General features: G+C 36.7%; 1 protein-coding gene across 2 annotated transcripts; it reads left to right on the top strand.

Annotated features, from left to right (window-relative positions):
* The first annotated feature begins 13,543 nt into the window (after positions 1-13,543).
* Positions 13,544-110,210, top strand: LOC127791907 (putative DUF21 domain-containing protein At3g13070, chloroplastic). Of its 2 annotated transcripts, none has more exons than XM_052322082.1 (15): positions 13,544-14,351; positions 26,802-26,899; positions 26,995-27,088; positions 27,763-27,840; positions 27,963-28,066; positions 28,412-28,493; positions 33,686-33,825; positions 33,901-33,979; positions 34,101-34,164; positions 34,471-34,562; positions 34,754-34,819; positions 35,369-35,485; positions 37,715-37,894; positions 105,185-105,480; positions 110,085-110,210. In XM_052322082.1, exons 1-14 carry the CDS (start codon positions 13,794-13,796, stop codon positions 105,431-105,433), a joined length of 2,001 nt encoding a protein of 666 aa, XP_052178042.1. In that variant the 5' UTR covers positions 13,544-13,793; the 3' UTR covers positions 105,434-105,480; positions 110,085-110,210. The 2 variants fall into 2 exon arrangements, with proteins under 2 accessions (XP_052178042.1, XP_052178041.1); XM_052322081.1 differs by lacking the exons at positions 105,185-105,480; positions 110,085-110,210 and adding exons at positions 39,373-39,667; positions 39,807-40,251.
* Positions 110,211-111,150: the final 940 nt, after the last annotated feature.

Here is a 111,150-nt window from a genome sequence, read left to right as displayed (position 1 = left end):
ATCTTGAGAAAAAATGGCTCCCTCTTGGGTCCATGGAAGGCCACTATTACAAGTCAAGCTAGGACCAAATTAGAACTCTAAGGTCGAAGGCAACCTGTTGTAGCAGACCTAGTGTGTGGCCTGGCATACATATTTTGTTTATGCAATTTTTAGGTACATCAAGACTTTTCATTTCCTTGGTTTAATGTATTTGAAGTGAGGAAGTAGAAGAAAAATTATCTTCCTCAGTTAGGTTCCAAGGTCAAAGATGGTTTGTAAATGCTGAAGCTGAGAATGACTTACAAATACCCAATGTGAGAGTAGTTTAGTCAAGCGAACTGAGGTTAGGTGTGGCTTGGTGTAGCGGCACAAGGTCGAAGGTGGCTTGGCTAGATGTACATGTGTCCCATGTATTATTTTCGAGTGTATTAATGAAACAGTATGCTAGGAAACAAACAAGAATAAGTAGGGCACAATCAAGAGAGAAGAAAAGCTCTCGTGATTCTCTAAATTAAAGATCAAGATGAATGAAAATAAAAAATTAATACAAGAGACTCCGTTGAGTTTATATTTATACTCAACAAATCTAATAATAGACTAACTAATACAACACCAATACATAGAGTAAAATACAAGACAACATTACAACAACATCAACTAATTTAACAATAGTAACGTGACTATGAACAACTCAAAAAATACTTTCTTACAAGACAACATTATAGAAACATTAACTAATTTAACAACAATAACGTGACTATGAACAACTCAGGAAATACTTCCTTCCACATTCCCCCTTAAACCAGACTCTTTCTTGGACGATTGCCTATCTGAAACTTCTTGAAAAGTAGTCTGAATAGGTGACAACTTAAGATTGAGTTTGTCACACAGAAACTAAAATCTATTCCTTGATAGGTTTTTAGTGAAAACATCAACTATCTGATGAAAAGTAAGAACATAACGTATTTCAATTTTACCATTCTCCACCTTTTCTCACACAAAATGCACATCAATCTTAATGTGTTTAGTGCGAGAATGAAACACTAGATTTTTAGCAATACTCTTAGTAGCTAGGTTGTCACTCCATTCAATTGGTGTGTGAACACTTGGTTATGCCAATTCTGAAAACAAGGATTTTAGCCACAAACCCTAAGTAATAACCCTGTACTCAGCTTCCCCAACAAACCTTACCATAACATATTGTTTTCGGGAGCTCCAAACTATCAAATTATTTCCAAGAAACACACACAGTCCACTTGTTGAATGCCTGGTTACCTTATAACCGACATGACCAACATCAATATACACAATTAAGGGTAGATCTGTGGATGAAGGAGATAATAACAAGCCCAAACCAAGAGTACCCTTGAAATACCGAAGTAGCCTTTTACAAGCCAACCAATGTTGTTGCTTAGGGGAAGATAGAAATTGACTGAACTTATTAACTGCAAAGGCAATATTCGGTCTAGCGTAGGTCAAATATTGCAAAGAGCCAACCACAGTCTGATATAACGATGGATCAGAGAAAATATCACCCTTATTAGTTAAAGAGATAACTGTATTCACAAGAGTGGCACAAGGTTTACAGTCTAGCGTGGTTTCCTTTCTCAAGAGATCCAAAGTATATTTTGACTGAGTAAGATAAATGCCATTATGATCTTGGTGCATGTGATTCAAATCTTAGGAAATAATTGACAAAATCTAGAGTTTTTAAAGCAAAATGAATATCCAAATCCTGAATACAAGCTCTAAGGGCCATGGTATTGGATCCTGTGATCAGTATATTATCCACATACACCAAGATGAACATCACAAACTGAGATGATCACTTGATAGAAAAAGAGGCATTAAACACAGCCCGTGTAAAACCTCAAGACTGTAAAGTGGCTTGCAACTTAGTGTACCAAGCTTTAAGAGCTTGTTTAAGGCCATAAAGGGACTTTTTCAGCTTGCAAACATGTCTAGGAAACTGAGAGTCTACAAAGCCCTTTGGTTGAGACATAAAGACTTCCTCAATAAGGTCACCATTTAGAAAAGCATTGTTTACATCCACCTGTTGTATATCCCAACCAAATGTAACATCCAATGAGAACAAAACTTTAATAGTAAGGGCCTTAACAACAGGGCTAAATGTCATAGTATAATCAATACCTGGAGTTTGAAGGAACCCCTTAACTACTAACCGAGCCTTGTGCTTAAGCACTGTCTTATCAGAATTATACTTAATCTGAAAGACCTACTTGCAGCCAATCAGATTTATATCCTTAGAAAATGAAACCAAATCCCAGGTGTGATTGCGCTGCAAGGCTGCAAACTCTTCTTCCATAGCTGTAACACCCTGCTTCTCCCAAGCGTGCGTTAATTTGAGATTTTGGGGATATTTTTTTTTTTCAACATACACTCAATATAAATTAAACCCTAACAATCCCGATCTACCATCTTAGCATATCAACTTATAGGAATAAGCTATGACAAGTAATATCATCACAATAGTGGAAGTAAGATCGAAACCTCAATAATACATAATCGTAATTCCTTTATTCATAATATAGAAATTGTGCCATCGATGACATCATCAAAATAATACACCTACAATTGAATATCTCATACATAATAAAAGACCTACGAAAGATCTAATATGTACTATCAGTTATATCTCGATAACTTCATTTCCCTTGACATCGCTGCTTTTACCTAAAACGTTTAAATATTCTAGTAACATAGTCCAACTTAGATGTTAAATCATCTAAGTGAGAGTTTAAAAATATTTTCGTGAATGCATGCAAGACCATGAAAAATAGACATATCCCGACATGTCCCAGCCAAAGAGAATCCCATACGCGCTTAACCCATGTCACATAATCACATTGACGCATTGGCATAACACAACCCTAGCTTAGGAGAGACAACATCAACGCAGGAACCTAGCTCACCACAATCACGTCAGAGATTACGTTCCCGCTCAAAAGTATTGTAGAACACTATCCATGTCCAAAACATGTGTCAACGCCATAGCCACAACATGTAATGATGCATTACATAAAACAACATTTCAATGCACGTTTTTTAATGCACATAAAAATAAACAATTTGGATAAACCATTCACATGAAATCAACCATTCACATGCCAAAACCATTGCATGGAACAAAATCAAGTATAGGGTCGAACCACCTAAAGTAAACCCAAGTTTTGATAGTAGAACCACTCATCTTAATTTTGTTTTTCAGGATTTCTCGAAGAACGTGCTGACCTAAAAAATTGTGCAAATATCCAAATCTTATATCCAAATTTCCTCCTGATCAATAAATATCCAAGAAAATCATTATTTCTGATTTTCCTAGATTTTTCATAATTTTCCTAGTTTTTCTCTATTTTCTCCTATTTTCCATAAATCTTATTTTTTTCAAAATAATATCTCCTCAAGTTTTTTCCCAAAATTTTCTCCACAATAATTCATAAAATAATATTCCTAATTTTCTATAATTTTATGGAATTTTTCCAAATTTTCTCATATTTTTCCTCTATTTTTCATAATTCATTTTTTTCCTCAAAAATTATAAAATAAATAATTCCTCCAATATTTTCCAGAATTTTTCTCCACTAAAATCCACAAAATAATTTTTCAATTTTTTCTAGATTTTTCTTCTATTTTTTTTTCTTTTTTCTTATCTTCGTGAGTTGTCTTTTCCGATGACGACGATCAGTGACGACCTCCGATGACTGATCCAACGACACCCCTATGAATGTCTCATTGAATTGATCCTAGGGCACCCCTTGGATGCTCGAAAAATCAATTGGAAGGCCCTCGATTGGCTGAATAACAGTCCAGCTTTGGCGACCTTTGCGTTTTCCGGCAACCCTTTGAAACTAACTCAAACTAACATAAAATCACTCCAAAATTTCCAAAATCGATCCTTTCAACCCAAGGAACAAAAACCCTCTATCAAGAACTCTTGATTCACTCTCTAACACGATCAATTTGAAGTTTAAACTTGTTAAACTTTTGGCCATCCCTAACCCCTATTTATACTCGATTTTTGGTCCAAAACGAGCCATGCTTAGTCAAATCCAGGTCTTTAATGCTTGATATAACCTTAGATAGCGTCAAATCACTGAAATGTACCTCGAACACCACTTCCCCAATTTTCTGGCAAGTCTCAGCCATACCCATGTCAAATCACGGCCATACCCGACCATTTCTTGACCATGCTTGCTCCCAATTGAACCACCATGCTTTGGGGCCCACTTTTGACCCCTTGAAATGACCTATTTGATGCCGGTAGGACGCTGGTCGGTGGCGGCAGAAGCTTGGTCGACGGTGGCTATGGCAGCTTTTCAAAATTTTGCACTTTGACCCCATTTTTCTTCTAATTTCCATTTTTGCCCTTGATTGAAGCCTCTAAGCTTTCCAACTATTCCATTAAGCCGCAAAGTTTCAAAATCTTCATTTCATCTCTGAAGATTCAGAAAAATCATCTTTTTGACCTCATTCAGGTAAGATTAAAACATTACACTTAGGCCCGAATATCATGATTTGACCACAAATCCTTTTATTTCTTCTTGAAACCACTTAATGATCGTTCTACCTAGAAAATTAGAGCTTCCTCAGGGTTCCATGGATTTTTTGGATGCCTCTTACCACCATTTTGTCTTTCAGGCTATGATTTAGCTGTATCGGGAACTATCTCAAATTTGATTTCTTTCGGCATCATAAATCTCATCTCGAGACGCTCGTCGATGTTATACCATTTTCTTTAGAGATCTAAGTTTTGAGGCACTCCCTGCCGTTGATTTGGAGATTTATTTTATTATCAAACCAATTTTTCGGTATTTTAATCTCATCCAAATACGTGGCAACCTCTTGCCAACATGGGGTATTACATTCTCCCCTCCTTAAGGGAATTTCGTCCTCAAAATTTTCACTGACTAATCAAATAACTAAGGTTACACTCAGCTTATTGCCTCACTTCAAATGATCCTACTCGAATTGAAGTATGGCCATTGAGTTTTTTTCTTAGGTTGGTGGATACTACCCTCATTTGTTGATAATATCATTACCCGAACACCTTAACCACATATCAATTATCCTAATTTACATTTATCACACACCATATACTTACCAAGTACGACGTATTTTTCACAGAATTTCCCGTTGTAGCTATCTACAAGTCGTCACACATATCTTAAAAATGATCATTTTCGAGCCATGAATGATCCTACTCCAAAATTTTTTGTCTCTTTGCAAGATTCGTATGCTCTTATCATCTTGACTTCTAATGTGCTATACCTTAAGCCTTAATTCTTAACCTTAAGCCCGATTTCCATCTTTATCTTTAGGCTAATGCATTTGTTATGATCATAAATGCACAAATTCTACTCGAATAAAATCCGTGTACCTTTTTTCATTATCGGATAGGTCTCCTCGTCTTCTCTTGTCAAACAATAAACTCATCCAGTATGAGGTCCTTGTGAACACAAGGACATCAACGAGCCGGATTGAACTAGTAGCTCCGCTGCTACTATTATCGTGTTTTAGCCCTTTTAAATTGCCTTTTATGATTATTTACGATTTCTTTATTTTAACTGTTAAGGTGTCTCATTGACGGTAGCACATCAAGGCGGAATGCGACACATTGGGCATCAAATATAACATAACTTGCATAATCACAAACCAACTACCATTAATGACGACAACATGCCCCAGAATCACACTTTACCAATAAACATACATTTTAATATAATTGTGCTTTTTTTAATACAATCCAAGCTTGCAACTTAAGACTTATCTTTATACACAGTGTGTCTATATATATATATATATGATTAGGGATACAGAAAAAGAAAGACAAAATAAGGTATCAATTAGGAAGCAAAAATAAGGAAATTCACAGAGAGCCCTAACATGTAGCATAAATTAAAACATAAACCCTCAAAATCAACCACAATTGTATAAATCACAAAGTAATAGTTAGTTAGGGTTTCGCTACACATACAAAAGGGATGAACGATTCTAATAACTAAGTACTTGAATATTGAAACTGAACAAAAGGAAAGAAACCCATATCCGAACTGATTGAGACCTGAACAATGAACCAAAAGAAAACTTGGAAGAGCGATAGAGAAACTTACACGAAACCAAGATCGACAACCATACTGCAAGCAACAACAATATGCAGGAGCTTCGATCACCGATTGACAGATATGGATTGACGAAAAGAAGGCGATTTTTGCACAGAGTAGTGCGATTTGGATTGGCGGGATTGGATTTGGCAGGGATTTGGATTCGACAGGAAGAGGCAGAGATGGACGCGCGGGAAGGATGAAGATATATATATATATATGGAAGTGTTGTGTTAATTAGAAGAAGGGTTTGGAAAATTTAGAACAAAAATTAATAAAATAAGATTTTAAAAAATAAAGCTGAAGTGTTTAAAGAGAAATTAATAAAAAAAATTGCCTAATTAAGATTATGAGTATATATTTGGCAATAAATATTCAAGTTAATTTTTAAGATTCAATAACGACGGGATTTTTAATTAATAGTGAGAACTTTAAATATCCGTCGTTAGAAACTAATTTTATACCACATTTAACGAGAGTATAAATAATCCCTCGTTGTAATCATGAAAAGTACGGTTTTAACGACGGGATATTTTTCCTCTCATTATTTTTTTCTCGTTAAAAGTCATTTTTTTTGTAGTGTGCTTCATATCCCTTCCCCAATTGCTTTATCTTTTGTGTTTTCGAACATTTATTCGCATAATTCCTAGGTTGATTGCATAAGAAACATGTAATCCCTATTCGATTCTCAGTCAAAGGTGTCTCTTTAGTCTTGGAGCAGTCATTCTCCTTATGTCCGTCTTCACCGCAACAACGAACATGCCTTAGCAAACATTGCTTCCCTAGGTGTACCTTGTTACATCGGGGACACGGCTCGCCATCTTTGGAATTCTTTCCTTCCGACTTCTGCTTCATGTCTTTTGTATCTTTTTTCTTGTCATCTGATCTAATCAATCCTACATGTAGTAGATTCATATCAGTAGTTAGAGCCTTGTGCAGTGCCTGGTTGTAAGTGTTAACAATACACGAGCTGAGAGCTTGCTGTAGTTCCACTTTCAATCCATCCACAAATTTCTGTGCCTTTTGCCACTTGTCGGCTTTGTACATAGGCACGTACCTAATCAATTGGGTAAATTTGATATTGTACTGAGTCATGTCATTCCTTCTGTCTATCTTAACTTCATAAATTCCCAAGTCTTTTCTTCCCTCCAACTTCGAGGAAAATACTTAGATATAAAAATTGTACCATCGATGACATCATCAAAATAATACACCTACAGCTGAATATCTCGTACATAATAAAAGACCTACAAAACATCTAATATGTATTATCAGTTACATCTCGATAACTTCATTTCTTTTGGTGCTGCTGCTTTCACTTGGAACGTTTGAATATTTCAAGAACAGTCTAAATTAGATGCTGAATCATCTAAGTGAGAGTTCAAAAATATTTTTGTGAATGTATGCAAGACCATGAACAATAGACATATCTCAACATGTCTCAATCTAAGAGAATTCCATATGTGCTTAACCCATACCAGCCTAAAAGAATCCTAGACCAAGACTGCAAATCCTTTTATTTCTTCTCAAAACCACTCAAGGGTTATTCTACTTAGAAAATTAGAGCCTTGTCAAGGTTCCATGGATTTCCCGATGCCCCTTACCACCATTTGGTCTTTTAGGCTATGATTTAGCTGTATCGGGAATTGTCTCAAATTTGATTTCTTTCGGCGTCATAAATCCCTTCTCAAGACCCTTGTCGATTTTATATCATTTTTTTTAGACATATAAGTTTTGAGGCATTCTTTGCCGTCGATTTGGCAATTTATTTTACTATCAAACCAATTTTTTGGTATTTTAAACTCATCCAAATGCGTGGCAACCCCATGCCATCATGGGGTATTACAATAGCCTTAATCCATTGCGAGTCTAAAAAGGCCTCACGAACTAAACTAGGCTCTAGGGAACTCACTAAGGCATGATGTGAAGTGATTGAAAGGGACTTGGCCTTAGACCTAGTAATCATAGGATGGAAAGAAAGGGCTGAAGAGGCTTTATATTTAAGAACATGAACTACAGGTCTAGGAGAAGAAGGCTGCACAGTGGGTAAGAGAGCAACATGAGGTGTAGAATCAGGAGAAGAAACAACATTTGATAAGGAGGAATTCAAGGGTCATGCTATTATAGAGGAAAGAGATGAAGAAAGTGACTGTAGAAAAACCACTAGGAATTGATGGAGATGAAGAAGAGGACGTGAACAAACTAGGATAGGGAAAGTCATCAAGATTAAATTAAACATGTCTTCAAACATAAACTCGTTCAGAGGGTTGCAAACACTTGTAACTTGCTTGAACATAACATTCCTAAGAAAAATACATTGGTTGAATGGAAATCAAACTTGTGTTTGATATAAGGTCTTAGGTAAGGAAAGCAAACACAACAAAAAAGTTGGAGCATTAGGTAGTTAGGTTGTTTGTGGTATAATAATTCAAATGGTGTGCGGAATTTGAGAGGTGATGAATGAAACAAATTAATGAGATGCACTGCTATTTGAAAAGATTTCACCCAAAACTTGAGAGGCATATGAGCATGGGTCAACAAAGTAAGTCTCATTTCTGATATATGCTTTCTCTCGGCTACACCATTATGTTGATGGGTATAAGGATAAGTAAAACATGGCAGTATATCATGATTGTCAAGATAAGGCAAGAAAGCTTTAAATTCCCCCTTGCCATTATCAGTTTGTAAAGCTTTAATTTTGGTTTGATACTAAAGTTCAACAAGTTTATTAAAGGTAACAAAGGTAGGCAATGCATCAAATTTTAACTTCAAATGGTATAGCCATGTATAACGTGTGTATGCATCAACAAAAATGATGTAATATATGTACTCTTTAATAGACAAAGTAGGAGAAGGAACTCATAGGTCTGAATAAACCAACTGAAATGGTTTCTTTGTTGTAACATTACAATCAACAAATGGAAGTTGATGAAGTTTCCCAATTTTGCAATAATCGCAAAAAGGAAGAAATGAATGAGAACAAGGAATCTGAATGAATATGATGTGTAGGGATCGTTGAGGCTCCAAGTTGAGCATTAGTACGATTACTTGACGTCTAGCACGAAAATCGAGATTGGCATGAGAATCGAGGAGGTCTAAAATACATTAAAGGTGAGTAGTTCTACTGAAAACTTGGCTTACTATGAGTGTTTTTACTTAAAAATTTGGTTTATTTTGGGTGGTTCGACCTTATACTTGATTTGTTTTATACAAACGATTTGACCTACGATAGGTTGATTTCATATGGGAGGTTCGTCCCAAGTTGTTTTATACATGTGCATTATAAATTCATGCATTAAAATATTGATTTTAAATGATGCATGTTATGTGTTGCGGTATTTGCATGTTTATGTGTTGTCCACGTGGGATGTGGGTTGTCAACCTGTATTGTGGTACTTGAGTGATAGCACTCGGAATGCATGTCAAGGATTAATGCTATGTGACCCACTTGGGACGAGGTTGAGACGGACTTCACCCTATGATACTCAAGTGGTGGAGTTGAGAGTGGACACCACCTTGGAAGTTGGCTCAAGTGGCGGGGCTGAGAGTGGACACCACCCCAGGTTCTTTTGAGAAATAACATTATTGCCTAGATGAACATCGTTTACAGGGATAATGTTAATTCTCTTGTGGCCAGGGTTGTGTTGAGATCTAAAATACTTTTGAGTGGGAGCGTAATGCCTAACATGATATAGGGGTGATACCCAAGTTCATGCGTTGAGGTTGTCCCTCTTAAGCAACATTGTGTTATGCCAATGTGTCGATTTGGTGGTGTTGCTTTTAGAGAGATTGCATTTTTCCCCGGTTAGGGTTAAGTGTTGTGTGGGATTCTCTTGAGCTGGGACATGTCGAGATATGTCAGTTTGGTTCATGGTCTTGCATATATTCATGAAAATATTTTTGAACTCTCGCTTAGATGATTCATCATCTAATTTGGACTTTATCCTTGCAATATTCAAATGTTCAAGGTGAAAACAACGCACCAAAGGAAAGGAGGTTCTCGAGAGATAGTTGATAGTTATATATTAGATCTTTTGTAGGTCTTTTATTATGTACGAGACATTTAGGTGTAGGTGTATTATTTTGATGATGTCATGTTGAACATCGATGGTACAAATTCTATATTATGAATAAAAGAATTACGCTTATGTATTATTGAGGTTTCAATTTTGCTTTCGCTAATGTGATGATATTACTACTCTTAGCTTATTCCTTTAAGTTGATATGCAAAGATGGTAGATCAGGATTGTTGGGGTTTAATTTACGTTGAGTGTATGTTGAAAAAAAATATCTCCGAAATCTCGGGTTAACGCACGCCTTGGGGAAAAGTGGGATGTTACAATGAGACTTATGTAAATTGTACGGATGTAAACCTTACTTTCATGTTGTATGACTCTACGGTTTGATGTTAACTAAGGAAATGAATGTATTGTTTTGTTCCCTAGTTATTGTGCAAGATTCAGGTTTCGATCAATTTTTTAGAAATGTATGATTGGCTAATATAGATATATCAGTAAAGTCTGTATGTTTAAAAAAAAAAAAAATAACACTCTGAGAAAAAGGGGTGTTACATAGAGTATGGTCAATAGTCTTGATCTTAAAAATATAATCATTGATAGATAAAGAACATTTCTTAACTGACCTTAACTACTGCTTTAGTTGAAAAGACTTGGTAATAGTTTGATATGGATATAAACTTTCAAGCGAAGATCATACCTCGATAGATGATTCACAATGAATCATCTGCGCTAAGACCTCATTGTTAATGATCGAAAAAAGCCAGCCTAGTAGCAGTTGGTTCGATTCCAACCAATTTAGATGTTCTGAGTTCACCTTCTAAGATCTAGCTTATCTGTCATTAGGATTCGATACATACTTCAGTGGATGTGGCATCTTGTTAAGAAACAACAAGAGGTCAAAGGCTTTGATTATAGCCAGAATTTAAGCCTTCCAAAAGATGTAATTATCAGAATCTAATTTTATTGGAATAAAACTGAAGGCCTTTGCAATCGCATCAAAATCATATTGCGATATAGATGATAATGATGAAAAAGAGCCAGGTGGAAGGGAAAAAGAGGCATTGAGATCAGGATTTGGCATCATGACTTGTGTCTGTGGCTTTAATACCATGAAACAGTAGGCTAGGGCACAAACAAAAATAACTAAGGCACAATCAAGAGAGAAGAAAGGCTCTTGTGATTCTCTGAATTAAAGATCAAGATGAATGAAAATGAAAAATCAATAGAAGAGACTCTACTGAGTTTATATTTATACTTGGTAAATCTGATAACCAACTAACTAATACAACACCATTACATAGAGCAAAATACAAAACAACATTATAGCAACATCAACTAATTTAACAATAGTAACGTGACTATGAGCAACTCAGGAAATACTTCTTTTCACAATTAAGATAGTTCTCCCCTTCCAGAATTAAAATTTAATTTGTAGACATTTGAAATTTGTGCACATACCACCTTGTTTTTATGTGTATTATGCATTAAATGCAATTGTGGAATGTGCACTAGACAATGCTAGGTGTATGTTCTTGATGCATTGTGGCCATTAGTACTAATGATTGCTTTTAAAATGCTCCCACTTTTTGAAAGCCAAATCTTCCTTACACCTTATATATGTGTAAGCTCAACCAATGTTTTTGAACTCTTCTTTAACATTTCTCATTTTGGTTTTTGTTTCATTCTTTTTCATTCCCAACTATCACCTTTCTTTGATCCCATTTCTTGAGTTTTTTCATTGGTCAACAAGTTAGAGATAGTTCTTGTGTAGAATTATCCAATCAAAAAAATCAAGATGAAGTAGATGTTCCCATGTGAGTAGAAAGAGTTCCTCAAGAAGTTTAAAATTTTGACACATGGGTGATTGATTTTAACATCCACTTGGGGGGTTTGCATACCCATCCACGCCTTGTGTAAGGTAATTCATCGAAAGATCTAAGATTTTCTTTAGCAGGTTGAGGTCACTCTTACCCAACTATTCTTTTTTCACCTGAAGGTATTTGACTATGTTCTTGATAATCTACTTAGCCGTCCTTTCAGTTCAAATTCCTATCACAACAAGCCAAGTATGTATGTTGTCATGCTTTTAAGCTCCTGATCTCCTCTTTGCAAATCTAAAAAATGTCTATGGTACAAGTGTATCGACCCAATAAGCCCTACATGCAACATGTAAAATACGAATGCATCCCATACTTATCTTGGTCTTCTCCAAGGCTTTTCAATCGAAACAAATTGATTTATTCAAGATGTAACCCCATGCATTCTCATTTATGATAACCAACATCATAAACTGATCATATTAAAACAATGGTCCCTTCTTAGACATATCTTGTATTGGGATTTACATGAATATATGCCCACCTAATGCGACATTCATCCAACAATATAACAATTGCATCATAATATCATGCATTATCAAGTCATGCGATGCTCTATATGCTATGTATATGGAACAAGCATGAGAACTTACATTGATATAAGGTAAAGTTTTAGATCAGGACAACAATCTACTATTTGATCCTTAAATAAAGATTAAACTCATTAACAATATATTTCATTTATCACAATTCACACATAGTCCTATTGTGTTTTTGATTATGCCATATATCACAAAAAAATCCTCCAAATTAGTGTGCTTTTCTTCCTATAAACAAAGGATTTTAACCCATCTGAACACATATCTCAACCTCAAGTGATATCTATTTTATTAATAAAGAACAAATGGTTTTCCATTTATCATGGGTGAGAGTCTCTATAAATCATCATTTTTTTTTTCAAAATCATAAGAATCTAGTCGATTAAAGTGTTTAATTGGCATAATATGGTTGATACTTTATAAGTTTTTGGTTTGACTAGTCGATTAACTCCAAGTTTTAAAATATTACTTAATATCGACTAATTGATTATGAGTTTTTTTGTCTCTAAATTTCTTGTTGTTAATGTAGGATAATAACGTTAAAATTGAACTGATAAATTAAAATTAAATAATAATTAGTGAATTGAATATTTCTTAGAATTAAGGGTAAGTATTAAGTTGGTTCAATTACTAAATTGATTGAATTACTCAAACTCAACAGATTGAATCTATGTGAAAAATCGAATCAAATCGATCAAATAAATTTTTGAATTGGACAAATTGAAAAATGAAAAAAATAAAATAATAAAATATAAAAATGATGTTATTTTTGACATTTTGTTAGGTTCAATCAGTGTGTCTTTTTTAATACGGAGATTGAACCGAATCTAAATAACTAAAATTATTAAACCTGAAATCTGAATCAAATCAACCTACAATTTAAATCAAATTAAATCAATAATTTTAACTTATTTAATTTAATTATTTTAATTTACTCGAAATCTTGCTCACCTAGTCGAATTTAAGAATTTAAGGTTTACGCGACCGGAAGGCCGATTGAAGTTCAGCGGGATGGGGAGTTAGGGGTAATATGCGTCATTTGCCCACACTCCCACTTGCTTCGAAAACTCGCTCCAGAAGACAATGAACCACCGCTAAGGCCTCGTTCGCGTTCACGGACGGCAATCAAGAAGAAGATGACGATAAAGCCCATCGCCATCTACTTCTCACCGCCTCTCTGCAATCTCTAGAGCTTCAACGAACCGTTTCCTAAGCCCTTTGTATCAGAGAAGTTTCCACAAATTGTCGGGAATTCTGATGGATTTAGCAGCCAAACCCTCGATTCTCAATCACTCGACATTCTCTGCAGCTTCGCGCCGTTCATTTCTCTCCGCCTCTCACCGTCCAATTCGACGAACGACGAACAATTTCACTGCAAGTTTGCGTCGCTCTTCTCGGAAATCCTCCAATTTTGTCGCCGTAAGATTTCGGGAAAATGCGGTTTGTTACTGTGGAGTCCGTGCAATATCTGCCGCAGCTAAAGATAGGGGAAGTGATTGTGTTCAAGAGTCCGTTCCCAGTATGAACTCAGGGCTTCTTGAAGTTTTGGTGAAGCGCGGAGCTGTGTTGGCGGCTGCTGTTGTTTGTGGGGCTTTTGTGTTTGGTTGCAGGAGAGCCTTTGCTGTGGAGGGCGTTGTCGGTGCCGGTTATGGGGTTATAGGACAGAGCATATTGTTGTTGAAGAATTGTTGGCCAAAAGTGGTGCAGGTTCTTCTGGTGCTCAAGGAGCAAGGTTTAATTTTGGCTGCGCTTTTTGGCCTCTCCGCGTTTTTCTCCATGGCCGAAACTGCGATTACCACGCTTTGGCCGTGGAAGGTACTAATTTTGTACTCCAGTTGAGATTTCTACGCAATTTTCGTTTTGCTGTATGTATGAACTGTTGGCAATGCACATTGTTGAGTTATGCTTTGGAAATATTAGTGCAGGAATTATATTCTCTTTTCAAGATTTCTCAACGGCAGAGTAATCAGCAGATATTCAAGTACCATTAAGTACTAAATATAACCACAATCAAACAGTGAGGAAAAACTAGTCTGTAAGATCTGAAAGTTGTGGAGATTGCCCCAAGCCATTATTTCCTGTGTGTGTTGTGAAAGAGACGCACAAAAACAGCTCACAAAAACAAACCCCAGATAGCATAAACTTTCGATAGAACTGAAAGGATTAAAACTCCCAACACAATCATGGCAAACATATAAGAGATACACGTAACAGAAAACATAAACAACAAGAAAAATAAATAACGCAAAGGGGACAAGATTTTTACCGTGGTTCACCCAAAATTTGGGTTACGTCCACGTTGAGCTCTGGTATGAAGAGCTCACTACACTATAAAGAGAAGGAGTACAACTGATTTACATCAACATATCAAACTCTCTGTACATCACTAATCTTGCTAACACAGTCGACCCAATGATCACAAAATCAAGATCAAAGGTCTACCAATCAAAACCAGTGAACAAAGAGAATATACAGAGCATTTACAGAAGACAAAAACGGAGAATAGAATGATCTCACTCGGACCCCCTAAGAGAGGAAAAACCCCTCAAAGACTTTCGGCCAAGACGATAGAAAATGAAAAAACCCTAATCCCCAATGCTCTTTACTCCCTCTCTCTTTTTCCCCGTCCCTGAACGAATCCCGAGGCGGAACATAAATAGCCAAGATGGATGGTTGAGATAACCCGAGATAAAGCAAGATTGATGGTCTGGATCAGCTCGGGATAAAGCAAGATGGATGGACATGATCAGATCGGGCAAAGCGACTCGAGCTGGCCAGCTGGAGGTTGCCGCGTGGCCTTCCAGCAGGTTTCCCAAAAAACAACCGGGTTGCCCCGCTACCCTCCTCCAGCCAAGAACCAAAACGGCATCACTTTGATGCTTCATAAATAACAGTGTGCAAAGAGTTTTCTGGAATCGATTGATATAACCTGAACTTCACAGTTAATACCTGGATGGTGGCATTCTGAAGGGCGATGAACCATTACAGAATACCTAAGGAGCTTGCATAAAATGTAGAGACAATGAAAAGTTGGAGTAGAGAATTTTGATTTTCTGTGTTTTTTTCTTCCTTTTTACTTGTTGCATGGGTTATGCAGTCATCTAGTTGTATACAATTTCTGAAGGATGTCTCTTTCCTCCCGTGGGTGTGTCTTTTAGAAATGATATAATTCTTGTTTTCTATTTTTAGTTACCAAATAAAAAGTTCAATCAATTCTGAAACTTTCATTTTTAACAATTCTCTTACAGTCCCTGCAAAGTCTCAATGTCTTAAAATCTTTTGTCACACCCCTAACAAGCGGGACCAGCTGCAAACCCTAGGCTTTTGGCCTAAGGAACACATTCAGCCTAAAAATCTGTTTTATCATATTTTATAACTGAAAAATATCCAAAGAACAATAGCCAACAATATCCTCAGTGATTATATATCTAAAATAAGCAAAAGCTGAAGTGTCCCTAAAGTGAGTCCTCCGAGTCAAACCCTGGGCTTGTTATTGACCACCTGAAATGGTTAGGTGGAGTTGTGAGCTCATAGATTAGTGATAGGTAATCTGCACGCAAGTAGATCATATCTTAAACATTGTATTCTTCATCAAATTTTTTTCATTTCCGAATATTCTCAATGCATCAATTTGAATCAACAGTAATAATCTCATGTTACATGCACGTGTACAAAATGATTTTTGTATAATAGTAAGAATTCTGTTCCATTTTCAAATAAATATCCAAGGCATTTTCATGTGCTCAATCATCTCACATGATGGTGCAATTGGTAAATATGATAATGCACAAGTCAAGGGAACCACTATCAATATCCAAATCTGAATATCGTAATTGGCTAACTAAAAAGGGGGAAATAGTACATTCAAGTGGTTGACTAGGTAGGCTACTTGGGTGGCTGAATGAAGACTCCAACATGCAAGGAGATATGTGCAAATTACCATGTGCACACACACACATATATGAGTTGGCAGCTGCCTTTTGGGTAGCAATGGGGTGGGAGAGAGGTTGTTGTATGGATGGATGGCCAATCTACAAGGGCAATAATGACACAATGTTGAAAAGGAAGGTTGCAAAATATTTGGTATCTTGGTTGATATGTTCTATCAGAAAGGGGCATTTCTTGGAGGAAAGCTGAATGACCTGGAAAAGGCAATTTGTTGATGCAAAAGACCATAATGGGCGTGAAAGGGCTGGGCACTCTAAGGGTAAATTGGTCCATTCCTGACACCTAGCTAATGCTTATATGATCCTTGATAATAGGAGAGTAAGTAATTTTCTCTCTGTTGATGTGTGAGTGTTTGGGAGTGAACTGCTAGCTAAATTGCTGTGATTTTCTTTTGTCCTTATGTGGGGTGCTTGAGGAGCATGTCTACTCTAGCAAGAGGGGGATTAGCATATGGTGAGTAGTGTGTGAGAGCCTTGTTTGTTTGAGAGGCTTACTGTGCTGTTGAGAAAGCTTACTGGGAGCTGTTGTGCTTAGAACAAGGGACTTGTTTGAGCAGTACTCCAGCTTGCATCTTCATTATGGGGTAAGATCACTCATCTTCATACATGTGCATGGCATTGGTGTCATGACCCTAGGAATTACCTAAGGATATAATAGTAAATATAATAGTAGGAGTTGGCATACAATATACAATAATTGTAATTTCTTTTCTTACTTTCTGTTATAGTGTTTTGTTCTATTCTATAGACAGTTAGACTAGTTGTTATATTGCACATGGGAGTATGTGGGAGGATGTTAGACTATATATAAGCCTCAGTTGTGGTTAGATGGATATGCTTGATTAATGAAATTCTGAATTTCTCTCTCTACAATTTCTCTTTTTTTCCCTTTCTCGTTCTCCACTGTTCCATTCCTCCTCTTTCTAATTCTATTCAATCTCCCTATTCAATTCTTCTCAGTTTCTTCCCCAAAACTCCTTCCAATTACTTCTAAGACCCTAACTAAACCCTAGGGTCATGACAAATGGTATCAGAACAGTCCATCATTGGCTGTGGTTTTGATTTGAGTTCCGACGGTGATTATAGGCTGCTAATTTCCGATTGAAGGAGAGCAAAGCAGTTTCGACTCGAAACTGTACGCAGATTCCGTTCGAAAAGACGGATTCCTCCGACTTCTTTGTTAGTGAGTCCCGACACCCTAGGCTGCTAATTTCCAAGTCGGAAGGTGTTTGAGGCGAGAATATGAGGCTTGGCAGCAGGCGAGCCAGGAAGTCGTGATTGGTGTAGGAGTTCCAAGAGATCACGGTTGTGTAGTGGGGTTCGGCTGGAAGGCAACGAAGGGAGGGTGGTCTACGACCACTGAAGTGCGATTGTTGAGGCGAGCGTGAGTCTGTCGGAGGTGAAGTGGATGACCCAGAGAGTTGCTACCAGATCGATAAGCTTCCTGTAGGCGCGGCTGGGTGTTACAGTCTTGATCGAGAAATTTCGACTAGTGTTCTGTGGGATACTGCCGCTTGATTGGTCAGTGATTTCAACTTAGACGGTAAGAAGTGGATCTGGGTGACTTCTTGAACCCATTGTAGTTGCTACCAGATTTCGGAAATACCAGAGGCGAGCGCAATTGGGCTGGGAGCCTGTGGACGGTGATTGGGTTGAGAAGAACCGCTATTAATTTCTGGAAAGCTCAACAAGCACTCATGTTCCGAGTCTTGAAGAGGAAGGCGGATAGCTGAGGCCGAAAGAAGAGGCGCGACTGGGAAGATCGCTGAACCATTTCAGTTCCAGCGAGCAGTGAAGGCGTGAAGAAGACCTAGATCCGGGTGATTTGGAAGCTATAGCTATCGTGAGTAGATACAAATCCGGTGACCGCGACAACTCTCTGCTATGTTCCCGTGATCAATTCCTGCTGGATTTCAGAATTGGATTCCGATGCACTAGGAGGTGAGTGTCGACTAATACTTTGGGCTTGGAAATTTGAAGGTGACGGGGCCAATTGGTTTTGATGGTGCTTTCGGAGACGCCTAGAGCAGTTCCAGTTGATCAGAACTTGCAGGCGAATACAACCTCCTTGATTCCGACGGAGTAATTCTTGGCTAATTGGCTTTGAGGTAGTTGATCATCCAACTACTGTGATGTTGATTGTGTTTTTTGGCTAAGAGTCAGACGCTCTAGGAGACTCTAGGAGACCATTCAAGTTGTTGGAACTGTGCAACTTCTTCCGCTGCTACAATAGACTTGACCTTGAAGCAGAACAGTGGCTACAATTTGCCACTTCTTGGATCAGTTTCAGGGTGATTGTTGAGAGGTACATACTGAAGAGAAGTGAGGGATTTAGGATGTACAAAGCTCCTGTTTATTGGCCTTCGAGTTGTCCTATTCGTGAAGCTAGGGGAGACAGTGCATACATGAAGCATAATGCTTCATTTTCAGTTGGAATAGAGCCTCAATGGTAGCCAAGGGAGGCTGTATTTTCAGTTGGCAGTAACAAGGACAAAGGAACAAGCAACGAGATACATGATACGAGCAAGGAATTTGGCCTTATGATACGCGAGAAGCTGCAAGAGTTTGCGATGATACTTATTAAGAAGTATCATTACAACTTTTCAGTAGAATACTTTGAAGATTATCATGGAAGTTTTAACAAGGAGGAATTCCTTGGAGTGGAGTGGAAGAAGGATACTAGTTTCGGTGGAATTGACAAGGATGGTGGCTGTCAGGACAGTGCTTGCAGCAATAACAGAAAGTCCGAGGGCTTAGCTCAAAGTGTTTGGATAAAAGAAGAATTAAAGGAGTACTCTAATTCCTTTGGGAAGGAGGTTGTTGATGAGGATGATCCAGATGATAATAGCGGAAGTCCAAAACAAGAGATGCTTGAGGCATTCAATTAGTTGTCGGGAATGATAGGAGACACCAAGGAATCTCTAGAATCGGAGAGTGATTCAGCTGCAGTGATTGAGGAGTTAGAAGAAGAAATAATATCTCAGGAAGTACCTACTGAAAGGCTGGAAGAGGAAAGTGGAGAAGGTAAGTATGGTGTGTACGACAATGATCAGGAAACAGCTATGGGAAAGGAGTTTCTTGCTATTGCAATTGTTCAAATTCCAATTGGTGAGCTGCAATATCAGGGCTGGTTTTGGTTGGCAAGGAAGATTGAGTCCCTTACTATCACTGGAAATGGCATGATTGAGCATGTATCTTCGGTGGAAACATCTTCTAACGTTGTGAAGATGTGTGGATTGGGTAAGGAATTTCATGAACAACTGATAATTGGTGGGAAGCTGAGAGAGATAACTGAAGAAGTCAAAAGTTTGGTAGTAAGGGATGGAACTATAGCTGCTCTAGTGGTTCTTGCTCCAATGGTAAAATTCATGTTTCTGTCTACTGTATTGACAGAGGAACCGACTGCTGGAATTGGGGCTGTGGCAGTACCTAGTTCTGAAGCTCACAAGCAAGCCTCGTCTAAGTATTTAAGGCAAGTCAACAATTTTTCATTGCTGCATTTCCAGGATATTGCTAGTAACTTTACAATAAAACATGGCAGTGGGTTGGATGGAAATGCAATAATTGCAGCTAGGGATACTTGCTTAACTTACTTACTTGTATGGGACGGGGATGGATTATCCAAGGAAGCCATGGGTACAGTTAAATCTTCCTTTAGACTCCAAGTTCCAACTACTAACCATATCAGGCCAGGTGTGGCTGATCATGTTTGCCAATGGAAGACCGAAATTGATTGGACAGGTATAGGGAGAGGTGGTTGTATGGGGCTTGCATTCGATAAAGTTTCTCCTATGGAAGTGGGGCAACTTAGGCTTGGAGTTGATCTTGGACACTTCAGAACGAGGAAGAAGAAGAGGCCTAGAAGGAGAAAGAAAGAAATAAAGATAGATTAGATAGCAAAGGCGGAAATTGGATGAAGCAATGGCTACTTGCTACAAGTTCTTGAGGACAAGAACTCTCTCAAGGAGGGGGAAATTGTCATGACCCTAGGAATTACCCAAGGATATAATAGTAAAAATATCATAGTAGGAGTTGGCATACAATATACAATAATTGTAATTTCTTTTGTTTATTTTTGTTATAGTGTTTTGTCCTATTCTATAGGCAGTTAGACTAGTTCTTATATTGCACATGGGAGTACGTGGGAGGATGATAGGCTATATATAAGCCTCAGCTGTGGTTAGATGGATATGCTTGATTAATGAAATTCTAAATTTCTCTCTCTACAATTTCTCTCTCTTTCCCCCTCTCTCTCTCGTTCTCCATTGTTCCATTCCTTCTCTCCCTAATTCTATTCAATCTCCCTTTTCAATTCTTCTCAGTTTTTTCCCCAAAACTCCTTCCAATTACTTCTGAGACCCTAGCTAAACCCTAGGGTCATGACAGAGGGTTGCCTGCCTTAGGAATTAATGACTTGGTAGAGTAGTGAGTTATGCCTTGTGGTCTATGAGCACGAACATGAACACGATGACAACATTTTCCAAAAAAGGACATGGAATGGGTATGTTAATTAATAAAATAAAACTTTATATTTCTAATGGCACAATAAAGTACCAAGACCATATTCCAAACACATAAATATGCATTTAAAATTCATAATCCAAGTTCCCAAATAAATAAGTCTAATCTAATTAGCAACCAACTCACAAGTTGTTAGGATTAGGAGCGCTTAGACAACTCAATCAATGTTTACAAATGCCAATCTCTCACACTCCTCACCCGGAATCAACCCAATCAACAGATATAAGAAACTGAAATTGAAAGAATAGAATTGAACAAGAAAATAATGAAAAGATACAACCAAACCAACACAAGAGGCGTGCGATATATCTTGGTTTAGGCTGCGAACATCTAGCCACAAGTCCGAGAGCAATTCTACTAGAAATCTGGTGAAAACAGTACAAGATCCCTATTCTCTATCACACAAGTACGCTGCACACACAGAGATTACAATGAACTCTCTTTCTCACAAAGCCTTTCCTCTCTTTTACAACAATATCATTCGCATTTAGAGGCAAAGAATGATCAATTGTATCCAACTGCCTCGCCCTAAGCCTTCTATTTGCAGAGGCTTGGAGGTGGTAATTACAAGGCTTTATATTTTGCCTACACAAAGACTAAAATACCCCTTATAATAAAATGCCTAAGCTAGCCTCTTGCTAACTTAGAATATTCAGCCGCTTCCATTCACTTGAGGGATCTCCTGTTCTTTTAAGCCTTCTAGACAGATTTCTCATTGCAAAACCCAACAAATCTCCACCATTTTGCATGAGTGACTTCTAGAATTTGGCTCCATCAATTGCTCTTCATTAGGGACCTGCAAAACATTTGATCATTCACAAATACAAAAATGTAAGAGCCTCAAACAATGATATAACTTAGACATAGGTACTATTTTAGTGAACATATCTGCAACATTTTCTTCTCTTACTGCCTTTCTCAAATCTATTTCCTTTCTTTCAAGTACTTCTCTGATAAAGTGATACTAACGTCAAAGGTTAGTCGGCAGGCTAATTTACCTCTCTTACACATGGCTAGATATAGCCTATGTTGTGAGTATAGTGAGTCAATTCATGCATGAACCCAAGGAACTTCACCTGCAAGCAGTGTACAAAATCTTACATTGCCTCAAGGGTACTCTGGGAAAGGGAATTCTATTCAAAAAAGGGGGTAAACTCACTCTAGAGGTCTACACTGATGCAAATTATGCAAGCTCAATGATTGATAGAAGATCTATCTTGGGATATTGTACTTTATTGGGTGGAAACTTGGTTACTTGGAGACGTAAGAAACAATTTGTCATGGCTAGATTAAGTGCAGAATTAGAATTTTAGGTAATGGAACAGGGGATATGTGAACTATTATGGTTAAAGATTATTCTGGAAGATGTAAGACTCAAGTGGGAAGGTCCTATGAAGCTCTATTGTGACAATTAGTCGGTTATCAGCATTGCACACAATCCTGTGCAGGCTACAGCATGACCGGACAAACACATTGAGGTGAATCGACATTTTATTAAAGAAAAATTGAATTGTGGTCTTATCTGCATGCCTTATATACCAAGCGAATCACAACTAGCTGATGTTTTAACTAAGTGACTCAATAGTTAGGTCTTTCACAAGTTTACAACCAAGCTGGGAATGGACAATGTCTATTCACCAGCTTGAGAGGTAGTGTCGTGAATCAATGCTGTGATTATGTGTGTGATTGGTCAAATATTTTGTAGATTTAAATGTTGTAACTACTGTTGTTAAAATCTTACGATTCACGATTCGAATCATATGATTCGACTATCGAGTCGAATCTGTAGGGTGAATCTAAAATTCCTTAAAATCGTACGATTCACGATTCAAATCGATTCATATAGAAATCGAGTCGAATTTATAGGGTGAATCAAAAATCCCTTAGAATCAACTATGAATCAGATGTTCGACCGTGAATCGCATGAATAGAACGATTCGTCCAATTTGTACGACTTCGTTTGCATGTGCGCTTTAATCAAATATTCGTTTGATTTGGCTATCTTTGAAAACAAAGAAGATGATGAAGCTCTTGAACTTGAAGATGAAAATGATTGATAATTAGTGAAGATTATGGACAATGGAGTTTATTAGTAACCTTATAGTTGTAGGGTTTTTTTTTTTTTTTCTAGTTATTTTGAAAGTGGTTTGGTTTGGTGCAATTTGAATTTAAAGGTAACATGAATATACTTTTGCCTTTTGGTATAATTTTAAACTTAGTAAATATATTTAGAAGTTTATTTATCTATTTATATTTAAAAGAATTGATCATGGTGGGCGCATTATTTATTTTCTATGAATATATATTATTTATAGTTGAAATTGAAAATGTGTACCGAATCTTATGATTCAATTCGATTCTCAATTCACGATTCATAAAATAAGGATTTCGATTATCGATTCGAATATCGATTTAACAACTATGGTTGTAACAATTCCATAATCTATGGGATTGCTTACCAATCCCCAATCAATCCCTCAATCTATGGGATTGATTATAATCAATCTTAATTGTTGGGATTGATTGATTGATATAAATTAGTAATTGATGTAATTAGGATTCCTTCATTTTCCCTTAATTTTTGAGATTTGATTGATTTTTTTCTCCTATATATATTGTAATCAAGTGGAAGCGGAAAAAATACCAACTTTTCAGTTTTCTTCTACATTCACCACAGAGAGGACACAATAAATCATTCCAAGATAAAAGTCCTTTTCTCCCCCAAGCATCCTTTGTGTTCAATTTATCATGCAGGGCCAACCAAACCAAAATCTCAACTTTAGGGGGTGCCAACCTTCACTCAGTCTCTAATGGAAATGATATGCAATGCAAAGCAATAGTCTCCGCTCTTTCACACCTTTTCATTGATTAGTTAATCACTTGTATTAGTGAGAAATGGCACCTAAGGAGATTCAACCATGGAAATTGACAGTTTATCTATCTACAAGAGTTTAAGAAATTCCCCAAAAAATTGTTGGATAGCAATTATCAGGATGCTTTATGATATTTTTACTAATGAAAAGAACTTAGAGTGGGACATTGAGAACCAATTTAAACCCTGAAATGACAGGGAAGCTATGGTTTATTCTTAGTGTCATTAGTTGTAAACATAAAAGTGACTTTTTGTTATTGATGAAGCGCATATCTTATCTTTCACAGCAATGACAACTGTTGTTCTTATCATTCACCTGCGGTTCAACTAATAATTGTTTGTGTGGTTTGGTTCACTTGGTATGAACTATTGTATAATTTGTATTCTTGTAAAGAACTCTTCACATAGAAATTACACACCAAATAGGCAGTTGCTTCTATCTGGGTTTTTGTGAAAAGATATATGAATAGATATCTGAAAGAATATCTAGTGATGAGATTGTTGGTAAAAGTATGAATCTGATTGTGGACACAAGTCATTTTGCAATTCAGTATTCTTCTAGAGTTTGAGATGACAATCGTTTGCTTGGTGAACATACTTGCAGCGGTATAGTTCCATAAAACCTGATCTTTTCTTTTTGTGTCTGAGATTTTATAGGTTTTTCTGGATTTGGCTATGAAATGGTGAAATAAAGTTTAAAACATTGTCGTTGATCTCTACTTTGAATGTGATGGCTTGTTGGAATTACATAATTGTGGATAAAACCTTTTGATTGTATTTTGAGTCATAATCTATGAAGAACAGACGCTTCATTTGGCGTTCCATACTTGTGTTCAACACATATTAGACATGGATCTTTGTAGTTTGACATGTTAGATGGCGTGTCCTAATATTTATTTTTACTTGCATTCTTGGACACATCTAGGACAAGTGTCTGTCCATGAGTTGAACAGACAACTTACAGCTAAGTAGTGACCTGCTGCCACGATTAAGCCCTAGTTGGCACCCCTAGGCACTTGATCGGGCCCAATCGGCGCCTAGGCGGCCGCTTTCCCATTCACTCTCTGGTTGGACTTGTTGCCGCTAACCTCGTCGTTTCTGTCTGCCTCGCCGCCAATCAGACCGTTTTCTCTTGCTGGTTCTCGCTTTTCTTCCTCTAGTAAGTATGGCCATCTTCCTCCTTCCTCCTTGCTCCTTGCTGCTTACTGGTGCCATCTTCGTCTTTGCTCGTTGCTGCTTGCAGGAACAAGCAAGGACGCTTGCTGTAGCAGCAAGGAGGAAGTCCTTGCTCGTTGCTGCAAGTAGCAAGCCAACTTCCTCCTTGGCAAGTAGCAAGTTACAATACTCAGAAGGAAAAAAAAAAATTGTTGTTCAATACTCAGCAAGCAGCAAGTAAACAAATTTGTACATTTTTAATTTACATCAAAATGTTAAAATTAAAAAAAAAATATATTTTTCCTAGGCGCTAGGCCCCCATTTGGCACCCAACTATCGCCTATTGCGTTTTAAAACACTGCAGCTAAGGACACAAAGGGGTTTTCGATAGAGCTTTTAGAACTTTCTTTGTGGGTAAATCCACAAACTCAATAATCTTTTCTCTACTAATTAAAATACACAATTGAGCCTATCTACAACTTTCACAAAAATAACTACTTGTTTCCTTGTATGTTAAAATAATATTATTATGGATTTAATAGCGTCTTCTTGTTGGGTTGGTGATTTTATTGATTTTTTTATATAATCATTATATAAAATTAATGATATCTTCATATTAAATTAGTGATACTTTGTAGTACTTTAAATGGCTTTTGGTTATAATGTTCATGACCACAACTAATAAAAATAATGTAATATTACTATTTGTGGTGTGCTTGCTTTATGCGTGTCCTAAATTTTTTATGAAGCTTCCATATATTGTTCCTGTATCTGAATCCACCTTTCTGTACCCATATCTGCAACTGTACTTTTTAGTATAGAATTATAAACATGTGGATTAGTAGGGTGACTTGTAAATGGTAAAAAATTTGGAGGTCATGTTATGAGAAATATGTACTTTCTATAATTAATTTGTAGTAGCAGATTATATTGTGTTATTTCATTGGATATTTAATTGTTAAAAATAAAAAGTAGTTTCAAAAGTATCTTGGATTCCAATAATAATTTGTACAAATCCATCCTTACCGTATTGCATTTTAGAGCTTGTGATGGACCATGTTCCTATTCTTGTTCACTTACCACAATCACAATTGTTCTAGTTGACATGGTTTATTATCACATTTAGAAATGTAATAGCTGGCAATAAACTAGTTATGTAGTGTTAAGACTTGGAGCCAATATTTTCAAAAATGCACTGGAACCTTCAGTTTAACCAAGATTTCCTGGTGGGTTAGCCAGTTTGATTGATCAGAATACTCATTCTCCTTGCCATCTTGAACTTGAGATAATGGTTTGCACTTACTTTTGGTTTGTTCCCGCAATAGAAAACAAAGTTTGCATTCATCCATTGTGCAAGCCTGCATAAATCTTAAAGGTTTAGACAAAGCCATCCATCCCTGGTACAAACCTTTGCCTTCTTGTGTGGTTGCCACCATACTGAATTGCTGCTCCACAATTTTTCCTTTGGTTTTTAACAGCTACAGCATATAGTATATAAACATAATTTCTAATAAAAGATGTCATTTTTTTTAACTATGGTTGAATCAGTACAACTGGCAGACCATGTATTGATTGATCCCTTTGCTGGTTTGATGTCCAGTTTGGTTTTGACAACCCTTCTTTTAATAGCTTATGGTTTTAACTTTAAGGATCCCGAAGATAAGAGGGATGCCTTACTATATATAAACCAACATTGAGCATCAATGTTCTTCATGTCTTCTGATTTTTTGCAGAAACTTCTGATGTTTGTCTAAAATTGATGTATACCAGGTGCGTGAATTGGCTGAAAAAGAGTCTGAGAATGGGGTCTTCAAAATGCTTCGCAGTGATGTTACTCGGTTCCTTACAACTATACTCATTGGCACAACGTACTTTACTTCCTATTATCAGAATTACTGTTGAACCTGTCCTCTCAAATTGAATTTGAATAATATGCCTTTGTAGATTTTTTATTTATGTGCAGTGTGGTAAACATTGGAGCAACTGCACTTGTCACGGAGGCAGCAACAGCAATATTTGGGGAGGCTGGTGTCAGTGCAGCAACTGGAGTGATGACCGTATGTTGAACACCTCTTTGCTATGTCCACCTACGCCCCTCCCTCCCCCAAAACACACACACGCACGCACACACCTCTTTGCCAAATGCAGAAATGATAAACTTTCTGATTGGGTACAGTTGTTCTCCTGGATAACAATGCCTGAAAGTGATGGTCCACATTAAAGCCTTTCTTCTTCAGTTTGATATATTTACGTGTGAAGAAAATAAATGATAGTTGTCATTTGTCATATAAATGAGTACCTGTTGTGTTTCTTGGTAATTGGAGGCTGCCTCTAAGTCTTGTTCCTGAAACAAAAGGGTGTAGCATCATGCTTTGTGACTTCCAAATAAATCTTCTCTAGCAATTCTCATTTTGGTGCAATTGGTGGTGGGGTGGCTGTCCCCTTATTCTCCTCATACTTCTTTGGTGGATGGAATGTGGTAGTGCTTTTAAGGCATCCTTTTCAGTTCTCAAGATTCAGGGGCCCATATCGTGAAGATCATCAATCTGGATCTTCTTTTGAATGTTTTCATGAATTTGTTATCTTCCCCCCCCCCCCCCCCCCCTGCCGTGCAAGTTTGCTCTCTTGCACAGTGAAATTATTTTACAGGGGTATGCGTATGCAATAAAACATTTCTGTGTTGCTTCTTTGTTTGTGACTAAAACTAGTAATTTTCCCCCAATCATATCAGGTTGCTATTTTGCTCCTCACTGAAATTACTCCGAAAAGTATAGCTGTTCACAATGCCACTGAGGTTGCTAGGTTTGTGGTAAGTCTAGAAATTGCTTCTTTATTTTATAGTGAAACATGAATCACATATTAGTCACTACATAGTTACTTATATTAGTCCTTACACTTCACATTAATCAGTTTAGCTTGCTATTCCTCCAGGTCAGGCCAGTGGCGTGGCTTTCCTTGATACTATATCCAGTGGGAAGAGTTGTTACATATCTGTCAATGGGAATGCTAAAATTGCTTGGTCTGAAAGGAAGAAGGTGTGCCTTACCATGAATATGTTTTAATCTCTTTGTAATTCTGTGTCATAATGGGTCTAGTATCTCAACTACAAAACAAAATAGTAGTTCTTATACTTTATAATTTTCGTACACTTTTAGGTTTTTATGATATATCATTGACATGTTATTTTCCCAGTGTCTTTTGGTGGTTTATGTTGACCATTTTTTGTTATCTGATGTTCCAGTTCTTTTTGTTGTGTATGGAGGATTTTTTTCTTGAATTCTCGTGTATGCACTGCCAATTTTACTGGTTGAAAATTTTTTGTTGGCATTGTAGCTATAAGACAGTGATATTAATTGCCCTTGTCAATTTTGATGCTCTAGTGAACCATACGTTACTGAAGATGAATTGAAGTTGATGTTGCGAGGAGCAGAATTAAGTGGGGCGATTGAGGAGGAAGAACAGGTAAATGAATCTACTCCTTTTGTGTTTCCAATGTTTATAATCGGTCAGAAACAAATTATAGGGATTGATTTCTTGATACTGTTAACCAATATCCACTGCATCCATCCACCAACATACAACTATTAATTTATACACAGCTTCTTTTGTACTGCATACTATGCTTCATGTTCAGAATTTAAAGCTATCTGTGGAATTCGTCTTATTGTTGTTATTTTGTATCCATTCCTTTCTACAGACAACTGGTGAGAGATGAATTAGATGCAGACTGTAAACAGGTCAATGTCTTGCCTGACTTATAACAATGACTTAATGGACCTCAAACTGTCATGATCCCAAAAAAAGTGGGAGGTGACAAACACAAACCCCTAATAGGGTGATACACCCTACTAGGGATCGGCAAACCTACACTTATATAAAGCAATATCTAACAACAATAACATATCAAGCCATGAATTCTGGTTATCGGTTCATTTCTATCTATTGTCTTATCTTTTGTATGGCCGATATACTTAATATCAAATTTAAGTGTCTCCCATCGAGTATTTTTGGTCTTCCTCTACCTCTTTTGCTAACTACTTGTTCCATTCCATCAACACTTCTCACAAGAGTCTTTAATGATCTTTTTTCTTACTTGACCAAACCATTAATTATGTCTCTCACAACTTATCTTCAATAGGAGCTGCTCCAACTTTATTGTGACTTCTAATTTTATCTTTTCTTACTTAGCATTCTCATATCAGTTACACTCATATTTTGTAGATGGTACTTTACTTCCCAACATTACTATACATGAAAGCTGGTCTTATAATTTTTCGTTCAGCTTCAATGGAACATCTAACAAGTAATGTAAATTGACAAATAAGATAATAATATAGTGTGCGCATTATATAACTGAATTACTTCGTATGTAACATCATCAATATGAATATGAATATGAATACACTGTCTGATTGGAATAACATGTAGATATCAGTAGGGTTGTAATTGAACTGAGTCGAGTCGAGCTTCATTGAGCTCAGGCTTAGCGCACGAGTCAACACTAGGCTTGAGCTCGGGTCGTCAAAAGGTTGACGAGTTGAGCTCGAGCTCATGGGCTTGCCAGAACTTGTTATTTTTTTTAAATCTAATTTGCTATTTTGCTTTATTATATATACATATATTATATTATGTTAAATGATTAAATTAATATATATAATAATTTAAAACATATTTAATTATATTACTATAATAATTTAAAGTTTGATAACTTTGTGTTAAATAATACATTTATAAAATTATAAATAAATATGTTAAATGTATTTATAAATGAGCTTGTTCATGAATTATTCGCCAACTTCTAATCAAGCATGTTTACGAGCCTCTAATCGAACATGTCTGTGAGTCTTAAAGAGGCAAGGTTTACTAAGCTTAAGTTCGACTTATTTACAAATTAAGCTTCAAAGTTAAGCTCAAGTTCAACTCGTTTACCTTAATGAATAAAGGGAAAATAGAACAATGTGAGTCAAAGAACACAACGAATAGACAATATATATTATGACGCAGGGCAAACAAGTTATGTATAAAATGCAACAAAATATTAATGGAATGACATGTATGCAACAGTATAAATGGGAGAACGAGATAAGGGAAGCATGGTAGAACATATGCATGAGTAGGCCTAACAAATCATCTCAACATTGTATAACTGCTAGAATTGAGCCATGCGTGTAGGCCTTCACATGGCGTTAACAACTAGTCTGCTAATTGGGATGGATATGGTCCACCAACTAAATTCACTTCTTGTTAGCATATAGATTTCTAATTGGCCCGACTCTCCGTGATGTATGAAGTAATAGATACAGATAAAGAAAACCCATGCATCTCATCAGAATCAGTCAATAGCATCATGTGGGTTCAAAGCATAATGTACAACAATCAATAAATCAAATATTGCCACAACCATACAGATGTTCAACTTATTTCCCCCCAGTTTTGTTTAAATGTGCCAAGTGCAAAGGACCATGTATTGGTAATGATGTGTGCGAGTAGCAAGTGCATATGGTATCTAATGCAATTAAAGAGGCACAAGTCACAAGAAAACATACCATAATTCATGTTATCTACTCACATTGAATAACTACTGGTCAAGTGAAGGAATCAATTGGATCCCACTTGGGAGCAACTTGGTCCACCAAAGCTTAGAATATAAACAAATTAAATAACGAAAAATAAATAAATAAAGATGCCCCTAGCTAGCACCTCTGGGTGAGGACAAAGTAATATACCCAAAACGTGCTCGTTGTAGTGGATTCTTGGGTTCATGGGACCAAGTAATGTACCCAATACCTCCCTAGTGGACTGCCAATGTGGAATTGGGTCGTGACAAACTCTTCTTAAATACTTGGTGTCATCTCCAAGATAGAAATCTCATATCTCAATTTGACACAAGCCAATCTCAAACACTTTTCTTGGTCTGCACGATCTTTGTAGTGGTCTTGGGTTGACTTTGATACCACTTGTAACACCACGGATCCTCACCCAAAAATGTAAGTTAAATGTGACTCTTGGGTTCATAGAACCAAATAATATACCCAAGACCTCAGTTGACTATTGATGTGATTGGATCATGGCAGATGTTTCATGGGTAATTGATGATGCAAGTTGTTAGACCTTGGGATCTGACTAGAAGTCTCTTCCGAGTTTTGGAAGAGATTTGGCGGGGAAGAAGGGAATGAGGGAGATAGAGAGAGAGAGAGAAAATGAGAGAGAATGGAGATTGAATTAGGAGGGAAAGGACTTGTGGATTAATCTTCACATATCCCCATCCTTGTGAGCAGCTTCTTATTTATAGGAGTTGGTTACACTAGAGACTTCCTCTAACTACCTCTCTAGAATCTCCAAGTGGCCATGTGCCAAGTAGGCGGCCATGTGCCAAGTGGCTTATTACAGTTACACCAATTCCCCTTTATATCCTGCTACACCACTCTAATTACATACCAGCCCTTGGGCTGTGACACAAGTGTGATCTGCATACCTTGATCACGTGCTTAGTCCTCTTAAGAGACACAAGAAGAAAAAATGATTGATGGTTAGAATGACTCATACCATTTTGCTACCTGATTTGCTTATGATACTCTCTATGAAATGGGTATATCATCAAAATTTTTAGACAAGATGGTTGCATCTCATGTTTATTCTTCTTATGCAAGATAAATCCTTCAAAACTAGTAGTTAGTGTATAAACGGAAAGGAGCTAATTCCCTTGATTAGTGGGAATCAGCTCCAGTCTTTTGATTGATACCCCTAATCCCTCCCTTGATTGATAGAGTTTATTGTAGGAATATTATGTATATTCTTCTTTCCTAAATTATTCTTTCCTATTTTGTTGTATTCTTCCTCTATAAGAATGAGAGGAATCATTGTATCCTATTCACAGTGAAATAGAGAATTTCTTCTCCATATTTATTTTTTTAGCTTATAGTTAGTCTTCCTCATAGTTAAATATGGTGAGCTAACCCTTTGAGTTATAGGTGTCTGAATTTTAAGAGGATATATTGCTGGATTTTATAGAATGCAGGGAAAATCTGGGAATTTTGTACATACAAACCTATAGACTGTCATGCTCCCAGGGGTAGAAAGGGGAATTATCTATAAAATACAGTCATATCTGTTAGCTAGGTGGTTGTAGGCGGGTTGGTTAAGTAGTTGAAACAGTTACAATAGCCTAGCCTCTTCTGTTAAGAGAAGGCTATATATGTAACCACAAGTGGTGGGTGAAGGGCATGGAATAACAGAAGTATTCTTCTCTCTCTCTCTCTCTCTCTTTTCCTATTCTGTTTGTGACCAATTTCCATTATTGTCCAAGCCCAATCTCCGGGCTTGACATAGACCTGGGAACTAATATGGAAATTACAAGGTTGGTTCTTTTTGGCCCAGTTTGCTTCGTATTTGGTTCTGTCCTGGGCTCCCAGTTCCCGAATCTACCACATTGATTTGGTCCTTGGGTCAAATTTGTGTTCTTAAAAACCTTTTAAGGATGTTGCATTGCCTTCACTCCAGATATATTCTTGGTTGATGTGGGAAGCATGCTTCCAAGGGTCAGTATTCTCTACCGTTGCAGGTCCTTCTCCTTCCACTGCAGCTCCTTCACCTATTATATGCTGCAGCTGTAAGTGAGTAGTTGGGTTTACTGCAAATCAGTTCGTGAGTATATAATTTGTTGCAGCATGGAGGCCCATTAGTTTTGAGATTTTTTTCTAGTCAAACTTGATTTGCCCATGGGTTACTAGCAAACCAGATGGTATTTTATTGGTTTGGCGTATCAAGATTTAGCATTCAGTTTTAGGTTGAGACTTTGATGACCCCATTGCTTTGTCAACTGTTCCTTCATGCCTCTTGGTTCTGATCTCACTTGGTTTTTTCACTTTGCTTGTGTTATCGTATCGATTTTTGGTTAGGCATTGTCATGAAACAGACCAATCCATCCGTACTCTTGAATCCAGGATACTTGATATTATGGTTTTGGATCCCAGTTGTCCCTTGTTGGGGTTTGGTTTTCAAAATAATTAAAAATAGAAGGAGAAGAAGAGAAAGAAAATACATAATGCTTAGTTCACTAATGTTCTTTATGACTTTCTTAGAAAGATTTCATTGGATGATCCTCACTATAAAAACAAAGGAAAATGTTTTAGAGAATATATTAGTCAAAACGTGACAGACCTGCTGACCCCACTTAAGGCTTGATGGTGTTGTTTCTGGCTTTATTAGTTACAAATTTGCATATATACTCTTAAGAGTGTAGCTAAGAGTAGCATAATTCAATTTGGTTTTTCTAAATAATTGTTAGGAAAGATTGGGAAGTTTTCTAAGACTGATTTGAACTTGCATGTTCTAATGAGATGAGGGCATAATAAGATTTATACTGACATTGATATATCTCGACCCTGAAAGAATAGAGCAGAATTAGTGAACTGATCCAATATTGGAGATTTTGAAATAATCATGATCCAGAGAAGTTTCTATCTTTTTCCGTCCCACTTATACTTTGGGGATGATGGTCATTGAATTTTTCCCCATCCTTTTTGAGGTTTTTTTTTTTTTTTCCTGGGATGAATATTGCTTATTGTAGACCTTAGAGAAAAATTTTCAAAAAAGGAAAAGAGAAAACAAAACACTTTCCATGAGGGGCTAATTTCCCGAGAAATGTCTTGCAGGATATGATTGAAAATGTGCTAGAAATAAAAGATACCCATGTTAGAGAAGTAATGACACCTCTTGTTGATGTTGTTGCAATTGATGCCAGTGCAACACTCATTGATTTTCACAACTTGTGGGTGACTCATCAGTATTCCAGGTAGGTTAGTGTTGTTATCTGGTTACTATTATAATTAATTGCCATTACAACATACTGAAAGTTTTATACTCTTAGGGTCCCTGTTTTTGAGCAACGTGTTGATAATATAGTGGGCATTGCATATGCCATGGATCTTCTAGATTATGTTAAGAAGGTCAGCTAGTTACAACTGATGTTTCTTCTCTCTCAGTTATTGTTATATTTTTGCCTAATTATAGACCCAAAAAAAAAAAAAACTCACAGTTTGCAGAATTATTATCTCTTTGATTTTGAAGGGGGAGCTACTAGAAAGTTCTGGTGTGGGAGATATTGCACACAAACCTGCATATTTTGTCCCTGGTAACTTTAGCTTATTGTAGTTTGTTGCCTTGCACTTTATCCTTTTGTAAGGAAATGCCTTTTACATTATTGCATTTCATAACTTGTGTGTTGTTGGTCTTTTGTTTATATTGAGGCCTTGATTGAATATACAAAAACTGAAGTAAAGTTCAATTACCTGGTTCAGTTTATCTTATATATTAGATTGCCATATAAGGACTGGTATCTTTCTAAGTTGATGAAAAGTATCCTCATCTGGCTTGATTAGTTTAATCATGCAATTAAGATAGTAAATGCATAAAGCAAAATATGCTGTTAATGATGCAGATTCAATGCTAGTCTGGAATCTTCTTAGAGAGTTCCGCATCAGGAAGGTCCACATGGCTGTTGTACTTAATGAGTATGGTGGAACAGTTGGTGTATGTATATACAGCATAATATTATTTTGCGTGAACTTTGTTTTAGTTGATTTCCAATACCATGAATATTGTCGCTTACATATATTATTCTGTTCAGCCGTTTATCACTTATTCATGCATTCTGACGGATGCAATTTTTTATTTCTATTTTTGAACAACTCATTTCTTCTTGTATTACATGGATGAAACAGATAGTAACCCTAGAGGATGTGGTTGAGGAAATCGTTGGGGAAATCTTCGATGAAAATGATTCAAAAGTAAGGCCCAAAGCCTTTTTGGTTTTTAATCTCTTCTATTTGATGATTGAATGGTCTCTTGGCTGATCCCTGCATCATCTTCTTCTCAAATAATACTATGATTTTTGATGTTGCTACATAGTGAACTTGTTAATACTAATGTAAATTGTTCATCAGTACTTGTCGAGCAAAGTGTACTGCAATCCTATCCATACTCAATGATTGATTGATGGTCAGGTGGAGAGATTGTGACCTTTATTTTGGGGTTAAGTCTTTCTTAATGTAGTTTTGATGGTTTTAAATTCTGCACCACCTCCAGAGAAGATAGTAGCATCTCTAAAGTTGCAAAAAATGGGGTTTCAGCCCTGTAGATGTTTGGACTCTTCCCTCTGGTGCTAGGTAGGACCACATTGGTCCATTTGAGTAGATTCATTGCCATGACAGATGAACTCCATGTATTTCTTTTAACAGGCAATGTTTAATCAAATTTTAATGAGTGCGTTAAAGAATAGTTGAAAACCTTGAAGGCCTTATAAGTTTTGTTTATTGTGTTGTATTATTACTTATCAGGAGGAAATCCAGAAAAAGACTGGCTATATTGTTATGCGTGGAGAGGGGATATATGATGTGGATGCAAATACATCAATTTACCTGCTTTCCGAAGAACTCAATATAAAAATGCCTGAGGTATTTCATATTTCTGTTGTGGTAATCAGTTCATTATTGCCCTTGATAATCATATTTACTTGGTGGTTTATGAACATTAAAAGTTGTGGGAATTGAATTTGTGGTAGTTCATGAAGGGGGGGGGGGGGGGGGGGGGGGCGGGGGGTGAATTGAGTGTTTAAGCATTTGCTGAAAAATACTCTAGTGTGCTTGTAGCAAATGGTCGAAATACTGTTGCAACCGTCAAAGTATTGTAGCAACTGTCAAAATACTGTAGTAATAGTCAAAACTTAATTAGAAAAACGGAGCAAGTTGGCTCAACAGTTTATGTTAAAATGGATTAATATTCTCCTTATGTTTGACTCCCTAAACTAAAACAACATTTTATACTAGAAAGCAAACAAAACACCAATCCATGATGTGCTTGTGCGATGGTAAGGTAACTGGAAAAATAAGGATGAAAATCGTTTCTATACGTTAGGGCATGCTAGAAAGAAGATGGTGACATTTAAATTAATGTTGTCTTATCTTCAAAATATGTTTGAATTTCTTTTAAATGCACAAAAATCTCTTGGCGTAGGCACACATAGTTCTCATGTTGGATATAGCTGGCCTAAATTTAAGCTTTGGAAAGACAAGTAGGAGGGGATTGACTCCGTCACTATTACCTACCATAATTATTGACTGAACAACTTCTGTGGAACAGATTTGATACTCACTAAGCTGTCTGCTAAAATCTGCACACTCTGGTCCATCTACCTACCTTTTCTTTCTGTTAATTCTTTCTTGGAAATAGTGTACTTTACAGTCTTCTTTCCCCAATACCTAGAATTTATGCTTTACAATTGTGATAAGCCATCTATCAGCACCATGTGACAATATCTAATATGACCCATCAGGCCAGGTGTCAGTCTTGTGGAGTAATGCCCCCTTAGAATGTCACCAACTCAAAGTGTCATGACATCCATCAAGCCCATGTACAATGTGGAATACCTCAGCCACTCGTTTGGCTTAGATGGATAAATCACATTTTGCATGCACTTTCCCCGCTCGGCTGGGTCACTTGTGCTCTAAGGCATAATTGCATCTCCTTACAGCTTCATATCATTGGGAAGATTGAGCAACCCCACTTTCCATGACTTGCAGCAACTGCCTAACTATTCTGAGGATCCACTATCACCTCAAAGCGAAGGGTCAATGCTCCGTACCAGACCAAGAGAGTGAGTTAGCTAGCCCATGTCACCGCACAAGCAGAAGTACGTCTAATGTGAATTGACCTTTGAGGTCCAGTTTCCATATAAATGGCTTTGCAGTTTGGAATGTCATTCACAGATTATTCCCATTATCCACTCATTCTCATATAAGACACACTGCGATTCTTTCTCTCTCTGTAGGCTCCCATCCTTCCCATCTCTAACAGTCTTCTGGTGGTCTCGGATCCCATCATAGCTTCTTAGAAGATGTTTTTTCACCCTCTGTTGCTTGCCCCTCCAGAATAATCCTTTGACCAATAAGTAGAATCTACAACTAATTTCTTACAAGATGTTCTAATTTGAATAGTATAGAGGATATATGTGCATGTATATTTGATAATTTGGAGATACTTGAACTTGAATTTCTTTATCAGGAAAAATATTTGAGCAAATATGTCAACCATATATATGAGTCAAACCAATTAACCTTTTTTCCTTTTCTTTTGGAGGACTTTTCACTATGTTGGAGGGATCTATTCTGCTTGACTGATGTGCATGATTTCTTTTCATTATTATTATTATTTTTTATTTCCTTGATGATCAAAAAACTAAATTTATTCAAATTTTGGTTAGATCATGGTTAGAACTCATTTCTGCCTTGGTGTTATTTCCCCTGCAAAAGACTGTCGACGCAATATCAATAAGATAGGAATTTGGGTGCTGGCCAAAATCAATTTTTCACTTTATTCCTTGTATGCAATTCCATGGTTCTTTTGTTTAGTATGCAGTGATGACATGTTTCTATACCCATTGTAGTAACTGGTTCTGAGTATTTAGTTTTCAGCGAATCCTCTGTTTCTTTACTGGCGTGATTCTTCCCTCATCCATTTTTATGCTTATGGTTGTTTGTTGTTATGTACCCATTTTATGAAACATAGACTTTTGCCTATCAAGCGTCGTCTCTTTCTCTTTATACTCTTTTTTTTTTCTTTCCCCTTTTTTTGTTCAAGGAACATAGGCCATTTGTTGAATATACTATCTTGCTTTCTTTTTCCAGGGTCATCAGTATGAGACAGTATCAGGGTTTATTTGTGAGGCATTTGGATATATCCCCAAGACTGGTGAAACCATAAAAGTAATACTTGAAAAGGAAAACCAAGAAGAGCCTGATGAATATAATGAAGCAGAACCTGACCACCAAGATCATAAAGAAAAACACCAAATTTTTAAAGTTGAGGTATGCATTTCAGCCTTTTTCTTGCAGTTCTTGGGTAGTTTCTTCACCTGGTGCAGTATTTTATGATATTTTCTAAGAGCTTTTCTCCACACATTAGGTTTACGTGATATCTTGTTATCTGACTTATTGAAGTCATTGGTAGTGATTTCCATTAAATGTTTGCCGTTTACAACATTGTGTGATTTCCATTAAAAATTTTGGCATTGAGTTTTTGGTTAATAAATTAGGTAGAATTTTTTTTATTTGCTTCAGAATTTTGTTTTACCCCACCTAGGAGGTTTAAGGGTTGATATGTTGTCAAAATTTTGTTTCAATTAAACTACACTAGTGATGTGTAAATTTAAGAGGCTGCCATTTTCAAGCAGTTCATAGTTGTTTGTTCGGTTTTGAGTAGTTGTTTTGTCAATTATTGATTCAACACAAGTTGAATAGCATGAATTTATATTATTGTCACCTAAATTTTATTTATGCCATAATGTGCTTCTTGCTTGGGCTGTTTATGTGCCTGTGGAGAGAGAGTGTGATTCCTGGGTTATGTATCTCTACGATAAGTTTTCTGTGCATTCAAGGACGATAATGGCTGATTTGCAACACAGAAAACAGAACAACTCTTCCATTTTATTTGAGTTCCTGAAAAGAACCCTAGAAAACAGGTGGGCATGTAAGAATAAATTGAGAATTAGCTTTCTAGTTTCAAAGAATGAATGGTTGAAAAATAGGGAAAAAAAAGAAGAAATTGGAAGACGATGGGAGAACGCTAGAAGGAAGCAGGTTTTGCTATATGGTCTATCGAAAGTTGCGCAAAATAGTTCTTATTAGTATAGCTATTGTGCAAGATATTAAGAAACACATCTATCTGACATTGTTATTAATCTATTAACAGACTGTTAAGAAACCCGGTTTTTTGTGCATATTCTTCCTATAATATGTTGATATAGATCAATGTTTAATTGCTCCATATGAAAGGCATAAAAAGATGACTTCCTATAATAGCACATTTTTTATTTTCTTAATTTTTTAAATCAAAGGAAGCATGAAAATTTGTTGCTTTGGCAAGAAGATTGTCCACCACCCGCCCCTTTTTTTTTTCTTCTCCTTTTTTAGGTAAATTATAGTTGGTACCCTTGAGGCTTGACTAAACTACAGCAGGTACCCCTCACATTTGGAAAATTACACTGACCACCCAGTAGTCAAAAATTGTTAAGAGCTGTGTAATTTTATAAAACATTAGGGCCGCCCTGAGTAAATTTAACCTAAGGGAGTAATCTGATAAAACTTTTGGATGGTTGGGGAATTTAGTGTAATGCTTGAAAAGTGTGGGATTTCTCACAACTGTGTCCCACCTAGTGAGATTTAAGCCATGGTGGTGTTTTTCTTTATAATTGCTCAGTAATTTGGCAGAGCGCAAAGACAACAGATACACAACTGTAATTGGTCATTCAGTTACTTTACTGGTTGTCATGTTGTTTCTACTGCAGATATTAGCGGGAAATGCTAGAAAGGTTAGTGCAGTTCGGTTTGAGCGTGTATACGGTGCCGATGTGGCATTGGAGTCAAAAGACATAGCGAACTTGGTTCCCAAAATCATGAAAAGGCAATGGAATAGCGATCAAGACTTAGACAAGACCGAGTACCATGAAGTTCCATACCAGAACAGAGATGACGGCGACTCTTCTGTTGGCTTTGCAATTAGTGAACATGATCATGAACATCCCAGTGAACAGTAGTTACATTGTTCACATGTCATTCCTTTCATACTCACCAAAAAAGAAGGTAGAGTGAGACAGTAAAACATCATTAAGGCGGGAATAACAATAAGACAACATGTATAAATGCTTTTTTCAATGAAGAGAGAGTATAGATTTCTGAGTTGTCATTGTTACTTGATCCGTACATGACTGTCTGTATGCAGTAAATTTGCCAAAGGTGGAAGTCTTGATGATGGACTCTATGGAGATCAGAACACTTTATCTGAAAGATTTGTTGGACGGTGGGAGGACCTTGACGTGGCAGCCTTGTTGTGGAGTGTGGCAAATAATCTGGATGGGTCATAGCGCGCAGTTGAATTGGCATTTTGGGATTCAGTAAGTTCTCGCTTCTCTCCCATCTCCATTGGCTAGCGCAACTGTGTGACCGTTCCTAGGAGACTAGCAATAGTGGAATGGTAGAGAAGGATACTTTGGTTTTCTGCACTTGTTAGAGGAATCCAACTGAGAATGTTGGCTTAAGACTTGGTGTGTTGGCTGCTGCTAGGGGTTCTTAAAAACGATTGTAACCCTATTTTATATAGGAAGAGACGGATGTCATTTAGGGCTATGCAAATAGTATTTGAAATTGGGGGGTGGTGTTGAGGGGGGGAGGGGGGAAATCAGCAACTATTGTGCAAACATCCAAGAAGAAAGTTACTACATCAATGTCAGGAGCTCTCTTTAGGTGAATGTGAAACTGACGGAAAAGGAAATCCGATGTAGTTTCTGGCTCCTGTCTGGAAGGCCCCCTGGTGGAATAAGAGGTATGTGTGCATGTCGTTGTTTCTCATTGTTTTGTTTTGGCTGTTTCTTTGGGTTTCTTGGGGGGTTTGTTCTGGCCTGGCTACTCTATGGATGAAAGGGTGGTTGTAATTGTGTTGAAATGTTGCCTAAAGAGCTGTCGATGCCCTCCTGGCCATAATACATGTCCTTGGTTTTGGAAACTTATACCGAAATGCATTTATTTAGATGCAGTAAAAACTGAATAAGCCATGATGATTTACTTTTGCCCCAATATTTCTTTCTTTTGTTATGTAAGAATAGGTTTTCCAGTTTGACCCCAAAGGGAAGAAGTGCCCATCTATGAAGGGCAGCGTTCCCTTTCATTGGAGTGTCAAACATCCTGTTGCTGGCCGGTCATTTTCCGGCCAGATGCTGGACTCTTAGCCCAACCTCCGGCCAATATTAGTTTTATGTTGTATTTATCACACTAGTGTCTAGAGAAATGAAGTTGAAATTAGATGTGTCCTAATCCCATTTGACTTAGGAATGTGAATTCTGATTTCACTGTCTAATTTTATGTGGATGGTGTATGAGATACATCGTTGACACAAAAAGATTTAGAATTTGAGATTTAGAGAGTGAATTATATAAGTATATAATTAGTTATTTTTGGTTATTCACATAACTATATGCACAATTGGATTTTACATGTGTTTTCTGAACTTAACCCAACGTGGTTAATATTTTATCTAAATTATTATGATATCCCCAATGGGATATCATAATAATCAGGGAAGAGTGAGTAATCCACATGCATAGCAACTTCATCATGAGAGAAGGTAGGCCACTAAGATTAGGGACCTAAGAGAGTATGAAAAATGAGGAGGATGCATAGAATAACTTTTCCTCAAATAAAGTGGGAGAATTATCAGCCTCGATAAGGTTATAAATATAGTGATAGTTTTAATTCAATAACATTTGTTGAAATAAGAATCGGGAATATCGGTCTTCTTCACCAACCCATCTTACATGAGCACAAAAATGAAATAATTTACTCTCATGAACTAAAGCCTCATAATATAATTGGGTCAACTTTAGCTCTTGATGCCTCAACGAGACATCAGATGGGGAAACCAAAAGTGGTGCTACACTTGAAAATCAAAATAAAATGTTACTCAATGAAGAATAAGTATCATTTAAGTAAAAATGATATTATTTAATTAAAAAGACTTGTTATTCAAGTCAAAATAATATTATTCAATTAAAAAAGTTGTTTATTCCAATAAAAATGATATTATTTGATTAATTTTTTTTTATTCGTGTAAAAATGATATTTTATTCAGTTAAATTAATTTAATTTTGTTTAACTATAAAAACTAAATTGAATTGAAATTATTAAGTTTAAAAATCAAACTGAATTAATCGAATTGATTTGAACTGATAATTTTAATCGATTCAATTTCATTATTTTGGTTAAATTAAAATTTGTTCTCTCCTAGCTACCGTTAAAGAATTAGAATGAACAATGATTGTTAGGCTGAGATAAAGTAAATTGCGTCATCCCTGCGTAAGACAGATAAAAAGATTAGTCCTCTTGTCGGGTAATCATTTTCTCTGAGGGAAATTTTATTTGTAATTATCATTTTTGCTTTTCGTAACTCACTTTTAATATTCTTAAAATATTTTCAGATAAAAATTTATATTTACCCTTTATTTAAATTATTTAAGATCAATTATTCACTATTACTCCTCAAGCGCGTGCACTCACTTTCTCACCCACCATCACCACAGCCATTTTATTCTATTATTCAAATAGCAACAATTATAGTAGATCGATATAAGATAGTAGAAAATTATTAATATTTTTAAAAATTAAAATAATTTCTCAATATTATCAAATAACATGCATCTATATAATTTATTTTTAAAAATAACATAATTTATAACATCGATCACTAGTTAAATCACATAATTTACATACACTACGGATGAATTAAATCACATAATTTATATACATGACAAATGAATTAAAAAAATAAAAATAATTAAAAAATAAAAAATATCTTTCGGGGGTGCCTTCAAGCCCCGAATCCTAAGGTTTGGGGCCTGGGAGATGCCCCGAACTTTGGGGTTCTGGCAATTTGGAGTTTCTCGAATCTCTGAGTTCGAGACATCCCCCAGCCCCCACACCCTGGGGTTCGGAGTATCCCTCAACTCCTAAATTCTAAAATTGTCCGAAGCCCCGAATCTTGGGATTCGGGCAATTTGGGGTTCAGGCCCCGAAACTTGGGATTCGAGCAATTTGGGGTTCCCCGAACCCCGAGATTCGGGGTATCTCCTAGCTCCTGAATCCCGTTGTTCGGGGCATCCCTCAACTCCCGAACCCCAAAATTCAGGAGGTTCATAAAACTCCGAATTCATAAATTCGGTGAAAATGAATTCTCCCGAACCTTGAGATTCGGGAGAATTCATTTCTCCTGAACCTCAAGGTTCAGGAGAATATATATTATAATATGTATATATATAATAGTTTATGTAATATAATTATATATAATTATATATCATATAATATATATGTATATATATAATTATAATATATATGTATATATATAATAAAATTTTAGTTTTTTTATAAAATAAAGTTATAATATATATAATTATAATATTACAAATACTGTGAGAATGATTTCATATTAAATAGTTATATATATATATTACATACATATATATGTTGTGTTTCTTTTGAATTCATTGATTTAATTCATTCGTAGTATGTAAATTATGTTATTGAACTAGTAATTGATATTATAAATTATATTATTTTTAAATATAAATTATATAGATGCATGCTATTTGATAATATTAAAAAATTATTTTAATTTTTAAAAATATTAATAATTTTCTGATGTCTTATATCTATTTAGCTATAGTTGCTACTATTTGAATAATAGAGTGGATTTGCTGTGCCTGAAGGTATCTTTTGAGGGATAGGTGTTTAGAGGGTATATTTGAAATATGGATGGTTGTAAAAAGAAATCACTCTTGTTGTAAATAGCAAAAATTAAAATTTTACTTTACGCTGGTTACGAAGAGTAAAAGTTATGGTTACAAATAGAATTTTCCTTTCTCTAACCAACTAATATATTTTGCCGCATAAGACATTTTTGTCCTCTTGTTGGGTCTTTGATTAGGACTTAGTCCTATTTTAAGGTAGACTTGCGATGAAAGAGAGGAAAATTACAAAAAAGAAAGCAAAAGAGAGAAGCAGGAGAATGGGGATGATGAGGTGCCGGCTGCAGCTCATATACTGACAAATTAATTAATCATGAATCATGTTACATGTGAATCATTTTTGTACATCTTAGGTTACACAAAGGGTATTATGATCAAAATATCTTGCATTTCTCCATGCGCCTCTATGCGTCTCATGAGGGATATTTTTGTCATTGGTACACCTTTATGTAGCCCAATAATTAATTAATCATTAATCATTGTCTTGTCAGATATATCCTATTATTTAATATTTAAAATAATATATATATATATATATAATTAAAAGAGGATCTGGGTCATAGAAATATTAATTTTTATAGATATTTGAATTTTTTTTTTTTACTTGATCTGTCGATAGACATTGTTGGGATTGAATCAATAATAGAAATTTTATACATTCTGACTTAAGTATTCCTTTTTGCTCTTCAATAACTACATAAAAGTTATCAATAAGGGCAAATAAGCACAGCTTTTTATTTAAATAAAAAATTGAATTCTAGATGAAAGAATAGATGTAATCCTAAGATCTCTTTTAATAGAACTTCTCATTAAACAACCCAATAATTTATAATCTCTATATCTTTTAATATCACACAAAATTAAATATTAAGATGAATTTAAATCTAAAAACTTAATTAAATCACATTATTGGGTTTTACAAGTCTTATCAACTTATTTTTTCACAACTCAAAAGAAATATATGATATAGACAAATATTAATTAAAGTGGATATACCATCTAATATTTTCTATCAATTAAATAAGATTTCGAATAATAATAACGTTAAAAGAAAACAAAAACAGAGTTAGAAGTAACTTGATTGTAAATCGGGGTTGGCACGCTAACGCGCTCTTCTAAGAGTAGAAACTCCTCATTTTATATCGGATATTACCGCGTTTTCTTCCTAAGATATAACAATTTATCCAAGAATTTTTATGTAGCAGAATCATTCATGCGAACTTCCATTATCCTATATGCTCTAAGAAAATATATATAAATTATATGATTGTAGTTCAAGTGACTGAGAGAAAAAATGAGAGTGAAAGTGAGTAAAATGTCAATAGAAAGTGAGTCTTTTTTTCACCTTCTTTCAAGTGAATTTTTTATTTATTTATTTATGTTGCCCTCCGTCTTAAGTAACTAAACAATTGCTCAGTAACAATTGGTGTAGATTTACTAGATTGATTTTGTCTATTAAGAATTGAACTTTCATTGGTTTGATGATCTCTCTTTCTAAAAATTGATAACAATTACACATATTATACATAGCATTATTATAATTAGTTTAAGAACAATTAAAGAAAGCAGGAAACATCAAAGATTGGTCAAATAGAAGACAAAAATTCAGAATGATGGCTGATGAGCCAATTAAGAGAATCATAAAAAAGAAAACATACTAGTTGTACAGATTTAGGCTCAGATGAAGTAGTTTTGGAAGTTCCAAAGGGCCAAAACCTAAGGAGATAAAGATCAAAGGTGACCAAAAAGAAATAAGACAGAATTAATGGGGGGTTTTTACAGGGCAGGGTGTTAGTTGAAGTAAGCAGGAGCGAGAAAGAAGCAATAAGCCAGAGCAAGGGCAAGTGAGCGAGCGAGCAAGAGCAAGAGAGAGATAGTGAGGGCAGGAGAGAGGCAACGAGTGCGAGCGATGGAGCAAGAGAGAGATAGAGAGAAGGGTTTGCTTTTGTAGAAAGGTTTGCAAAGGGGGTGGGCTGCAAAATAAATTATTATTTTATTAGGTTGATGAACCCATGTTTTAAAAAAATTGGGTGGGCTTAGCCTACCCTGCCCATGGGTTAGATCCACCCCTATGGGTTAGGTTGGGCTTAGCCTACCCTGCCCATGGGTTAGATCAACCCATATGGGTTAGGTTGGGCTATTATTAAAAAATAATTTTTTTATCATAAAAATTTAAAGGTGATAGTAGGTTGTCTTGAGCTTCAATACAGGACAACTCATAAGTAGATTCCTCCCTGCTTGACTTTTTCTTCTTCTAATTTTATTTTATTTTAAAAGTTATATAAACTAAGTCAATCTAATGTTAATCAAATATTAAAAATAAATAACTAAATATATAACATCTAGTAAAAAATCTTTCAATATAAATTGTACTTAATTTATTAACTGATTTTGTATCGGTTAGCATAGATTTTGATTTATACAAAGAGAAAGGCCTTTTTTTTTATTAGGTAATATTTGTTAACCAAGATATAGGTTGAAAAAAATATGATATGAAAAGTATTTCAGACAAAAGTACTTTTTATTATATTTATTAAATTTGTCTGCTGATCCTTATAATAGAAATCACGTGATTTCTTATCTGAGATTTTTCAAATAAATTTATTTCTCCTTATTCTAGATAAACTTATTTTAGACCTTTATAACCCATACATTTTTCAGTGCATTTCAAAAAAAAAAAAAAAATAATTTAATCAAAATTTTAGAATACTATCCAATCTTATATTGATTATTTTATATATTTGTTTGAAAAATATTACAACCTTATCTTGATATAAATTTATATTACTTATTTTAACAAGACTAATACCATTTATGTAAGCACCCCTATCCGGATATTCCAATCACCCGGTCTATCCGAACGAAAGTGCTTATATAAGGGAAGAGAAATAGACATAAGACAAAAATACCCTGGCATACATACATACGAGAAATACAACAGCGGAAACAAAACAATATACATGCACGCCCACAAGCACCCTACTGGAACAACAGTCAAGGAGTATATAAAAATATACAGACACTTGTGCCAATAAATAAAGGATACGAGGAACAACCGGACACAATAAAAAATGAGAGTCAGAACTCCTAACAAAACATCAGAGAAGACGGGGGCAGCTAACTGTACACCCTACCGACACGGCTAGCTGCTAGGTGGCGCGGTCCTCGCTCTTGACTTTTACTTTACCCTTACCTGGAATGATGGAAAGCAATGTGAGTCGCAAGACTCAGCAAGTTTATATGAAAAAGAAAGCTGTAAACGAAACAGAAGAGGAGATCACCCCAAATATAAACCCACATGTACACACAAGCCATGTGACGCAACAATGTAACAGTGCACCATAATAAAATACATAACGGTCCTTGGGGCCCACATAAAGATACCTGGCACCTAAGTCCCAAACCAACCTGCCGCTGCCCTGAAAGGCAACATAGATCCCCAACAAACCTGTGTGCACTGTCCTGGGGCGGTAGTCCCGTCACCCGTATCCCTGTCGGTACTCCCGACAGCCGAGCCATAGGCTCCCTCGGAATGGTACTATCGTCTGAGAACTAATAACTACCAGTAACCATGTAGTGCATATAAAATGCAAGGCGTAATGAGCATCAACGTGATACAAGGCGCCCATACATCCAGGCATCAGGCCACGCTCCGCCCATATAGTAAATCACACGTGATGCATATGCCCGTGTTGGATGCAACCTGACTAAGCTAGAATGTCCGTGATCAAGCATGTCCAAGTCATGATAATCCCAACATGTAGCCCGTACCCATGTGCATACCAAACCATGCAACAAGAATAAAATATAACCAGGCATGCTTTAATCACATAACGGCAGAACTAGTCAGCAGTGCCTAACACCGGTCAACGGTCAGTGACTAGTAAAGACCATCTGATAGCCTAAGATAGACCGTACGAGAGTCACACCGTCATCGAGCCGTCGATCCTTGCCCCCACTGCACAACCGCTCTAACCGATAAACAACCAAAAATCTAATAATAGTACCCGACAACTAAGAACCTAGCCCCGGGTGAGTACGACATCATTCCCATAGGTTTGGGGGTGGCACAAACCCCCGTAGGCAACCAACGAATAAAACCCTCGAGACCAATTTAATAAATTAAATTTTAAAACAAACCGTTTTAAATTCCATAATTTATTAATAGCTGAACCCAACAAAGGGAGGTCAAATCAATTGATAACGAAAGAATCGACAATGAGGGTATATAGAACTTGCCTTTCCGAAGGTAGCCTTAGGCTTAATTTGATCAAACGCAGTCAAAGTTATACAAACTGCAATATTCCAATTATTGACAAAATTTCAACAAAATTGGGCTCTAAACAAAATTTCAACGGCACAAAATATTAATTACTAGCTCATTTACATACCTGGATAATTAAATCGCTGATTAAACGGGATTTAATTTGAATTTTGAAGTCCAAAATTCTCAATTTCACGTCGCGAGCTCGCTGTTATTTTCTGCAAAAATTTACTGCTTGAACTGCTCAAATTCACGCCCGAAATCGGGCTCAAATGTGGCTAAAAACGAGTGGGGCAGGGGCTCCACGTGGCAGCGTTGGAGCGGCCACTGGGGAGGCCACCACCTCTATCAAAACGACGTCGTTTTGACGTCCATGGCTGAATTAAAACAGCCAAAATTCCCCCCTCGCGCGCAGCCCCCGCAATTCGAACCCAAGACCACCCGCGCCACCCGCACACCTTTAACCTATATGTGCAACCATTAAATTTAAAGGAGACTTTTTGCCTTTTCCGTGATTCACGCTAGCCACCCCTAACTTTCATTTAATTACACTCTCACCCCCTATAATATTCACAGAAATGCCCAGAACTTCCAAAAATCACACAATTTAATTTATTTCAATTTTTTTCTTTTTTAGAAATTCTTAAAATAAATTAATTAATTATCTTAATTTCTTATTTCCTTAAAATCACATAATTTAATTTTATTTAATCACAACAAATTATTTTAATATTTCTTTTAAACTAAACAATCCCAAAATTAATTTAATTTGTCATTTACGGGCGTTACAATTTATCTAGACTGAAAATTTATTTTTAATTTAAATAAATAATATTATTCTTTTAATGAATACTACCTTAGTCAAATGAGCTGGGGGAGATAATTTAGGGATTTATTTAATATTTACTATTTTATATAAATACAAGTCAAACCAACGATAACATCAAGCTTTGATTAGAGAGAACTAGGAACGTAAAGCGCAGCTTCAGTGTAATTCTTGAGCTAAATCAAAGAGGTGGTTGGACCAAGCAAGTGAGAGCACTTGGTCCAACCACCTTTCTCCAAATAGAAGTATACTTTCCAGGAAGAAAATCATCGGTTCGTCACCCTAATTTTCAACGTGAAATTGCGCCGAAGCAGCTGCTTTGATTAGACAGCACTTTCATGGTTGACGAAGAAAATCGATTCTTTGAGACCAAGTTTCAAAGAGCTTGTCTGCAGGGAAAATCGATTATTTACACACTGCTTTATGTATCTATATGAGAGAAGTAAATCATGGTATATGGCGGTCCTCTAGCAAGAGATATAGTATATGGTATCCACAAAAAATTATCATCACAAGAGTGTAAAACTCTTACATTACGACTATCATGATTCGAACTTTCTTTTTTATCTACAATCTGCTACTCGAGTACCAACCGTGCTACGCCTGTGAAGGCGACCAAATTTCAAAGAGCTGCTCGTAGGGCTGGTTTATGCATTAGTGTACTTTTCATGGCTAAATATTGATGAAGAATTGAATTGATTCTTACCCAAATTTTGTGCATACAAATGCACCTAATTAGCAGGGGATGATCGTACCGATCACTCGAATTTATCTTGATCCGAGTTCTTTAGAGAAGATAAAAGATTGGATTCCTCGATTAATTTAGTCTCTAACATGTAAGTTAATATATATAGGTATATAAAAAGCAAGACGAGTTAGTTTGTGCTCTACGATTTCTGCTCCTTATATAAAAAGCAAGATGAGACAAGGTTCTCACTGTTATTTTCGAGATTTTAAATTGACAAATATGAGCTAGTGAAGGATTTCTCGAACTGGATAAAGAAGTTGTAAATTGGGCAGATGTGGAGCTAGAATATTTTAATAAATAAGGTTATTATTATATTTTAGTAACAACAGTACTAAAAAATGTAAGAATCAAAACATAAAATAATTTATATTTAATTGATGATCATAAAAAACATAAGATATTTTAATCATTTACATCAAACTCAAACTTCTTTTTGTTTTTTTTTTGGATACGTACACCTGGGAATCACATATTATAAGTTTAGCTTAATTTTGATATATCATGGTTTCACCATTAATCACTAGGATTGGGCTGTCGCCACCCCACCAAATGATGGCTCTAATTTATTAGCTTAATTAAAGTATCTAACTATAAGTGTTCACATATTAATTAATTAATTTTAACTCCAAACCATAATATTAATTCTTTAAAGAAGATGGCTCATCTTCTTTCAGGAATTAGGTCCAAGTCTGTGTGGAAGAAGATGGTTCATCATCCCCCTCATTTCCTAGAAACTACAGTCTTGTTGACTAAATCTATTATCATATTATTTATTATAAAGAGGCCTAATAAAATCTTGCAACAGACAGCTTAACTATATATATATGAGATGTGTGTCATTAAGTCGTGGCAGTGGGTCTTTCATATGATTTTATAATCATATATTGTGAATGAGAAACCCCAAAATGTATAACCGACGTTCATGGGATGCACCAACTTCCAAAGGGACTTTTTGTTTTTTTGTTTTTTCTTCGGACTAAAAAGGAAAAGTTTTTATGAGCATTAGGAACGTATGACGTCCATTGATTATTGATTTAAGGAGTATGTTTTCTATGTTTAATATTAGGAGAGTGTATAGACCTAGGGCACTAATTCAATAACATTATGACTAGTAGTCGTGGCAGTGAGTCTGTTGTCGTTGTTGTCTTCGTCATTGGAGTTAGTCACTTGGGATGGACAACTTTTTTGACTCAAGCAAGGAAAAATAAAACTTGATAGACCCTCGCTAGTTTTAATAAATTTATGAGCAAGGGACTTTATGCACAAATTAACTCAACTCTTCGAGCATTTCTTATATTTGATATAAACTTATTCATCCAAAATTACAGAGGTAAGTAAACATTCAAATGCATGGTTTGTACATATCATATTTGAAAACCCTATATCATCATCACTATCATCTCTAAAATAATATTACACAACATCATATAGACTTACATTATATATCCATAATGACAAAGGGAAGAAAGATGACATGCATGGTTCAGTACATATCATATTTGGAAACCCTATATCATCATCATCATCATCTATCTATGGCATGCACTAGCTTTTAAATAGACTTTTCACATTATCATCTGGACTTCTTTACCTATAATTACAAAGGTGCATCACGAAAGATCCCTTGGATGGTCATATACATATTATATTTAGAAACCCACATCGTCATTGTACGTCATCATCTGCTGCAGATGATGAAGCCTTCTATTTGGCAACCCGTCCAAGGGGGAAAGAGAACGCTGCAATTCCCACACATAGGGCCCATTGTTTGAGATCCAGCCTTCCCATATGAGAGAAAACTGGCATAATCTCCATGAATGCTATTTGCAGGATAACAATGGCCGCAACAAGGACCCAAAACATGTTATTCTCCATTCTTCCATATTGGATTCCTCTAGCATTGATCAACACCATGACCTGGCAACTCACGTAACAATTGAAGATCATGGCTTCCAAGACCTTTTGATTTGTGCCCAGAATCCATTTCCCCTTGAAGTAAAGGATCAATACAACAGCGATTTGGTAGCAAGCTTGAACAACTATGTTTCTCCACACCCTCTTGGTTAAATATTGAAATCCTTTTTCACCAAATTTTGGTGGGTCCATTGCAATCTCTGTAATTGGTGGCGGCTGTGCTAGAGCCAAGGCACCAAAAATGTCCATAATTAGGTTAACCCACAAGAGCTCCAAAAGCCCAATTGGCTCCCGGATGTTGGAAAGTAGAAGAATGTAGTTTATGGTGAAGGCAGAAATATTGAGAGTGAGCTGCAACTGCACAAACTTTTGGATGTTGTTGCAGACACACCTTCCAAACCCTAAAATGGGGAAGATATCAGTGACAGATTTCTGGCCCATTATGATGACATCCGAGGCCTCCTTGGCCAATTCTCCAACATTTTCACCCACTGAAAACCCTAAATCTGCTTCTTCAAGCACCGGAGAGTCCCTCGAAGAGGATCCGGCAACAGCAACGATTTGGCCTTTCTTCTTTAGGCGCTGCAACAACAGCAGCTTATCGGATGGGGAGGAGCCGGCCATTACAAGGATCCGATCTGCCATGTTTAATTGGTCTTTTTGGGAGAGGTTTCGAAATTCTGAAGCTCTTTCAATGACTATTCCGTCTTCCATGTGAATTCGAGACCTGTTGGCCTTGAAAGTTTCTGTGTTCAGATCATCATCTACAACCAGCTTGATATCTATGCCATATTCTTTACATGCTTCCATATTCAAGTTCACTAAATCGCTGGTTTTCCCCAAGAAAATGGTGGTGATCAAGCCCAGTGTTGCAGAAGCTGCAAGTTTTTGGACTTTGGCTTGATACAGCTCCATTAGTTTCCCTGCTGCATAAGCTAGAGAGAGAGAGATTCCCCAAGGCAACCCATCTCTTGAAGAAAAGATCAATAAGCAAATCATTGCAACCAAGCGATAAAACCTGAACCCTTGCTTCATCATTAGTTTTATGAACTCCTCCATTATCTCCTCGACCGTGTCCTTCACCCCTATGGGATCGGGATTGTGATCTTTATCGCATTCGATAGATCCCCAGACAAAGCATTTCATCGCTTGCACTGCGAGATAAAGCAGTAAGGCAATCAACCATACCGTTTCCAAACGAGAGTTCATCTTCCGAATGGAAATCTCCAGTTTGGATGGCTCGTTTTGGTGGCCAAAACTCAGTGATTTTTTCAGCTTGCTCTTCTCTGTGTTCTTCCCAACTGATGTCACCAGCATCCGGCAGTTCCCTTCCACCACCTTGAAACGATAAATAAAATAAATTGGTCATCACCTCAAAATCAGAAAATTATCTGCTTCAAAATAAATATGATCTTATGGCTGTGAATACTGAGTGTGTGGGGATGTCTCCATGCCCAATGGCACTTTCTGAATTCTGATTTAACAATTCTGTTACTGCTACTCACCTTTGCACCCGCGAACAAAGATGGCTGATTCCGGTACCCATCACACCGATCATCATCCAGCTTTAAAGAATCGCAGGCGTCGATCAGCAGCCCGTCGGCCGGGACACAATCGCCGGGCTCCAGACAGATTACATCACCAACTACAACTTCAGGAACTGGTAGCAGATGAACTTTCCCACTTCTAAAAATCTTCACAATTTTTTTCGCTATCCTGGGCAACCTCCTCGTCCTTCTAGCCTTCTCAAACCTTAAAATGGCCCCAAAGTTGACCGCTATGAATATGGGAAGAAGTACGACGGCCCCATCAAGAAACCCTTCTCGAAGCCCATTCCTTTTGATCCCAATCACAGTAGAGAGCGCTGCACAGCACAGCAAGAGGATAATTGTTGAATCTTTCAGAGCTTCGAGAATGAGTTGGTGGAATCCTTTGGCGTCACAAAGAGAAGGGCAATATTCTGAAGTGTTGGATCCGAATACTAGGGTTCTGCGGATGAGGTCTCCAGGGGTTCCAGATATTCCAGAATCAATGTTGGTCTCTAAAGCAGCAACAATTTCAGTGATGTTGTTGGCTTGAACCAGTTCTTCCAGTCTTTGTGGGCTTATTGTGAAGAATGAATTGGAGGCATCTTCCATTGTTTCAGCGACTCGGGATTGGCTAAACTTGGGCCCAAGAACCGGACATGAATGGATTGGAGATAATGGAGCGGCCATGAAATGAGAAACTGAGAGACAATTATTGGCTAGGGCAGAGAGAGGTAATTAATTGGAAGCACCTGGTTTGAAGAGAGGCTTGAATGGAGCCTTAAATAAGAAGAGGAGAATGAATCCGAGGCCAAGTGTGAGTGAAAGCGCTTCATCACAAAAAGAATAGATGAGAAAATGACAAAGATACACCCTAAAGTACACCGAGTAGTGCCCTATTTTCCTCCCTCCTCCTCTTCCTTTCTATTTTCCCTAGAGTTATAATATTCGGCCAGAAGTAGTGCCCGAAGAAATGCTACCCCTAGAATATCGGGAAATCTCGTGATATTTCGAGGCCAAAATATCGGGGAATCTCGCGATATGATTTGTGGCCCAAAATCAACTATTTCAAAATTTTCGGCCTTCTTCGACCCTCTCATCTTTCTTTCTCAGAATGACCCCTCCCGCTCCTTTCCCCTCTCCTTGCCAGGCCGTCGGTCTTTCTCTCCCTACCTCCCTCGCTCCCTTTTCCTTACTGGCCATCGGTGTCTCTCTCCTTGTTAGCCGTAGGTCTTTCTCTCCCTGCCGGCCATGTCTTCCATCCCTCTCAGGCTCGTGCTGAAACGACTCTTTCCCTGTTGGCCGTTGGTCTCTCTGTGCCCGCCGGCCATTGCTTCTCTCACTCTTGCCCTCACTGAAACGACCCTCTCTCTCCCTCTCCATTAAAACAGCTTCTTCGCCTCCTCCATTGCAACATCTTTCATTGTATCTCAAGCACTCTGATCTTTGATCTAATCGTTTGATCTTCGATCCGAGCATATTTTCACGGTATAAGTGGCCCAGATTTACACGAAGGTAAGTCTTTGAGTTTTATCAGTAATGATTTTCGGCATACATCCATGATATATATGTATATACGCGTAATTTGGGTTTTCTGAAAGTTTAACTGTGATTTATGGAGCATCTTTATGATTTATTTTGGATACTCGGCATACATAATCTTTGTGATTTATTTTGGATACTCGGCATCTTTGTGATTCATTTATTTTTGTGATTTATGTATCATCTTTTTTAGCATCTTGGATCCACGAATGGAAGTGTTGAATTATTTATTCTGATTATTTAATATCTGGCAATATCTTTTGGGTCACTGGGTGAGGAATCCATGAATGGAAGTGTTGAAATTGTATGATCCATGTCTTAGTTTTCAATTGACCCATATTCCAACTAAAATTGTATAATTAGTTAGGTTTGTTCCTTTAGTTCTATAACTGGTGAGTTCTTATTCGTTCAGTTGCCCTTTTGAGGGAATGTATGGTGTCTTTGTCTTTCCCTTATTTCTCATCAAATAATAACAATTAAAAAAAAAAAGACAGTTTGGTGCTCTATTTGATTAACCATTGTTTGACTAGAATTTATTATTTTGTATTGAGAAGTTTGAGTGCGACTGCTATTTGTTATGGTTCTTTAATTTATTAATTGTTTTCAATTTAACCATTGTTTGGTGCTCTATTTGATCTTAGCATATTGTTTTGTTTAAGAATATAAACTTTATTTGTTATGGCTCTATTTGATAAACTTTATTTGTTTTGTTTAAGAATTTTACTATCTCACGATTTATGACTTCCAATTTGGAAATGGAAGAAGCTTCAATTAACTCATGTAGTTCACATCAAACAATTGTGTGTAAACACAGTGTATCTGTAAAGTGCTACATATCATGGACTAGAGTAATCTTGGAAGAAAATTCTTGAGATGTTAGTTTTGGAAGGTAATTTATTCTCTTATAAATGTATAAATCGTTAATATGAATGAAATTAATTGTTGGATGATGATTGCAGATGGTTTCAATGGATTGATGATGAACGCACTGCTCGTGAGAAAATATTATGTGGAGTATTGTTGGATAAGGGGAAAGTTTTAGAAGAACAAGTCAAGATTTTTGAAAAAAAGGCTTTAAGAAAAAAAAGAAAAGTTATTGAAGTTTAGATAGAGCTTAGCTGTATTGTACAAGAAAATGTAAAATTGAAAATGAAACTTCAAGAGTATAAGACAAAAGACAGTAAGTTTGTTAGAGGTATGATAGTGTTAGGATTGGATTGTTTTTTATTCAATTTATGGGTGATGAAAAATGATGGAAGTAGATTTAGGTATTTTGCTTTGATGTAATTATGTACTTGCAATTTAGGTATGATAGTACCTAAATTAACGATTATGTTTGTTGTTAGTATTTTCATATCATAAGACAATGATATTTGAAGATCTGTTAATTTGTATCAGTATCCATCACCTTTATGTATGTGTATGTGCATCTTTCTCACCGTCTAAAGCATGGAAGAATGAATAGCCAATTATTTGATATGCTAGGTTGTGCTTAATGTGAACTTATGTTGTATTTTTTTCTTGGATATTCATGCTTCCTCCATTTGATTAATTAATTTACATCTTCTGTTGTCAGGGCCCTTAATTCCCTTGGTTGTTATGAATGCATATGCATAATGTGAGGCTACTTTGGATACCGTGATTAATTTATGTCCACACGGTCAACATGATTTAGCTTTGCAACTTTACAGAGACATGAAGGCATGAGGGCAAAATTCTGATGCAATGACACACATGATCCTCATTGATTCACTTGGAAAAGCAAGTTTTGTAATAATTCATTGTAGAAAAAATATATTGTCCAAAATTATAGAAAAACATGCAATCAGGGCCATGTAATGCTTACATCCAGTTGATCGTGTCTGTGATTGCATGCTAAGACACAAACTAAAATTATATTTTCATGGCCCTAATGCGTTTCAAAGTATTGCCCAAAAATATATTGTATGTAATAAAATATGGGACACAACAACATTTACATGAGATTCAGAAATGGAGGAAATTGATCCATTACTAGCATATGTGATGTATCCTCTTCTTGCTAAGATTTCCAATTTATACAAATACAACAACATATTAAGCCTTAACCCATATAGTGGGATTAAATGAAAATCTTAAGCTCCAAAACTTTACACTTTACACAAATACCTAAATAAAAATCTACTTTTCACGAAAGACAATGCTAATTAATCCAAATATTTCAATCTTCTAAAACATTCACAGCATGTATTCCAAAATCTTTATATTATCTAAAAAGCATGGTAACCTCTACAAAGGTCACATATCAACGTATCCGACACCCATATTGAACATTGACACTCATGGACCTGATGCTAAGACACATCCTGTCTCATAAGCAACAACATTTAATATGAGAGTAAACTATGAAAGTTGGTTGTCCTATCTATATATGAAGAGAGGCATGGTAATGTAGTGCTTCATTCGACAAACAAATTCCATGTGCTTCCTTGCCTGTAAGTGTGAAAACACCAAATATGAGAGTAAACTATGAAAGTTACACTGAACTTCCATTCTCCTCTCAAGTGAGAGGTAAAACCATTGCAATTCGTATATATTAACATGTAAAAAACAGTAGACCACATCCAGTTTCAACACTAAAACACTAAAAGGGTTACACACACCAAGGGTTACAACACTAAAACAAAAGCACAGAATGAATGCCTCAAACATCTGATGGGTTGTCATCGGGTTGTGAATGGGGCGCGTACATTGGCATGAAGGGTTGAGCCGTACCAAAAGAAGCCTGCAAAAGAAAAAAGTAAGCACTGGGATATAACCTAAATGAAAGTCCAAAAATTTAAAAAATGACAACTTAGATTATTACCCAAATATCATCCAAGTACTAACCATTAATTTTGAGCACGAGAACGATGTCAAATCGTGATACTGTCCTTGTGTAAATCCTTCACTAAATACTTGACTGTCTTGAACAATATTTTGCATTGGGGCATTGCCTTTGTTTACTTTCGAGGATCCCACCTAGACATCAAATGAAAGTAACAATCATTACAATTGAGAATTTGAACACTACATTATCAGATAATTAAACAAAAGATTAGAGCATACCTTCGCTTTCTTGGAACTCTTTTCCAATGGCACATTCTTCGCTTTCTTGGAACTCGTTTCAATTGACCCTTCTTGCGAAACTTCCTAGGGGCTCCCTTTGTCTGCGAGCATCTTGGATCCAAAATTTGCACGCTTGAAGCTGTAGCTGCCTCTCCAGAATCAGGAAATTATTCTTGCACACTATCTTCAACATGTATATTACTACCACAACTAAGCTTCGTATTAGATTTCCTCAATGCAGTCAATTGAGATTCCATCCACTCCATAGTTGCCTGGGTACTATCTTTATCATTTGCAACCAAGTCTGCAAGCTTTGCAAACACACTGCACAGCTTATCATATTTTAACTGACTAGGCATACTAATCCAACCATTGTAATTAATCTTTACTCTCGTGTAGGATCTACTGACATCTCTCCTTCATCGCCTTAAGATATACTTGTCAGGAAGTGATCTGATACCATCTCGAATCAATATTGTGACCATATGTTTGCATATTATTCCCCTAAACTCAAACACGTGACAACTATAAATAAAATTGCATTTCTCTTTGTCAATATCAACTGAAAATTTTGTCTCCTTGAATCTTTCGTCAAATATGATATCTTCGCGCACCTTGTATCTCGTACCAAGTGACCCCTCTTGATAGACACAACCTCGCAATACATATTCCCTGTGAACTCATTCTGAAACTTCTTGAATTTTGAGATTGTGTACACTTCTTGAAATTATTTCTCCATAGGATACCTCGATGTGCATGGGACCATCTGAGAAAATGACTTAACGTCTGCTTGAAACTCCTTTTCAACTTTAGACCTCAATGCACGCTCATATTGTTCAACAAATTGGTTCAATGAAGTTTTTGAGTGTACATAATCATCGAAAAATGCATTCATGCTCTCACTTCGTTGGGTTGTTGACATCCCTGCCCAAAAACTAGTTTTCAAGAAACATGGCACCCAACGGGCTCTCTATGTGTACAGTCCAGACAACCAATCGTTGTCATGCAGTGCATATTTCTCAATCATTAAACTCCAACCTTGCTCGAATACTTCAGGACTATGTGATTCGTACACAATATCATGTATAGCCAAAAGAATTGAAGCCTTGTAACTATGGTTCCCAAACTTTTCAGGCAACTTCTTTAGTATATGTCACAAACACCACCTGTGCTTCGTGTTAGGGAAAACTATCTCAATTGCGTTTTGCATAGCCCTATCCTGGTCAGTGATTATTCCAGTGGGAGCCTGATCCTCCATGCACTGAAGCCATGTACTAAATAGCCACACAAAAATCCTAGTGTCCTTGTTCGAAAGTAGACCACATCCAAACAGTGTCGACTGCCCGTGGTGATTTACACCAACAAATGGAGCAAATGGCATGTTGTACCTATTAGTTAGGTATGTGGTGTCGAATGTCACAACATCGCCAAATTCCTTATACACTTGTTTACATCTATTATCCGCTCAAAATACATTCCTCAATCGACACTCTTCGTCCAAGTCGACACTAATGTAGAAACCCGGACAAAGGGCTTGCATTTTAGAAAAATAAGTTTGAATAGTAGTATCATCTCCTTCCCCAAGTCTTAACTTTCTCACCGTATCAATGTAATTTTTACAATCTTTTTCCATAAATGTCAGATTCTCATACCCACCAACCTCAACAACATGTGAGTTATAACTTTTCTTTAGCGAGATTCCAGCTATATCATTAACTTGAAGTTGTCGCTTCACCTGTTCGTTTAATTGTCTATTACATTTATACAACCTAGATTTACTTGGACTTGTTTCATGGTTATGCTCAAGATGGATGGTGCTTATTTTCCATGTTCCTAAAACAACCAATACGACTGTGATCTTAGCTTTACACCCTATACGAATTGTTGGTTGAGGCTTCAGAGAAGTGCTAGCTTGACTAGTTCTATTGCCTTCTCGGCTACATGCATAAGTCACATATCATACGACCCCATCCTCACCCTTCTTCGAATTCTTTTTTTTTATTGGAAAATCCACATGGTAAGCATATTGTTTGTAAAATTCATAAATTTCATTCTCATCATTGAATTTCATTCCAACCTTAGGGACAAAATCATTGTATTCTCCTACTACTTCGTTATTTAATAGATGACCCTCATTATCTTGGCAATTTTCCTCATTATCTTCGATTGATTCCGGAAGCACACTATGATTCACTAGATCAAAATAAGGTACAAGCATAAGAGAATACAATGTTACCTATATAATTTAAATAAACATTTTGTTTTTCTTGTTTTAAAATCACTAATTTTCACATACATACCTATGTTACTCAATGGGGCTTTCCTTCATCTCCTAAATTAGAATTGATTGCCTACAATCAAATTAAAAAAATTATAGAAAAACAATACTTTATTAGAAGCATAATATGGTACATGAATATATACAGAGAAATAGAAACAATGGAGACCAACAATAGAAACAATGTTAGACATTTTAGTCATCTTTGTATATGATGTGTGCTAAACTCTTTGTATCTGTAAGCACCCCCGCCCGGATATCCCAACCGCCCGGTCTATCCGAACGAGAGCGCCTACATAAGAGAAGAGAAACAATCACAAGACGAAAATACCCTGACATGCATACATACGAAAAATACAACAGCGGAAGCAAAACAATATACATGCACGCCTACAAGTACCCTGCTGGAACAGCAGTCAAGGAGTATATAAAAATATACAGACACCTGTGCCAACGATAAAAGATACAAGGAACAACCGGGCACAGTAAAAAATGAGAGTCAGAACTCTTAACAAAACATCAGAGAAAACGGGGGCAGCTAACTGTACACCCTACCGACACGGCTAGCTGCTAGGTAGCGCGGTCCTCGCCCTCGACTTTTGCTTTACCCTTACTTGGAATGATGGAAAGCAAGGTGAGTCGCAAGACTCAGCAAGTTTATATGAAAAAGAAGGCTGTAAACAAAACAGAAGAGGAGATCACCCCAAATATAAACCCACATGTACACACAAGTCATATGACGCAACAACGTAACAGTGCCGCATAATAAAACATATACCGGTCCTTGGGGCCCACATAAAACACCTGGCACCCAAGTCCCATACCAACCTGCCACTGCCCTGAAAGGCAACATAAATCACCACAAACCTGTGCGCACTGTCCCGAGTCGGTACTCCCGTCACCTGTATCCCTGCCGGTACTCCCGACAGTCGAGCCAAAGGCTCTCTCGGAATGGTACTCTCGTCCGAGAACTAATAACTACCAGTAACCATGCAATGCATATAAAATGCAAGGCGTAATGAGCATCAACGTGATACAAGGCGCCCATACATCCAGGCATCAGGCCATGCTCCACCCACGTAGTAAATCACACGCGATGCATATGCCCGTGCTGGATGCAACCTGACCAATCTAAAATGTCCGTGATCAAGCATAACCAAATCATGATGATCCCATCATGCAGCCCGAACCCATGTGCATACCAAACCATGCAACAAAAATAAAATAATCAGGCATGTTATAATCACATAACGGTAGAGTAGGTCAGCAGTGCCTGACACCGGTCAGTGGTCAGTGACCAGGAGAGACCATCTGACGGTCAAAAATAGACCATACAACAGTCTCACCGTCACCGAACGGCTAACCTTTCCCCCACTGCCCAACCGCTCTAGCCAATAAATAACCGAAAATCCATAATAATACCCGACAGCTAAAAACCTAGCCCCGGGTGAGTACGACATCATTCCCATAGGATTGGGGGTGATACAAACCCCCGTAGGCAACCAACGAATAATACCCTCGAAATCAAGTTAATAAATTAAATTATTAAACACACTATTTAAATTCCATAATTTATTAACAGCCAAATCCAATGAAGGGAGGTCAAATAAATTGATAACAAAAGAATCGACAACGAGGGTATAGAGAACTTGCCTTTCCGAAGATAGCCTTAAGCTCAATTTGACCAAACGCGGTCAAAGTTATACAAACTGCAATATTCCAATTATAGACAAAATTAATAAAATTAGGCTCCAAATAAAATTTCAACCGCAGAGATTATTAATTACTAAATTAATTACATACCTAGATAATTAAATTAGGGATTATACGGAGTTTAATCTGATTTTTGAAGCCCCAGAATTCTCAGATTTCTCCCGCGAACGCACTGCTATTTCTGTAAAAAAATTTACTGCTCGCAGCACTAAAATCACGCCCAAAATGGGGCAAAATTCGGCCTTAAATTGGCCAAAATGAGTGGCCAGCGCGCGGCCACGTGGCAGCGCTGGGGCGGCCACCGTCTTCACCCCGAAACGACATCGTTTTGGGGTGCTTGGCTGATTAAAAATTAGCCCTCGCGCACAGCTACCCCCCCGGCGTTTCGATCCCGCGACCGCCTGCCTCGCACGCGTGCCCGCGACCACCCGCGCCACACGCCTCATTCAACCTATATATGTTTTAACTTATATTTAAGGTGACTTTTTCCCTCTTCCGCGATTCACGCCAGCACCCCACAACTTCCATTAATCACACAATCACCCCTTATAATAATTACAGAAATGCCCGAACTTTCTAAAAATCACACAAATTAATTTATTTTAATTTTTTTCTTTTTCCAGAAATTCCTAAATAACAAAATTAATTATCTTAAATTCTTATTTCCTTAAAATCACATAATTTAATTTTATTTAACCACCACAAATTATTTTAATATTTATTTTAAATCAAATAACCCCCAAAATTAAATTAACTAACATTTACGAGCGTTACAAATCCTCCCCCCCTAAAAAGAATTTCGTCCTCGAAATTCGTACCTGACTAGGCAAATAACTGAGGATGAAGTCGCCTCATCTTCTCCTCTAACTCCCAAGTAGCCTTCTCAGAGGTATGTCGCTGCCACTGGACCTTCACATAGTGAATCGTACGATTACGGAGCACTTTTTCTTTCTGATCCACAATGCTAGCAGGCAACTCGGTATATGATGCATCCTCTTGCACCACGAGCGGATGGTAGTCAATTACATGCCCGGGATCTGCCACGTACTTGCGAAGCATAGAAACATGAAAGACATCATGTACGTGGGCTAACTGAGGGGGTAAAGCTAATCGATAAGCCAACGGTCCGACTCGCTCAAATATCTCAAACGGTCCCACATAGCGAGGACTCAACTTGCCAGATACTCCAAAGCGTCGAACACCCCTCATCGGCATAACCCGAAGAAAAACATGATCACCCACCTCAAATTCCAAATCCCGGCGTCGTTTGTCAGCATAACTCTTCTGACGGTCCTGAGCTGCCTTCATCCTAGCCCGAATCAACTGGATCTTCTCTGATGTCTGCTCTACCAACTCCGGTCCAAGCAATGCTCGCTCCCCAATCTCGGTCCAACAAAGCAGTGATCTACATGGTCGCCCATACAACGCCTCAAATGGTGCCATCCCAATACTGGCCTGGAAGCTATTATTGTAGGCAAACTCCACTAGCGACAAATGGTCATCCCAGCTCCCATAGAAATCCAGTACACAGGCACGGAGCATGTCCTCCAAAGTCCGAATGGTCCGCTCTGACTGTCCGTCAGTCTGAGGATGGAAAGCTGTACTGAAAGTCAACTGGGTCCCCATAGCACTCTGCAACGCCTCCCAAAATCGTGAGGTAAATCGAGGATCCCTGTCTGACACAATGCTAGCTGGGACTCCGTGCAGTCTCACCACCTCGTCAATGTATAACGTGGCCAGTCGATGAATAGGATAGGTCTTCTTGACAGGTAGAAAGTGCGCTGATTTGGTCAATCGATCAATAATCACCCATATCGAATCGAATCCCCGAATAGATCGTGGCAATCCTGAGACAAAATCCATAGCTATGCGCTCCCATTTCTATTCCGGCACAGATAAAGGTCGTAACAATCTCGCAGGTCTCTGGTGCTCAGCTTTGACTTGCTGGCACACTAAACATCGGGATACAAACTCTGTTACGCTCCTCTTCATGCCGCTCCACCAATATTGGCGCCGTAAGCCCTGATACATCTTCGTCGCCCAGGGTGGATAGTATAGGGAGAACGATGAGCTTCCTCTAGGATCCTCTGCCTGATATCACTGTCACTCGGCACACAAATCCGCCCACGGAACAATAGCAAGCCATCATCCCTCTGGCTGTACCCCAATGGACCAAATCTCTCCATATCAACCATAATCGCGTCAAGCTCCACATCCTGTCGCTGTCGATCGCGAATCTGATCCTCAAGATCTGAATGGATACTCATGGCAGCATAATAGAGTGTAGGATTATCTGATGCCACTGAGATAGTAAGATCACTCATCTGCTCCAATAAGAACCACTCCTGCACCATCATAGCTGCAGCTTATGCTCCACGACGACTCAATGCATCTGCAACCACATTGGCTTTACCTGGATGATAGAGGATCTCGCAATCATAATCTTTAAGCAACTCTAACCAACGGCGTTGTCTCATATTGAGTTCCCTCTGTGAGAAGAGGTACTTAAGACTCTTGTGATCAGTGTAAATCTTAACTCTCTCACCATAAAGATAATGCCTCCAAATCTTCAAGACAAACACTACGGCCGCTAACTCCAGATCATGTGTAGGGTAATTCTCTTCGTGCCTCTTCAATTGTCTGGATGCATAAGCATTCACTCGGCCGTCCTGCATCAAAACACATCCCAACCCTACATACGAGGCATCGCTATATACAGTAAATAACTCACCACACCTGGGTATCGTTAGTACTGGCGCTGAAGTCAAACGCCGTTTCAACTCCTGGAAAGATCTCTCACAAGACTCGTCCCAAATAAATCTGACGCCTTTCCTCGTCAACTTCGTCATGGGTGATGCAAGCTGTGCAAAGCCTTCTATGAATCGTCGATAATAACCGGCAAGGCCAAGAAAACTCTGAATCTCCGTCACTGTCATCGGTCTCGGCTAATCCATCACGGCTCTAGTCTTTTCTGGGTCTACTGAGATACCCTCACCTGAGACCACGTGTCCCAAGAAAACAACTCGGGTCTGCCAAAACTCACATTTCGAAAACTTGGCATATAACTGCTTCTCTCTGAGCTTCTGCAGAACCACGCTCAGATGCGCCTCGTGTATCTCAGGGCTCGGTGAGTAAATTAAGATGTCGTCAATGAAAACTATGACAAAAGAATCCAAGTATTCCTTGAGTACTCTGTTCATCAGATTCATAAATACTCCAGGTGCATTGGTCAGCCCAAATGGCATGACCACAAACTCGTAATGGCCGTAACGTGTACGAAATGCGGTCTTCGCAATATCCTCATCTCTGACTCGCACCTGATGATAACCTGACCGCAAATCTATCTTGAAAAACATTGATGCACCACGCAATTGATCCAGTAAGTCATCCACACGGGGTAAGGGGTACTTATTCTTAATTGTTACCTGATTAAGCTGTCGGTAGTCTATACACAGTCGCATAGACCCGTCTTTCTTACGCACAAATAATACTGGAGCCCCCCATGGCGATGTGCTCGGTCAAATAAACCCCCTCTCCAAAAGATCTTGCAACTGCACCTTAAGTTCCTTCAATTCATTGGCAGCCATACGGTAAGGAGTCTTGGAAATAGACTGCGTACCTGGTATCAGATCGACTGCAAAATCAATCTCCCGGTGCGGTGGTAGTCCCGGCAACTCATCTGGGAACACATCTGGAAAGTCTCGCACCACAGGATAGGCAGCCAACTCCTTCTTCTCCCTAGCTATCACGGTCACAAACGTAAAATAGGCTTCACACCCACGTCGTATAAGCCTCTCAGCATGCATAACTGATATCATCGGCGTAGTTACCACTGGCTTCACACCTCGGTATGTAACAACTGGTCTCCCCGGGTGCTCAAATGAAATTACCTTCCGACGACAATCAACTCGAGTATAGTGCCGTGAGAGCCAATCCATACCCAACAGTAAATCAAAATCCTGGATCGCCAAAACAATAAGATCCCCTAAAAATACCTGGTCATGAATCCCTATCTCGCAATCCCTGACCATCTCACTCCCCAACAATACCATCCCTCCCGGTGTCGAAACAAATAAATCATATGGTAAGGGGGCACACGGGATTGGGATCTTATGCAACAAATGGGGTGCTATGAATGAGTGGGTAGAACCTGTATCAAATAAGGCACGTGCATCGTGACCATGAAGAGAAAGTATACCTTGTATCGTATCACTGCCCCCAGCTGCCTCGGCGGCTGTCACCGCAAACGCCTTCCCTGCTGTAAGTCAACAAACTCGAACACCTTCTGCTCTCTGACCCAAGCCGGTATATAAGTCTCATTGAATGCCGCGACAAACTATGCCCATGTCGGGCCCCCATCACCATATCATTGTCTGGTGGTCTCCCACCATCGCTCGGCGTCTCCTCGCAACAGGAAGGTTCCCAGTCGAACTCTATGGGCCTCTGCACAGCCTATAGATCGTAGATGCTTCTCCACAGCCAGTAGCCAATCCTCGGCCTCTGTTGTATCGGCGCCTCCACTAAACTCTGGTGGACGTAGGGCCATGAAATCTTTAAGCAATGCAGCACCAGAACTGTCCCCTACTCCCGGCGTACCTGAATGCGACGCCTGGGCCGTAGCGGTCCTATCATCAAGACTGCGCTCCTGACGTAACTGAGAAGCCGCCAATACGTCTACAGCCCGTAGAAGACCTTCCAATGTCTTCTGCATGTTCGGAGGCCCTGGCTGTCTCTCATCTCCTGTATCTGTCGCCTGTACCTCAAGAGTAGGAACAAGGAGCCCTCTACCTCGCATCGGTGGTCTACCACGACCTCGTCCACGGCGTGCATCCATGAGTCCTACATAACCAAAATTAATTAGAACGCATTTCAAAATTAAGGACACGACCTAACACTCTAACTCTTCCTAACAGCCTTGGTGTACAGTTACTTGTCCCCCAAATTGACTCAATGACGCTCTGATACCAACATTGTAAACACCCCCGCCCGAATATCCCGACCACCCGGTTTATCCAAACGAGAGCGCCTACATAAGAGAAGAGAAACAATCACAAGACGAAAATACCCTGGCATGCATACATACGAAAAATATAACAGCGGAAGCAAAACAATATACATGCACGCCTACAAGTACCCTGCTGGAACAGCAGTCAAGGAGTATATAAAAATATACAGACACCTGTGCCAACGATAAAAGATACAAGGAACAACCGGGCACAGTAAAAAATGAGAGTCAGAACTCTTAACAAAACATCAGAGAAAACGGGGGCAGCTAACTGTACACCCTACCGACACGGCTGGCTGCTAGGTAGCGCGGTCCTCGCCCTCGACTTTTGCTTTACCCTTACCTGGAATGATGGAAAGCAATGTGAGTCGCAAGACTCAGCAAGTTTATATGAAAAGGAAGGCTGTAAACGAAACAGAAGAGGAGATCACCCCAAATATAAACTCGCATGTACACACAAGTTTGTGACGTAACAACGTAACAGTGCCGCATAATAAAACATATACCGGTCCTTGGGGCCCACATAAAACACCTGGCACCCAAGTCCCATACCAACCTGCTGCTGCCCTGAAAGGCAACATAAATCACCACAAACCTGTGTGCACTGTCCCGGGTCGGTACTCCCGTCACCCGTATCCCTGCCGGTACTCCTGACAGTCGAGCCAAAGGCTCCCTCGGAACGGTACTCCCGTCCGAGAACTAATAACTACCAGTAACCATGCAATGCATATAAAATGCAAGGCGTAATGAGCATCAACGTGATACAAGGCGCTCATACATCCAAGCATCAGGCCATGCTCCGCCCACGTAATAAATCACACCCGATGCATATGCCCGTGCTGGATGCAACCTGACCAATCTAAAATGTCCGTGATCAAGCATAACCAAATCATGATAATCCCATCATGCAGCCCGAACCCATGTGCATACCAAACCATGCAACAAAAATAAAATAATCAGGCATGCTATAATCACATAACGGTAGAGTAGGTCAGTAGTGCCTGACACTGGTCAGTGGTCAGTGACCAGGAGAGACCATCTGACGGCCAAAAATAGACCATACAATAGTCTCACCGTCACCGAACGGCTAACCCTTGCCCCTACTGCCCAACCGCTCCAGCCAATAAATAACCAAAAATCCATAATAATACCCGACAGCTAAGAACCTAGCCCCGGGTGAGTACAACATCATTCCCATAGGATTGGGGGTGATACAAACCCCCGTAGGCAACCAACGAATAATACCCTCGAAACCAGGTTAATAAATTAAATTATTAAACATACCGTTTAAATTCCATAATTTATTAACAGCCAAATCCAACGAAGGAAGGTCAAATAAATTGATAACGAAAGAATCGACAACGAGGGTATAGAGAACTTGCCTTTCCGAAGATAGCCTTAAGCTCAATTTGACCAAACGCGGTCAAAGTTATACAAACTGCAATATTCTAATTATAGACAAAATTAATAAAATTGGGCTCCAAATAAAATTTCAACCGCAGAGATTATTAATTACTAAATTAATTACATGCCTGGATAATTAAATCAGGGATTATACGGAGTTTAATCCGATTTTTGAAGCCCCAAAATTCTCAGATTTCTCCCGCGAACGCACTGCTATTTCTGTAAAAAAATTTACTGCTCGCAGCACCAAAATCACGCCCGAAATCGGGCAAAATTCGGCCTTAAATTAGCCAAAATGAGTGGCCAGCGCGCGGCCACGTGGCAGCGCTGGGGCAGCCACCGCCTTCACCCCGAAACGACGTCGTTTTGGGGTGCTTGGCTGATTAAAAATTTTATATATGTTTTAACTTATATTTAAGGTGACTTTTTCCCTCTTCCGCGATTTACGCCAACACCCCACAACTTCCATTAATCACACAATCACCCCTTATAATAATTACAGAAATGCCCGAACTTTCTAGAAATCACACAAATTAATTTATTTTAATTTTTTTCTTTTTTCAGAAATTCCTAAATAACAAAATTAATTATCTTAAATTCTTATTTCCTTAAAATCACATAATTTAATTTTATTTAACCACCACAAATTATTTCAATATTTATTTTAAATCAAATAACCCCAAAAATTAAATTAACTAACATTTACGAGCGTTACAGTATCTGTGTGCTAAAGTCTTATTCATGTTAGATTATTCATGTGTGCTAAAGACATTTTAGTCATCAGCACACATTTTAGTCATCTTTGTATCTGATGTGTGCTAAAGTCACAACCATGCTCATTTTAGTCATATTTGTATCTAATGTGTGCTAAAGATGAAGTTGCAACCCATCACATTTGAATAATCTTTGTATCTAATGACTAAAGTCTTTTAGACACAAAATGTGGTTTAACACAATAGAAACAATGTCTAACACATCAAATACAAAGACATCGCAACCCAAATGCAGACTGCCAGTCGCCACCGGCGATCATAGGCAACCACCAGACACCCAAAGGCCCATCGACCAACATACCTAAAAACTAGTAAGATCCAATGACCCAATCTCCCTAGATCTAACATTAAAGTCTCGGCCAAAGTTAAAAAATGCGTATATATGTATATGGGATGGATCTGTGCTCATGACTAGAATGTTTAAAAGACTTACCTCCCTTTTTGTAGATTGGAGCCAATGGAGCAGAGAGAGGGCCGGAGATGAAATTGCACGGGAAGAAGACGATGACCTTTCTTCGATTTGAGAAGAAGGGTCGCACTACAGCTGGTTTCGTTTTGAGTGATGGGGGAGGTCGATCTAGAGAGAACAAGAGAGAGCAAGTAAGAGAGAAGGTAGTGAAAATAGTGAGAGACTTCGTGATGGATAGGGTCGAACAAGAGAGAACACACGAACATAGAGAAAGAGCAAGTGAGAGAGAAGAGAGTGAGAGAATGAGCGTCGAAGAGAAGGAAATACTCAAATTTGAACAAGGGTATTTTTATCAATTAGACCATGGATAAAATTGTAATTTCATTCTGAGTGACATTTCTTCGAACACTACTTCTGGTCAAATAACATAACTCATTTTTCTAGTAGTGCCTGCCTTCACCTTCTCTCTCTTATATTTAATATTTTCTTTTGTTACCTTTACCTTTTCTCTCTTATTTAATATTTTCAAGTTTCCTCCATTTACACATAAATCTATGTAAAAAGCAACGACCTTTTGGATTTAAGCAAAGACCTTTTTACAATTAGATTTGAACAAATGTGAAAGGAAGAATCCTGGCCAGAGGAAAAGCCGTTTGGTATTGCCTGGAAGGGGGAAAGGTGATGTGACTTAATTTAACGTAAATCTATGTGAATATTAACGTAGGTGCTGGTTGAGAGAGACAGAGAGCTCCTCCCCTCAACAAATAAAAGATTATTTAGTTTTGTTTCCAACCGCTAGAGGTGGTCGATAATGACGTTCGTCTGTTCATCATCTCCTTGACCCTCAACAAATCACCGTCTTGGAGGATAAGCATTAAATGTTGACATGTTGAAGGAATAGCCACATCTCCTGAGTTTAAGTTTAAGGATGTGTTTAATAGTATAAAAAATATAAAAAAAATATCTTATCTAAAAAATTAAATTTCATGTTTATTGTTTAACACATTATATTTTTCATGAAATTGAATTTCATTATACAATTATTAAAATATCATTTGACTTCTTTTTCATGAAAAATTTTATAGGAGGGATGATTTTTATTTTTCATACAAGTTAAAAAATATATATTTTTTTAACTAAGTACTATCAAACACACTCTAAATGTGTTAAATCAGGCTCTAACATAAATAAATTATTGGAAACACAGTAAGAACCCGTTAAGAAATATTTATATACATTAAAACTATCATAAGTAGTACTATAACCTATTTTTCTTTCGTAATAACAATAAAAAAGTCAATATATATTAAACTAAATTATTAATATAATTAAAATCTTATATATACAATGAAATATAGAATAATTTAGAATATCAATGTAATTAAAGTCTTACAAAATCTTGCATTTTTAATCATTGCAATCGAAATCTTATTTATACAATTGAAATCCTGTTTATACAATCAAATACAAAATATCATTTATCATACAAAGTCACTAAATTTCTGAATTTACTGTGGTGTATCATAAACATGCGTTCCTCTACCATTATGAAACTGATTCATATTGAGAAATCATTAAAATTAAGTTAAAATCAATACCACTTAATAGTCTCAATTGTAAAATCGAAAGATTATTTAGTTTCACCACATCATGCTTATGCATCCAGCGCTCAATTCATAGGACTTGCAAAGAAGAAGTGTTATCTTCATATATAAATTAATTAAATTTATAATAATTTTATTTAAAATTAATAATAATTTATAATTACGAACACATCTATTGTTAGTTTTTAATATCACTATTATGAAATATTATTAATTTTAAATAAAATTATTATTAATTTTGTGTGTGTCACGTTCGCTCATAAAGGTTAATTGTGAGAATTGCTTGTGGGTATGGTATTTTTCATGTATATATATATATAGTTTGTGAAGATGAGGTTCGATATATGTGGTTGCTTTTCATCAAAAGGCTCCAGGTGGAGGAAGAGGAAAAGGCTCAAGGTGGTTGCTTTTCATGTTTATATATATATAGTTTGTCAAATCGTTTGTTTATTTATATTGACGTACGATGCCAAAAATTACATTATAGATGTCCAAATCTAAAAAAAAAAAGTAAAGATTGCTGCAACTAGATTTGTATGGGTCGTCTCCGAAAAGGCTCTCCATCACTTAAATCAATATGAGTAAAAGATTTAGAAAAAAAAAAAAAAAATGAGACAAACACTGATAAGAAAAATACGAACCCTAAATGCAGAAAGAAGAAAGGAGAATGGAAAAGGAAAAAAAAAAGTGAATAATGGAACTTAGGTTTAGATAAATTAAAATTCTTTATCTTTTTATAGGCTTAATCTCAAGGGTTTGGATTTTTAACTGGGGTCCCCTTTTAATAGGAAAAGTTTTGATTTCAATTAAAATCTTTTATCAATCGATTTAACATGAGTTGGGTCCAAATTCTCTATTGAATTGTCTGCACTATTAGATTTGCCTAAACCATATATAAATTTTATTGGATATATCTTAGCAACAACCCTCCAACATGGTAGACACAATCCGTGATATGTATGGAAAGATGCTATTTATATATAGAATTTATACATTTTATTATATATTCAACTTCAATAAATTATATATATTTATTAAATGAAGACTTCAAGAATGTTAATTTGCTTGCACCCTCTCTCCTTTCCGTGCAAAGGGGGATCCTCTGGCCTTATGCTCCTTCCACTCTTTCATTTGATGTGGGACCTTTTCATCCTTTAATGGCCTTTCTATGGGACCTTTTGATCCTTTATATATACTATCATGATCATGAGGAGTCATCAAGGGTGGTTCAAAGTTCTAACAATTTATTTTTAGCTGTTGCTTTTTATCGTTTTGCATGGGTTCATGTTATAGCATGCTTAATTTAAAAGGGTATTATAGTTTTTTTTATTATTTTTCACATCATATATATTAATCTTTAATATTGGAGTTTAGGGTGAAATAGATTATCACTTGATGGTACTCTTATCGTATTATAGTCTTGTTTTCTAATTAATAGAATCATTCCACATCATACATTTTATTACTTCTCATTATGTATATAGATTCTCTTGAAACAGAAAAGAATATTTTAAATTTTATCTCACTTATTCTCATTTTATTCTATTACTAAATCTCCGTCACACAGAAATCATATAGCTTAGTGTAAAGGGCGAAAAATTATAATTTTCTTTTTTTTTTAACAATATATATAGTGACTCATTCCAATTTTTGTAAGAATTGAAATATATATAAAAGAAAATATTTAAACTAGATTGAATTTCATAACAAACTGAGATTGAGTTGATTAATATGAATTGGTTAAAGTTATGATTCTTCTTTTTAAGTTACTTCTCAAATTTTAATTGGATAAACGAATATCAAGTGTAACATACAAAAGGTTTCTTTAAATTTTAAAGGAATTTTATTTTGTGATAATTGACTTGCATAAATTAAATATGAACTTGGATAAATTTTAATTGGTGTTGATGCCATCAAGACCTGAAAGATAATTCTGACTTAAATGAATTAAGCGTGAATTAAATTAAGTGGGATGATAGTGAAATTTAAGTAAGGGAAATTTTATTTGCAATCATACGTATTGCTTTTCATAACTCATTTTTAATATTTCTAAAATATTTTGAGATAAAAATTTATATTTGTCCTTCATTTAAATCTTTGACCCTCAATCATCTATTATTACTCTTCAAGCGTGTTCACTCACTTTCTCAATCACGATCACCACAGCCACTTTATTTACCCACAACTATAACTGAACATTGCACAACCATTATTATTCAACATTGAGCATTACGCAACCACTATTATTCAACACCAAACATTGCTCAGGCCATATCTCCTCGCCATAACTAATTACCAGTTATTATCAACCGTTACTATTAGCAGTGATTGAAGATTATTATCCACTATTATTTATGTAGAGTTTGACGAAGAAGATAACGAGTATTCTTGTTTCAACGAAAAACAATATAATTTATAATATCTATCACTAGTTAAATCACATAATTTACATATATATAAACAAGGGAAGAATTAAAAAAATAAAATTAATTAAAAAATAAAAAATACGCCTTGAAACTCCATCCCGAACCTTGGGGTTCGGGGGCTAAGGGATGCCTCGAACCTCGAGGTTCGGGGGATGCCCCGAACCTTGAGGTTCGGGGCGTTCGGAAAACCCTGAATCTCAAGGTTTGGTAAGCACCCCAAATCCATAGACTTGAGAAAAATCAATTCTCCCGAATCCATAAATTCGAGAAAAACTATTTTTTTTGAAATTATGAATTCAGGAGAATGCAATTCTCCCGAATTCAATTATATAATATATTATATAATTAATATAATGTTATATTAATATATAACATATTATATAATAATATATAATATGTATACTATCCATTCTCGGGGTTCGGGAGAATGCAAATGTATATAATATATTATATATTATTATATATTATATTATTATATGTATATAATATATTATATACATATATATTATAATTATATACATGTATATAATAATTTTATATATAAATTATTTCAAATGTATATAAATTATTCCGAATCCTCGTCCCCAAACATTTGGATTAATATTATATTTATTTTTATTTATATTAAATTTATGACATTTTATCATAAATTAAATAAAGTTAATTTAAATAAAATCTAATAAAAAATATTAAAATAAAATATTATTACAAATAATAATAATATACGTTGAAAAGTTATAATTATAATAATATAATAAATAATTTTAGTGGTCTGATAAAGAAAAAGAAGAAGAAGAAAAAGAAGGAGGAGGTTTGATACCCGTGGGATATCTTTTTTGGCAGATGGTGTTTGGAGGGTATGTTTGGATTAGAAATAGTTGCAGAAAATAATAAATGTGATTGTAAATAGTAAAATTTAATATTTTACTTTACATCGGTTACAAAGAACAAAAAGTATGGTTACAAATAGAATTTCCCTTTAATTGAATTAGTAGATGTATATATATGTGAAAATCCGAAAAGAATAAAATAAAATAAATTGTCATACCAACCATTGGCTTGCTTACTGTGAATGCGTGAACGGCGACCCTCGCCGGTCTTTTCTTCGTCTAAGGGTGACTCCAGTGCTTCCCCTTGTGGTAGTGGCTGATGGTGGCAAGGCCGGTTTGGACATAGGCTGTCTAGCCAGTAGCCAAGGACCATGCCCATTTCAAGTCACTTAGAATCATACTCATTTTAATTTTTCAATTTTAAATTAATTAAAAATAATAAATTTAAAAATTAAAGAAATGTTAGGGGCTATGCCCATTTTAAATCATTATAAATTTTTAATTAATCTCAATCTCTTATATTTCTTTTATCAAGAATTAATCTCATGAGTATTATTATAATTTTTAATTAATCTTAATCTCTCACATTCCTTTATTTTTAATCAATTCCATTTCCTTACACCTGGTAGTGACATCCATCCCCCCACAACTATTCCATGTATTTTTAATTAATCTCAATTTCTCTTTTGTATGATTATATCACAACTATTTTCATCCTCAATTTCTCTCATTCTCTATTTTTTATCCATTCATTGTTACTGACATCTGTCATCAATCTGCGTAGGCATAAGTCTCCAATCCAATCGATTTTCACAACTACGCCTTCTCTTCAATGATTCTATTTTCATCCTCATCATCCCATTGTGTGACTTATCAGGTATATTTTTTAATTTTTTTTATTAGCCCTTAAATTATCAATTAATTTTATGTGTATATTTTAATATTTATGATTTCTCTGTTATTAGTGAATTTATACTAATAGATTGGCGATGGTGTTTATTGAAAAATATATGTTAGAACAAATTAATTATAATAGTTTAATTGTTGATTTTTTATCAAAAAATGCTAAATGAGTAAATTTAAAGTGAAATATGAATTTTATATAATAATTTTTTTATTCGTATTAATTTTATTTTTAAATATAATTGTATAGGATTTCATAAAAAATTTCGCTTAAAACTCTTAAAATCTCGTGAGGTCACTAGATGTGGTCATGGAAGACTACTCTTAAAGGTCCATCTGAGATCGACCCCATAATCCTGTGTTGGAGATGTTCAAGCTTTCTGATGCTTCTTAACTGATTGCAATCGAGTCCTTTGATGCTTTCCATTACAACAACTTGCGGAGGAAAAAAAAATCCTCGACCCAACGTTTGGGCTTGAATCATGCTGTGTCAGTGAAGATGGATCACGCGCAGGTGACCTCAGGGTCTAGTGTGACTGGAAACATTCCTCCATCCTTGTCGCCATCGTCCCCTTCGATTTCATTATCGGTTTGTCTCCCTCCGGTGCCATCATCACGTCCGTCACCTCACTCTCAGCCATCGACGGCCTTAACGGTGCTGATACTGGATTCTGGTACGTCGGTTATTCCTTCGCATGATGCTGTTGTGGAGGTCCCCTTTCACCCTTCATCATGCTCTTCTCCTTCATCCCGTACATCCGCTCTTGTGAATGCTTCATTGCACCCCCCCCCCCCCCCGCCTATCTGGAAGATCATCCGGCGGAGCCACCGTCGTTGTCATCGGACAGTTTTCCCCCGCTGTCTTCTCGAGCTTCTTCAGTTATCCCAGCTTCTCCTCCAGGTTCTAAGCCGCCATTTTGTGCTCCTGACAATGGCATGGATCGGGTCAGCTTCCCGTAGCCGTGGGGCTTTTTCACGTGGATTGAGAGGTGCTTATCAACATAGGCCTTCTCCACGTGGGCTTAGTTTAGATCCTCGGCCTAATGCAGGTGGCAGTGAACCCATTCTTGAGTCTGCCCCAGCTTTAGGCCATGATCTCCCTTTAAATATGGATATTGATAGGGGCACTCAGCCAATGTCTTCCAGATTGGACCCAACTTCCCAGAATAATTCTAATGTGGACTTGAGCTTTCATTGGCTCAACTCGGCTTGTTTGCAATCAGTAACGATCCAATTTAAAGGAAAGAGGCCTATATACCAAATTGTTTCCTTTATTCATAGATTGGCAATATATTGAAGTTACTCCTTCTCATCAAGTCAAAGCCAATCCAGTTCTTTTAACTAATATGAATTCTAGTTTGCTCGTGAATTTCTATTGGCAACTAGCCTCAAATTCTAGTGAAAAAAGTGTTGCATTAGATAGTAGATAGTTAGCTTAAAACTTATTATAGATCAAACGATGATAAGAATTTTATAAAAAAAAGTTCAATTATAAATAAAATTTATCGACGAGATAAAATATGTATAATGATATAAGATTAAAATTTTATATGTTTTTGTTGTACTAATTACAACTTTGGCACATCCATCGTGCTTGTAAATTAACTCGTGTTGCAATTAATTTTCACACCATATTGCATTAGGTAACGGAGAATTAGTTGAAAATGACCATTTTACCATTAATATTTAAGATATATTTTTTTTCTATTTCTCTCTCATTTCTTCCTTCTTTTTCCTTCTATTCTCTATATCTTTATCTCTCCACTATGTAATGTTGTCAATGGTTGGTGATGGAAAGAAATCCTTTTTCACATTTCTCTCTGTACATATATGTGCGCGCACACATATACATCTCGATCACTGGTCATTGTTGACGTGATTTTCTATTTTTCTCTATATATGTCAACCTGTTGCCAATGGTCTTTCTCTCTCTCACTAAACCCATCGTTGTCAATCTCCCTCTCTCTCCTCTATACATATACATATATGTTGCTTAAACTTAAGACACATTTAGGTTTATTACCCAAATTGCATCTAGGTTTCATGGAGGAACCCAAATTAAGGATTTAAAGTTCCATATTCAACTAGGTTTCATGGAGGAACCCCAATTTCATGGGTTCCTTAATTATAGCCAATGCTAGTGGGTTCCATAACTAGTTGTGTTATTTATTTATTTATTTTAACAAAGAGAAGGAAAGTAATTAAAGGAGGATGGCATTTTCAAAATTAAAAAAAAATTAACCATTGTTATTATACGACAAGGGCAGGGCCGATTCAAGGGTCGGTGGGGTCTTAGGCGATAAATAATAAAAATTTATTAATTTTTTTTATTTTTTGAGATATGAAATCACTAATTTAATTTGTGTATTCTAGTTTAGAAAGTAATTTTTTTTTCAATATTTCTTATGACATAGTCGAACATAAATAAGATTTTATTAATTTTAATTTTAAAAAACTTCTTTTTGTTGAAACTATAGCAATATGAATGGTTAATAATATTCTTTAACCTATCCATGTATTTGGAAAATAATTTACATTTTTTATAAAATTTAATCCTAACAGGTGGTCGGGCCGGGGCCACTGCAATTTTTACCTCTGAAGCAATGAAGCTTCTTATTGATATTATTTTATGAAATTGAAATAAAAAGGCATTTCCTTTATTGTGGAGTCCGTTTGATAAAAAAATTGTCAAATATAGAATACAATTGAGTGTTAGAACTTAGAAAGGATAGGGAAGGGGAAAGGAAGGGGGGTTGTATTAATTGGGCGCTTTCGCCTGCACATTTCCTTTCATTTTTGCCCTTTTGATATTGATATTTTCATCATTTTTCAAATGAATAAATTTTACAAATTTTTATTATAAATAAACTTAAAACATGAGGATTAAGGGTTATATGTTGTGCAGTAGTTTTCTATGATTTTTTCTAGGAGGATTAAGGGTTATAAATGAAGTCATAGTTGTGCAGTAGTTTTCTATGATTTTTTCTAGGAGGATTAAGGGTTATATGTTGTCTGAATTTTGTTTCAATTAAACTACACTTGTGATATGTAAATCTAATTAACAGGTTGCCATTTTCAAGCAGGAGTTCATAGTAGTTACGGTTTTGAGTAGTTGTATTGTCAATTATTGATCATTCAACACAAGTTGAATATATAGCATTATTGTCTATACATTTTATTGCATTATTGCTTCTTGCTTGGGCTCTTTATATGGAAACTGGACCGAATACCATGAAGTTCCATACCAGAACAGAGAAGATGACGACTCTTCTAATGGCTTTGGCAATCAGTGAACTTGATCATGACCATCCCAATGAACACTAGTTGCATTCCCTTTCATACAGCACCCAAAAAAGAGGGTAGAGTGAGACAGTAAAACATCATTAAGGCGGGAATAACAATAAGAAAACATTTATAAATGTTTTTCTCAATGAGTGGGCATTAGAAAAATATAATAATTTTTTTCTTCAACGTGCTCATACTCTTTGCCTTTCATTATCTAATTTAAAATTGTTAGCCAATACGGAATAAAATATAGTATTTTAATTGTTAGCCAAATAATAAAATAAAATACAACACAATGCAAAAGAAAATAAATGCATAATAGTATATGAAAATAAACAAAATTAGTGCAAGGGTGAAAAAATCGAGTCTTGTGTGACAATTTTTTTAAGACAGATTCGGCGCCGCCTCACTAAATGTGCTAGAGGCTAATTGGTATTTGTTTATCAGTGTACAACGGTTTATATACTGAGAAATTAGTACAAATTTTAGAGTGTAATAGCGAAGTAGAATAATAGCATGAACACTATTAAAACTAGAAGAGTATGAGAATTTTTAGAAAATAATTCTACTGTGAATTTTGTCGTTCCTTTTCAATGGAGTAAGCCCACTATTTATAGAGGAGAAAGTAGAGAAGAAGAAAAAGAAGGAAGGAAGAAGACGGAAGAAGGGAGGGGGCGAGTGAGGGTGCTCTTCTTTATTAAAAAATACAATATATTATTTATATAATATTATATCTTTATTGTTGATTTGTGTGATTCAAAATTACTTAAATGATTTTTCATTTATATTTTGATTTATCAATTCTGATTGCATAATTTTCACTACAAGAAAGTTGCTATTTAGCAATGGAATTAGCGACAAGAAAAAATCCTTCCCTAATTTGTAAGACCCCGACCCAGGTCCCCCAGACTAGCCACAGAACCTGAGCAGGTGTCCCAAATAATGAATACAAAACCTGTCATGCATGCAACTCACATTCAAATATACCTGATCATGAATCTGAAAAATTTGAAACAAAATCCAAAACACCCCATGCATAACAAAACACCACAGGCCTGACAAGGTTACATTTACAATCCCTGGCCAAAGACAAATCCAAACCACAACCTGCCACAGAAGACGTTGTAATCCCCAAAGTCTCAAAGTACAAAAACTCATAAAATAAAGCTAACTCGACCTGCCCTGTACACCATCTACGAAGAAGTTAAACTTCACTGGGACTATCCCCGATCTTGCCCTTGCCCTTACCTAGAATGAAGAGAAGCAAAGGAGTGAGTCACAAGACTCAGCAAGCTCATACAAAAGGACCGAACAACAAGAATAAGCACTACAGAGTACCCTGCACCTAACATACAGTATCCATGCAAAACATGTCCATGTTAACAAACAAATGTCAGGTATCTCGTGCATAAAAGAAATGCGCACATATAGGGTCTTGGGGCCCACAAAAGAAAACATTGGCGCCCAAACCCATGATATATACCTGAGTGAGCCAGTGCAGACTAAACCTGCAACCTGTAAAGAAAACCTCAAGTGGGAGCGACCTCACCAAGTCACAACACACTAACCCAAAAGAACTCGCGTGTGTGGAAATATAACCAATGCAGTGTACCCGACACTGTCACAACTGTGGTCTCAATCTTAATCAAAAGTCGGCATCAAGCAACAAGTAAATGCACACATATAAAATGCAGTGGCACATGGGCAGAAACCTGATACAAGGCCCCCATAAAACCCAGCATCAAGTCACGCCCGCCCATATAGGCAAATACACTCAATGCAGTGCTCATGACTAGCTAACTATTGGATAAAATAAACAACAATGTATGCACGTAGCCAAACATTCAGTCACATGAGTCCCCCAATGGATGTAGCCCAAATCCCGGCACACAATACCCTGATATGCAAGATGTCAAAAAGGTGGGTGACTGATAGTATTAGCTGTCCTGGCTCGTCTGTGGCCAGTCATGATAGTCGATAGTTGGGCCCATATCACCAACCATCATCTACCAAGACGCAACAGTCGACAACCAGTAGCTTAACACTCGTCACCAAAATAGACCGCCCTCTCGGAGGGAGAACATGACCACACCTAGAGACTTGGCTAACCCTGAAACCAAACTCGGCCCTAAGTTGGATACTACCCCGAGGATAACCTAACTTCATTCCGCTTAGGAAGTAGAGAGTGAACAAGCTCTCTAGAAATGCAGTCAAGACATGCTGGGTATATTTACAACCTCTATGGTTTTATTAAACTATACCTTTATTTTATAATATCTCAATGAGTTATTACATAGAATACATAACTATTAAAAATATATTATAATATATATATATATATATAATTTAATGAATTATGTCACACAATACTTGTTATTTACTAATATTATTTCTATTATTATTTTTAAGAAAGAAAGATAATAATAAAAATAATCTTTACTAATATTATCTATTACTATTATTATTTATTTAGATAACTCAAATTATGCTTATAATCTTTAAGCAAGATTTACATAAATGTATAAATATATATATATAAACACACTTTATACTCCCAAAGGCATAAGGACGCTGCTGCCTACCACTTTCATCTTTCAACCTTCAACATTATATATATATATATATATATATATATTTGTCACTCCAATGTCTCATTTTTATATAAGAACCTTCACATCACAATGAGCAATTCACTCCTCCCACTCACGGCCAAAGGCCACTTAGCTTTGCTCACACACACACTCAAACACTCACTGCACCTGCACATATATACACACACTGGACACGTTCAATATTATGCCAATATTAATAAAAATCATAATATTATTTGCTCATATTATACTAACAATAGTAAAACCAATAAATATATATACATATAAAAACTATGCCTACATCCCACAATCGCCCCAGCACGATACAAAGCAGCACCCCCTGCTCGCTGCACACACACACACCTGCACCTACATGAACACAAACACACACACACAGATATATATATATATATATATATAAATTAGCACCCACACTTAAAACAATCACAGCGAGCACCCCTTGGAAAATAACAGTAAAATTCTTCATAGAGGCCTACCCGAGAGCTGCTATACAGAGAATAACCATATATATATATATATATCTATATATATATATCTACATACCGCACCCATACGCACACACCCTCACTGCAGTGGCCATTCTCTTTAACATAATTTGGACTCACTCTCACACATAGCGAACTCACATTGGCTCCCAGCAAGCTCACCCACAGACTGCACACACACACACACACACAGAGCAAACTACACACTCGCGGCCAACAGCTCACCCGCCAACACACACCCTTACATATATATAATAAACTCCCCTGTTGCACAGCCCGCATGCTACAGTTTATATATATATATATATATATAGTCAAGACAACTATTTACAGCATTGCTCACAATCACACTGCTGGATGACAGAGATTTAAGGAGGAGAAAAAGAGGAAGAGCTCGCCTATTTGCAGAATCGAAAGCAACAGCAATGCACCCGAACCCTCTCTGTTATGCAATTCTTTCTTCCTCCTCTGCTTCTTCTTTGCTTTTCTTCCCCAGTTTTCTGCTTAGCCGAGATCCTCTCTTCTTCTACCCACACACTCTCTCTCTCTCTCTCTCTCTTTCCACTCACTTATCCACTAAACTCACCGCCTCAATTTGCTTTATGTAGTGGCTTAGGAACTTGGGAGCAAATGGCGGTGGGCAACAAAAGCTGCTGGGAATGCTCTCCAACTAATAATAATAATAATAATAATGATGATAATATCTATATTTATAATAATAATAATAAATAAATTTGGGTCATTACATGATTAGCGATGGATTAGTGACGAATTTCAGTCACTATAATTTTTAAATATTTTTTGTAATTTAGTGACGGAATTAGTGATGGAAGGTCATCACTAAAGTTAGCTACGGGTTATCCTATCACTAAATAATTTTTTTTTATTTTTTATAAATTTAAAAATTTAACTATGATAATATTTGTCACTAAAAAAGAAAAAAAATAAATTAAAAATTAAAAATTTAGCGACGAAAGTACTTGTCGCTAAAAAAGAAAAAAAAATTAAAATACAAAAGCCGCCAAAAGAAGAAATAAAATAACTAAAAAATAATATGAAAATTAATATTAAAACATGGGAAAAAATAATATGAAAATTAATAATTTAGTGACGGGTGATTCTTGTCGCTAAAAATTGGGAAACAAATAATTTTAAAATTAAAAGTTTAGTAACGTGAAAATCCGTTGTTAAAAAATAAGAAAATAAATAAATATAAAATACAAACGTTGCTAAAAATATATATATATATATAAAATTAAAGAACCTTAGCGTCGTTAAAAAATGGGAAAAAAATAATCTTAAAATTAGAAGTTTGGCAACGGGAGGTCCTGTCGCAAAAATGGGAAAAAATTAAAATACAAAATTTAGGACGGAAATGCATGTCACTAAAAGAAATTAAATTTAAATTTAGTGATGAATGCATCTGTCGTAAAAAAAAAAAATTAAAATAAAACATTAACTTAAAAAATAATTAAAATAAAAAAAATAAATTTAATTTTAAAATTAGAAGTTTAGCGACGAGTTATACCAGTCGCTAAAAAAATAAATTATTTAAATTTAGCGACGAGATAAGCTCGACGCTAAAGTCAAGAAATTAAATTAAAAGTTATTGTAAATTAAAATTATTTTTCTTTAATTCAACAAAATTATTAAAATATGACATTGAAAATTAATTTCAAAATAAGAACAAAATTTTTTGCTGCAAATATAATAATTTATAAATTTATATTTAAATTAGTAATCAAATAAAATTAATAAATATTAATATTAAAATTAAATTTAATATTTATTTTCCTTTACTAACACTAATATTGATTAAATAAGTTTTGAAAATTTTGAAGTATAAATATAATTTTTGAAAGTTTGAAAGAAAATGTTATAAATATAATTTATACATGTTAATAACTAAAGAGGCTTTTTAGATCGGCTAATTTGTGTGCACGTATAGAGATTCTTGGTGCTTGGAGGTTGGGGGTTTGATTCCAAGGTGCAACACTTGAAATTATTGCTGGAATTAATATCCCAGCGCTGCCACTCAACGCGTGAATGAGGGGAAGGCGGAGGTTGGTGCGCGTTCAATTTTGGGGCATGCACTGAATTTAGTGATGAAATTCGTTGTTAAAAAATAATAATAATAATAATAATAATAAATTAGTAATTAAATTTATATTTTTGACTAATTTAATTAAATATATATTTTTTAATTTTAATAACTCAAAATTGTCGTTATTTTGATTATATCTATGTACTTGTATTTATCTTTTTTTTTTTACACGTTAAAGTAAAGTGGTTAAATTAAATTAAAAATACAGACATAAAAATAAATTTAACTTTAAAATATAAATAAATAAGTGTAATTAAAAAACAAAAAATTCAAATAACTATACAAAAAAAACTTAGTAGTACATAAATAAAAATAGTATATGTGCCCCATATACGCATACATTTATTAAAGATATTTATTTTCATTATTGAGTAATATGTTATCCTTTAGTGAATACTCATCTTTTTAAATCAATAATATGCAGATAGAATAAGAATAATATCCACAATACTTAGATGATACGTTTTACTTATTTAGTAATGTTGCTAAAATTAACCTTTAACAAAACATTAATCAAAATTTAATGTGAAATTCATAAAATATTAAAATTAAATTTAAAATTTGATTTGAACATGAATAAATAAGACATTCAGATTAGCTCATGCACGTGTAAGTTTTTGGAGATTGGGAGGTACAGGGTTCAATTCTTGAAAAAGGCACGAATGACTCACTCGCTAGGAAAATAATAATTCTCGGGAGTAAGACATATTTTTATTAATAGTGGAATAAGACGTGCGCATTAACGGATACATAATTTTAATTATAATATCATATATATTAAAAAATTATATTTAATTAGGTAACTATATTTTTGACTATGCTACACTCCAATTAATTGTATAATTGAGATGAATAATGATTTTTGATAATATTTTAAGTATTTTTAGTGAAAAATATAAAAGCAAAACTACAAAGTCTTTTTTGCTACTATATTATATCTATATTGTTTTACTCATTTGAATAATTATACAAAAATTTATTCTTTAATCAATGAAATGATATTCAACTTTATTTCAAAGAGAACACTTTTAAATAGATTATTATTTATTTTATTTTTCTTTTAAGAGACTTATCCTATCCAGAAAATAGGTTTTCTAGCAATAATGCTAGATGATACAATCTCCTATAATACATGTAGGGCCTATATATAGCACTTGTGTAATATCCTCAAATTTTTGGAAATAATAATAAAAGAATAAATTAAATTAATTTGTGTGGCAGTGCACGTGTGTTGGAGAACAAGCATAAAAAAAAAAAATGATATTTTTCTCTCACATTGAGAGTTGTGGTTGTGAAGCAGAGGAGAGAAAGAGAGAGTAAGAGTTGGAGAGGGAGAGCTCGGGAGAGAGCTTCAGGCTGAGAGTTGATGCGAGAGGGATAGAGAGATGGAGAGAAAGGGATCGAGATTGAGAAGGAGAGGGAGAGAGCTCAGCCGAGAGGGGGAAAGGAAGCGTCGGCCATGGAAGCTGGCTGAGCTTTGCTCGGCCATGGCAGCCGAGCACCCAGCAGCGACGGTGACGCGAAGCAGTGGCGGCGACGACGACGCGAAGTAGTAGCAGCGGCGGTGGCGTGCGCGACCGTGGGAGGAGGAGCTGGAGGCGGCAGTGGCTGGAGGAAGGAGGCCGAGGCAGTGCTGGTTCGGCCGTGGGAAGAAGAAGAAGAAGAAAGGAAAGAAGAAGAGAAGAAGAAGAAAAAGAAAGGAAAAAAGAAGAAGAAGAAGAAGAATAGCGCGTAGAGCAGAGGCGGGGAAGAAAGAAAAAGAAGAAGGAGGAGGAAGGAGAAGAAAGAAAAGAAAAGAAAAAGAAAGGAAAGAAAATAAAAAGAAGGAAAAATAAGAGAAAAATAATAGAATTTTGGGATTTTTCGGCAAAGGAAGTGATCAGGTACGTGGGTAAAAATTAATAGAAGCGTGATATGTTTAAATTATAAATTTTACATGATTAGAATTAATTAATTTAAGTCTTGGTTGTGTTATTTGCTAGGAAATGATTTAATTTGCACCGGGAATACAAGAGAGGCTGAAAGCAGCTAATTTCAGGCAAGCTCCTAACCCTCGCCTTATGATCTTTAATTTCCGTGAAAGACCCAATGATTTCCTATATTTTATCACCTCCCTTACGTTAATTCGGCGCCTAGCCTTATTTGTTGAATTATTATTCATTTATTTTAATTTAAATTAAATCCGAGACTTCTATAATTCTATTCGTTGTGAGCCTATGGGGGTTTGTACCACCCCCACTCCTTTTGGGAATGATGCTGAACCAGTCTGGGGACTAGGTTCCTAGACGTGCGGGTTTATTTATAGTTTTTCTCGGATTTATTTATAGTTTGATTAGAGCTATCGAGCAGTAGGGTAGGGGTCGGTTGTTAGTGACGTGGGGATAGACTATTGTACGGTCCTGAAGTGGACCGTCGGGTGGACACTCCTAGTCACTGGCCGTTGACAGGTGCCGGGCACTGCTGACTAGCTCTACTAGTATGTGATTTACTGTACGTTTAGATTCATTATATTACTGTTCATGATTTGATATGCATATGGGTATGGGTTGCATGTTGGGATATTCATTTATTGAGTATGCTTGGACATGGACATGCTAGCTTGGTCAGGTTGCATCCAGCACGGGCATATGCATCGCGTGTGGTTTACTATGTGGGCGGAGCATGGCCTGATGCCTGGATGTATGGGCGTCATGTATCACGTTGATGTTCACTACGTCATTGCATTTTTATGTACATTGCATGGTTACTGGTAGTATATAGTTCTCAGACGGGAGTATCGTTCCGAGGGAGCTTATGGCTCGGGTGTCGGGAGTACCGACATGGACGGGTGACGAGAGTACTGCACCGGGACAGCGCGCGCAGGTTTGTTGGAGATACATGTTGCCTTTCAAGGCAGCAGCATGTTAGTATAGGATTTGGGTGCCGTGTGTCTTGTGTGGGCCCCAAGGACCGGTATGTGTTTTTATTGTGCTGTGCTATTGTGTTGTAGCGTCTCATGGCTTGTGTGTACCTGGGGTTTTATTCTGGGGAGAGTTTATTGGATCTATACAGCCTTCAGCCTTTATTTCTTTATGCTTGCTGAGTCTCTCGACTCACTTTGCTTTCCATCATTCCAGATAGTGGCAGCGTGGGTCATGGCAAGGGAGTTATCTTTTAGCGGTAGAGTCGGTATGGTGTACAGGCAATCCCGTCAATCCCTGTCAACTCTGATGTTTGAGTATGATTTACTCTATTAATTTGTACTGTGTCAGGTCTTTCCTCAAGTCTCTTGTATGTCGGCACAGGAGTTTGTGTTTATTTATTTATCATGTGACCGCTGTAATAGCGGGGTACCCGTAGTTCATGCATGTGTTTACCTTCGTTTCCACTGTTCTTATTTTTGCGTATACATGCCAGAGTGGTTTTCGGTCTTGTGTTCATTCTTTTTCTCCTTCCGTAGGCGCTCCCGTTCGGATAGATCGGGTGGTTGGGATGTCCGGGCGGGGGTGCTTACAACTTGCTATTGCTAAGTAATACAAAACAATTTGCTTCATTCAAAAGAGATAATATGAGAATTCAACTTCTCAATTATAATATTTTTCAATTGATATAAGACTTAGAAAATAAATAATAATAATGAATGCAATAATAGCATGGGAAAAATTATGTCAATTTAAAACATGAGAGATAAAATATAAGAACTCGTAATTTAGAACACTTGAACACTTATAACGAATGTTCTCTAACTCCATAATTAATGCTACGCCATCCAAGTATTTACAGTTGACGGTTGAGCTGCATTAAATGCACTTGTTAAAAATATTTTTTAGTTTAAATAATATATATAATTTAAAACAAAAAATTAATTAGTCAAGTAATTTATATAATTATTATTATTTATAATATAAAACTATTGAACATTTAAAAAATAAAAGATTAATCTTCACTTCCCATTTTAAAATTAAGAATAAAATTACATACTATTAAAAAATATTTTAATTAAAAAATAATTTATTTTCTTCTTAGGCATTGTACTTCAAGTACTCTTCAATGTTTTATTTCTATTACTTTTTTTCCTTATTTCTTTATCTCTTATACTTATTTTTTTAATTAATGTGAAGTTGTAAAATCAAATATCTACAAAAGAACTATATTAATTTTATTATCATTTTTAGTTTCCTCTCAAAAGACTTATCATTTTTAGTCTACAAAATATATGTAATTTAAAATTATAAATTAATTAGTAAAATATTTTATAAAATTATTATTATTTATAACATAAACTTTATTAATCATTTAAAGAATATAAAATAAATTTTTATCTCTTCTTCTAGAATTAATAATAAATTTACAAATTATTAAAAAATATTTTATTTATTTTTCAGTTATTGTTCTTTATATATTTTTATTAAATTTTTTTAATTTTGCTTCTCTCTTGATTGTAAATTTTTTTTCTGATTACTTTAAAGTTATAAAATTAAATATCTATAAATGAATTATATTTTAAAGTAGTTAAAAAATATATATTTATTTTAAAAATAATATATTGATTTAAATTAATTAATTCAATTCAGTTTAGTTTAATGTTGTAAAATTAAAATAATATTTTATTTTGATATATATTTAAATAATATATCATTATTATTTAGCGACGGGCACGTGCCCGTAGCTAGAGGTGTCAAAAGGATTGGGCGACCTGTGCTCGTCACTGTTCAAATGGGCCATGTCGAGCCCGGCCCCTATAGGGGGCCAGGAAGGGCAAAAGAAATTTGGCCCACGGCCCTGCCTAGCCCGTGGCCTACTGGGCCCAGCCGGTTGGGACCCTATGGGGCGGGCCCATGAGGCCTTTATGGGCTCAGTCAGTTAGGCCCTTACTCATTCATTTTTTTAATTATGTTATTCTTTATTAATTATTGATATTAGATGCTAAAAAATTTACATTTCGCAATATATATAAATAATAACCACCAATATATTTAAAATTTTAATGCTAAATCTTTTATATATTTAAATTATAAATAAACATTCTCCTTTTTATATGTGCATTTTTTTTTATATCAATTCATAAGAAAATTTATAAGGCATATAGAATTTTGAAATATAAAATGATATAATATTTAAAACTTAAGATATAAAATTGTTTTAAAAGGAAAGAAAGAAAAAAATTAGTTTTTATATATGCATTATTTTGATATTTATATATGTATATATTATATGCATTATTTAAAAAAAATATTTAAAAAAAAAAAGAAAAAAAGGGTCGGGCCCACCGAGCATGACCCGCTAGGCCCTGTGGGTTAAGGGCCAGACTCGGCCCTCTAGCCCATGGGTTGGCCCGGCCCGGTAGGGAGCCGTGGGCTAGGCCAGGCCTTATCCATGGCAAAAGGGGTCGGGCCCAGCCCGGCCCTTTTATTCCCAGCCTGGCCCTTTTAATAAAAGGGTCGGCTCGGCCCATTCTATATAAATTATTATTATGTATTATGTGACTTAAATAAAAATTTTAAATTCAAAATAATAAGTAGTTAAAAGAATTAAAAAAGTGTGTTCACTGGGAGGCGGCAGTTCACATGTAAGGGTTTTTTTTTTTATTTAAATTATAAAAAATAAAAACTAAATACAAAGGGGGAGTTCAAATTAAATTTTTTATTTAATTTAAATTATAAAAAATTAGAATTAAATAATGTTAAATGTAAAATTTAAAATTTAAACTCCACCCGTTGGGGGGGGGGGGTGTTCACAGTGGGTGGTGGGGTAATTAATGTTAAATTTTAATTATTAAAGATTAGAATTAAATAATGTAATGCCCCATTTTTCAAGGCGCGTTATAACTTAGGACAATTTCGAGATAATAAAATTTTTCTTTTAGACACTAAAGTTAAATCACATCATCCCTCGAATCCGTCCCAGAATTCTCATTCATTTATCTTGAAAGAAAATTATTATACACAACAAATGCGAAAACAAAGATCGAACCTGATACCTTAACATTAATTAAAATTCAGATTTCACATTATCGTACCTCAATATAACTTAATACAAAGCATAAGTTTTCAACATTAACCCTAAATAGGATTATACATCATTATTCTTTAAAACGTTCAAATTTCAAAGTAGAAGAACTTAAATACATGAGTTACATAACATACATTTCATTCCTCATGCATTCTGCTAAGTGCCATTTCATGCCTCATTTATTCTTGTATCTGCTACAATCTCTATCTAGAATGTTTGAATATTTAGGGACAAAGCCAAAGTTAGATGATGAATCATCTAAGTAAGGATACAGAAAACATATTTTGTGCATGAATGCAATGTCTTACTCATCGTAAGGGTCAACTGCACTCTTCATGCTACTCACCATTTTTGCGGCCATTTCTTTCGAAGCCGGGGTGTATGGGTGCACCCTTGGTAAAACATCCGTGTTAGTTCGTACTCCTTACGTCCACAATGTGCGTGAACAATGATATCAACATATATTTATGCATTTCATAGTCATGTCATGCATACAATCTACGTGATAGATACATATCAGAGCATGTCAATATGATGAAAGCATTCCCGATGATTGAGTTTTTAAACATAAATCACTTACGAACCAAGCATTTTCCATAAAACTAAATCTAGTTGGGAAGTACCACTTACCTTCTCAAGCTTATTGGGCTACCTCGATATTTGCGCCCGCCTCAAAATTTGTACATCGCCTCGATTTGCATGTCAACCTCAAAATTTGCACGAGTCACTTCAACTTAAGACTCAAAGAATCCTAATCACTATAATTATTTAAATAAGCATTAAAACCTATTTTTCTATAATTTCTTGCATTTTTTTAATTTTTCTCTCTATTTCTTCCTATTTTTTCTCAATAAATCCAAACTAAATATTTCTAAAATATTTTCTCAAATATTTCACTACGAAAATTCATAAAATAATATTCTTGAATTTTTTAAATTTTCTAGAAAATTTTACTTACCTTGATTTAGCCTTTCAGGCTTCCTCGATATGCGTGTCATATCCTCGAAATGCGTGCCCAGACCATTTTCTTGTCCAAAATCTCCGAAATATTAATAAATCTCCGAATCCTATTTTTCTAGAATTTTTTAGGATTTTCAGCATTTTTCTCCAATTTGTTTTTTCCTTTCCTTTCGTTTTCTTTTTCTTCTTCTACTATTCATCATCTCCCTCTTCTGGCTCCTGCGCGCACACCACCTGCCCAGCTCCCTTCTTCTTCATTTCTTTTCTTTATTTCTTTCTTCTTCTTTTTCTTCTTCTTCTTCTTCTTCCTCTTTCTCTTCTATTCTTCTTCATCTCCTCTGCTTCTATTCTAACGCACGGACAGCCATGGCCACGTGCATAGCCCGCCTCCGCCGACCGCTTCTGCCCATGCCGGCCGCTGCCTCCGCTAGTAGCCTTACCGCGCTTCCAGCCACCCATGCTCGCTGCCCGTGGCTCCTGCGCGCTACTGCCGTGCTGCCAAGCTGCTACAATGGCAGTTCAACGGCTGCCATGGTTGCTTCTTCCCACGCCGGAAGCCTTTCACGCCTCCACCGAGCTTGCCCGTGCTGCTTCAGAACCGCTGGGAAAGCTGCTCCATTCTTGCTGACCAGCCGTTGTGCTCGCAGTTGCTCTCTCTCCTTCTCTACAACTCTCTGTTGCTCTTCTTCCTTTGCTCAAATCTCTCAATCTCTCATCTATTTATAGGCAATTTTCACCCTTCTTGCCCCATCCCTCTTAGCGTATAACTCACGCAATTTTCAGCCAACACGTTTGCAAAGCATGGAGATTGCAGAAGCGTAGCTTCAAATTTGCTGCGCATGGGTGAAAGTTGTAGGGCATGGCTAATGAATGGCCTCTCGCACGCCCATATTTATATATATATACACTATATATCATACTAATATATATATATATATATAGAAAATTGCACATTAGTCTCCAATTTTATCATAATATCACTTAGAAAATTCCTTTATTACAACTATGCCTTTAAACCTCAAATTAATTTGCATTACAATACCGAAAACGCAAAATTAATAAGTTCAAAGTTACTCGATAATGTCGATTTTACCCCAGTGTCCTTACTGGGCTATCGTTTCATACCGAAACCACTGAAGGGTTACTCATTACACAAAATCGGAGCCTCTATAGGGTTCCGTTGATTTTTCAGGAGTCTTCTACGACGATTTGGTTTTGCAGCCTAAATGGCAGCTGTATTTTAGCTGTACCGAAAACCATTCCCGATTCGATTTCTTTCGATACCATAAATCTTATCTCGGAAAGGTCATCGAGACCATATCATTTTTCTTAGATAATTTCATCCCGAGGCATTCCATACAACCGATTTGGTACTTATAATTACTATCAAACCAATTTTTCAGTATTCTAAACTTATCGAAATTATGTGGCAATCTTATATGAACATGGGTAACAGACTTCCCATTCATTACAAAAGAGTATTTGTCAGTGTATCCATCATGCTTGACCCACCTATCAAACTGCCATGTCCTTCCTAAGAGGATATGATCAGCTTGCATTGGCACAACATCACAAAGAACCTTGTCACAATACCTACCAATGGAAAATGAAACTAGCACTTGTTTATTTACCTTAATCTCACCACAATCATTCAGTCATTGTAGCTTGTATGGCCAGGGATGTGTTTGAATTGACAAATTCAGCTTCTCCACCAATTCCGTGCTAGCTACATTGGTGCAACTTCCTCTAACAATAATCATTCTACACACTCTTTTTTTGATGTGGCACCTTATGTGAAAAATGTTGTCACGTTTGAGAACTTGTGAGTGCTTTGTATGTTCAAAATGTACAATTGATGATCTTCAAAACGAGCTTGGGGCATTTATAGGCATTTGTTGAAAAATACTTTAGTGTGCTATAGCAAACGGTCGAAATACTGTTGCAATCATCAAAGTATTGTAGTAACTGTCAAAATACTATAGTAATAGTCAAAACTAATAGTCAAAACTTAATTAGTAGTTAAATGGAGCAAGTTGGCTCAACAGTTCATGTTAAAATGGATTAATATTCTTCTTATGTTTGACTCCCTAAACTAAAACAACATTTTATACTAGAAAACAAACAAAACACCAATCCATGATATGCTTGTGCGATGGTAAGGTAACTGGAAAAATAAGGATGAAAATCGTTTCTATACATTAGGGCATGCTAGAAAGAAGATGATGACATTTAAATTAATGTTGTCTTATCTTCAAAATATGTTTGAATTTCTTTCAAATGCACAAAAATCTCTTGGTGTTGGCACACATAGTTCTCATGTTGGATATAGCTGGCCTAAATTTAAGCTTTGGAAAGACAAGTAGGAGGGGATTGACTCATTCACTGTTACCTACCATAATTATTGACTGAACAACTTCTGTGGAACATATTTGATACTCACTAAGCTGTCTGCTAAAATCTGCACACTCTGGTCCATCTACCTATCTTTTCTTTCTGTTAATTCTTTCTTGGAAAGTGTATTTTACAGTCTTCTTTCCCCAATACCTAGAATTTATGCTTTACAATTGTGATAAGCCATCTATTAGCACCATGTGACAATATCTAATATGACCCATCAGGCCAGGTGTCAGTCTTGTGGAGTAATGCCCCCTTAGAATGTCACCAACTCAAAGTGTCATGACATCCGTCAAGCGCATGTATAATGTGGAATACCTCAGCCACTCGTTTGGCTTAGATGGATAAATCACATTTTGCATGCACTTTCCCCGCTCGGCTGGGTCACTTGTGCTCTAAGGCATAATTGCATCTTCTTACAGCTTCGTATCATTGGGCAAATTGAGTAACCCCACTTTCCATGACTTGCAGCAACTGCCTAACTATTCTGAGGATCCACTATCACCTCAAAGCGAAGGGTCAATGATCCGTGCCAGACCAAGAGAGTGAGTTACCTAGCCCATGTCACTGCACAAGCAAAAGTACTTCTAATGCGAATTAACCTTTGAGGTCCAGTTTCCATATAATTTGCAATTTGGAATGTCATTCACAGATTATTCCCATTATCCACTTATTCTCATATAAGACACACTGGGACTCTCTCTCTCTAGGCTCCTATCCTTCCCATCTCTAACAATCTTCTAGTGGTCTCAGATCCCATCATAGCTTCTTAGAAGATGTTTTTTCACCCTCTGTTGCTTGCCCCTCCAAAATAATCATTTGACCAAGAAGTAGAATCCACAACTAATTTCTTAGAAGATGTTCTAATTTGAATTGTACAGAGGATATATGTAATACCTCGTATTGGTATAAGGTTGCCATACAATTTCGAGGAGTTTGGAATATCGAAAAGTGGGTTTGATAGTAAAATAAATCACCGAATCAGCTGCAGGGAATGTCCCGAGACTGATATTTCAAAGGAAAATGATATGTCATTGCTAAGCATCACAAGATAGGATTTTTAGTATCAAAAGAAATCGGATCGGAGTTAATTTTCGATACGATTTCAGTTCAGGTTGAAAACTGAATTGCCGTTATGGAACACCTCAAAATTTAGATGTTTAAAAGAAAGGATATATTAGATTATAGTTGTTTTTAATAAAAAATATTATAGTTTATCATGTTAAAAAAAAAAAAAAACCAGAATTACAACGAGAGGTATGGCCGCCATAGCTGCCACCGTTCATCAAATCAGCAAGTAGAGGTATGGTCGAGAGTTTGCATCAAAGATTTTAATTCGGATTTCTCACATTTGGGAGCGAATTAGAGGTCGGGGATAAGGTGCTTTTGTTCCCTAGGTTGTGAGAAGCAATTCTGGAAATTTTGAGAGTTTTTGGAGTAGTATAGGGGATGTTTTCGCATATATATATTTGGCCGCCTATATACATATTGTGTGAGTGTTTAAATCAGGTTGTAGAGTGATCAATCGAAGGATCCAATAAGGGGCTTTTGGTCGCAAAGCTATAGGCAACTAGTCTGAAAATTTTCATGTCAATCGAAGTTCGAATTGGAGGTCAATTTGGATCACTAGAGTTCGGTGGCAGGCGATTTGGGCCGACAATTTTTGGCCAAATTGGAGAGCTTCCGGTGGTGTTTTCTAATCAAGAGGGTACCATTGGGATCGACTATGGGAGAGGAGCAGCCTGGTGTTGTCGGTTCGATTTCTCGGTGTGCTGTCGCCAGAGAAGATGATTAGAGATAATTTCTGTATTTTTTTAAATATTGAAAATATAGGAAATTCAAGAAAAAATAGAATTAAAGGAAATAAAATTATGAAAAAATATTCAAAAATTTAAGAAAAAGGAATATTTTATTTTATGAATTGTTATCTTGAAAATTTCTTGAAGAGATAATTATTTTGGATTTTTGAAAGAAAAGGTAAATTTAAAATAAATATGAGGGATTTTTATAAAATTATGAGAAAATTTCAGAAGGATAAGGAATTTATTTTATGAGTTTTGGTAATTTTTTATGGAGGAGATTCGAATGAAATCAAGGAAAAATAAATTTTTTGAAGGAAAAGTAATTATGGAAATTTGAGAAAATAGGAGAAAAATCTGGAAAATTTCCAGAAAATTTCAGAGGCTTATAAATATTGTTTTAATAATTCTTGTGGAGAAAAATTTGGAAACAATGCTTAAATAGGTATTTATTTGGAATTACCGAGAGAAAATTAGGAAGAAATTAGAGAAAATTGGAAAAATAGATATTGATTTTCCTTTGAATACATATGATATCTAGGGTATCGTTGATGCTCGAAGTTGAACTATAGAGCGCCTGACACAAGAATCAACGTCAGGCACGTATTTCGAGGAATCTTGAATTTAGCCCAAGGTGAGTGGTTCTATCGGAAAAACTTGTTTGTGGCATGTGAATGGTTTCCTGTGAGTTGTTCAATTCAATTCCTGTGCATATTCTTGTTACTTTTGATCACTTTTGATTTATCATAAGTGGTTGGTTTCGTGCGATGGTTCGTCCAAATGATTATTTACACATGCATTGAATTTCGTATGGTAAATTGCATACATTGAAATGTTGATTTTATGTTATGCATGATATGATTTTCGGCATTGACATGTTATGTGTTTTCCATGTGGGAAGTGGGTTGTTAACCTGTGACGTGACCCTTGAGTGACATCACTTGGGATGCGTGCCGGGGATTGATGCTATGTGACCCACTTGGGACGGGGTTGAGACAGACTTCACCCTACGGTACTCATGTGGCGGGGCTGAGAGTGGACACCACCCCGGTTGTTGGCTCAAATGGCGGGGCTAAGAGTGGGCACCACCCTAGGTTCCTTTGAGCAATAGCATTAATACCGAGGTGTCGTTGATTTCGGGGATAATGCTGATGTGATACTCTTGGGACTAGGGTTGCTTTGGGTTTTGGAATGCTTTTGAGTAGGAGCGTAATGCCTAACAATGATAATGGGGTGATTCCCGAGTTTATATGTCGAGGTTATCCCTCTTAAGCAAGATTGTGTTTGCCAATGGGTCGATGTGATCCTGTCGCCTTTAGAGAGATTGCATTTTTCCCGGTTAGGGCTAAGTGCTTTGTGGGATTCTCTTAGGCTAGGGCTATAGGTGTCAAAAGGGCCGGCCCGGCCCGGCCCGGTCCGGCCCGAGTCGGCCCACGGGCTTTTTAAACGGGCCGGGCCGGCCCTTTTACTAAAAGGGTCGGGCCGGGCCCGAGCCCTTTTATCATTGATAGGGCCCGGCCCGGCCCACGGCCCCCCTACAAAGGGGCTGGGCCGGGCCGGGCCGGGCCAGCCCGTGGGCTAGAGGGCCGGGCCGGGCCCTTAGCCCACGGGCCTAACGGGCCGGGCCCGGTGGGCCCGGCCCTTTTTTTTCTTTTTTTTTTAAATAATTTTTTTAAAAATAATACACATAATATATACATATATAAAAATTAATTTGTTTCTTTTTAAAATATTTTCTATCTTAATTCTTAAGTTTTAAATATTATTTCATTAATTTATATTCCTTATAATTTTTTTTGTGAATTGATATGAAAAATAATGTACATATAAAAAGGAGAATGTTTATTTATAATTTAAATATATAAAAAATTTAACTTAAAAATTTTAAATAAATTAATTGATGGTTATTATTTATATATATTGCGAAATTAAATTTTTTAATATCCAATATCAATAATTACTAAATAATAACAAAATTAAAAAACAAATGAGTAAGGGCCTTACTGGCCCATAAGGGCCTCATGGGCCCGGCCCATAAGGGCCTAACGGGCCACGGGCCGGGCCTGGCCGTGGGCCCAATTTCTTTGGCCTAGCCCGGCCCCCCAATGGGGGCCGGGCCAGGCCCGGCCCGGCCCGTATGAACAGTAACGGGCCGGGCCAAAGCCCGGCCCGTCACGGGCTGGGCCGGGCGGCCCGCGGGCCGCCCGGCCCTTTTGACACCTCTAGCTAGGGCATGTCAGGATTTGTTGGTTTTATATATGATTTTACATATATTTATGAAAATATTTTTGAACTCTCACTTAATTTTTTCAGCATCTAATTTGGACTATGTATCTGGAATATTCAAACGTTCCAAGTGAAAGCAGTGGCGCCAAGGGAAATGATGTCGTTGAGATGTATCTGTTATGTTTAGTTTTCATAGGTGTTTGTCTATGATTACGATGTTAAGAGGTTATGTAATATTTTGATATTTTGATGTGAAACATCGATTTGGTTATTTAATTGTAAAAGGAATTTATTGGTTATATATCATTGAGGTTTTGATTTTACTTCTGCTGATATGATTGATAATACCTGTCTTAGTCTATTAATTTTTTAAAATTTTGATATGCTCAGAAGGTATAATCGGGATTGTCGGAAAATGATTATGATGAGGATATTTATATTGAGAGACTTATGTTGTATATATGATGTTAAAAAAAAATATTTCAAAAATCTTGAGATAATGCGCGTTCTGAGAGAAGACGGACGTTAAAATATATTTGATAATTTGGAGATACTTGAACTTGAGTTTCTTTATCAGGAAAAATATTTGAGCAAATATGTCAACCATATATATGAGTCAAACCAATTAACCTTTTTTCCCTTTCTTTTGGAGGACTTTTCACTATGTTGGAGGGATCTATTCTGCTTGACTAACGTGCATGATTTCTTTTCATTATTATTATTATTTTTTATTTCCTTGATGATCAAAAAACTACATTTATTCAAATTTTGGTCAGATCATGGTTAGAACTCATTTCTGCCTTGGTGTTATTTCCCTTGCAAAAGACTGTCGATGCAATATCAATAAGATAGGAATTTGGGTGTTGGCCAAAATCAATTTTTCACTTTATTCCTTGTATGCAATTCCGTGGTTCTTATGTCTAGTATGCAGTGATGACATGTTTCTATACCCATTGTAGCAACCGGTTCTGAGTATTTAGTTTTCAGCCAATCCTCTGTTTCTTTATTGGCGTGATTCTTCCCTCATCCATTTTTATGCTTATGGTTGTTTGTTGTTATGTACCCATTTTATGAAACATAGACTTTTGCCTATCAAGCGTTGTCTCTTTCTCTTTATACTTTTTTTTTTTTTTTTCTTTCCCCTTTTTTTTGTTCAAGGAACATAGGCCATTTGTTGAATATACTATCTTGCTTTCTTTTTTCAGGGTCATCAGTATGAGACAGTATCAGGGTTTATTTGTGAGGCATTTGGATATATCCCTGTTGTAAGTGAAGCTTCAAAAACGGCACCGTTTCTGGCAGGGGCAGGAGGGTCTTTTTGGTAACCCCTATGGCTACCCAAAACGACAGCGTTTTGGGCCCAAGGTGGAGGTTCAAAACGGCAACCTCCCTGTCGTTTCATTTGGTGTGTTGGTTCTTGTCTTTTAGCCTGCATCTCTTCCGATTGTCGATGCTCTGCTCTTTCCTTTATATGACTCAATCTCCACCGCTTGAGTCGCCTTTATATCAGCTATAGTCTCCTCGGGATCAGAAGGGCGACGGCCTCCGATTATCTATTGCATTAGGGTTTGTTCTGATTATTCTTCTGTTCTCATTCTCTTAGTTTTTGGATGTTCTCTGTTTTTGCTCTATTCTCTAAGTTGTAAGCCTCTAACCTTAGATTGTGGTTATGGGGTCGAGCTAATTTTCAGAGGGTGTTTTTCTTTGTACAGTGAGATCAGAGAGTTGTTGTTTTGGTTTTGTAATCGGTGGCTCGCTGGGTGTAAATTTTTATCCCTATAGTGCAGTGAACTCCCTTTGTCGGAGCTCAACGTGGACGTAGCCCTCTTTAATGGGTGAACCACGGTAAATCTCTTGTGTTTATATTGTGTTCATTATTTTATGCTTGTTTATGGTTCTCTGTCCATTCTTTTGTATATGTTTTTGGTCGCTGTTATTTGAGTATTAAGGGGGTTGATTAGGGTTGAGCTTTCGACTCCTCCCAACAGTGGTATTAGAGCCTTTTATACTCACTATACATTCGACTAAGTTTTTTTTATCTTGGTTAGGGTTTATTGGTGTTGTGTTGTCTTTTTGGGATTCCTAGGGTTTACTGTAAGTCTCTCGTCGGTCTATTATTTTTACTGAGTGAGTTTGGTCAGTGTCTAGGGTTTCCTAGGGTACCTTCGTGCAAAGCGAAGATGACATCAACCCGATTTGAAATCGGTACATTCGATGGCAAAAGCGATTTCGGTAGTTGGAAGAAAAAGATGAGAGTCTTGCTCTCTCATCATAAAGTGCTTATTGGACTTGAATCCAACGAAGAGAAATGGACAGCAGAACAGCTCTCAAGAGCTGATGAGGTAAGGGAAGAAGCATTCAATCTTATTTTCTTACATCTTGGTGATAGTGTTATACGTAAAGTAGATAGCATGAATACCCCCCTTGAACTGTGGAATAAACTTGATTCATTATACTCTGTTTTATCTGCTCCAAATTTAGTTTATTTAAAGGGTATGCTATTTAACTTTAAGATGAATGTTTCTAAATCTATGGATGAAAACATAGATGAGTTTACCAAACTTAGCTTATTGTTAAGAGGAACTGATCAAGCCCTTGGTGATACCAGTGAGGCTATGATCCTTTTAAATCCTCTGCCTGATGAATACAATGTGGTTAAACATGCTTTACAGTATACTGGTATATATTGTGCCTAGCTTAGATCTTGTTATATCAGGAATTAAGGCAAGAAAATTAGAATTAAATGCATCTAAGAAACCAGCTAACAATCTGTTTGTTAAAGGTAAATCTGATAAGAGAAATAACATAGGAAACAGTAACCAAACTGTAGGTTCAAGTTTTAAGGGTAAGGGTAAAAAGGGTAAGCAAAAGCCTAAATGGAAATGCTATCATTGTGGGAAGGAGGGTCACATAAAGAAATATTGTTATGACTTGCTAAAGAAACAAAAACAAGGGGGGGATGCATTGGTAGCTACAAGTAGCTCCAATAATCTAGCTGAAGTTCTTACTGTTTCTAGCTCAATATTGATAATGAATGGATAATGGACTCGGGTTGTTCATTTCACATGTGTCCAAACATTGAGTGGTTTCAAAATTTTAGTAACAAAGAAACAAGAACTGTTTATATGGGTAACAATCAAACTTGTTGTGTTCAAGGCATGAGTGATATATCTTTGAAAATGCATGATAACAAGATTAAGATTCTTACAAATGTTAGATATGTGCCTGGGTTAAAAAGGAATCTTATATCTCTTGGAACCTTAGATGAATTAGGTTATTCTTATAAATCAGAAAAAGGGAATATACATGTCTTTAAGAATAAACAACTAATTCTCACTGGTACTAAAAAACATGGCCTATATGTTTTAAATGGTTATTCATTACCCTCTGTTAATTTTTCAACTGCATGCATGGCTAAAGCTGATAAAACAGATCTCTGGCACTTGAGACTTGGTCACATGAGCCAGAAAGGTCTGAAGGCTCTATCAAACCAAGGTTACCTTGGTTCAGTGCCTACATATCCTTTCAACTTTTGTGAGTCATGTATCCTAAGCAAGCAACACAGGATGAGTTTCCATTCAGGAACTCACCTGGCGAAGGTATGCTTAGAGTATGTGCATGTTGATCTGTGGGGTCCCATCAAAAGCCTATTATCGGTGGGAACATATATTTTCTATCCATTGTGGATGATTTTACAAGGAAGGTTTGGGTTTTTCCTCTTAGAACTAAGGATCAGACTTTAGACAAATTTAAAACTTGGAAAGCCTTAGTAGAAAACCAATCAGACAAAAGGGTTAAAACCCTAAGAACTGACAATGGCTTAGAGTTCTGTAATAGAGACTTTGATGAGTTTTGTGACTCACATGGCATTGTTAGGCATAAAACCGTGAGGAATACACCCCAACAAAATGGGGTGGTTGAGAGAATGAACAGGATCTTGTTAGAAAAGGTTAGATGCCTCCTCTTTACAGTTGGCCTACCTAAAACCTTTTGGGGAAAGGCTCTCTCCACTGCTGCCCATTTGATAAATCATAGCCCTTCCACTGTTTTGAACTTAAAGTGTCTAGAAGAAAAATGGACAGGCAGAAAATTAAATCTCAATTATCTTAAGGTTTTTGGTTGTGAGGCATATGCCCACTAATCATGGGAAAATTGGATCCTAGATCCATAAAATGTGTTTTTATGGGGTACCAAGATGGAACAAAAGGATATAGATTGTGGGATAGGAGTTCAGGTGGAGTCAAGATAATAATTAGCAGAGATGTTATATTTAATGAATCTATCTTCCCTTGTAAATCAGAAAATTTGGAAGACTATCCCATACCTGGCACCCCAGATAACTTCCCTATAACTGGTAATACCCAGAATGAGGTGGAGCAGCCGACAGATGTTCCTGATCTACCAGCTACTTCCTCCTCTGATGTTTCAAACCCTGAAGTTGACTTACCCTCTGATCATGAAAGTGATCATGAGGAGCCATTTGTAGCTCCTGAAGGTGAGGAAGAGCAATATGACTCTCCACACCAGAACCTAAGGGACTACCAACTGGCAAGAGATAGAAGCAGGAGGACTATAAGGCCTGCTACAAGATATTCTTACTCAGATTTAGTTTATTGTGCCTCAGTGGCAGGTTTGGAGATGAGAAGTAGTGAGCCTACCTCCTATAAGGAGGCTGTCAACTCCTATGACTGTTTGAAATGGTAGCTAGGTATGGACGAAGAGATGAACTCTTTGATGACAAACAACACTTGGGAACTGGTCCCAAGACCTCAGAAGCAGAAGTTGATAAAATGTAAGTGGCTGTTCAAAGTTAAAGAAGGTATGTTACCCTCTGATCCCTTAAGGTTTAAAGCTAGATTAGTAGCTAAAGGGTTTACCCAGAGGGAAGGTATTGATTATACTGAAATATTTTCTCCTGTTGTTAAATTTAAAACTATTCGAATGATGCTTGCAATAGTTGTTCAGTATAATTTAGAATTAGAACAGCTGGATGTTAAAACTGCTTTCTTACATAGGAACTTAGAAGAATTAATTTATATGGATCGGCTAGTAGGCTATGTTAACAAAAAACATCCTGATCATGTTTGTTTGTTAAAGAAGTCCTTGTATGGGTTAAAACAATCTCCACGTCAATGGTATAAAAAATTTGACAATTTTGTAATTGGAATTGGTTTTAACAGAAGTGAATATGATAACTGTTTCTACTTCATCTTATCTGAGACTCCTGTTTATTTGCTGCTGTATGTTGATGACATTCTATTAATTAGCAAGTCTAAGTCTAAAATTTGTGAGTTAAAATCCTTGTTAAATACCAACTTTGATATGAAAGACTTAGGACCTACTAGAAGAATTTTAGGAATGATTATCGAAAGAGATAGGAATAACTCTTGTTTGAAAATTCATCAACATGATTATTTGTTAAAAGCTGTTCAAAAGTTTGGCATGTCTGGTTGTAAACCAGTAAATGTTCCATTGGTTGGTCACTTCATCTTATCTAAAAAACAGTGTCCAATGTCTGACTCTGAAATGCTTAAAATGGAAAACATCCCATATGCTAATGTCATTGGAACCATAATGTACTCAATGATTAGTACCAGGCCTGATTTAGCTTTTTCAATTTCTCTACTTAGTAGATTCATGTCTAATCTTGGTAAAATTCATTGGGAAGCTTTAAAGTATGTGTTAAGGTACATTAATGGCTCTGCTGATATTGGGTTAATTTATAAAAAGAATTGTGATGTTTCTAATCTATTGGATATGTGGACTCTGACTTTGCTAGTGATAGGGACTCTCGAAAATCTACAACTTCTTTCTTCTTTACCCTAGAAGGGAATTGCATCAGCTGGATGTCTTAGTTGCAGCCTTTGGTTGCACTGTCTTCCACTGAGGCAGAATATGTGGCTGTCACTGATGCCTTCAAAGAAGCCATCTGGCTCCAAAGTTTGTTAAAGGAAATTCATATGTTACAAGGTAAGGTTGTAGTATTTTCTGATAGTCAGAGTGCCATACATTTATGTAAAAACCCTGTATATCATGAGAGAACCAAACATGTAGATGTAAAGTTTCATTTTGTAAGGGACCAAGTAGCCAAATAGAACGTAATTATTCAAAAGGTCCCAACAGAAAACAACCCAGCTGATATGGGGACAAAGATTGTGACTGCAGCCAAGTTCAAACACTGTTTGGACTTGCTGCATGTCATAGTTGGTTGAAAGACCAAACATCCTGAGTGATGATGACATAGGTTGTAGCTTGATGCACTTTTAGTGGATTGTCCCTTAATGTTTGAAGCTTCAAGGCGGAGATTGTTGTAAGTGAAGCTTCAAAAACGGCACCGTTTCTGGCAGGGGCTGGAGGGTCTTTTTGGCAACCCTTATAGCTGCCCAAAACAACAGCGTTTTGGGCCCAAGGTGGAGGGCCAAAACGGCAACCTCCCCGCCGTTTCATTTGGCGTGCTGGTTCTTGTCTTTTAGCCTGCCTCTTTCCCGATCGCCGATGCTCTGCTCTTTCCCTTATACGACTCGATCTCCACCGTTTGAGTTGCCTTTATATCAGCTATAGTCTCCTCGGGGTCAGAAGAGCGACGGCCTCCGATTATCTTCTGCATTAGGGTTTGTTCTGATTATTCTTCTGTTCTCATTCTCTTAGTTTTTGGATGTTCTCTGTTTTTGCTCTATTCTCTAAGTTGTAAACCTCTAACCTTAGATTGTGGTTATGGGGTCGAGCTAATTTTCAGAGGGTGTTTTTCTTTGTACAGTGAGATCAGAGAGTTGTTGTTTTGGTTTTGTAATCAATGGCTCGCTGGCTGTAAATTTTTATCCCTATAGTGCAGTGAACTCCCTTTGTCGGAGCTCAACGTGGACGTAGCCCTCTTTAATGGGTGAACCATGGTAAATCTCTTGTGTTTATATTGTGTTCATTATTTTATGCTTGTTTATGGTTCTCTGTCCATTCTTTTGTATATGTTTTTGGTCGCTGCTATTTGAGTATTAAGGGGGTTGATTAGGGTTGAGCTTTCGACTCCTCCCAACAATCCCCAAGACTGGTGAAACCATAAAAGTAATTCTTGAAAAGGAAAACCAAGAAGAGCCTGATGAAAATGCTGAAGCAGAACCTGACCACCAAGATCATAAAGAAAAACACCAAATTTTTAAAGTTGAGGTATGCCTTTCAGCCTTTTTCTTGCAGTTCTTGGGTAGTTTCTTCACCTGGTGCAGTATTTTATGATATTTTCTAAGAGCTTTTCTACACACATGAGGTTTACATGATATCTTGTTATTGAAGTCATTAGTAGTGATTTCCATTAAATGTTTGCTGTTTACAACATTGTGTGATTTCCATTAAAAATTTTGGCATTGAGTTTTTGGTTTAATAAATTAGGTAGAATTTTTTTTATTTGCTTCAGAATTTTGTTTTACCCCACCTAGGAGGATTAAGGGTTGATATGTTGTCAAAATTTTGTTTCAATTAAACTACACTTGTGATGTGTAAATTTAACAGCCTGCCATTTTCAAGCAGTTCATAGTTGTTTGTTCGGTTTTGAGTAGTTGTTTTGTCAATTATTGATTCAACACAAGTTGAATAGCATGAATTTATATTATTGTCACCTAAATTTTATTTATGCCATAATGTGCTTCTTGCTTGGGCTGTTTATGTGCCTGTCGAGAGAGAGAGTGATTCCTGGGTTATGTATCTCTATGATAAGTTTTCTGTGCATTCAAGGATGATAATGGCTGATTTGCAACACAGAAAACAGAACAACTCTTCCATTTTATTTGAGTTCCTGAAAAGAACCCTAGAAAACAGGTGGGCATGTAAGAATAAATTGAGAATTAGCTTTCTAGTTTCAAAGAATGAAAGGTTGAAAAATAGGGGAAAAGAAGAAGAAGAAGAAATTGGAAGATGATGGGAGAACGCTAGAAGGAAGCAGGTTTTGCTATATGGTCTGTCGAAAGTTGCGCAAAATAGTTCTTATTAGTATAGCTATTGTGCAAGATATTAAGAAGCACATCTATCTGGCATTGTTATTAATCTATTAACAGACTGTTAAGAAACCCAATTTTTTGTGCATATTCTTCCTATAATACGTTTGATATAGATCAATGTTTAATTGCTCCATATGAAAGGCATAAAAAGATGACTTCCTATAATAGCACATTTTTTATTTTCTTAATTTTTTAAATCAAAGGAAGCAAGAAAATTTGTTGCTTTGGCAAGAAAAGATTGTCCACTCCCCCCCCCCCCCCCCCCTTCTTTTTTTCTCCTTTTTTAGGTAAATTATAGTTGGTACCCTTGAGGCTTGACTAAACTAAAGTGGGTACCCCTCACATTTGGAAAATTACACTGACCACCCAGTAGTCAAAAATTGTTAAGAGATCTGTGTAATTTTATAAAACATTAGGGCCGCCCTGAGTAAATTTAACCTAAGGGAGTAATCTGATAAAACTTTTGAATGGTTGGGGAATTTAGTGTAATGTTTGAAAAGTGTGGGATTTCTCTCTCTCCCTACACACACACACACACACACACACACACGCACGCACGCACGTATAATTGTATCCCACCTAGTGAGATTTAAGCCATGGTGGTGTTTTTCTTTATAATTGCTCAGTAATTTGGCAGAGCGCAAAGACAACAGATACACAACTGTAATTGGTCATTCAGTTACTTTACTGGTTGTCATGTTGTTTCTACTGCAGATATTAGCGGGAAATGCTAGAAAGGTTAGTGCAGTTCGGTTTGAGCGTGTATACGGTGCCGATGTGGCATTGGAGTCAAAAGACATAGCGAACTTGGTTCCCAAAATCATGAAAAGGCAATGGAATAGCGATCAAAACTTAGATAAGACCGAGTACCATGAAGTTCCATACCAGAACAGAGATGACGGCGATTCTTCTGTTGGCTTTGCAATCAGTGAACATGATCATGAACATCCCAGTGAACAGTAATTACATTGTTCACATGTCATCCCTTTCATACAGCACCAAAAAAGAAGGTGTTGAATGACGTGTCTCAGGAGCTGCATAAGGTGCTGAGGTGGCTGGTAAACTGGTTGAACAAGTCAAAAACATATGCTGAAATATGACCAAAAGACCAGGAAGTTTGTTATTTCTTTTGCTGTGCCTTAGGAGATATGGCTGTTAGATGCAACAGATATCAGATAAGGCTGAATTTTTTTTTTGAATTTCTGTTATGAATTCACATATAAATATCAGTTTTAATCAACGATGCTATGTAGACATTTTTGCAGTCTCAACCTCTCATTGTTCTTGCTTACAAACTTGGCTGTTTTCTTTTCCTGTTTCTGAAAAACCCAACAAATTGGTATCAGAGCCTTATTTCTTAAGGGATCTGTGAGTTGAGTGAGCCAAAACACAAATCAAAACCCTCCGCACAAACACAACACACAAATATGTGATCAAATGGAGTCAGAGAGATCATTCCCGCTAGTTGCACCACAAGTCTTTGATGGTGACAACTATCAAGCCTGGGCTGTCAGAATGACAGTTCATTTGGAAGCTTTGGATTTATGGGAAGCAGTGGAGAATGCCTACGCAGTTCCTGCATTGCCTGACAATCCAACAGTTGCTCAGATCAAGAACCATAAGGAGAGAAAGACCAGAAAATCAAAAGCAAAGGCTTGCTTGTACTCTGCAGTTTCAAACACAATTTTCACCAGAATCATGAACCTAGAATCTGCAAATGATATCTGGGAGTATCTCAAGAAGGAATACCAAGGCAATGATAGGACAAAGAACATGCAAGTGCTGAACCTGATCAGGGAATTTGAGATGCAAAGAATGAAAGAGTCAGAATCCATCAAAGAATATTCTGACAAACTACTCAGCATTGTAAACAAGGTGAGATTACTTGGTAAGGAACTTTCTGATGAGAGGATTGTACAAAAGATTCTGGTTACATTACCTGAGAAGTATGAAGCTAAAATCTCTTCTTTGGAAGAGTCAAAGGATCTGTCAAGCATTTCCTTGGCAAAACTTGTTAATGCACTACAAGCACAGGAGCAAAGGAGGCTCATGAGGCAAGAAGGTTCGGTGGAGGGTGCCTTTAAAGCCAGATTACAAAACAATGAAGGAGGCAAGAACAAGAAGAAGAGGCAAAACAACAACAAGAAGCCTGGACCAAGTACAGGCAACAACAACAGCAACAAGAGTGAAACATATCCACCATGCCCTCATTGCAAAAAGACTAACCATCCACAAAGAAGGTGCTGGTGGAGGCCAGATGTTCAATGCAGAAAGTGTGGTCAGATAGGGCACATGGAGAAATTTGCAGAACACAGCAGGAAGAGGGTGAAGCTAAGGCTGTGACAGATCAATTCCAGAAGGAGCAGCTGTTTGTGGCAACCTGCTTTGCCAGCAACAGCTCTAGTGACAGCTGGCTTATAGATAGTGGTTGCACAAACCACATGACTTTTGATCAGGAGCTCTTTAGGGAGCTTGATAGAACTATCATTTCCAAAGTCAAGATTGGAAATGGTGCTCGCATTGTAGTAAAAGGCAAGGGTACAGTGGCCATTGAAAGCCTCTCAGGTTTGAAACTCATCCCTGATGTTTTATATGTGCCTGAGATTGATCAAAATCTCCTAAGTGTCGGTCAATTGCTAGAAAAGGGCTTTAAGGTCTTGTTTCAAGACAAGAGCTGTATGATCAAGGATGCAGAAGGAAAAGATATGTTTAAAGTCAAGATGAGAAGCAAAAGCTTTGCTTTGAATCCACTGGAAGAAGAGCAGGCTGCAGTTATAAGAGAGAACAGTAATGCTACACTATGGCATAGGAGATTAGGGCACTTTCACCATGCTGCCCTACTTTTTATGAAGAAAAACAATTTGGTGGAAGACCTACCTGAATTGGAGGAAAACCTCCCTGCATGTGCTTCCTGCCAATATGGGAAGCAGACAAGGCTTCCCTTTCCTCAAAACAAGACATGGAGAGCTACACAGAGGCTGCAATTGGTCCATACAGATGTAGGAGGACCTCAAACAACGCCGTCTTTGAAAGGAAGTAAGTATTACATTGCTTTTATTGATGATTTCACAAGAATGTGTTGGATTTACTTTCTTAAGTTCAAGTCTAAGGTTGCTGATACATTCTGGAGATTTAAAGTATGGGTAGAAAACCAAAGTGGTTGCAAAATACAGGTGGTCAGATCAGACAATGGGACTGAGTATACCTCCAACAGATTCAACAAGTTCTGTGAGGATGCAGGGATTGAACATCAGTTTACAGTTCCATATACTCCTCAGCAAAATGGAGTCGTGGAAAGAAAAAACAGAACAATTATGGAGATGGCAAGATGCCTGCTTCATGAGAAAGGGTTGCCAAAAAGGTTTTGGGCAGAGGCTGCCAGTACATCAGTGTTTCTGCTCAATAGGCTACCAACAAAAGCCTTAAAAAGAAAGACTCCTTTTGAAGCCTGGTTTGGTTACAAACCAAGGTTAGTAAACTTAAAAAATTTTGGTTGTTTGTGTTTTTCCTATATTCCATAGGTGAAGAGAGATAAACTTGACAAGAAAGCAAAACCAGGGATCTTTGTGGGCTATAGTAATATTTCAAAAGCCTATAGGATCTATCTGCCACAAACTGACAAAGTAATTGTTAGCAAGGATATCAAATTTCTTGAAACAGAAAGCTGGAATTGGGAAGATGCAGAACAGAACAAGGACCTAGAGTTCTTGGAGAAGAAGGACAACATAGATGAAGTTCCTGTGAGAGGCACTAGAACACTTGCTGATATCTATCAAAGGTGCAATGTGGCAGTATTGGAGCCTGCAGGGTATGAAGAAGCTGCAATGAAAGAGGAGCTCAGGATGATTGAAAAGAACAATACCTGGGAGTTGGTTGATAGACCAGCACACAAGAAAGCCATAGGAGTCAAATGGGTTTACAGAACCAAGCTTAATCCTGATGGTTCTGTGAACAAACACAAGGCAAGGCTGGTTGTCAAGGGATATGCACAGATGTTTGGGGTGGATTTCTCGAAGACATTTGCCCCAGTAGCCAGACTAGACACAATAAGGATGCTGCTAGCTCTTGCAGCACAAAAAGGATGGATTATATATCAGATGGATGTCAAGTCAGCTTTTTTAAATGGGAAATTAGAGGAGGAGATCTTTGTGGAACAGCCTGAAGGGTTTGCTGTCCAGGAACTTGAGGACAAGGTATATCTGCTGAAAAAGGCCTTATATGGCTTGAAACAAGCCCCAAGGGCCTGGTACAGCAGGATTGATTCACATTTGACAGACTTAGGCTTTACAAAAAGCTTGAGTGAATTTACATTATATGTCAAAAAGGTAGATATAGATGTGATTATTGTATCTTTATATGTTGATGACTTGTTGGTAACAGGAAACAATGAAGAACTGATTGAGAAGTTTAAAGAAGAAATGAAAAATGTCTTTGAGATGACTGATCTTGGGATGGAGGTGCAACAGCAGCAGAATGAAATCTTCATTTGTCAACAAAAATATGCCAAAGAGCTACTGAAAAAATTCAGCATGGAGGAGTGCAAGCCTACAGCAACTCCAATGAATCAAAAGGAAAAATTCTGCAAAGATGGTGCTGACAAGGTGGATGAAGGAAGTTACAAGAGCTTGATAGGCTGCCTAATGTACTTGACTGCAACAAGACCAGACATAATGCATGCAGTAAGTTTGTTGTCAAGATACATGCATTGTGCTAGTGAAGTCCATTTTCAAGCAGCAAAAAGAGTGGCTAGATACATCAAGGGTACGATTGGTTATGGTATTAAGTTCAGTAAGGTTAAAGACTTCATTTTTTATGGATTTTCTGATAGTGATTGGGCTGGTTGCATTGATGATATGAGAAGCACCTCTGGTTATTGTTTCACTTTTGGTTCTGGTATTTTCTCATGGTGCTCTAAAAAACAGGATGTGATAGCACAATCCACAGCTGAAGCAGAATATGTTGCAGCTGCTGCAGCTGTGAATCAAGCCCTATGGATAAGGAAGCTGCTGATTGATTTACACATGGAAGAAAAGAGAAGCACACAGATTTATGTTGATAACCAAGCTGCAATTTCAATTGCAAACAATCCTATCTTTCATGGAAAGACAAAACACTTCAAAATAAAATTGTATTTCTTAAGAGAGGTACAAAGAGATGGTGAAGTATGCTTAGTCTACTGCAAGACTGAAAATCAAAATGCTGACATATTGACAAAAGCGCTTCCTAAAGTTAGGTTCGAGTTCTTGAGGCAAAGGCTTGGAGTTTGCACCTCTAGAGCCAAGGAGGAGTGTTGAATGACGTGTCTCAGGAGCTGCATAAGGTGCTGAGGTGGCTGATAAACTGGTTGAACAAGTCAAAAACATATGCTGAAATATGACCAAAAGACCAGGAAGTTTGTTATTTCTTTTGCTGTGCCTTAGGAGATATGGCTGTTAGATGCAACAGATATCAGATAAGGCTGAATTTTTTTTTGAATTTCTGTTATGAATTCACATATAAATATCAGTTTTAATCAACGATGCTATGTAGACATTTTTGCAGTCTCAACCTCTCATTGTTCTTGCTTACAAACTTGGCTGTTTTCTTTTCCTGTTTCTAAAAAACCCAACAAAAGGTAGAGTGAGACAGTAAAACATCATTAAGGCGGGAATAACAATAAGACAACATGTATAAATGCTTTTTTCAATGAAGAGAGAGTATAGATTTCTGAGTTGTCATTGTTACTTGATCCGTACATGACTGTCTGTATGCAGTAAATTTGCCAAAGGTGGAAGTCTTGATGATGGACTCTGGAGATCAGAACACTTTATCTGAAAGATTTGTTGGACGGTGGGAGGACCTTGACGTGGCAGCCTTGTTGTGGAGTGTGGCAAATAATCTTGATGGGTCATAGCGCGCAGTTGAATTGGCATTTTGGGATTCAGTAAGTTCTCGCTTCTCTCCCATCTCCATTGGCTAGCGCAACTGTGTGACCGTTCCTAGGAGACTAGCAATGGTGGAATGGTAGAGAAGGATACTTTGGTTTTCTGCACTTGTTAGAGGAATCCAACTGAGAATGTTGGCTTAAGACTCGGTGTGTTGGCTGCTGCTAGGGGTTCTTAAAAACGATTGTAACCCTATTTTATATAGGAAGAGACGGATGTCATTTAGGGCTATGCAAATAGTATTTGAAATTGGGGGGTGGTGTTGAGGGGGGAGGGGGGAAATCAGCAACTATTGTGCAAACATCCAAGAAGAAAGTTACTACATCAATGTCAGGAGCTCTCTTTAGGTGAATGTGAAACTGACGGAAAAGGAAATCCGATGTAGTTTCTGGCTCCTGTCTGGAAGGCCCCCTGGTGGAATAAGAGGTATGTGTGCATGTCGTTGTTTCTCATTGTTTTGTTTTGGCTGTTTCTTTGGGTTTTTTGGGGGGTTTGTTCTGGCCTGGCTACTCTATGGATGAAAGGGTGGTTGCAATTGTGTTGAAATGTTGCCTAAAGAGCTGTCGATGCCCTCCTGGCCATAATACATGTCCTTGGTTTTGGAAACTTATACCAAAATGCATTTATTTAGATGCAGTTATTTAGATGCAGTAAAAACTGAATAAGCCATGATGATTTACTTTTGCCCCAATATTTCTTTCTTTTGTTATGTAAGAATAGGTTTTCCAGTTTGACCCCAAAGGGAAGAAATGCCCA

The sequence above is a fragment of the Diospyros lotus genome, chromosome 15 (genome assembly GCF_014633365.1).
Source record: "Diospyros lotus cultivar Yz01 chromosome 15, ASM1463336v1, whole genome shotgun sequence".
In the NCBI taxonomy this organism is placed as follows: domain Eukaryota; kingdom Viridiplantae; phylum Streptophyta; class Magnoliopsida; order Ericales; family Ebenaceae; genus Diospyros; species Diospyros lotus.
This window is presented reverse-complemented; position numbering and strand designations above follow the sequence as displayed.

Bases quoted from the DNA above. Each gene is read 5' to 3' on its own strand.
- LOC127791907 (XM_052322082.1), top strand. From the start codon at position 13,794: ATGGATTTAGCAGCCAAACCCTCGATTCTCAATCACTCGACATTCTCT. The intron at 28,494-33,685 runs GTAAATGAATCT...AATGTCTTGCAG, and splicing joins CGATTGAGGAGGAAGAACAG to GATATGATTGAAAATGTGCT. The intron at 35,486-37,714 runs GTATTTCATATT...TTCTTTTTCCAG, and splicing joins TCAATATAAAAATGCCTGAG to GGTCATCAGTATGAGACAGT.